This window comes from Lithobates pipiens, unplaced genomic scaffold (assembly GCF_037356315.1).
Source record: "Lithobates pipiens isolate NorthernLeopardFrog02 unplaced genomic scaffold, aLitPip1_a1.2 Scaffold_13, whole genome shotgun sequence".
Classification (NCBI taxonomy): Eukaryota; Metazoa; Chordata; class Amphibia; order Anura; family Ranidae; genus Lithobates; species Lithobates pipiens.
The window spans coordinates 537,814,079-537,938,752 of NW_027507718.1; the positions used below are offsets into that span (position 1 = coordinate 537,814,079).

Below are 124,674 nucleotides of genomic sequence, written 5' to 3' on the forward strand. Positions count from 1 at the left end.
ATCCACACTATACAACTCCCAACTCCAGCCATCCTTCACATAGTAGAGCCCCTACAGAGGGGATCTACTATTCTATACTTTCCCCAAACCCAACCCCATCACCCACACAATGTACATCTTCAATCCCAGATATCCTTCATAAAAACCCTATTGAAGGCACTCTTCTATCCCCCATCTTCCCCCTTCCTGCTCACATTGTACACCTCTGACTTTGGCCATTCTTCTTTGAAACCCCGTTGAGGGCATTCTTCCACCCCCCATCTGACCCCCTTCCTGCTCACATTGTACACCTCTGACCTTGGCCATCCTTCATGGAAACCCTGTTGAGGGCATTCTTCCACCCCCCATCTTCCCCTTCCTGCTCACATTGTACACCTCTGACCTTGGCCATCCTTCATGGAAACCCTGTTGAGGGCATTCTTCCATCCCCCATCTTCCTCTTCCTGCTCACATTGTACACCTCTGACCTTGGCCATCCTTCATGGAAACCCTGTTGAGGGCATTCTTCCACCCCCCATCTTCCCCTTCCTGCTCACATTGTACACCTCTGACCTTGGCCATCCTTCATGGAAACCCTGTTGAGGGCATTCTTCCATCCCCCATCTTCCCCTTCCTGCTCACATTGTACACCTCTGACCTTGGCCATCCTTCGTGGAAACCCTGTTGAGGGCATTCTTCCATCCCCCATCTTCCTCTTCCTGCTCACATTGTACACCTCTGACCTTGGCCATCCTTCATGGAAACCCTGTTGAGGGCATTCTTCCACCCCCCATCTTCCCCTTCCTGCTCACATTGTACACCTCTGACCTTGGCCATCCTTCATGGAAACCCTGTTGAGGGCATTCTTCCACCCCCCATCTTCCCCTTCCTGCTCACATTGTACACCTCTGACCTTGGCCATCCTTCATGGAAACCCTGTTGAGGGCATTCTTCCATCCCCCATCTTCCCCTTCCTGCTCACATTGTACACCTCTGACCTTGGCCATCCTTCATGGAAACCCTGTTGAGGGCATTCTTCCACCCCCCATCTTCCCCTTCCTGCTCACATTGTACACCTCTGACCTTGGCCATCCTTCATGGAAACCCTGTTGGGGGCATTCTTCCACCCCCCATCTTCCCCCTTCCTGCCCACATTGTACACCTCTGACCTTGGCCATCCTTCATGGAAACCCTGTTGGGGGCATTCTTCCATCCCCCATCTTCCCCCTTCCTGCTCACATTGTACACCTCTCACCTTGGCCATCCTTCATGGAAACCCTGTTGAGGGCATTCTTCCACCCCCCATCTTCCCCTTCCTGCTCACATTGTACACCTCTGACCTTGGCCATCCTTCATGGAAACCCTGTTGGGGGCATTCTTCCACCCCCCATCTTCCCCCTTCCTGCCCACATTGTACACCTCTGACCTTGGCCATCCTTCATGGAAACCCTGTTGGGGGCATTCTTCCACCCCCCATCTTCCCCCTTCCTGCTCACATTGTACACCTCTGGCCTTGGCCATCCTTCATAGAACCCAGATGGATCCTTCTACAGCTCCTCCCTGACAATGCCTCAGGGTCTCAGTAATAAGAACTGTCTCTATTTCTCCACATCCACCAATCAGATCCAGATATGCCCTGCCAGATGACAGGGAAGTCTGAAATGTTTAATCTGATTGGTGGACAGTTCTTAGTATTGACACTGATAGGTGAAGCCCAGTGAAGGTGTTAAACATGGTCCAGTGGAGGATGCTGATGACACTTGGATACATCAGCATGCCCATTGGGTATAAAGGAACTGTAGTGAAGGGAGGTGGAAGCAGACATTGTTGGGGTACTTACTGTGAGCCGAGGTCTGCTGGGGCCGTTGGAGGGTAGTAGGTGTAGAACTGACATCCTGGGTTGCGGGTACAAGAGGCCTCACAATCCTCCCGGCTGCTGACATTGCCAAAGGACAAGACATTTCCTATAAACTCCACATCATTGTAATACTGACTCAGACACCCTGTGGAGAGACAGACAAGAATGAAAGATGGATACCCAGAATCCCCCACCCTTCCCAAACGTAACAATCCTGGAGCCATTTCCAACAGCACAAACATGGAGGTTCCATGCGGAGGGGTTAGATCCCCTTTGTTGTTGATTAGGTTCCAGCTGGGAGGATTCCCTCTCACTTCCTGTCCTGATGACCACTATCATTGGCACACATCCCGTCACCAATTTAATTGAAGAAGTAGATGGAATCTTCCTCCTGGTGAGACAGACAAGAACTTGGGAGAGGGTCCTGTAAGAGATACTAGCTGGGATAAATGATGGTGAATTATGGAGGTCTGAAGACCTGGAGGAAAAGCTTTTAGGTGAGGGGCCTGTGTGAGATCCTAGCTGGGGTAAATGATGGTGAACTATGGAGGTCTGAAGACCTGGAGTAAAGGATTGAAGGTGAGGGACCTGTGAGAGATCCAAGTTGGGGTAAATTATGGTGACCTATGGAGACCAGAAGACCCGGAGGAAAGGATTGAAGGTGAGGGACCTGTGAGCAGGGTTTTTTTTTCAGGGGGAACACCTCTGGCTCAGACCCTTGGTGGGGGGGGGGGGGGGGCTGCTCACCACAATCACTTGTAAACACAGAAGTCCGGTTTCTGTGTTTACAAGTGACAGCTCTGCACTCTGCATGTAACCCCTTGAACTCTGAACTCTGTAAGTAATGCAGTCCTGGTATTTAATGCCCCTTTAAGACCCTCCTACTGTTCGTGAAATTTGACTGACCACACCCACTATTTGATGTGATTTGGAGGGGTGTGTGGGTGGACGGGTTTTGGGGGGGTTGTGGTTGAGTTCCAGCATCTATTGTTTGAAAAAAAAGCCCTGCCTGTGAGGGATACTAGCCAGGGTAATTGATGGTGAACTATGGAGGCCAGAAGACCTGGAGCAAAGGATTGAAGGTGAGGGATCTGTGAGAGATCCTTGCTGGGATAAATGATGGTGAACTATGGAGGTCTGAGGACCTGAAGGAAAGGATTGATGGTGAGGGACCTTTGAGAGATCCAAGCTAATAGTAAATTATGGTAAAGTATGGAGGCCAGAAGACCTGGAGGAAAGGATTGACGGTGAGAGACCTTTGAGAGATCCAAGCTAATAGTAAATTATGGTAAAGTATGGAGGTCTGAAGACCTGGAGGAAAGGATTGACTGTGAGGGACCTTTGAGAGATCCAAGCTAATAGTAAATTATGGTAAAGTATGGAGGTCTGAAGACCTGGAGGAAAGGATTGACGGTGAGAGACCTTTGAGAGATCCAAGCTAATAGTAAATTATGGTAAAGTATGGAGGTCTGAAGACCTGGAGGAAAGGATTGACTGTGAGGGACCTTTGAGAGATCCAAGCTAATAGTAAATTATGGTAAAGTATGGAGGTCTGAAGACCTGGAGGAAAGGATTGACGGTGAGGGACCTTTGAGAGATCCAAGCTAATAGTAAATTATGGTAAAGTATGGAGGCCAGAAGACCTGGAGGAAAGGATTGACGGTGAGGGACCTTTGAGAGATCCAAGCTAATAGTAAATTATGGTAAAGTATGGAGGTCTGAGGACCTGGAGGAAAGGATTGACGGTGAGGGACCTTTGAGAGATCCAAGCTAATAGTAAATTATGGTAAAGTATGGAGGCCAGAAGACCTGGAGGAAAGGATTGACGGTGAGGGACCTTTGAGAGATCCAAGCTAATAGTAAATTATGGTAAAGTATGGAGGTCTGAAGACCTGGAGGAAAGGATTGACGGTGAGGGACCTTTGAGAGATCCAAGCTAATAGTAAATTATGGTAAAGTATGGAGGTCTGAGGACCTGGAGGAAAGGATTGATGGTGAGGGACCTTTGAGAGATCCTTGCTGGGATAAATGATGGTGAACTAGACCTGGAGGACTCCGCAGGACACAGATCTATCCTTATCTCACATAGAATCAGTGAGGGGTTTTTAGCAGATGGTGGAGATACAGGAGAGGGCTTTCTTACGGTTCACATTCTCTGGAGTCTTCGGCAGAGTATAACCTGAAGTCACCCCTGGAACGTGCTCCGAGCTTGGTGGAGTATCGGTGGTTGAGTTCTTCAGGTGGCAATCAAAGCTGCAGGAAGAACAGAGAGGAGGTAAGTATCAGGAGATTTGTACTAATGTTATTGGGGCTGCCGCCTGGCCAACGTACCCCATGAGATACTGAAGTGGGGTATTTACCCAGAAAGGAGGGGGTAAACAACATGGGAGAACTGCTGAGCTGGTCTGATTTAGATGTCCCATATACAGTGGTGTGAAAAGTGTTTGCCCCCTTCCTCATTTCCTGTTCCTTTGCATGTTTGTCACACTTAAGTGTTTCGGAACATCAAACCAATTTAAACAATAGTCAAGGACAACACAAGTAAACACAAAATGCAATTTGTAAATGAAGGTGTTTATTATTAAAGGTGAAAAAAAATCCAAACCCTCATGGCCCTGTGTGAAAAAGTGATTGCCCCCCTTGTTAAAACATACTATAACTGTGGTTGTCCACACCTGAGTTCAATTTCTCTAGCCACACCCAGGCCTGATTATTGCCACACCTGTTCACAATCAAGGCATCACTTAAATAGGAGCTGCTTGACAAAGTAAGGTCCACCAGAAGATCCTTAAAAGCTACACATCATGCCGAGACCCAAAGAAATTCAGGAACAATTGAGAAAGAAAGTAATTGAGATCTATCAGTCTGGAAAGGGTTATAAAGCCATTTCCAAAGCTTTGGGAATCCAGCGAACCACAGTGAGAGCCATTATCCACAAATGGCGAAGACATGGAACAGTGGTGAACCTTCCCAGGAGTGGCCGGCCGCCCAAAATTACCCCAAGAGCGCAGCGACGACTCATCCAAGAGGTCACAAAAGACCCCACAACAACGTCCAAGGAACTGCAGGCCTCACTTGCCTCAGTTAAGGTCAGCGTTCATGCCTCCACCATCAGGAAAAGACTGGGCAAAAATGGCCTGCATGGCAGAGTTCCAAGGAGAAAACCACTGCTGAGCAAAAAGAACATCAAAGCTCGTCTCAATTTCTCCACAACACATCTTGATGATCCCCAAGACTTTTGGGACAACATTCTGTGGAGCGATGAGACAAAAGTGGAACTCTTTGGAAGGTGTGTGTCCAAGTATATCTGGCGTAGAGGGAACACTGCATTTCATAAAAAGAACATTATACCAACAGTAAAATATGGTGGTGGTAGTGTGATGGTCTGGGGCTGTTTTGCTGCTTCAGGACCTGGAAGACTTGCCGTGATAAAAGGAACTATGAATTCTGCTGTCTACCAAGAGATCCTGAAGGAGAATGTCCGACCATCTGTTCGTGTACTCAAGCTGAAACAAACTTGGGTTCTGCAGCAGGACAATGATCCTAAACACACCAGCAAGTCCACCACCGAATGGCTGAAGAAAAACAAAATGAAGACTTTGGAGTGGCCTAGCCAAAGTCCTGACCTGAATCCTATTGAGATGTTGTGGTATGACCTTAAAAAGGCCGTTCATGCTCGAAAACCCTCTAATGTAACTGAATTAGGACAATTCTGCAAAGATGAGTGGGCCAAAATTCCTCCAGGACGCTGTAAAAGCCTCATTGCACGTTATCGCAAACGCTTGGTTGCAGTTGTTGCTGCTAAGGGTGGCCCAACCAGTTATTAGGTTTAGGGGGCAATCACTTTTTCACACAGGGCCATGATGGTTTGGATTTTTTTTCACCTTTAATAATAAACACCTTCATTTACAAATTGCATTTTGTGTTTACTTGTGTTGTCCTTAACTATTGTTTAAATTGGTTTGATGTTCCGAAACACTTAAGTGTGACAAACATGCAAAGGAACAGGAAATGAGGAAGGGGGCAAACACTTTTTCACACCACTGTATAAGCTAGAGGGCAATAAAGGACCTCACTAAACCTCATAATTTCAGGTGATAAGAGCGTGACGCTCTTTTGAAGCCGCCTGGATGTAATGCTGGTCCTCTGGTTTTAGTTATGTCGACTTCCCAAAACAGGGCTACAGCAATAAATTCAATAGTTCTGACTTATGTGTTTGTCTTGGCCAGGCCTGAGGACAGAGGATCAGCATGACAGCCAGGCAAATAACATTAGAAATCATGGCAACCTACATACTGTATGCATCTTATACCAGGTTTCCTTTACAGGGCACAGCAATCTTGGGAATGAAATTGAGAAGATTAGGGAGCTTTTCCTGTTGAGTTCCCACCTCGAGCCCCTTTTCTCCCTCCAGTTCCCGGGGTCTCACCTCCGCTCTCCAGTGCTGGGGTCAATAGAGTGATAGGAGAAGAAGCTGCAATGTGGGTGGTTGGTGCACGCCAGCTGGCAGGAGGTCTCATCTGGAGTCGGGATCTTGTCAATATCTCCTCCTGGGAAATCCACCAATGGCTGGAGTGGAGGATCTCCACCTGGGGGGGTCACAAGGACACGTTAGCCTCATCTACCTCCAACACACCGCAATGGGTCCCATGTTCCCTCATACACCAGAGGATGAACATGGCATAACCAGCTGGAATCTACATACTTACATATTCAATTGGGTTACGTCTCATTGGAGTTTTTGCCCTTTAAAGTCCCAACAGAACTTTTTGTTTTGTGAATAAGCCCAATGTCCTCCAGTCTCCTCCTGGACATCCCACAGCTATGCTGGGTGCCGTATTGTATGACTGCCCCCCCCCTTCTGGTGGTAGAAGAACCTTTCACAATCCACCTAACCCCAGAGAATTGCTCTTCTCCCACGAGTCTCAGGATTATTAGCACTTTGCACGCTCTGTGCACTCAGCAATCAGCTGGAACTCTTTGTTCTGAAGGTGAACATTGAAGTCTATAGATTGCAGTGACAGATGTTCATGTATCGCTCTATTTATAGCCATTTCTAAAAGGCTGACGATATAGAAAATGAGAGTGCGTGACGGCGTGTGACGGCGTGTGACCGAGTGTGACCGAGCGTGTGACGGCGTGTGACCGAGCGTGACCGAGCACACAGGACACATGGAGGGTGCAAAGGCACTTGGCTGCATCTCAACGACCTTCCATCATCTCTTCTGAGAAAACACAACTTCCATCTGGTGATGACCATGAAACCTCTGTGATAGTCATGGAGTGGCGCTGCCCTCACCTAGAATGTTCCAGAAGGTTATCACAAAGTCTGTCTATGGGGCTTTATTTTCCAACATTCCCTCTATGTGTGCGCCCGATACAAACCCTTTATGTCCCAGTATGTGGCCTCTGCCTTCTGGTCTATATCCAGCAGCCTCGTGTCTTCCACGTCACCCCCTAGTGACCCATCCAGCAGCCTCGTGTCCTCCACGTCACCCCCCTAGTGACCCATCCAGCAGCCTCGTGTCCTCCACGTCACCCCACTAGTGACCCATCCAGCAGCCTCGTGTCCTCCACGTCACCCCCTAGAGACCCATCCAGCAGCCTCGTGTCCTCCACGTCACCCCACTAGTGACCCATCCAGCAGCCTCGTGTCCTCCACGTCACCCCCCTAGAGACCCATCCAGCAGCCTCGTGTCCTCCACGTCACCCCCCTAGTGACCCATCCAGCAGCCTCGTGTTCTCCACGTCACCCCCCTAGAGACCCATCCAGCAGCCTCGTGTCCTCCACGTCACCCCCCTAGTGACCCATCCAGCAGCCTCGTGTCCTCCACGTCACCCCCCTAGAGACCCATCCAGCAGCCTCGTGTTCTCCACGTCACCCCCCTAGTGACCCATCCAGCAGCCTCGTGTCCTCCACGTCACCCCCCTAGAGACCCATCCAGCAGCCTCGTGTCCTCCACGTCACCCCCCTAGTGACCCATCCAGCAGCCTCGTGTCCTCCACGTCACCCCACTAGTGACCCATCCAGCAGCCTCGTGTCCTCCACGTCACCCCCTAGAGACCCATCCAGCAACCTTGTGTCCTCCACGTCACCCCCCTAGTGACCCATCCAGCAGCCTCGTGTTCTCCACGTCACCCTCCTAGAGACCCATCCAGCAGCCTTGTGTCCTCCACGTCACCCCCCTAGAGACCCATCCAGCAGCCTTGTGTCCTCCACGTCACCCCCCTAGAGACCCATCCAGCAGCCTCGTGTCCTCCACGTCACCCCCCTAGAGACCCATCCAGCAGCCTCGTGTCCTCCACGTCACCCCCCTAGAGACCCATCCAGCAGCCTTGTGTCCTCCACATCACCCCCCTAGAGACCCATCCAGCAACCTTGTGTCCTCCACGTCACCCCCCTAGTGACCCATCCAGCAGCCTTGTGTCCTCCACATCACCCCCCTAGTGACCCATCCAGCAGCCTCGTGTCCTCCACGTCACCCCCCTAGAGACCCATCCAGCAGCCTCGTGCCCTCCACGTCACCCCCCTATAGACCCATTCAGCAGCCTCGTGTCCTCCACGTCACCCCCCTATAGACCCATCCAGCAGCCTTGTGTCCTCCACGTCACCCCCCTAGTGACCCATCCAGCAGCCTCGTGTCCTCCACGTCACCCCCCTAGTGACCCATCCAGCAGCCTCGTGTCCTCCACGTCACCCTCCTAGAGACCCATCCAGCAGCCTCGTGTCCTCCACGTCACCCCCCTATAGACCCATCCAGCAGCCTCGTATCCTCCACGTCACCCCCCTAGTGACCCATCCAGCAGCCTCGTATCCTCCACGTCACCCCCCTAGTGACCCATCCAGCAGCCTCGTGTCCTCCACGTCACCCCCCTAGTGACCCATCCAGCAGACTCGTGTCTTCCACGTCACCCCCCTAGTGACCCATCCAGCAGCCTCGTGTCCTCCACGTCACCCTCCTAGAGACCCATCCAGCAGCCTCGTGTCCTCCACGTCACCCCCCTAGTGACCCATCCAGCAGCCTTGTGTCCTCCACATCACCCCCCTAGAGACCCATCCAGCAACCTTGTGTCCTCCACGTCACCCCCCTAGTGACCCATCCAGCAGCCTCGTGTCCTCCACGTCACCCCCCTATAGACCCATCCAGCAGTCTCGTATCCTCCACGTCACCCCACTAGTGACCCATCCAGCAGCCTCGTGTCCTCCGCGTCATCCCCCTAGAGACCCATCGAGCAGCCTCGTGTCCTCCACGTCATCCCCCTAGAGACCCATCCAGCAGCCTCGTGTCCTCCACGTCACCCCCCTTGTGACCCATCCAGCAGCCTCGTGTCCTCCACGTCACCCCCCTTGTGACCCATCCAGCAGCCTCGTGTCCTCCACGTCACCCCCCTTGTGACCCATCCAGCAGCCTCATGTCCTCCACGTCATCCCCCTAGAGACCCATCCAGCAGCCTCGTGTCCTCCACGTCATCCCCCTAGAGACCCATCCAGCAGCCTCGTGTCCTCCATGTCACCCCCCTAGAGACCCATCCAGCAGCCTCGTGTCCTCCACGTCACCCCCCTAGAGACCCATCCAGCAGCCTCGTGTCCTCCACGTCACCCCCCTAGTGACCCATCCAGCAGCCTCGTGTTCTCCACGTCACCCCCCTAGTGACCCATCCAGCAGCCTCGTGTTCTCCACGTCACCCCCCTAGTGACCCATCCAGCAGCCTCGTATCCTCCACGTCACCCCCCTAGAGACCCATCCAGCAGCCTTGTGTCCTCCACGTCACCCCCCTAGAGACCCATCCAGCAGCCTCGTGTCCTCCACGTCACCCCCCTAGAGACCCATCCAGCAGCCTTGTGTCCTCCACGTCACCCCCCTAGAGACCCATCCAGCAGCCTCGTGTCCTCCACGTCACCTCCCTAGAGACCCATCCAGCAGCCTCGTGTCCTCCACGTCACCCCCCTAGAGACCCATCCAGCAGCCTTGTGTCCTCCACGTCACCCCCCTAGAGACCCATCCAGCAGCCTCGTGTCCTCCACGTCACCCCCCTAGTGACCCATCCAGCAGCCTTGTGTCCTCCACATCACCCCCCTAGTGACCCATCCAGCAGCCTCGTGTCCTCCACGTCACCCCCCTATAGACCCATCCAGCAGCCTCGTGTCCTCCACGTCACCCCCCTAGAGACCCATCCAGCAGCCTCGTGTCCTCCACGTCACCCCCCTATAGACCCATCCAGCAGCCTCGTGTCCTCCACGTCACCCCCCTATAGACCCATCCAGCAGCCTCGTGTCCTCCACGTCACCCCCCTAGTGACCCATCCAGCAGCCTCGTGTCCTCCACGTCACCCCCCTAGTGACCCATCCAGCAGCCTCGTGTCCTCCACGTCACCCTCCTAGAGACCCATCCAGCAGCCTCGTATCCTCCACGTCACCCCCCTAGTGACCCATCCAGCAGCCTCGTATCCTCCACGTCAACCCCCTAGTGACCCATCCAGCAGACTCGTGTCTTCCACGTCACCCCCCTAGTGACCCATCCAGCAGCCTCGTGTTCTCCATGTCATCCCCCTAGAGACCCATCCAGCAGCCTCGTGTTCTCCACGTCACCCTCCTAGAGACCCATCCAGCAACCTTGTGTCCTCCACGTCACCCCCCTAGTGACCCATCCAGCAGCCTCGTATCCTCCACGTCACCCCCCTAGTGACCCATCCAGCAGCCTCGTATCCTCCACGTCACCCCCCTAGTGACCCATCCAGCAGCCTTGTGTCCTCCACGTCACCCCCCTAGAGACCCATCCAGCAGCCTCGTGTCCTCCACATCACCCCCCTAGTGACCCATCCAGCAGCCTCGTGTCCTCCACGTCACCCCCCTAGTGACCCATCCAGCAGCCTCGTATCCTCCACGTCACCCCACTAGTGACCCATCCAGCAGCCTCGTGTCCTCCGCGTCATCCCCCTAGAGACCCATCGAGCAGCCTCGTGTCCTCCACGTCATCCCCCTAGAGACCCATCCAGCAGCCTCGTGTCCTCCACGTCACCCCCCTTGTGACCCATCCAGCAGCCTCGTGTCCTCCACGTCACCCCCCTTGTGACCCATCCAGCAGCCTCGTGTCCTCCACGTCACCCCCCTTGTGACCCATCCAGCAGCCTCGTGTCCTCCACGTCACCCCCCTTGTGACCCATCCAGCAGCCTCGTGTTCTCCACGTCATCCCCCTAGAGACCCATCCAGCAGCCTCGTGTCCTCCACGTCATCCCCCTAGAGACCCATCCAGCAGCCTCGTGTTCTCCATGTCACCCCCCTAGTGACCCATCCAGCAGCCTCGTGTCCTCCATGTCACCCCCCTAGTGACCCATCCAGCAGCCTCGTATCCTCCACGTCACCCCACTAGTGACCCATCCAGCAGCCTCGTGTCCTCCGCGTCATCCCCCTAGAGACCCATCGAGCAGCCTCGTGTCCTCCACGTCATCCCCCTAGAGACCCATCCAGCAGCCTCGTGTCCTCCACGTCACCCCCCTTGTGACCCATCCAGCAGCCTCGTGTCCTCCACGTCACCCCCCTTGTGACCCATCCAGCAGCCTCGTGTCCTCCACGTCACCCCCCTTGTGACCCATCCAGCAGCCTCGTGTCCTCCACGTCACCCCCCTTGTGACCCATCCAGCAGCCTCGTGTTCTCCACGTCACCCCCCTAGAGACCCATCCAGCAGCCTCGTATCCTCCACGTCACCCCACTAGTGACCCATCCAGCAGCCTCGTGTCCTCCGCGTCATCCCCCTAGAGACCCATCGAGCAGCCTCGTGTCCTCCACGTCATCCCCCTAGAGACCCATCCAGCAGCCTCGTGTCCTCCACGTCACCCCCCTTGTGACCCATCCAGCAGCCTCGTGTCCTCCACGTCACCCCCCTTGTGACCCATCCAGCAGCCTCGTGTCCTCCACGTCACCCCCCTTGTGACCCATCCAGCAGCCTCATGTCCTCCACGTCATCCCCCTAGAGACCCATCCAGCAGCCTCGTGTCCTCCACGTCATCCCCCTAGAGACCCATCCAGCAGCCTCGTGTCCTCCATGTCACCCCCCTAGAGACCCATCCAGCAGCCTCGTGTCCTCCACGTCACCCCCCTAGAGACCCATCCAGCAGCCTCGTGTTCTCCACGTCACCTCCCTAGAGACCCATCCAGCAGCCTCGTGTCCTCCACGTCATCCCCCTAGAGACCCATCCAGCAGCCTCGTGTCCTCCACGTCACCTCCCTAGAGACCCATCCAGCAGCCTCGTGTCCTCCACGTCACCCCCCTAGTGACCCATCCAGCAGCCTCGTATCCTCCACGTCACCCCCCTAGTGACCCATCCAGCAGCCTCGTGTTCTCCACGTCACCCCCCTAGTGACCCATCCAGCAGCCTCGTATCCTCCACGTCACCCCACTAGTGACCCATCCAGCAGCCTCGTGTTCTCCACGTCACCCTCCTAGAGACCCATCCAGCAGCCTTGTGTCCTCCACGTCACCCCCCTAGAGACCCATCCAGCAGCCTCGTGTCCTCCACGTCACCCCCCTAGAGACCCATCCAGCAGCCTTGTGTCCTCCACGTCACCCCCCTAGTGACCCATCCAGCAGCCTCGTGTTCTCCACGTCACCTCCCTAGAGACCCATCCAGCAGCCTCGTGTCCTCCACGTCACCTCCCTAGAGACCCATCCAGCAGCCTCGTGTCCTCCACGTCACCCCCCTAGAGACCCATCCAGCAGCCTTGTGTCCTCCACGTCACCCCCCTAGTGACCCATCCAGCAGCCTCGTGTTCTCCACGTCACCTCCCTAGAGACCCATCCAGCAGCCTCGTGTCCTCCACGTCATCCCCCTAGAGACCCATCCAGCAGCCTCGTGTCCTCCACGTCACCTCCCTAGAGACCCATCCAGCAGCCTCGTGTCCTCCACGTCACCCCCCTAGAGACCCATCCAGCAGCCTTGTGTCCTCCACGTCACCCCCCTAGAGACCCATCCAGCAGCCTCGTGTCCTCCACGTCACCCCCCTAGTGACCCATCCAGCAGCCTTGTGTCCTCCACATCACCCCCCTAGTGACCCATCCAGCAGCCTCGTGTCCTCCACGTCACCCCCCTATAGACCCATCCAGCAGCCTCGTGTCCTCCACGTCACCCCCCTAGAGACCCATCCAGCAGCCTCGTGTCCTCCACGTCACCCCCCTATAGACCCATCCAGCAGCCTCGTGTCCTCCACGTCACCCCCCTATAGACCCATCCAGCAGCCTTGTGTCCTCCACGTCACCCCCCTAGTGACCCATCCAGCAGCCTCGTGTCCTCCACGTCACCCCCCTAGTGACCCATCCAGCAGCCTCGTGTCCTCCACGTCACCCCCCTAGAGACCCATCCAGCAGCCTCGTGTCCTCCACGTCACCCCCCTATAGACCCATCCAGCAGCCTCGTGTCCTCCACGTCACCCCCCTATAGACCCATCCAGCAGCCTTGTGTCCTCCACGTCACCCCCCTAGTGACCCATCCAGCAGCCTCGTGTCCTCCACGTCACCCCCCTTGTGACCCATCCAGCAGCCTCGTGTCCTCCACGTCACCCCCCTTGTGACCCATCCAGCAGCCTCATGTTCTCCACGTCATCCCCCTAGAGACCCATCCAGCAGCCTCGTGTCCTCCACGTCATCCCCCTAGAGACCCATCCAGCAGCCTCGTGTTCTCCATGTCACCCCCCTAGTGACCCATCCAGCAGCCTCGTGTCCTCCATGTCACCCCCCTAGTGACCCATCCAGCAGCCTCGTATCCTCCACGTCACCCCACTAGTGACCCATCCAGCAGCCTCGTGTCCTCCGCGTCATCCCCCTAGAGACCCATCCAGCAGCCTCGTGTCCTCCATGTCACCCCCCTAGTGATCCATCCAGCAGCCTCGTGTCCTCCACATCACCCCCCTAGTGACCCATCCAGCAGCCTCGTGTCCTCCGCGTCATCCCCCTAGAGACCCATCCAGCAGCCTCGTGTCCTCCATGTCATCCCCCTAGAGACCCATCCAGCAGCCTCGTGTCCTCCGCGTCATCCCCCTAGAGACCCATCCAGCAGCCTCGTGTCCTCCATGTCACCCCACTAGTGACCCATCCAGCAGCCTCGTGTCCTCCACGTCATCCCCCTAGAGACCCATCCAGCAGCCTCGTGTCCTCCACGTCACCCCCCTTGTGACCCATCCAGCAGCCTCGTGTCCTCCACGTCACCCCCCTTGTGACCCATCCAGCAGCCTCGTGTCCTCCACGTCACCCCCCTTGTGACCCATCCAGCAGCCTCGTGTCCTCCACGTCACCCCCCTTGTGACCCATCCAGCAGCCTCGTGTTCTCCACGTCACCCCCCTAGAGACCCATCCAGCAGCCTCGTATCCTCCACGTCACCCCCCTAGTGACCCATCCAGCAGCCTCGTATCCTCCACGTCACCCCCCTAGTGACCCATCCAGCAGCCTTGTGTCCTCCACGTCACCCCCCTAGAGACCCATCCAGCAGCCTCGTGTCCTCCACATCACCCCCCTAGTGACCCATCCAGCAGCCTCGTGTCCTCCACGTCACCCCCCTAGTGACCCATCCAGCAGCCTCGTATCCTCCACGTCACCCCACTAGTGACCCATCGAGCAGCCTCGTGTCCTCCACGTCATCCCCCTAGAGACCCATCCAGCAGCCTCGTGTCCTCCACGTCACCCCCCTTGTGACCCATCCAGCAGCCTCGTGTCCTCCACGTCACCCCCCTTGTGACCCATCCAGCAGCCTCGTGTCCTCCACGTCACCCCCCTTGTGACCCATCCAGCAGCCTCGTGTCCTCCACGTCACCCCCCTTGTGACCCATCCAGCAGCCTCATGTTCTCCACGTCATCCCCCTAGAGACCCATCCAGCAGCCTCGTGTCCTCCACGTCATCCCCCTAGAGACCCATCCAGCAGCCTCGTGTTCTCCATGTCACCCCCCTAGTGACCCATCCAGCAGCCTCGTGTCCTCCATGTCACCCCCCTAGTGACCCATCCAGCAGCCTCGTATCCTCCACGTCACCCCACTAGTGACCCATCCAGCAGCCTCGTGTCCTCCGCGTCATCCCCCTAGAGACCCATCCAGCAGCCTCGTGTCCTCCATGTCACCCCCCTAGTGATCCATCCAGCAGCCTCGTGTCCTCCACATCACCCCCCTAGTGACCCATCCAGCAGCCTCGTGTCCTCCGCGTCATCCCCCTAGAGACCCATCCAGCAGCCTCGTGTCCTCCATGTCATCCCCCTAGAGACCCATCCAGCAGCCTCGTGTCCTCCGCGTCATCCCCCTAGAGACCCATCCAGCAGCCTCGTGTCCTCCATGTCACCCCACTAGTGACCCATCCAGCAGCCTCGTGTCCTCCACGTCATCCCCCTAGAGACCCATCCAGCAGCCTCGTGTCCTCCACGTCACCCCCCTTGTGACCCATCCAGCAGCCTCGTGTCCTCCACGTCACCCCCCTTGTGACCCATCCAGCAGCCTCGTGTCCTCCACGTCACCCCCCTTGTGACCCATCCAGCAGCCTCGTGTCCTCCACGTCACCCCCCTTGTGACCCATCCAGCAGCCTCGTGTTCTCCACGTCACCCCCCTAGAGACCCATCCAGCAGCCTCGTGTCCTCCACGTCATCCCCCTAGAGACCCATCCAGCAGCCTCGTGTCCTCCACGTCACCCCTCTAGAGACCCATCCAGCAGCCTCATGTCCTTCATGTCACCCCCCTAGAGACCCATCCAGCAGCCTCGTGTCCTCCACGTCACCCCCCTAGAGACCCATCCAGCAGCCTCGTGTCCTCCATGTCATCCCCCTAGTGACCCATCCAGCAGCCTCGTGTCCTCCACGTCACCCCCCTAGAGACCCATCCAGCAGCCTCGTGTCCTCCATGTCATCCCCCTAGTGACCCATCCAGCAGCCTCGTGTCCTCCACGTCACCCCCCTAGTGACCCATCCAGCAGCCTCGTGTCCTCCACGTCACCCGCCTAGTGACCCATCCAGCAGCCTCGTGTCCTCCACGTCGCCCCCCTAGCGACCCATCCAGCAGCCTCGTGTCCGCTATGTCACCCCCCCAGTGACCCATCCAGCAGCCTCGTGTTCTCCATGTCATCCCCCTAGTGACCCATCCAGCAGCCTCGTGTCCTCCATGTCATCCCCCTAGTGACCCATCCAGCAGCCTCGTGTCCTCCACGTCACCCCCCTAGAGACCCATCCAGCAGCCTCGTGTTCTCCATGTCATCCCCCTAGTGACCCATCCAGCAGCCTCGTGTCCTCCATGTCATCCCCCTAGTGACCCATCCAGCAGCCTCGTGTTCTCCATGTCATCCCCCTAGAGACCCATCCAGCAGCCTCGTGTCCTCCACGTCACCCCCCTAGAGACCCATCCAGCAGCCTCGTGTCCTCCACGTCACCCCCCTAGAGACCCATCCAGCAGCCTCGTGTCCTCCACGTCACCCCCCTAGAGACCCATCCAGCAGCCTCGTGTCCTCCATGTCATCCCCCTAGTGACCCATCCAGCAGCCTCGTGTTCTCCATGTCATCCCCCTAGAGACCCATCCAGCAGCCTTGTGTTCTCCACGTCACCCCCTCAATGGCCCGTCTTCTGTGACCCATCTTTACAAAGTCCCCTCTATTTCCCAGCATCTGACCTCTGTCTTCTGGTCCTGGTCTACCATCTCCTGGTATCCAGCCTACATCCAGCACCCGAGTGTCTTCCATGTTATCCCCCCAGTGACTGGTCTTCTGTATTCAGTGCTCCATCTATGCCCAGTCCCCTATGTCCTGGTATCAGTTCTCTGTCTCCCTTTCTCCTGTCAAATAGCCTACATGCAATGTCCTGTATATCACCCCCCCCCCCCCCCCCCCAGTGACCTGTCTTCTTGTCAGTACTGGGACTCTGGCTGTCCCTTTAAAGCTGAGAAGCAATCACCTGAGAGATGATGGTGGTTGGTCAGCTGCCTGCTGTCCATGATAGAGGACATTACCTTGTGTGCTCCTGCTTCATCCGGCTTGTCCTGACTACTCTCCTCCTGACCCCCCGGTGTCCTGACTACTCTCCTCCTGACCCCCCGGTGTCCTGACTACTCTCCTCCTGACCCCCCAGTGTCCTGACTACTCTCCTCCTGACCCCCCAGTGTCCTGACTACTCTTCTCCTGACCCCCCAGTGTCCTGACTACTCTCCTCCTGACACCCAGTGTCCTGACTACTCTCCTCCTGACACCCAGTGTCCTGACTACTCTCTTCCTGACCCTCTGGTGTCCTGACTACTCTCCTCCTGACCCCCCCAGTGTCCTGACTACTCTCTTCCTGACCCTCTGGTGTCCTAACTACTCTTCTCCTGACCCCCCAGTGTCCTGACTACTCTCCTCCTGACACCCAGTGTCCTGACTACTCTCCTCCTGACACCCAGTGTCCTGACTACTCTCTTCCTGACCCTCTGGTGTCCTGACTACTCTCCTCCTGACCCCCCCAGTGTCCTGACTACTCTCTTCCTGACCCTCTGGTGTCCTAACTACTCTTCTCCTGACCCCCCAGTGTCCTGACTACTCTCTTCCTGACCCTCTGGTGTCCTGACTACTCTTCTCCTGACCCCCCAGTGTCCTAACTACTCTCCTCCTGACCCCCAGTGTCCTGACTACTCTCCTCCTGACCCCCCAGTGTCCTGACTACTCTCTTCCTGACCCTCTGGTGTCCTGACTACTCTTCTCCTGACCCTCTGGTGTCCTGACTACTCTCCTCCTGACCCCCCAGTGTCCTGACTACTCTCCTCCTGACCCCCCAGTGTCCTGACTACTCTCTTCCTGACCCTCTGGTGTCCTGACTACTCTCTTCCTGACCCTCTGGTGTCCTGACTACTCTTCTCCTGACCCCCCAGTGTCCTGACTACTCTCTTTCTGACCCTCTGGTGTCCTGACTACTCTTCTTCTGACCCCCCAGTGTCCTAACTACTCTCCTCCTGACCCCCAGTGTCCTGACTACTCTCCTCCTGACCCCCCAGTGTCCTGACTACTCTCTTCCTGACCCTCTGGTGTCCTGACTACTCTTCTCCTGACCCCCCAGTGTCCTGACTACTCTCTTCCTGACCCTCTGGTGTCCTGACTACTCTTCTCCTGACCCCCCAGTGTCCTGACTACTCTCTTCCTGACCCTCTGGTGTCCTGACTACTCTTCTCCTGACCCCCCAGTGTCCTGACTACTCTCTTCCTGACCCTCTGGTGTCCTGACTACTCTTCTCCTGACCCCCCAGTGTCCTGACTACTCTCTTCCTGACCCTCTGGTGTCCTGACTACTCTCCTCCTGACCCCCCCAGTGTCCTGACTACTCTCTTCCTGACCCTCTGGTGTCCTGACTACTCTTCTCCTGACCCCCCAGTGTCCTAACTACTCTCCTCCTGACCCCCAGTGTCCTGACTACTCTCCTCCTGACCCCCCAGTGTCCTGACTACTCTCCTCCTGACCCCCCAGTGTCCTGACTACTCTCTTCCTGACCCTCTGGTGTCCTGACTACTCTTCTCCTGAACCCCGGGGTCCTGCCTACTCTTATCCTGACCCCCCAGTGTCCTGACTACTCTTCTCCTGACCCCTCAGTGATATCAGACTCTCTCCGCTACTACCTGGCCCACTCTGATCTGCTCCACCTACCCACAAGGCTTAGTATGTGCACTTTATTATGGAACTGTCTGTGTACGTAGCACTTCCCAACTGTTTTACTTGCTAACCCCTGGTCTGACACGTCTGTGCCCCTTTGTACCCAGTCCCCTCTGTACCCAGTTCCCTGTGTCCCCTCTATTCCCAAACCCCTATGTCCCACCTATACCCAGTCCCAAAGGTCCCCCATACCCAGTCCCCTATGTCTCCCGCTATACCCAGTCCCCTATGTCCCCTCTATACCCAGTCCCCTATGTCCCCCTCTATACCCAGTCCCCTATGTCCCTTCTATACCCCGTCCCCTATGTCCCCTCTTTACCCGATCCCCATTGTCCCCTCTATACCCAGTCCCCTATGTCCCTTCTATACCCCATCCCCTATGTCCCCTCTTTATCCAGTCCCTTATGTCCCCTCTTTACCCAGTCCCCTATGTCCTCCTCTATACCCAGTCCCCTATGTCCCCCTCTATACCCGGTCCCATATGTCCCCTTCTTTACCCGGTCCCATATGTCCCCTCTATACCCAGTACCCTATGACCCTCTATACCTAGTCCCCTATGTCCCCTCTATACCCAGTCCCCTATATCCCCCTCTATACCCAGTCCCCTATATCCCCTCTATACCCAGTCTCCTATGTCTTCCTATACCCAGTCCCCTATGCCCCCCTCTATATCCAGTCCCCTATGTCCCCTCTATACTCAGTCCCCTATATCCCCTCTATACCCAGTCTCCTATGTCTTCCTATACCCAGTCCCCTATGTCCCCTCTATACTCAGTCCCCTATGTCCCTCTCTATACCTAGTCCCATATGTCCTCCTATACCCAGTTCCCTATGTCCCCCTCTATACCCAGTCCCCTATGTCCCCTCTATACCCAGTCCCCTATATCCCCTCTATACCCAGTCTCCTATGTCTTCCTATACCCAGTCCCCTATGTCCCCTCTATACTCAGTCCCCTATGTCCCTCTCTATACCCAGTCCCATATGTCCTCCTATACCGAGTCCCCTATGTCCCCCTCTATGCCCAGTCCCCTATGTCCCCCTCTATACCCAGTCCCCTATGTCCCCCTCTATGCCCAGTCCCCTATGTCCCAATATCAGGTCTCTGTCTCCTGGTATCCAGTCTACACCCATCATCCTATTGTTCTGTATATATCACCCCTCAGTGAGCCGTCCCCTGGGGGTAAATTCAGTGCCCCTCTCTTACCCCACTGGGTTCCAGTCTACATTTCTTGCTTTTTTCCCAGAAAGTGGTCCATAGCGTGTCTGCCGCCGCCCCCCTTTGACCTTCAGCCTGCCCCTGGCGCTCTCTCTGATCTTTACTTCTCATTATCCTGGTTGTGATATGGAAACAATCCGTTTCTAGACAGTTCCTTTTTATTGGGGTGTACCTGATACTTTATATTGAAGTTTCCCAGAATCCCATTTACTTTTGTGCCCTGCCCCCGCTTACCCATAGCCAGGGGTTCTAACCCATCCCTCTTCCAAAATGACCCCAAAATGTGACTTACCGGAGGGGCTCTGTGGTGGGCAGCTCCAGACAATGATGAACTGGAGGAGGAGGATGAGGAGGACCATGTTTCTGGAATAGAGAGAGAACCAATGAGAAGACACAAAGGGGGTCACCAGCTCAACAGAGCCCCCTTCTCTGTCCCCAGGTATTGTGCAGCTTAAAACATCACAAGATCTAGCCACATCCACCAAGATGGGCCAGACCCCCTCAGCTGGGGCTATGAAGTACCAAGACCTCCGTTCTTCCCTCGGGCACCTTTAAGAGTTCTAGAGCCCCCCCCCCCCACAGTGTAAAATGTAATAAATGTGAATGTTCAATCAATGGAAACCTGAGAATGGGGCGAGGCATCAAACCCGCTTCATGATATTACCTTCATATGAGAGGTCCCCCCAACACATCGGAGGTTCACCTACACATCAGTGTCCCCCAACACATAAAAGTACATGAGAGTTCCCCCATCACATCGGAGGTCCACCTACACATCAGTGTCCCCCAAAACATAAAAGTACATGAGAGTTCCCCCAACACATTGGAGGTCCACCTACACATCAGTGTCCCCCAACACATAAAAGTACATGAGAGGTTCCCCATCACATCGGAGGTCCACCTACACATCAATGTCCCCCAACACATAAAAGTACATGAGAGTTCCCCCATCACATCGGAGGTCTACCTACACATCAGTGTCCCCCAACACATAAAAGTACATGAGAGGTCCCCCATCACATCGGAGGTCCACCTACACATCAGTGTCCCCCAATACATAAAAGTACATGAGAGTTCCCCCATCACATCGGAGGTCCACCTACACATCAGTGTCCCCCAACACATAAAAGTACATGAGAGTTCCCCCATCACATCGGAGGTCCACCTACACATCAATGTCCCCCAATACATAAAAGTACATGAGAGGTCCCCCATCACATCGGAGGTCCACCTACACATCAGTGTCCCCCAATACATAAAAGTACATGAGAGTTCCCCCATCACATCGGAGGTCCACCTACACATCAGTGTCCCCCAATACATAAAAGTACATGAGAGTTCCCCCATCACATCGGAGGTCCACCTACACATCAGTGTCCCCCAACACATAAAAGTACATGAGAGGTTCCCCATCACATCGGAGGTCCACCTACACATCAGTGTCCCCCAACACATAAAAGTACATGAGAGGTTCCCCATCACATCGGAGGTCCACCTACACATCAATGTCCCCCAATACATAAAAGTACATGAGAGGTCCCCCATCACATCGGAGGTCCACCTACACATCAGTGTCCCCCAACACATAAAAGTACATGAGAGTTCCCCATCACATCGGAGGTCCACCTACACATCAGTGTCCCCCAACACATAAAAGTACATGAGAGGTTCCCCCATCACATCGGAGGTCCACCTACACATCAATGTCCCCCAATACATAAAAGTACATGAGAGGTCCCCCATCACATCGGAGGTCTACCTACACATCAGTGTCCCCCAATACATAAAAGTACATGAGAGTTCCCCCATCACATCGGAGGTCTACCTACACATCAGTGTCCCCCAATACATAAAAGTACATGAGAGTTCCCCCATCACATCGGAGGTCCACCTACACATCAATGTCCCCCAATACATAAAAGTACATGAGAGGTCCCCCCATCACATCGGAGGTCCACCTACACATCAGTGTCCCCCAATACATAAAAGTACATGAGAGTTCCCCCATCACATCGGAGGTCCACCTACACATCAGTGTCCCCCAATACATAAAAGTACATGAGAGTTCCCCCATCACATCGGAGGTCTACCTACACATCAGTGTCCCCCAATACATAAAAGTACATGAGAGTTCCCCCATCACATCGGAGGTCCACCTACACATCAATGTCCCCCAATACATAAAAGTACATGAGAGGTCCCCCCATCACATCGGAGGTCTACCTACACATCAGTGTCCCCCAATACATAAAAGTACATGAGAGTTCCCCCATCACATCGGAGGTCCACCTACACATCAATGTCCCCCAATACATAAAAGTACATGAGAGTTCCCCCATCACATCGGAGGTCCACCTACACATCAATGTCCCCCAACACATAAAAGTACATGAGAGTTCCCCCATCACATCGGAGGTCTACCTACACATCAGTGTCCCCCAATACATAAAAGTACATGAGAGTTCCCCCATCACATCGGAGGTCCACCTACACATCAGTGTCCCCCAACACATAAAAGTACATGAGAGTTCCCCCATCACATCGGAGGTCCACCTACACATCAGTGTCCCCCAACACATAAAAGTACATGAGAGTTCCCCCATCACATCGGAGGTCTACCTACACATCAGTGTCCCCCAACACATAAAAGTACATGAGAGGTCCCCCATCACATCGGAGGTCCACCTACACATCAGTGTCCCCCAACACATAAAAGTACATGAGAGTTCCCCCATCACATCGGAGGTTCACCTACACATCAGTGTCCCCCAACACATAAAAGTACATGAGAGTTCCCCCATCACATCGGAGGTCCACCTACACATCAGTGTCCCCCAACACATAAAAGTACATGAGAGTTCCCCCATCACATCGGAGGTCCACCTACACATCAGTGTCCCCCAACACATAAAAGTACATGAGAGTTCCCCCATCACATCGGAGGTTCACCTACACATCAGTGTCCCCCAACACATAAAAGTACATGAGAGTTCCCCCATCACATCGGAGGTCCACCTACACATCAGTGTCCCCCAATACATAAAAGTACATGAGAGTTCCCCCATCACATCGGAGGTCCACCTACACATCAGTGTCCCCCAACACATAAAAGTACATGAGAGTTCCCCCATCACATCGGAGGTCTACCTACACATCAGTGTCCCCCAATACATAAAAGTACATGAGAGGTTCCCCATCATATAAGAAGTCCCCGATCACATCAATGTCCCCCAATACATAAAAGTACATGAGAGGTCCCCCCATCATATAAGAAGTCCCCGACCACATCAGTGTCCCCCAACACATAAAAGTACATGAGAAGTCCCCCCCCCCATCATATAAGAAGTCCCCGATCACATCAGTGTCCCCCAACACATAAAAGTACATGAGAGGTCCCCCCATTATGTCAGAAGTCCGCCCACCACATCATTGTCCTCATCACATAAAAGAACATTGGAGGTCCCCCCCATCACATAAAAGATGTTGGGTGACCTGGGGAGGTCTCTGGTGGGGGAATGTCGAGGGATCTGGGGAGGTATCTAGCAGTCTTTGGTGGGACAATGTCGGGTGATCTGGGGGGGGGTCTCTAGCAGTCTCTGGTGGGACAATGTCGGGTGATCTGGGGAGGTCTCTAGCAGTCTATGGTGGGAGAATGTTGGGTGATCTGGGGAGGTCTCTAGCAGTCTCTGGTGGGACAATGTTGGGTGATCTGGGGAGGTCTCTAGCCATCTATGGTGGGAGAATGTTGAGTGATCTGAGGAGGTCTCTAGCAGTCTATGGTGGGACAATGTCGGGTGATCTGGGGAGGTCTCTAGCCGTCTATGGTGGGAGAATGTTGGGTGATCTGGGGAGGTCTCTAGCAGTCTATGGTGGGACAATGTTTGGTGATCTGGGGAGGTCTCTAGCAGTCTCTGGTGGGAGAATGTCGGGTGATCTGGGGAGGTCTCTAGCAGTCTATGGTGGGGGAATGTTGGGTGATCTGGGAGGTCTCTAGCCGTCTATGGTGGGGGAATGTTGAGTGATCTGGGGAGGTCTCTAGCAGTCTATGGTGGGACAATGTTTGGTGATCTGCGGAGGTCTCTAGCAGTCTATGGTGGGGGAATGTTGGGTGATCTGGGAGGTCTCTAGCAGTCTCTGTTGGGACAATGTTGGGTGATCTGGGGAGGTCTCTAGCAGTCTCTGGTGGGACAATGTTGGGTGATCTGGGGAGGTCTCTAGCAGTTTCTGGTGGGAGAATGTTGGGTGATCTGAGGAGATCTCTAGCAGTCTCTGGTGGGACAATGTCAGGTGATCTGGGGAGGTCTCTAGCAGTCTCTGGTGGGACAAAGTTGGGTGATCTGGGGAGGTCTCTAGCAGTCTCTGGTGGGACAATGTTGGGTGATCTGAGGAGGTCTCTAGCAGTTTCTGGTGGGAGAATGTTGGGTGATCTGAGGAGATCTCTAGCAGTCTTTGGTGGGAGAATGTTGAGCGATCTGGGGAGGTCTCTAGCAGTCTTTGGTGGGAGAATGTTGAGTGATCTGGGGAGGTCTCTAGCAATCTCTTGTGGGAGAACGTTGAGTGATCTGGGGAGGTCTCTAGCCGTCTATGGTGGGGGAATGTTGAGTGATCTGGGGTGGTCTCTAGCAGTTTATGGTGGGAGAATGTTGAGTGATCTGAGGAGGTCTCTAGCAGTCTATGGTGGGACAATGTTTGGTGATCTGGGGAGGTCTCTAGCCATCTATGGTGGGGGAATGTTGGGTGATCTGGGAGGTCTCTAGCAGTCTCTGTTGGGACAATGTTGGGTGATCTGGGGAGGTCTCTAGCAGTCTCTGGTGGGAGAATGTTGAGTGATCTGGGGAGGTCTCTAGCAATCTCTTGTGGGAGAACGTTGAGTGATCTGGGGAGGTCTCTAGCCGTCTATGGTGGGGGAATGTTGAGTGATCTGGGGTGGTCTCTAGCAGTTTATGGTGGGAGAATGTTGAGTGATCTGAGGAGGTCTCTAGCAGTCTATGGTGGGACAATGTTTGGTGATCTGGGGAGGTCTCTAGCCATCTATGGTGGGGGAATGTTGGGTGATCTGGGAGGTCTCTAGCAGTCTCTGTTGGGACAATGTTGGGTGATCTGGGGAGGTCTCTAGCAGTTTCTGGTGGGAGAATGTTGAGTGATCTGAGGAGGTCTCTAGCAGTCTTTGGTGGGAGAATGTCGGGTGATCTGGGGAGGTCTCTAGCAGTCTCTGGTGGGACAATGTTGGGTGATCTGGGGAGGTCTCTAGCAGTCTTTGGTGGGACAATGTTGGGTGATCTGGGGAGGTCTCTAGCAGTCTTTAGAGGGACAATGTCGGGTGATCTGGGGAGGTCTCTAGCAGTCTTTGGTGGGACAATGTTGGGTGATCTGGGGAGGTCTCTAGCAGTTTCTGGTGGGAGAATGTTGAGTGATCTGAGGAGGTCTCTAGCAGTCTTTGGTGGGACAATGTCAGGTGATCTGGGGAGGTCTCTAGCAGTCTCTGGTGGGACAATGTTGGGTGATCTGGGGAGGTCTCTGGTGGGAGAATGTCAGGTGATCTGGGGAGGTCTCTAGAAGTCTTTGGTGGGACAATGTCAGGTGATCTGGGGAGGTCTCTAGCAGTCTCTGGTGGTACAATGTTGGGTGATCTGGGGAGGTCTCTAGAAGTCTTTAGAGGGACAATGTCGGGTGATCTGGGGAGGTCTCTAGCAGTTTCTGGTGGGAGAATGTTGGGTGATCTGAGGAGATCTCTAGCAGTCTTTGGTGGGAGAATGTTGGGCGATCTGGGGAGGTCTCTAGCAGTCTTTAGAGGGACAATGTTGGGGCGATCTGGGGAGGTCTCTAGTAGTCTCTGGTGGGAGAATGTTGGGCGATCTGGGGAGGTCTCTAGCCGTCTATGGTGGGGGAATGTTGAGTGATCTGGGGAGGTCTCTAGCAGTCTCTGGTGGGACAATGTTGGGTGATCTGGGGAGGTCTCCAGCAGTCTTTGGTGGGACAATGTCGGGTGATCTGAGGAGGTCTCTAGCAGTCTCTGGTGGGAGAATGTTGGGCGATCTGGGGAGGTCTCTAGCCTTCTATGGTGGGGGAATGTAGAGTGATCTGGGGAGGTCTCTAGCAGTCTTTGGTGGGAGAATGTTGGGTGATCTGAGGAGATCTCTAGCAGTCTTTGGTGGGAGAATGTTGGGCGATCTGGGGAGGTCTCTAGCAGTCTCTGGTGGGAGAATGTTGGGTGATCTGGGAGGTCTCTAGCAGTCTCTGTTGGGACAATGTTGGGTGATCTGGGGAGGTCTCTAGCAGTTTCTGGTGGGACAATGTTGAGTGATCTGAGGAGGTCTCTAGCAGTCTTTGGTGGGAGAATGTCAGGTGATCTGGGGAGGTCTCTAGCAGTCTCTGGTGGGAGAATGTTGAGTGATCTGAGGAGGTCTCTAGCAGTCTTTGGTGGGAGAATGTCGGGTGATCTGGGGAGGTCTCTAGCCGTCTATGGTGGGGGAATGTTGAGTGATCTGGGGAGGTCTCTAGCAGTCTCTGGTGGGACAATGTTGGGTGATCTGGGGAGGTCTCTAGCAGTCTTTGGTGGGACAATGTCGGGTGATCTGAGGAGGTCTCTAGCAGTCTCTGGTGGGAGAATGTTGGGCGATCTGGGGAGGTCTCTAGCCTTCTATGGTGGGGGAATGTAGAGTGATCTGGGGAGGTCTCTAGCAGTCTCTGGTGGGAGAATGTTGGGTGATCTGGGAGGTCTCTAGCAGTCTCTGTTGGGACAATGTTGGGTGATCTGGGGAGGTCTCTAGCAGTTTCTGGTGGGAGAATGTTGAGTGATCTGGGGAGGTCTCTAGCAATCTCTTGTGGGAGAACGTTGAGTGATCTGGGGAGGTCTCTAGCCGTCTATGGTGGGGGAATGTTGAGTGATCTGGGGTGGTCTCTAGCAGTTTATGGTGGGAGAATGTTGAGTGATCTGAGGAGGTCTCTAGCAGTCTATGGTGGGACAATGTTTGGTGATCTGGGGAGGTCTCTAGCCATCTATGGTGGGGGAATGTTGGGTGATCTGGGAGGTCTCTAGCAGTCTCTGTTGGGACAATGTTGGGTGATCTGGGGAGGTCTCTAGCAGTCTCTGGTGGGAGAATGTTGAGTGATCTGGGGAGGTCTCTAGCAATCTCTTGTGGGAGAACGTTGAGTGATCTGGGGAGGTCTCTAGCCGTCTATGGTGGGGGAATGTTGAGTGATCTGGGGTGGTCTCTAGCAGTTTATGGTGGGAGAATGTTGAGTGATCTGAGGAGGTCTCTAGCAGTCTATGGTGGGACAATGTTTGGTGATCTGGGGAGGTCTCTAGCCATCTATGGTGGGGGAATGTTGGGTGATCTGGGAGGTCTCTAGCAGTCTCTGTTGGGACAATGTTGGGTGATCTGGGGAGGTCTCTAGCAGTTTCTGGTGGGAGAATGTTGAGTGATCTGAGGAGGTCTCTAGCAGTCTTTGGTGGGAGAATGTCGGGTGATCTGGGGAGGTCTCTAGCAGTCTCTGGTGGGACAATGTTGGGTGATCTGGGGAGGTCTCTAGCAGTCTTTGGTGGGACAATGTTGGGTGATCTGGGGAGGTCTCTAGCAGTCTTTAGAGGGACAATGTCGGGTGATCTGGGGAGGTCTTTAGCAGTCTTTGGTGGGACAATGTTGGGTGATCTGGGGAGGTCTCTAGCAGTTTCTGGTGGGAGAATGTTGAGTGATCTGAGGAGGTCTCTAGCAGTCTTTGGTGGGACAATGTCAGGTGATCTGGGGAGGTCTCTAGCAGTCTCTGGTGGGACAATGTTGGGTGATCTGGGGAGGTCTCTGGTGGGAGAATGTCAGGTGATCTGGGGAGGTCTCTAGAAGTCTTTGGTGGGACAATGTCGGGTGATCTGGGGAGGTCTCTAGCAGTCTCTGGTGGTACAATGTTGGGTGATCTGGGGAGGTCTCTAGAAGTCTTTAGAGGGACAATGTCGGGTGATCTGGGGAGGTCTCTAGCAGTTTCTGGTGGGAGAATGTTGGGTGATCTGAGGAGATCTCTAGCAGTCTTTGGTGGGAGAATGTTGGGCGATCTGGGGAGGTCTCTAGCAGTCTTTAGAGGGACAATGTTGGGGCGATCTGGGGAGGTCTCTAGTAGTCTCTGGTGGGAGAATGTTGGGCGATCTGGGGAGGTCTCTAGCCGTCTATGGTGGGGGAATGTTGAGTGATCTGGGGAGGTCTCTAGCAGTCTCTGGTGGGACAATGTTGGGTGATCTGGGGAGGTCTCTAGCAGTCTTTGGTGGGACAATGTCGGGTGATCTGAGGAGGTCTCTAGCAGTCTCTGGTGGGAGAATGTTGGGCGATCTGGGGAGGTCTCTAGCCTTCTATGGTGGGGGAATGTAGAGTGATCTGGGGAGGTCTCTAGCCATCTATGGTGGGGGAATGTTGGGTGATCTGAGGAGATCTCTAGCAGTCTTTGGTGGGAGAATGTTGGGCGATCTGGGGAGGTCTCTAGCAGTCTCTGGTGGGAGAATGTTGGGTGATCTGGGAGGTCTCTAGCAGTCTCTGTTGGGACAATGTTGGGTGATCTGGGGAGGTCTCTAGCAGTTTCTGGTGGGAGAATGTTGAGTGATCTGAGGAGGTCTCTAGCAGTCTTTGGTGGGAGAATGTCAGGTGATCTGGGGAGGTCTCTAGCAGTCTCTGGTGGGAGAATGTTGAGTGATCTGAGGAGGTCTCTAGCAGTCTTTGGTGGGAGAATGTCGGGTGATCTGGGGAGGTCTCTAGCCGTCTATGGTGGGGGAATGTTGAGTGATCTGGGGAGGTCTCTAGCAGTCTCTGGTGGGACAATGTTGGGTGATCTGGGGAGGTCTCTAGCAGTCTTTGGTGGGACAATGTCGGGTGATCTGAGGAGGTCTCTAGCAGTCTCTGGTGGGAGAATGTTGGGCGATCTGGGGAGGTCTCTAGCCTTCTATGGTGGGGGAATGTAGAGTGATCTGGGGAGGTCTCTAGCCATCTATGGTGGGGGAATGTTGGGTGATCTGAGGAGATCTCTAGCAGTCTTTGGTGGGAGAATGTTGGGCGATCTGGGGAGGTCTCTAGCAGTCTCTGGTGGGAGAATGTTGGGTGATCTGAGGAGGTCTCTAGCAGTCTCTGTTGGGACAATGTTGGGTGATCTGGGGAGGTCTCTAGCAGTTTCTGGTGGGAGAATGTTGAGTGATCTGAGGAGGTCTCTAGCAGTTTCTGGTGGGAGAATGTCAGGTGATCTGGGGAGGTCTCTAGCAGTCTTTGGTGGGAGAATGTCGGGTGATCTGGGGAGGTCTCTAGCAGTCTCTGGTGGGAGAATGTTGAGTGATCTGAGGAGGTCTCTAGCAGTCTTTGGTGGGAGAATGTCGGGTGATCTGGGGAGGTCTCTAGAAGTCTTTGGTGGGACAATGTCAGGTGATCTGGGGAGGTCTCTAGCAGTCTCTGGTGGGACAATGTTGGGTGATCTGAGGAGGTCTCTAGCAGTCTTTGGTGGGAGAATGTTGGGTGATCTGGGGAGGTCTCTAGCAGTCTTTAGAGGGACAATGTCGGGTGATCTGGGGAGGTCTCTAGCAGTCTCTGGTGGGAGAATGTTGGGTGATCTGAGGAGATCTCTAGCAGTCTTTGGTGGGAGAATGTTGGGTGATCTGGGGAGGTCTCTAGCAGTCTATGGTGGGGGAATGTTGGGTGATCTGAGGACGTCTCTAGCAGTCTTTAGAGGGACAATGTTGGGCGATCTGGGGAGGTCTCTAGCAGTCTCTGGTGGGAGAATGTTGGGCGATCTGGGGAGGTCTCTAGCCGTCTATGGTGGGGGAATGTTGAGTGATCTAGGGAGGTCTCTAGCAGTCTCTGGTGGGAGAATGTTGGGCGATCTGGGGAGGTCTCTAGCAGTTTCTGGTGGGAGAATGTTGGGTGATCTGAGGAGATCTCTAGCAGTCTTTGGTGGGAGAATGTTGGGCGATCTGGGGAGGTCCCTAGCAGTCTTTAGAGGGATAATGTTGGGCGATCTGGGGAGGTCTCTAGCAGTCTATGGTGGGGGAATGTAGTGTGATCTGGGGAGGTCTCTAGCAGTCTTTAGAGGGACAATGTTGGGTGATCTGGGGAGGTCTCTAGCAGTTTCTGGTGGGAGAATGTTGGGCGATCTGGGGAGGTCTCTAGCCGTCTATGGTGGGGGAATGTAGAGTGATCTGGGGAGGTCTCTAGCAGTCTATGGTGGGGGAATGTAGAGTGATCTGAGGAGGTCTCTAGCAGTCTTTGGTGGGAGAATGTCGGGTGATCTGGGGAGGACTCTAGCAGTCTTTGGTGGGACAATGTTGGGTGATCTGAGGAGATCTCTAGCAGTCTTTAGAGGGACAATGTCGGGTTATCTGGGGAGGTCTCTAGCAGTCTTTGGTGGGACAATGTTGGGTGATCTGGGGAGGTCTCTAGCAGTCTCTGGTGGGACAATGTTGGGTGATCTGGGGAGGTCTCTGGCAGTCTTTGGTGGGACAATGTCGGGTGATCTGGGGAGGTCTCTAGCAGTCTTTGGTGGGACAATGTCGGGTGATCTGGGGAGGTCTCTAGCAGTCTCTGGTGGGACAATGTTGAGTGATCTGGGGAGGTCTCTAGCAGTCTCTGGTGGGACAATGTCGGGTGATCTGGGGAGGTCTCTAGCAGTCTCTGGTGGGACAATGTCGGGTGATCTGGGGAGGTCTCTAGCAGTCTCTGGTGGGAGAATGTCGGGTGATCTGGGGAGGTCTCTAGCAGTCTCTGGTGGGAGAATGTCGGGTGATCTGGGGAGGTCTCTAGCAGTCTCTGGTGGGAGAATGTCAGGTGATCTGGGGAGGTCTCTAGCAGTCTTTAGAGGGACAATGTCGGGTGATCTGGGGAGGTCTCTAGCAGTCTCTGGTGGGACAATGTTGGGTGATCTGGGGAGGTCTCTAGCAGTCTCTGGTGGGACTATGTTGGGTGATCTGGGGAGGTCTCTAGCAGTCTCTGGTGGGACAATGTCGGGTGATCTGGGGAGGTCTCTAGCAGTCTCTGGTGGGAGAATGTCGGGTGATCTGGGGAGGTCTCTAGCAGTCTCTGGTGGGAGAATGTCGGGTGATCTGGGGAGGTCTCTAGCAGTCTCTGGTGGGAGAATGTCGGGTGATCTGGGGAGGTCTCTAGCAGTCTTTAGAGGGACAATGTCGGGTGATCTGGGGAGGTCTCTAGCAGTCTTTGGTGGGACAATGTCGGGTGATCTGGGGAGGTCTCTAGCAGTCTTTGGTGGGACAATGTCGGGTGATCTGGGGAGGTCTCTAGCAGTCTCTGGTGGGACAATGTTGGGTGATCTGGGGAGGTCTCTAGCAGTCTCTGGTGGGACAATGTCAGGTGATCTGGGGAGGTCTCTAGCAGTCTCTGGTGGGACAATGTCGGGTGATCTGGGGAGGTCTCTAGCAGTCTCTGGTGGGAGAATGTCGGGTGATCTGGGGAGGTCTCTAGCAGTCTCTGGTGGGAGAATGTCGGGTGATCTGGGGAGGTCTCTAGCAGTCTCTGGTGGGAGAATGTCAGGTGATCTGGGGAGGTCTCTAGCAGTCTTTAGAGGGACAATGTCGGGTGATCTGGGGAGGTCTCTAGCAGTCTCTGGTGGGACAATGTTGGGTGATCTGGGGAGGTCTCTAGCAGTCTCTGGTGGGACTATGTTGGGTGATCTGGGGAGGTCTCTAGCAGTCTCTGGTGGGACAATGTCGGGTGATCTGGGGAGGTCTCTAGCAGTCTCTGGTGGGAGAATGTCGGGTGATCTGGGGAGGTCTCTAGCAGTCTTTAGAGGGACAATGTCGGGTGATCTGGGGAGGTCTCTAGCAGTCTCTGGTGGGACAATGTCGGGTGATCTGAGGAGGTCTCTAGCAGTCTCTGGTGGGACTATGTTGGGTGATCTGAGGAGGTCTCTAGCAGTCTCTGGTGGGACAATGTTGGGTGATCTGGGGAGGTCTCTAGCAGTCTCTGGTGGGACTATGTTGGGTGATCTGAGGAGGTCTCTAGCAGTCTCTGGTGGGACAATGTCGGGTGATCTGAGGAGGTCTCTAGCAGTCTCTGGTGGGACAATGTCGGGTGATCTGAGGAGGTCTCTAGCAGTCTCTGGTGGGACAATGTTGGGTGATCTGGGGAGGTCTCTAGCAGTCTCTGGTGGGACTATGTTGGGTGATCTGGGGAGGTCTCTAGCAGTCTCTGGTGGGAGAATGTCAGGTGATCTGGGGAGGTCTCTAGCAGTCTCTGGTGGGAGAATGTTGGGTGATCTGGGGAGGTCTCTAGCAGTCTCTGGTGGGAGAATGTTGGGTGATCTGGGGAGGTCTCTAGCAGTCTATGGAGGGACAATGTTGGGTGATCTGGGGAGGTCTCTAGCAGTCTCTGGTGGGACTATGTTGGGTGATCTGGGGAGGTCTCTAGCAGTCTATGGAGGGACAATGTTGGGTGATCTGGGGAGGTCTCTAGCAGTCTCTGGTGGGACAATGTCGGGTGATCTGAGGAGGTCTCTAGCAGTCTCTGGTGGGACAATGTTGGGTGATCTGGGGAGGTCTCTAGCAGTCTCTGGTGGGACTATGTTGGGTGATCTGGGGAGGTCTCTAGCAGTCTATGGAGGGACAATGTTGGGTGATCTGGGGAGGTCTCTAGCAGTCTCTGGTGGGAGAATGTCAGGTGATCTGGGGAGGTCTCTAGCAGTCTCTGGTGGGAGAATGTTGGGTGATCTGGGGAGGTCTCTAGCAGTCTCTGGTGGGAGAATGTTGGGTGATCTGGGGAGGTCTCTAGCAGTCTCAGGTGGGAGAATGTTGGGTGATCTGGGGAGGTCTCTAGCAGTCTCTGGTGGGGGAATGTTGGGTGATCTGAGGAGGTTTCTAGCAGTCTCTGGTGGGAGAATGTCAGGTGATCTGGGGAGGTCTCTAGCAGTCTTTGGTGGGAGAATGTTGGGTGATCTGGGGAGGTCTCTAGCAGTCTTTGGTGGGGGAATGTTGGGTGATCTGAGGAGGTCTCTAGCAGTCTTTGGTGGGGGAATGTTGGGTGATCTGGGGAGGTCTCTAGCAGTCTTTGGTGGGGGAATGTTGGGTGATCTGGGGAGGTCTCTAGCAGTCTTTGGTGGGAGAATGTTGGGTGATCTGGGGAGGTCTCTAGCAGTCTCTGGTGGGGGAATGTTGGGTGATCTGAGGAGGTTTCTAGCAGTCTCTGGTGGGAGAATGTCGGGTGATCTGGGGAGGTCTCTAGCAGTCTCTGGTGGGAGAATGTTGGGTGATCTGGGGAGGTCTCTAGCAGTCTTTGGTGGGGGAATGTTGGGTGATCTGAGGAGGTCTCTAGCAGTCTTTGGTGGGGGAATGTTGGGTGATCTGGGGAGGTCTCTAGCAGTCTTTGGTGGGGGAATGTCGGGTGATCTGGGGAGGTCTCTAGCAGTCTTTGGTGGGAGAATGTTGGGTGATCTGGGGAGGTCTCTAGCAGTCTCTGGTGGGGGAATGTTGGGTGATCTGAGGAGGTTTCTAGCAGTCTCTGGTGGGAGAATGTCAGGTGATCTGGGGAGGTCTCTAGCAGTCTTTGGTGGGAGAATGTTGGGTGATCTGGGGAGGTCTCTAGCAGTCTCTGGTGGGGGAATGTTGGGTGATCTGAGGAGGTTTCTAGCAGTCTCTGGTGGGAGAATGTCAGGTGATCTGGGGAGGTCTCTAGCAGTCTTTGGTGGGAGAATGTTGGGTGATCTGGGGAGGTCTCTAGCAGTCTCTGGTGGGGGAATGTTGGGTGATCTGAGGAGGTTTCTAGCAGTCTCTGGTGGGAGAATGTCGGGTGATCTGGGGAGGTCTCTAGCAGTCTCTGGTGGGAGAATGTTGGGTGATCTGGGGAGGTCTCTAGCAGTCTTTGGTGGGGGAATGTTGGGTGATCTGAGGAGGTCTCTAGCAGTCTTTGGTGGGGGAATGTTGGGTGATCTGGGGAGGTCTCTAGCAGTCTTTGGTGGGGGAATGTCGGGTGATCTGGGGAGGTCTCTAGCAGTCTTTGGTGGGAGAATGTTGGGTGATCTGGGGAGGTCTCTAGCAGTCTCTGGTGGGGGAATGTTGGGTGATCTGAGGAGGTTTCTAGCAGTCTCTGGTGGGAGAATGTCAGGTGATCTGGGGAGGTCTCTAGCAGTCTTTGGTGGGAGAATGTTGGGTGATCTGGGGAGGTCTCTAGCAGTCTCTGGTGGGGGAATGTTGGGTGATCTGAGGAGGTTTCTAGCAGTCTCTGGTGGGAGAATGTCGGGTGATCTGGGGAGGTCTCTAGCAGTCTTTGGTGGGAGAATGTCGGGTGATCTGGGGAGGTCTCTAGCAGTCTCAGGTGATCGGTTACCTGGGTGATGAGGTGGAAAGATGTTCACAGCCAGGAATACCTGGAAATAGAATATAAATTATTACCGATGATCGATCAATATGTTTTATCTATAAAAAAAAATAAACTCTGACCTGACAATAATGTACAGCCAGGATCTAATAATAATAATATTATACAGGGCAGTTTGCACGGCACTTTACACCATGAGGGCAGATAGTAGATACCGTGCAATACAGGAGGAATCAGAGAGCCCTGATCCCCGGAGCTTACAATCTAAAAATCTATATTATAGAATGGGACCCCCCGGTATTAGCATGCGGTCCCTGCCCATCCTCCATGCGGTCCCTGCCCATCCTCCATGCGGTCAGCACTCACCTCTGGAGTCTCCTGCTGTACGGGGCAGAATTCGTTGAAGTTCTTTATATTGGGAGGGGGAGGGGAATTGTGATTTCTGTGTCAATATTTTCCCATCCACATTAACCGTCTCTCTCCTCTCACAGCTGATCGTCTCTCATTATCCGGGGTGAGGGAATGGGGAATGTAGCACCAACATATACCATGGGGCTACAAACCCCATAGGAGCTTACACACTAAATAGGGGAGAGCTGTACTGAGGGGGGTTGTGATGGGGGAGCTGTATTGGGGTGGGGGGGTATTATATAGTAGGGGGTAGCTGTACGGGGGGAGGACATTTTACAGTAGATGGGAGCTGTACTGAGGGGGAACTGCTGGGGGGGGGGGGTATTATACTGAGGAGGGGGGGTAGTTCTGGGCTGTGGGGGGGGGGGCTGCACAAGAAGAGAAGGAAGGGCTGTACTGAGGGGGAACTGCTAGGGGGGGTTGTGATTTGTGGGGGGGGGAGTACTGTACTGGAGGGGTAGTTCTGAGCCGAGGGGGGCTGCACGGGACAGGGAGGAAGGGCTGTACTGAGGGGGAATCTTCTTGGGGGGGTAATGCACTGAGGAGGGGTTGTGATTTGTGGGGGGGGTACTGTACTGGAGGGGTAGTTCTGAGCTGAGGGGGGCTGCACAGGAAGGGGAGGAAGGGCTGTACTTAGTCTGAGGGGGCTGTACTGAGGGGGGACATGATGGGGAGGAGTTGCACTGAGGGGGGCAGTGCTGGAAGGAGCTGTATTGGGGTGGGGTAGGGGGAATTTATGGTAGGATGTATGGGGGGAGGAAATTTTACAGTGGAGGGGAGCTGTATTGGGGGGCGGGAGGCTGCTGTACAGAGAGGACAGTGCTGGGGGGGGGGACTGTTGTACTAAGGAGGGGTTGTGATTTGTGGGGGGGTACTGCACTGGAGGGGGTTGCTGAGTTGAGGGGGGTTGTTGTACTAAGGAGGGGTTGTGATTTGTGGGGGGGAGCTGGGGGGCTGTACTGAGTTTGAGGGGGCTGTACTGAGGGGGGTTGTGATTTGTGGGGGGGTACTGCACTGGAGGGGGTTGCTGAGTTGAGGGGGGCTGTTGTACTAAGGAGGGGTTGTGATTTGTGGGGGGAGCTGGGGGGCTGTACTGAGTTTGAGGGGGCTGTACTGAGGGGGGTTGTGATGGGGGGAGGGAATGTGTACTGAGGGGGGCTGTTCTGACAACGAGCTGTATTGGGGTGGGGGGAAATGTTATGATAGGGGGGGAAGCTGTACGGGGGGAGGAAATTTACAGTGGAGGGGTTGTGATGGGGGGAGTGCTGTGCTGAGGGGGGCTGCATGAGTAGGAGGTTGGGAAGCGGACGATGGCGCGGTGGTTGGGAAGCGGACGATGGCACGGTGGTTGGGAAGCGGACGATGGCTCCGTGGTTGGGAAGCGGACGATGGCGCGGTGGTTGGGAAGCGGACGATGGCACGGTGGTTGGGAAGCGGACGATGGCGCGGTGGTTGGGAAGCGGACGATGGCGCGGTGGTTGGGAAGCGGACGATGGCACGGTGGTTGGGAAGCGGACGATGGCGCGGTGGTTGGGAAGCGGACGATGGCTCGGTGGTTGGGAAGCGGACGATGGCGCGGTGGTTGGGAAGCGGACGATGGCGCGGTGGTTGGGAAGCGGACGATGGCGCGGTGGTTGGGAAGCGGACGATGGCGCGGTGGTTGGGAAGCGGACGATGGCGCGGTGGTTGGGAAGCGGACGATGGCGCGGTGGTTGGGAAGCGGACGATGGCGCGGTGGTTGGGAAGCGGACGATGGCGCGGTGGTTGGGAAGCGGACGATGGCGCGGTGGTTGGGAAGCGGACGATGGCGCGGTGGTTGGGAAGCGGACGATGGCTCGGTGGTTGGGAAGCGGACGATGGCGCGGTGGTTGGGAAGCGGACGATGGCGCGGTGGTTGGGAAGCGGACGATGGCGCGGTGGTTGGGAAGCGGACGATGGCGCGGTGGTTGGGAAGCGGACGATGGCGCGGTGGTTGGGAAGCGGACGATGGCGCGGTGGTTGGGAAGCGGACGATGGCGCGGTGGTTGGGAAGCGGACGATGGCGCGGTGGTTGGGAAGCGGACGATGGCGCGGTGGTTGGGAAGCGGACGATGGCTCGGTGGTTGGGAAGCGGACGATGGCGCGGTGGTTGGGAAGCGGACGATGGCGCGGTGGTTGGGAAGCGGACGATGGCGCGGTGGTTGGGAAGCGGACGATGGCGCGGTGGTTGGGAAGCGGACGATGGCTCGGGGGTTGGGAAGCGGACGATGGCGCGGTGGTTGGGAAGCGGACGATGGCGCGGTGGTTGGGAAGCGGACGATGGCGCGGTGGTTGGGAAGCGGACGATGGCGCGGTGGTTGGGAAGCGGACGATGGCGCGGTGGTTGGGAAGGAACGATGGCGCGGTGGTTGGGAAGCGGACGATGGCTCGGTGGTTGGGAAGCGGACGATGGCGCGGTGGTTGGGAAGCGGACGATGGCGCGGTGGTTGGGAAGCGGACGATGGCGCGGTGGTTGGGAAGCGGACGATGGCGCGGTGGTTGGGAAGCGGACGATGGCGCGGTGGTTGGGAAGCGGACGATGGCGCGGTGGTTGGGAAGCGGACGATGGCGCGGTGGTTGGGAAGCGGACGATGGCTCGGTGGTTGGGAAGCGGACGATGGCGCGGTGGTTGGGAAGCGGACGATGGCGCGGTGGTTGGGAAGCGGACGATGGCGCGGTGGTTGGGAAGCGGACGATGGCTCGGTGGTTGGGAAGCGGACGATGGCGCGGTGGTTGGGAAGCGGACGATGGCGCGGTGGTTGGGAAGCGGACGATGGCGCGGTGGTTGGGAGCGGACGATGGCGCGGTGGTTGGGAAGCGGACGATGGCTCGGTGGTTGGGAAGCGGACGATGGCGCGGTGGTTGGGAAGCGGACGATGGCGCAGTGGTTGGGAAGCGGACGATGGAGCGGTGGTTGGGAAGCGGACGATGGCGCGGTGGTTGGGAAGCGGACGATGGCGCAGTGGTTGGGAAGCGGACGATGGAGCGGTGGTTGGGAAGCGGACGATGGCGCGGTGGTTGTCATGTGGGTACTGAACACAGACAAATCTCTTCATGTTGGTATCTCCTTAAGTTGCTCATCACTATTCTTCTTGTGTTACTGTTCACCACTGTGTATCTCTTGAGGTCCCTGTGGGCACCTTGTGTCTGTTCACCTCGGGGTATCCCTTGAGGTCTCTGTGGGCATCTTGTGTCTGTTCACCTCGCAGTATCTCTTGAGGTCCCTGTGGGCACCTTGTGTCTGTTCACCTCGGGGTATCTCCTGAGGTCTCTGTGGGCACCTTGTGTCTGTTCACCTCGGGGTATCTCCTGAGGTCTCCGTGGGCACCTTGTGTCTGTTCACCCGGGGTATCTCCTGAGGTCTCTGTGGGCACCTTGTGTCTGTTCACCCGGGGTATCTCCTGAGGTCTTTGTGGGCACCTTGTGTCTGTTCACCTCGGGGTATCTCCTGAGGTCTCTGTGGGCACCTTGTGTCTGTTCACCCCGGGGTATCTCCCTGAGGTCTCTGTGGGCACCTTGTGTCTGTTCATCTCGGGGTATCTCTTGAGGTCTCTGTGGGCACCTTGTGTCTGTTCATCTCGGGGTATCTCCTGAGGTCTCTGTGGGCACCTTGTGTCTGTTCACCCGGGGTATCTCCTGAGGTCTCTGTGGGCACCTTGTGTCTGTTCATCTCGGGGTATCTCCTGAGGTCTCTGTGGGCACCTTGTGTCTGTTCACCCCGGGGTATCTCCTGAGGTCTCTGTGGGCACCTTGTGTCTGTTCATCTCGGGGTATCTCTTGAGGTCTCTGTGGGCACCTTGTGTCTGTTCATCTCGGGGTATCTCTTGAGGTCTCTGTGGGCACCTTGTGTCTGTTCATCTCGGGGTATCTCCTGAGGTCTCTGTGGGCACTTTGTGTCTGTTCACCTCGGGGTATCTCCTGAGGTCTCTGTGGGCACCTTGTGTCTGTTCACCTCGGGGTATCTCCTGAGGTCTCTGTGGGCACCTTGTGTCTGTTCACCCCGGGGTATCTCCTGAGGTCTCTGTGGGCACCTTGTGTCTGTTCACCTCGGGGTATTGTCTCCTTGGAATCCATTGAAGGACACGTCCCCCCCCCCCCATGTTTGCCCTTAGTATTGATCTATTACATAACAGAGGCATGCTGGGTGGAGGAGGGGTTATAAAGGTATGGGCTTATGAATGTTCTGTTTGCCGGTGCCCAATCTTCTGGGGGGGTGGCAGTATCTGACTTCCCCTGTCCCCCAATAGACTTCAAGAAATAGAAGAGTGACTACAAACATCAGATTTTTCTCAGGTGGTTATCCTTTTATTTTCACCCGGTGATCCTGCCAGTAACACGCTTCCTGACCAGGATTGACAACACCCATTGTACTGTATCTATGGAGGAGCAGAGTTGTCACCCTGGGACAGGACTACAGAGCACCCCCCTCTCTCCTCTTCCTCATAACACAGAGGGGAGGTGTTCTGTATAATGAAATCCTATAACTTGATATGAGTGCTGCACAGGAAGTTATCAGCTCACAAAACTTCTGGCAGGATCACCAGACACAAATCCAACAGAAATATTACAAAAGAGCTTTCAACGGGAAAGTGTTCAATACAGGGCAGACAGGAGTGACATCACGGCTCTCCAGATATAGGATATATGGTATGGCCGTGACATCACGGCTCTCCAGATATAGGCTATATGGTACAGCCGTGACATCACGGCTCTCCAGATATAGGATATATGGTACAGCAGTGACATCACGGCTCTCCAGATATAGGATATATGGTACGGCAGTGACATCACGGCTCTCCAGATATAGGATATATGGTACGGCAGTGACATCACGGCTCTCCAGATATAGGATATATGGTACAGCAGTGACATCACGGCTCTCCAGATATAGGATATATGGTACAGCAGTGACATCACGGCTCTCCAGATATAGGATATATGGTACAGCAGTGACATCACGGCTCTCCAGATATAGGATATATGGTAGAGCCGTGACATCACGGCTCTCCAGATATAGGATATATGGTACGGCAGTGACATCACGGCTCTCCAGATATAGAATATATGGTACAGCAGTGACATCACGGCTCTCCAGATATAGGATATATGGTACGGCAGTGACATCACGGCTCTCTAGATATAGGATATATGGTACAGCAGTGACATCACGGCTCTCCAGATATAGGATATATGGTACGGCAGTGACATCACGGCTCTCCAGATATAGGATATATGGTACGGCAGTGACATCACGGCTCTCCAGATATAGGATATATGGTACGGCAGTGACATCACGGCTCTCCAGATATAGGATATATGGTACGGCAGTGACATCACGGCTCTCCAGATATAGGATATATGGTACGGCAGTGACATCACGGCTCTTCAGATATAGGATATATGGTACAGCAGTGACATCACGGCTCTCCAGATATAGGATATATGGTAGAGCCGTGACATCACGGCTCTCCAGATATAGGATATATGGTACGGCAGTGACATCACGGCTCTCCAGATATAGAATATATGGTACAGCAGTGACATCACGGCTCTCCAGATATAGGATATATGGTACGGCAGTGACATCACGGCTCTCTAGATATAGGATATATGGTACGGCAGTGACATCACGGCTCTCCAGATATAGAATATATGGTACAGCAGTGACATCACGGCTCTCCAGATATAGGATATATGGTACGGCAGTGACATTACGGCTCTCTAGATATAGGATATATGGTACGGCAGTGACATCACGGCTCTTCAGATATAGGATATATGGTACAGCAGTGACATCACGGCTCTTCAGATATAGGATATATGGTACAGCAGTGACATCACGGATCTCCAGATATAGAATATATGGTACAGCAGTGACATCACGGCTCTCCAGATATAGGATATATGTGTCTGGAAAGGCATGGCTGTGCAGCAGAAATTGCACAGCAGAAGCGCACACACGTGTGCCTGTCACCAACGTTGGCACCGATGGGGCATGCTCCTACTAACCTTGTCTGCTTGATACCCCGACCTCGGTTTGCTTACGCCTCCAGCCTGCTGCATTCCTGCCCTGTGGATCGCACCTGTTCCTGTTCCTGTTGCATTACAGTCCACCACAGTCTTGGTCTACCCAGCTCTACCGGTCTGCCTGATGCATCTCCAGCCACGAGCATCCAGCCTTACCAATACTAGACTGAACCCAGGCACCCCAGGGGCCCACAAGCCGGTGCGGCAAGAGAAGCTCTCCTCTACACATCAGACTCACCATCCAGGTACATGACAGTACCGAACAGACATGACTGAGCCTGTAGGAGGATCTGCCAGCATCTCTCCTCTCTCTCTCAGGCGATGACATCCCTGCAGAAGGACTACACTCGGCTAGAGAACCAAGTCCAGGGACTGACTACTTCTGCTGCTTCCTCCACCATACCCATGCCTGATATATCCTCTGGGGCCTCTGCTTTTCCTCCAGTAATGGTGGTATCCCCCGAACCCCGAGTTCCAACCCCTGAGAAGTTCTTCGGTGATCGAAGCCAGTTCAGAGCCTTCCGGAATGCCTGTCAGCTCCACTTTGATCTGCAGCCAAGGACATTTTCTCTGGAAACCACTAGGGTGGGATGCTCTGCTTCGAGGTGAACCCCAGTCCTGGGCTCATCTCCTATTGGAGGAAAAAGGACATACAGTTAAAGACTCTGCAGCTATTCTTCACGGCGATGTCCCAGCTGTACAATGACCCGCAATGGACCGCTACTGCTGAATCCGCACTACACAACCTGCAGCAGGGTCACCGACCAGTCGAAGACTACGTCACTGACTTTAGGCGTTGGAGTGCGGATGTCGAATGGAACAACGCAGCCCCGCGACACCGGTTCTGTTTGGGTCTCTCAGAAAGACTTAAAGATGAGCTGGCCCAGGTGGGAATACCCAGTACTCTACAGCCTCTGATCAATGCTTTCGATACAAATCGATCACCGATTACGTGAGCCAAGTTCTGAGAAGTCTTCCCAGCAGTTCAGACCAGCATGGACACTTCCCAAGTGCCCCAAGTTTACTGACTCTGAGTCAGGGTAACCTGCTCATGTTGTTCTAGAGGCACCCAAAACCAAGGCAGCTGGGTTTGATCCGTCCGTCACTTACCTCCAAGGAACGCCAACGCCGGAGGATGAATAACCTCTGTCTCTACTGTGGAGAGCCCGGTCACTACATTTGTGACTGTCCGGCCAAACGCCATAAATGTTCTTCTCCTCCAGCCAAACAAACCAGCATATCTGCTAATTCAGCCCATATAGTTGTGCCTATATCATTCCAGCTTCCGGGAAGAACAGTGCCAGTAATTGCGATCATTGATCTGTCCTTCTCAGCCCAGCATCACATGTGTTCCTGGCAGACGGATCCTGCATTAAACCAGGACTTGTAACCCAAGAGACTCTTCCCCTCCTAACTATCACCAACACCAATTACCGAGAGCTACTTCGCTTGGATGCGTTTTGCTCACCCCTCTTTCCCGTTATCTTGGGCCTCCATTGGTTGCAGCCTCACAACCTGGGAATCTGGAAGAATAGAGTTTCTTTCTTCTTACTGTCAGAAACAGTGCTGCCCGGCACCACCGCGGTCTCTTGCCTCATTACTTTGCTTGGAATCGCATGCCGAATTGTGCCAGGTAGTTCCCAAGTGCTACCATGAATTTCTAGATGTATTATGTAAACGGGGTGCGGATACCCTTCCTCCACACAGGCCGTACGATTGTCCAATAGAACTTCTTCCGAGGGGGCAGAGATTCCCTTCGGACGCATCTTTCCCCTTTCTGAACGTGAGTTGGAAGTTTTAAAGGACTATGTTGAGGAAAACCTGCGGAAGGGGTTCATTCGCCCCTCCACTTCACCAGCAGGAGTGGGTATATTATAGGATATATGGTACGGCAGTGACATCACGGCTCTCCAGATATAGGATATATGGTACGGCAGTGACATCACGGCTCTCCAGATATAGGATATATGGTACGGCAGTGACATCACGGCTCTCCAGATATAGGATACATGGTACGGCAGTGACATCACGGCTCTCCAGATATAGGATATATGGTACGGCAGTGACATCACGGCTCTCCAGATATAGCATACATGGTACGGCAGTGACATCACGGCTCTCCAGATATAGGATATATGGTACGGCAGTGACATCACGGCTCTCCAGATATAGGATATATGGTACGGCAGTGACATCACGGCTCTCCAGATATAGGATATATGGTACGGCAGTGACATCACGGCTCTCCAGATATAGGATACATGGTACGGCAGTGACATCACGGCTCTCCAGATATAGGATATATGGTACGGCAGTGACATCACGGCTCTCCAGATATAGCATACATGGTACGGCAGTGACATCACGGCTCTCCAGATATAGGATATATGGTACGGCAGTGACATCACGGCTCTCCAGATATAGGATATATGGTACAGAAGTGACATCACGGCTCTCCAGATATAGGATATATGGTACAGCAGTGACATCACGGCTCTCCAGATATAGGATATATGGTACAGCAGTGACATCAAGGCTCTCCAGATATAGGATATATGGTACGGCAGTGACATCACGGCTCTCCAGATATAGGATATATGGTACGGCAGTGACATCACGGCTCTCCAGATATAGGATATATGGTACGGCAGTGACATCACGGCTCTCCAGATATAGGATATATGGTACGGCAGTGACATCACGGCTCTCCAGATATAGCATACATGGTACGGCAGTGACATCACGGCTCTCCAGATATAGGATATATGGTACGGCAGTGACATCACGGCTCTCCAGATATAGGATATATAGTACAGCAGTGACATCACGGCTCTCCAGATATAGGATATATGGTATGGCAGTGACATCGCGGCTCTCCAGATATAGGATATATGGTACGGCAGTGACATCACGGCTGTCCAGATATAGGATATATGGTACAGAAGTGACATCACGGCTCTCCAGATATAGGATATATGGTACAGCAGTGACATCACAGCTCTCCAGATATAGGATATATGGTACAGCAGTGACATCACGGCTCTCCAGATATAGGATATATGGTACGGCAGTGACATCACGGCTCTCCAGATATAGGATATATGGTACAGCAGTGACATTACGGCTCTCCAGATATAGGATATATGGTACGGCAGTGACATCACGGCTCTCTAGATATAGGATATATGGTACAGCAGTGACATCACGGCTCTCCAGATATAGGATATATGGTACAGCAGTGACATCACGGCTCTCCAGATATAGGATATATGGTACGGCAGTGACATCACGGCTCTCCAGATATAGGATATATGGTACGGCAGTGACATCACGGCTCTCCAGATATAGGATATATGGTACGGCAGTGACATCACGGCTCTCCAGATATAGGATATATGGTACGGCAGTGACATCACGGCTCTCCAGATATAGGATATATGGTACGGCAGTGACATCACGGCTCTCCAGATATAGGATACATGGTACGGCAGTGACATCACGGCTCTCCAGATATAGGATATATGGTACGGCAGTGACATCACGGCTCTCCAGATATAGCATACATGGTACGGCAGTGACATCACGGCTCTCCAGATATAGTATATATGGTACGGCAGTGACATCACGGCTCTCCAGATATAGGATATATGGTACAGAAGTGACATCACGGCTCTCCAGATATAGGATATATGGTACAGCAGTGACATCACGGCTCTCCAGATATAGGATATATGGTACAGCAGTGACATCAAGGCTCTCCAGATATAGGATATATGGTACGGCAGTGACATCACGGCTCTCCAGATATAGGATATATGGTACGGCAGTGACATCACGGCTCTCCAGATATAGGATATATGGTACGGCAGTGACATCACGGCTCTCCAGATATAGGATATATGGTACGGCAGTGACATCACGGCTCTCCAGATATAGCATACATGGTACGGCAGTGACATCACGGCTCTCCAGATATAGGATATATGGTACGGCAGTGACATCACGGCTCTCCAGATATAGGATATATAGTACAGCAGTGACATCACGGCTCTCCAGATATAGGATATATGGTATGGCAGTGACATCGCGGCTCTCCAGATATAGGATATATGGTACGGCAGTGACATCACGGCTGTCCAGATATAGGATATATGGTACAGAAGTGACATCACGGCTCTCCAGATATAGGATATATGGTACAGCAGTGACATCACAGCTCTCCAGATATAGGATATATGGTACAGCAGTGACATCACGGCTCTCCAGATATAGGATATATGGTACGGCAGTGACATCACGGCTCTCCAGATATAGGATATATGGTACAGCAGTGACATTACGGCTCTCCAGATATAGGATATATGGTACGGCAGTGACATCACGGCTCTCCAGATATAGGATATATGGTACGGCAGTGACATCACGGCTCTCTAGATATAGGATATATGGTACAGCAGTGACATCATGGCTCTCCAGATATAGGATATATGGTACAGCAGTGACATCACGGCTCTCCAGATATAGGATATATGGTACGGCAGTGACATCACGGCTCTCCAGATATAGGATATATGGTACGGCAGTGACATCACGGCTCTCCAGATATAGGATATATGGTACGGCAGTGACATCACGGCTCTCCAGATATAGGATATATGGTACGGCAGTGACATCACGGCTCTCCAGATATAGGATATATGGTACGGCAGTGACATCACGGCTCTCCAGATATAGGATATATGGTACAGCAGTGACATCACGGATCTCCAGATATAGGATATATGGTACAGCAGTGACATCACGGCTCTCTAGATATAGGATATATGGTACAGCAGTGACATCTCAGCTCTCCAGATATAGGATACATGGTACACCAGTGACATCACGGCTCTCCAGATATAGGATATATGGTACAGCAGTGACATCACGGCTCTCCAGATATAGGATATATGGTAGAGCAGTGACATCTCAGCTCTCCAGATATAGGATATATGGTACAGCAGTGACATCACGGCTCTCCAGATATAGGATATATGGTACAGCAGTGACATCACGGCTCTCCAGATATAGGATATATGGTAGAGCAGTGACATCTCAGCTCTCCAGATATAGGATATATGGTACGGCAGTGACATCACGGCTCTCCAGATATAGGATATATGGTACAGCAGTGACATCTCAGCTCTCCAGATATAGGATATATGGTACAGCAGTGACATCACGGATCTCCAGATATAGGATATATGGTACAGCAGTGACATCACGGCTCTCTAGATATAGGATATATGGTACAGCAGTGACATCACAGCTCTCCAGATATAGGATATATGGTACAGCAGTGACATCTCAGCTCTCCAGATATAGGATATATGGTACACCAGTGACATCACGGCTCTCCAGATATAGGATATATGGTAGAGCAGTGACATCTCAGCTCTCCAGATATAGGATATATGGTACAGCAGTGACATCTCAGCTCTCCAGATATAGGATATATGGTACGGCAGTGACATCACGGCTCTCCAGATATAGGATACATGGTACACCAGTGACATCACGGCTCTCCAGATATAGGATATATGGTACGGCAGTGACATCACGGATCTCCAGATATAGGATATATGGTACAGCAGTGACATCTCAGCTCTCCAGATATAGGATATATGGTACAGCAGTGACATCACGGCTCTCCAGATATAGGATATATGGTACAGCAGTGACATCACGGCTCTCCAGATATAGGATATATGGTACAGCAGTGACATCACGGCTCTCCAGATATAGGATATATGGTACAGCAGTGACATCACGGCTCTCCAGATATAGGATATATGGTACAGCAGTGACATCTCAGCTCTCCAGATATAGGATATATGGTACAGCAGTGACATCACGGCTCTCCAGATATAGGATATATGGTACAGCAGTGACATCACGGCTCTCCAGATATAGGATATATGGTACAGCAGTGACATCACGGCTCTCCAGATATAGGATATATGGTACAGCAGTGACATCACGGCTCTCCAGATATAGGATATATGGTACAGCAGTGACATCACGGCTCTCCAGATATAGGATATATGGTACAGCAGTGACATCACGGCTCTCCAGATATAGGATATATGGTACAGCAGTGACATCACGGCTCTCCAGATATAGGATATATGGTACAGCAGTGACATCACGGCTCTCCAGATATAGGATATATGGTACAGCAGTGACATCACGGCTCTCCAGATATAGGATATATAGTACAGAAGTGACATCACGGCTCTCCAGATATAGGATATATGGTACAGCAGTGACATCACGGCTCTCCAGATATAGGATATATGGTACGGCAGTGACATCACGGCTCTCCAGATATAGGATATATGGTACGGCAGTGACATCACGGCCCTCCAGATATAGGATATAGGTACGGCAGTGACATCACGGCTCTCCAGATATAGGATATATGGTACGGCAGTGACATCACGGCTCTCCAGATATAGGATATATGGTACGGCAGTGACATCACGGCCCTCCAGATATAGGATATAGGTACGGCAGTGACATCACGGCTCTCCAGATATAGGATATATGGTACAGCAGTGACATCACGGCTCTCCAGATATAGGATATATGGTACAGCAGTGACATCACGGCTCTCCAGATATAGGATATATGGTACAGCAGTGACATCACGGCTCTCCAGATATAGGATATATGGTACAGCAGTGACATCACGGCTCTCCAGATATAGGATATATGGTACAGCAGTGACATCACGGCTCTCCAGATATAGGATATATGGTACAGCAGTGACATCACGGCTCTCCAGATATAGGATATATGGTACAGCAGTGACATCACGGCTCTCCAGATATAGGATATATAGTACAGAAGTGACATCACGGCTCTCCAGATATAGGATATATGGTACAGCAGTGACATCACGGCTCTCCAGATATAGGATATATAGTACAGAAGTGACATCACGGCTCTCCAGATATAGGATATATGGTACAGCAGTGACATCTCAGCTCTCCAGATATAGGATATATGGTACGGCAGTGACATCACGGCTCTCCAGATATAGGATATATGGTACAGCAGTGACATCACGGCTCTCCAGATATAGGATATATGGTACAGCAGTGACATCACGGCTCTCCAGATATAGGATATATGGTACAGCAGTGACATCACGGCTCTCCAGATATAGGATATATGGTACGGCAGTGACATCACGGCTCTCCAGATATAGGATATATGGTACGGCAGTGACATCACGGCCCTCCAGATATAGGATATAGGTACGGCAGTGACATCACGGCTCTCCAGATATAGGATATATGGTACGGCAGTGACATCACGGCTCTCCAGATATAGGATATATGGTACGGCAGTGACATCACGGCCCTCCAGATATAGGATATAGGTACGGCAGTGACATCACGGCTCTCCAGATATAGGATATATGGTACGGCAGTGACATCACGGCTCTCCAGATATAGGATATATGGTACGGCAGTGACATCACGGCCCTCCAGATATAGGATATAGGTACGGCAGTGACATCACGGCTCTCCAGATATAGGATATATGGTACGGCAGTGACATCACGGCCCTCCAGATATAGGATATAGGTACGGCAGTGACATCACGGCTCTCCAGATATAGGATATATGGCAGAGCAGTGACATGATATATGGGGAGTTGGATATAGGGAGATGTAGACGTTCGGTGGAACACTCGGCGTGGTGTTTGCGTTCCAGTCTGCTGAGTAGTTCTGCAGATCTCAGTGTTTGCTTTTCCTGTTGGTGTCTCATCTGTGAGTTCTTCTAATCACATGTTGGACGGGGTCTGGGGTCAGCGGCGGTGACCCCGGGGATGAGTGACACTCTTCATCTTAGCGGTGACCACGCTATGTCTTCTCTGCAGGTGTTCTGCAATGTCACCCGAGGCTCTTCATATAACCAGAGAAAATCACACTCACACCCTAAAAGGCCTTTACATTCAGGATGGTGCAGCTACAAGACCAACAGACCAAACCACAGCGCACACCTACAAGACCACCAGACCAGACCACAGCGCACACCTACAAGACCACCAGACCAGACCACAGCGCACACCTACAAGACCACCAGACCAGACCACAGCACACACCTACAAGACCACCAGACCAGACCACAGCACACACCTACAAGACCACCAGACCAGACCACAGCGCACACCTACAAAACCACCAGACCAGACCACAGCACACACCTACAAGACCACCAGACCAGACCACAGCGCACACCTACAAGACCACCAGACCAGACCACAGCGCACACCTACAAGACCACCAGACCAGACCACAGCACACACCTACAAGACCACCAGACCAGACCACAGCGCACACCTACAAAACCACCAGACCAGACCACAGCACACACCTACAAGACCACCAGACCAGACCACAGCGCACACCTACAAGACCAACAGACCAGACCACAGCGCACACCTACAAGACCACCAGACCAGACCACAGCACACACCTACAAGACCAACAGACCAGACCACAGCGCACACCTACAAGACCAACAGACCAGACCACAGCGCACACCTACAAGACCAACAGACCAGACCACAGCGCACACCTACAAGACCAACAGACCAGACCACAGCGCACACCTACAAGAATGACATTTATCCTGCAAGGCTAGTTACAAACACCTCAAAAAAATACGGGGGTTTGGTCACACTATATGGTCAAATAGTTCTAAGCCCACTTACTGCGACAAAGTACCCCAAATTAGTGGGTCCTACCCTAGTAATAGAATGAAAGATCCTGGGTCTCAACCATGGGAGACAAACTCCTCTATGGAGGAGGAAGTACAGGGTATGGCGATGGTCCTATGGATATCGGAGGAGGATTCCTGGAGGAAGTACAGGGTACGGCAATGGTCCTATGGATAGCAGGGGAGGATTCCTGGAGGAAGTACAGGGTACTGCGATGGTCCGATGGATAGCAGGGGAGGATTCCTGGAGGAAGTACAGGGTACTGCGATGGTCCGATGGATAGCAGGGGAGGATTCCTGGAGGAAGTACAGGGTACTGCGATGGTCCGATGGATAGCAGGGGAGGATTCCTGGAGGAAGTACAGGGTACGGCAATGGTCCTATGGATAGCAGGGCAGGATTCCTGGAGGAAGTACAGGGTACGGCGATGGTCCTATGGATATCGGAGGAGGATTCCTGGAGGAAGTACAGGGTACGGCAATGGTCCTATGGATAGCAGGGCAGGATTCCTGGAGGAAGTACAGGGTACGGCAATGGTCCTATGGATAGCAGGGGAGGATTCCTGGAGGAAGTACAGGGTATGGAGATGGTCCTATGGATATCGGAGGAGGATTCCTGGAGGAAGTACAGGGTACGGCAATGGTCCTATGGATAGCAGGGGAGGATTCCTGGAGGAAGTACAGGGTACGGCGATGGTCCGATGGATAGCAGGGCAGGATTCCTGGAGGAAGTACAGGGTACGGCAATGGTCCTATGGATAGCAGGGGAGGATTCCTGGAGGAAGTACAGGGTACGGCGATGGTCCTATGGATAGCAGGGCAGGATTCCTGGAGGAAGTACAGGGTACGGCAATGGTCCTATGGATAGCAGGGGAGGATTCCTGGAGGAAGTACAGGGTACGGCGATGGTCCTATGGATAGCAGGGCAGGATTCCTGGAGGAAGTACAGGGTACGGCGATGGTCCTATGGATAGCAGGGGAGGATTCCTGGAGGAAGTACAGGGTACGGCGATGGTCCGATGGATAGCAGGGGAGGATTCCTGGAGGAAGTACAGGGTACGGCGATGGTCCTATGGATAGCAGGGGAGGATTCCTGGAGGAAGTACAGGGTACGGCGATGGTCCGATGAAAAGCAGGGGAGGATTCCTGGAGGAAGTACAGGGTATGGCGATGGTCCCATGGATATCGCAGGGAGATTCCTGGAGGAAGTACAGGGTATGGAGATGGTCCTATGGATATCGGAGGAGGATTCCTGGAGGAAGTACAGGGTACGGCAATGGTCCTATGGATAGCAGGGGAGGATTCCTGGAGGAAGTACAGGGTACGGCGATGGTCCGATGGATAGCAGGGCAGGATTCCTGGAGGAAGTACAGGGTACGGCAATGGTCCTATGGATAGCAGGGGAGGATTCCTGGAGGAAGTACAGGGTACGGCGATGGTCCTATGGATAGCAGGGCAGGATTCCTGGAGGAAGTACAGGGTACGGCAATGGTCCTATGGATAGCAGGGGAGGATTCCTGGAGGAAGTATAGGGTACGGCGATGGTCCTATGGATAGCAGGGGAGGATTCCTGGAGGAAGTACAGGGTACGGCGATGGTCCGATGGATAGCAGGGGAGGATTCCTGGAGGAAGTACAGGGTACAGCGATGGTCCTATGGATAGCAGGGGAGGATTCCTGGAGGAAGTACAGGGTACAGCGATGGTCCTATGGATAGCAGGGGAGGATTCCTGGAGGAAGTACAGGGTACGGCAATGGTCCTATGGATAGCAGGGGAGGATTCCTGGAGGAAGTACAGGGTACGGCGATGGTCCGATGGATAGCAGGGGAGGATTCCTGGAGGAAGTACAGGGTACGGCGATGGTCCTATGGATAGCAGGGGAGGATTCCTGGAGGAAGTATAGGGTATGGCGATGGTCCTATGGATAGCAGGGGAAGATTCCTGGAGGAAGTACAGGGTACGGCGATGGTCCTATGGATAGCAGGGGAGGATTCCTGGAGGAAGTACAGGGTACGGCGATGGTCCGATGGATAGCAGGGGAGGATTCCTAGAGAGAGTACAGGGTACGGCGATGGTCCGATGGATAGCAGGGGAGGATTCCTGGAGGAAGTACAGGGTACGGCGATGGTCCGATGGATAACAGGGGAGGATTCCTGGAGGAAGTACAGGGTACTGCGATGGTCCTATGGATAGCAGGGGAGGATTCCTGGAGGAAGTACAGGGTACGGCGATGGTCCGATGGATAGCAGGGGAGGATTCCTAGAGAGAGTACAGGGTACGGCGATGGTCCTATGGATAGCGGAGGAGGATTCCTGGAGGAAGTACAGGGTACGGCGATGGTCCGATGGATAGCAGGTGAGGATTCCTGGAGGAAGTACAGGGTACGGCGATGGTCCTATGGATAGCGGAGGAGGATTCCTGGAGGAAGTACAGGGTACGGCGATGGTCCTATGGATAGCAGGGGAGGATTCCTGGAGGAAGTACAGGGCACGGTGATGGTCCCATGGATAGCAGGGGAGGATTCCTGGAGGAAGTACAGGGTACTGCGATGGTCCTATGGATAGCAGGGGAGGATTCCTGGAGGAAGTATAGGGTATGGCGATGGTCCTATGGATAGCAGGGGAGGATTCCTGGAGGAAGTATAGGGTACGGCGATGGTCCGATGGATAGCAGGGGAGGATTCCTGGAGGAAGTACAGGGTACGGCGATGGTCCGATGGATAGCAGGGGAGGATTCCTGGAGGAAGTACAGGGTACGGCGATGGTCCGATGGATAGCAGGGGAGGATTCCTGGAGGAAGTACAGGGTACGGCGATGGTCCTATGGATAGTAGGGGAAGATTCCTGGAGGAAGTACAGGGTACGGCGATGGTCCGATGGATAGCAGGGGAGGATTCCTGGAGGAAGTACAGGGTACGGCGATGGTCCCATGGATAGCAGGGGAGGATTCCTGGAGGAAGTACAGGGTACGGCGATAGTCCTATGGATAGCAGGGGAGGATTCCTGGAGGAAGTACAGGGTACGGCGATGGTCCGATGGATAGCAGGGGAGGATTCCTGGAGGAAGTACAGGGTACGGCGATGGTCCTATGGATAGCGGAGGAGGATTCCTGGAGGAAGTACAGGGTACGGCGATGGTCCTATGGATAGCAGGGGAGGATTCCTGGAGGAAGTACAGGGTACGGTGATGGTCCCATGGATAGCAGGGGAGGATTCCTGGAGGAAGTACAGGGTACTGCGATGGTCCTATGGATAGCAGGGGAGGATTCCTGGAGGAAGTACAGGGTACGGCGATGGTCCTATGGATAGCAGGGGAGGTTTCCTGGAGGAAGTATAGGGTATGGCGATGGTCCTATAGATAGCAGGGGAGGATTCCTGGAGGAAGTATAGGGTACGGCGATGGTCCGATGGATAGCAGGGGAGGATTCCTGGAGGAAGTACAGGGTACGGCGATGGTCCTATGGATAGTAGGGGAAGATTCCTGGAGGAAGTACAGGGTACGGCGATGGTCCGATGGATAGCAGGGGAGGATTCCTGGAGGAAGTACAGGGTACGACGATGGTCCCATGGATAGCAGGGGAGGATTCCTGGAGGAAGTACAGGGTACGGCGATGGTCCTATGGATAGCAGGGGAGGATTCCTGGAGGAAGTACAGGGTACGGCGATGGTCCGATGGATAGCAGGGGAGGATTCCTGGAGGAAGTACAGGGTACGGCGATGGTCCCATGGATAGCAGGGGAGGATTCCTGGAGGAAGTACAGGGTACGGCGATGGTCCTATGGATAGCAGGGCAGGATTCCTGGAGGAAGTACAGGGTACGGCGATGGTCCGATGGATAGCAGGGGAGGATTCCTGGAGGAAGTACAGGGTACGGCGATGGTCCGATGGATAGCAGGGGAAGATTCCTGGAGGAAGTACAGGGTACGGCGATGGTCCGATGGATAGCAGGGGAGGATTCCTGGAGGAAGTATAGGGTACGGCGATGGTCCTATGGATAGCAGGGGAGAATTCCTGGAGGAAGTACAGGGTACGTCGATGGTCCGATGGATAGCAGGGGAGGATTCCTGGAGGAAGTACAGGGTACGGCGATGGTCCGATGGATAGCAGGGGAGGATTCCTGGAGGAAGTACAGGGTACGGCGATGGTCCGATGGCTAGCAGGGGAAGATTCCTGGAGGAAGTACAGGGTACGGCGATGGTCCGATGGATAGCAGGGGAGGATTCCTGGAGGAAGTACAGGGTACGGCGATGGTCCGATGGATAGCAGGGGAGGATTCCTGGAGGAAGTACAGGGTACGGCGATGGTCCTATGGATAGCAGGGGAGAATTCCTGGAGGAAGTACAGGGTACGTCGATGGTCCGATGGATAGCAGGGGAGGATTCCTGGAGGAAGTATAGGGTACAGCGATGGTCCTATGGATAGCAGGGGAGGATTCCTGGAGGAAGTATAGGGTACGGCGATGGTCCTATGGATAGAAGGGGAGGATTCCTGGAGGAAGTACAGGGTACGGCGATGGTCCGATGGATAGCAGGGGAGGATTCCTGGAGGAAGTACAGGGTACGGCGATGGTCCGATGGATAGCAGGGGAGGATTCCTAGAGAGAGTACAGGGTACGGCGATGGTCCGATGGATAGCAGGGGAGGATTCCTGGAGGAAGTACAGGGTACGGCGATGGTCCGATGGATAACAGGGGAGGATTCCTGGAGGAAGTACAGGGTACGGCGATGGTCCGATGGATAGCAGGGGAGGATTCCTAGAGAGAGTACAGGGTACGGCGATGGTCCGATGGATAGCAGGGGAGGATTCCTGGAGGAAGTACAGGGTACGGCGATGGTCCGATGGATAACAGGGGAGGATTCCTGGAGGAAGTACAGGGTACGGCGATGGTCCGATGGATAGCAGGGGAGGATTCCTAGAGAGAGTACAGGGTACGGCGATGGTCCTATGGATAGCGGAGGAGGATTCCTGGAGGAAGTACAGGGTACGGCGATGGTCCGATGGATAACAGGGGAGGATTCCTGGAGGAAGTACAGGGTACGGCGATGGTCCGATGGATAACAGGGGAGGATTCCTGGAGGAAGTACAGGGTACTGCGATGGTCCTATGGATAGCAGGGGAGGATTCCTAGAGAGAGTACAGGGTACGGCGATGGTCCTATGGATAGCGGAGGAGGATTCCTGGAGGAAGTACAGGGTACGGCGATGGTCCGATGGATAGCAGGGGAGGATTCCTGGAGGAAGTACAGGGTACTGCGATGGTCCTATGGATAGCAGGGGAGGATTCCTGGAGGAAGTACAGGGTACGGCGATGGTCCGATGGATAGCAGGGGAGGATTCCTGGAGGAAGTACAGGGTACGGCGATGGTCCGATGGATAGCAGGGGAGGATTCCTGGAGGAAGTACAGGGTACTGCGATGGTCCTATGGATAGCAGGGGAGGATTCCTGGAGGAAGTACAGGGTACTGCGATGGTCCGATGGATAGCAGGGGAGGATTCCTAGAGAGAGTACAGGGTACGGCGATGGTCCTATGGATAGCAGGGGAGGATTCCTAGAGAGAGTACAGGGTACGGCGATGGTCCTATGGATAGCGGAGGAGGATTCCTGGAGGAAGTACAGGGTACGACGATGGTCCGATGGATAGCAGGGGAGGATTCCTGGAGGAAGTACAGGGTACAGCGATGGTCCTATGGATAGCGGAGGAGGATTCCTGGAGGAAGTACAGGGTACGGCGATGGTCCTATGGATAGCAGGGGAGGATTCCTGGAGGAAGTACAGGGCACGGTGATGGTCCCATGGATAGCAGGGGAGGATTCCTGGAGGAAGTACAGGGTACTGCGATGGTCCTATGGATAGCAGGGGAGGATTCCTGGAGGAAGTATAGGGTATGGCGATGGTCCTATGGATAGCAGGGGAGGATTCCTGGAGGAAGTATAGGGTACGGCGATGGTCCGATGGATAGCAGGGGAGGATTCCTGGAGGAAGTATAGGGTACGGCGATGGTCCTATGGATAGTAGGGGAAGATTCCTGGAGGAAGTACAGGGTACGGCGATGGTCCGATGGATAGCAGGGGAGGATTCCTGGAGGAAGTACAGGGTACGGCGATGGTCCCATGGATAGCAGGGGAGGATTCCTGGAGGAAGTACAGGGTACGGCGATGGTCCTATGGATAGCAGGGGAGGATTCCTGGAGGAAGTACAGGGTACGGCGATGGTCCGATGGATAGCAGGGGAGGATTCCTGGAGGAAGTACAGGGTACGGCGATGGTCCTATGGATAGCAGGGGAGGATTCCTGGAGGAAGTACAGGGTACGGCGATGGTCCCATGGATATCGGGGGAGGATTCCTAGAGAAAGTATAGGGTATGGAGATGGTCCCATGGATAGCAGGGGAGGATTCCTGGAGGAAGTACAGGGTACTGCGATGGTCCTATGGATAGCAGGGGAGGATTCCTGGAGGAAGTACAGGGTACGGCGATGGTCCTATGGATAGCAGGGGAGGATTCCTGGAGGAAGTACAGGGTACGGCGATGGTCCTATGGATAGCAGGGGAGGATTCCTGGAGGAAGTACAGGGTATGGCGATGGTCCTATGGATAGCAGGGGAGGATTCCTGGAGGAAGTACAGGGTACGGCGATGGTCCTATGGATAGCAGGGGAGGATTCCTGGAGGAAGTACAGGGTACGGCGATGGTCCGATGGATAGCAGGGGAGGATTCCTGGAGGAAGCATAGGGTACGGCAATGGTTCTATGGATATCGGGGGAGGATTCCTAGAGAAAGTATAGGGTATGGAGATGGTCCTATGGATAGTAGGGGAGGATTCCTGGAGGAAGTACAGGGTATGGCGATGGTCCTATGGATAGCGGAGGATTCCTGGAGGAAGTATAGGGTACGGCGATGGTCCTATGGATAGTAGGGGAGGAGGATTCCTGGAGGAAGTACAGGGTATGGCGATGGATCCAAGGATAGCGGGGGGAAGATTCCTGGAGGAAGTACAGGGTATGGCGATGGATCCAAGGATAGCGGGGGAGGATTCCTGGAGGAAGTACATGTTGTAATATATATATATGTGTGTGTGTATGTCCATGTATTTTATATATGGTGTTATATGGACACATACAGTACAAGATTGACCAGGCCAGATTTCAGTTGACTGAGCCAACTCAATTACACATATCAAAGGGGACTTGTTGACCAAAACGTTAAGGTGGTATCTGTTAATCTAATTGCGCATATTGAAGGAAACTTGCTCATGTAAATATGAAAGAATGTGAATTAGGGCAGTTTATGACTACAGCTGTTCATGGCGGGGGGGTCATCTTCTGCCTCGCTGAAAAACACATGGAGATCAAAGCATTTAATGGAAAGGGCCAATCAAATTGCTCAGCCATTCAATGTGTTGGGGATATAACATGGCCTTCAGTCTTGTCTGGGTGGGTGGTTATGAAGGCACCAAGGTCTAAGGAACATGAGGCTCTGAATATTTACTAGATTTGTAAGATTTACTCTGTTGTCTTGTGTCATCTGTTGCAAGACTTTGTTCTGTATTGGAAGTCAATAAAGTGCATCTCTCTGGAAGAATTGGTTTGCTGTGGAAGATTACTACCAAATAGAGGTCGACCGATATGGGTTTTTCTCTGGCCGATGCCGATGCCGATATTTAGAAATCATGGCGGCCGATAGCCGATATATGATGCCGATTTTTTTTGGGCCGATATGTTAGGCCGATTTTATTTTATTTATTTATTTTTAATCCCCCTTGATCTAACACACCTTTCCCACTGGGGCATTCTTCAGGCGCTTTTGGGCTAAAAATAGCGCCTGTAAAGTGCCTGCAAAATGGCTCCCCTGCAGTCTGCGTGGAAGTCCCGGGTGCTTTCACACTGAGGCGATGCGCTGGCAGGATCTTAAAAAAAAAAAGTCCTGCAAGCAGCACGTTTGGAGTGGTGTATACCCCTCCTCCACCACTCCTGCCCATTGATATGAATGGGCACCACTGCCGAAGCGCATGCAATGCGATTTGGCAGCGGTGCTTCATGGGCGCATTTAACCTCTTCCTTGGCCGCTAGCTGGGTTATATGTGCCCCACTAGCAGCCAAATAGCACCGCTAAAATGATGGTAAAGAGCCGCTAAAACTTGCGTTTTACCATCAACGTCTGCCCGCTCCAGTGTGAAAGCGGCCTTCATACGTGATACAGAAAATTTCTTACACTTAAAGCGGAGGTCCACCCTAAAATGGACCTTCCGCTCATCGGAACCCTCCCCCCCTCCGGCGCCACAATTGGCACCTTTCAGGGGGGAGGGGGGTGCAGTTACCTGGATAATCCAGGTAACTGCACCCACTTCCGGGATAGCTCTCTGCGGAAAGGGGCGTACATTACGCCCCTTTCCGCAAGTGCTCGCCCCCTTCCGCAAGTGCCCCGCTGCCTGCTGGGAAACACACAGATCCCGTCCTTATTGCGCAGCGCGGCTCACGCATGCGCAGTAGGGAACCGGGAAATTAAGCCGAAAGGCTCCATTTCCTGATTCCCATACCCAAGATGGCGGCGGCGGCAGCACTCGAGTGTCGATCTAGAGATCGGCTTCGGGTGCCGACATTGCGGGCGCGCTGGACAGGTAAGTGTCATTATTTTAAAAGTCAGCAGCTGCAGTATTTGTAGCTGCTGGCTTTTAAAAAAAAAAAAAAAAAACGCGGAGTCCCGGCGGACTCCCGCTTTAAACATTTATTAAACAAAACAAACCTCCAATCAGTTTACTTGTATGTATGATCTAGATTAAAAAAAACAAAAAACCTATATATTAAATAAAAACAGGTAGTCAAAACTTTTGGACAAAAAAAAAAAAAAAAAATGGGCTAACTTTACTGTTTTTATTTTATTTTTTAAATGGTGTATTTTTTTCCCAAAAAATGCATTTGAAAGACCTCTGTGCAAATGCCGCGTGACATAAAATATTGCAACAACCGCTATTTTATTCCCTAGGATCTCTGCTAAAAAAATATATATAATTTTTGGGGGGTCTAAGTGATTTTCTGGCAGAAAATACAGGATTTTTACTTGTAAGCAACAAGTGTCAGAAAAGATTTAGTCTTTAAATGAGAACTTCTACACACAGAGATGACTTCATTCATTCATTCAGAAGTGTAAACATTGTATCATTTAGTTCTTTTCTTGGCAGTCTGCCCAGAGAGGAGGAAAGTGTTGCTATGACGACTCAGACAACTCGCACTGACTTCTATACAGAAGTCATTTCAAAGTCCCGCTGTAGAATCGGCTTTTTATTAACACAATCGGCCGATGCCGATTATTTAAAAAACGGCAAATATCGGCCGATATATCGGTCGACCTCTACTACCAAACATCAGTTTGTAAATGGATAGACAACTGGCTAAAAGACAGAATTCAGAGAGTCGTGGTTAATGATTCTTACTCTGAATGGTCTAAATGTTATCAGTGGTGTACCCCGAGGTTCAGTGCTGGGACCCTTACTTTTTAATATCTTTATAAATGATATTTGGGTCTGGGATCAAAAGTAACATTTCTGTCTTTGCAGATGACACCAAGATATGCAGTGGAAGAACGTCCTTACAGGATGTCTCCAATTTACAAGCCGACCTCAATACACTGTCTAATTGGGTGACTATGTGGCAGATGAGGTTTAATGTTGATAAATGTAAAGTTCTGCACTTGGGGCCTAAGAATATACATCATACATACTAGGGGGAGTACAACTGTGGGGATCCATAGTGGGAAAGGATCTGGGGGGATCCATAGTGAAGAAGGATCTGGGGGATCCATGGTGGAGTAGGATCTGGGGGGATCCATGGTGGAGAAGGATCTGGGGGGATCCGTAGTGAAGGATCTGGGGGATCCATAGTGGGGAATGATCTGGGGAATCCATAGTGAAGAAGGATCTGGGGGGATCCATTGTGAAGAAGGATCTGGGGGGTCCATAGTGAAGAAGGATCTGGGGGGATCCATAGTGGAGAAGGATCTGGGGTTATCCATGATGGAGAAGGATCTGGGGGGGACCCATAGTGGAGAAGGATCTGGGGGGATTCATAGTTGAGAAGGATCTGGGGGATCCATAGTGGAGAAGGATCTGGAGGATCCATAGTGGAGAAGGATCTGGAGGGATCCATAATGGAGAAGGATCTGTGGGGATCCATAGTGGAGAAGGATCTGGGGGATCCATAGTGGAGAAGGATCTGGGGGGATCCATGGTGGAGAAGGATCTGGGGGGATCCGTAGTGGAGAAGGATCTGGGGGATCCATAGTGGGGAAGGATCTGTGGGGATCCATGGTGGAGAAGGATCTGGGGGGATCCGTAGTGGAGAAGGATCTGGGGGATCCATGGTGGAGAAGGATCTGGGGGATCCATGGTGGGGAAGGATCTGAGGATCCATAGTGGAGAAGGATCTGAGGGGATCCATGGTGGAGAAGGATCTGGGGGGATCCATAGTGGAGAAGGATCTGGGGGATTCATAGTGAAGAAGGATCTGGGGGGATCCATGGTAGAGAAGGATCTGGGGGGATCCATAGTGGAGAAGGATCTGGGGGATTCATAGTGGAGAAGGATCTGGGGGATCCATAGTGGAGAAGGATCTGGGGGGGATCCATAGTGGAGAAGGATCTGGGGGGATCCATAGTGGGGAAGGATCTGGGGGGATCCATGGTGGAGAAGGATCTGGGGGTTTTGGTAGATCATAAGCTCAATAATAACATACAATGCTGAGCTGCGGTCTCTTTCCTGTATAGGAGAGGTCTGGACTCCAGAGAGGGAGATATCATCTGTACAAATCATTAGTAAGACCTCATCTGGAATATGCCGTTCAGTTTTGGGCTCCAGTTCTCAGTAAGGATATCGGGGAACTGGAGAAAGTGCAGAGAAGGGCAACCAAACTGATAAGAGGCATGGAGGAGCTCAGCTATGAGGAAAGATTAGAGGAACTGAATTTATTCTCTCTTGATAAGAGGAGATTAGGGGGGATATGATCTCCATGTATAATATATAAGGGGTCCATATAGGGAACTTGGTGTCGAGTTCTTCACTTTACAGTCATCACAGAGGACAAGGGGGACTCTTTACATCTAGAGGAAAAGAGATTTCATCTCCAAATACGGAAAGGTTTCTTCACAGTAAGAGCTGTGAAAATGTGGAATAGACTCCCTGCAGAGGTGGATCTGGCCCAATCAGTAGATTGCTATAAGAAAGGTCGGGATTATTTCCTAAGTGTACAGAATATATCTGGATGACATTTATAGGGAAAGATGATCCGGGGAAAATCTGATTGCCTCTCGGGGGATCAGGAAGGAATTTTTTCCCCTGCTTTAGCAAATTGGATCATTGGCTCTGCTGGGGGTTTTTTGCCTTCCTCTGGATCAACTGTGTGTATAGAATTGGGTCTTTTTTCAACCTGACTAACTATGTAACTATGAAAGCACTTATAATAACGAATTAATTATCTACCCAGTATATAAAATATATCACTACAACGGTCCCGACATTTTCCTTATGTCACCTTCGCAATGTCCATGACTTCACCCAACACAGGAGAAATCAAGTCCATACTCTGTTGCCGCCGCTTAATAAAAGTCTCAGGGGCTTAGCGGCCCGTCGTTCTGGGCAGTGTCCACGCACCGGCAACAGTCCGTTTAATATTAAAAGAATTTAAAAGTCTAAATCTGTTACTCATGGCAGCTTCGGCTCAAAGTACCAACCATCTCCCTCGTCGGATGCCGGTCTCCGCCGGTGAGCCAGGCAAGGAATCCCCCGCAGGCAGATAATTCTCCATGTTGATTCTAGTGGTACCCCGAGGCTTGGAACTGACCACCTTTCCCCAGAAGTCCGGCCTCTGAGTGTAGGAGGCAGGCCTGCCTCTGCAATGGTGGGGTTTCTTGCTCCTCTCCTCTGCCTGTACGGCCCACCCTGCAACGGCGGCCTTCTTCTTCCGCGGAGCCTCTTCCGCAATCTCAGCAAAGGTTTCTCTGGCTTCAGAAGGGACAAGGTCCCTTGTGGTAGCCTGACCCCCGAAAGGACGATAGCGGTGCAATATTAACAGTCTCTTCAGTGGCGACACCCGCGGCCCAATTGTAGCGAAAGGCCTGGGGTGGGACAACAGGCTGCTCCACCTGGAACACGTAGTTCCCGCACTCGGGGGCATCTCGAGAACGGTCGGGGATTCAGCCCTTCACCCCTTCCACATAATATCCCGAGGGCCTCAACTTCACCTATGTTGCGCAGGGCGAACCTCCCCTGTGGCAGCAACCGGATGCCAGTATCTGTGACGTCCATCCCTGGTGTCTGCACACTCGCCAGACCCTTAAAGGACAAAACATTTTCAGGCTTTCTCTCCAAACTCCAAGAAAACAACCTCACCGCTTCTTTCCGCAACACACACTCGCGCAGTGCCTCGTGCGGGGGAAAAGGTCAGCTCAGACTCCTCCCACTGGGCGCCGGCTGCTGTAGATTTTCGCGGGCTTCTGATACAGGCTCCTCCCATGCTTACGCGCCTCAGTGAAAGTCTCTCCAAAGTGGCGCCGATCTCTGTGGCGCAGTTCGAAAAACACATTCTTCACCCTCTGTTCCAAGGCCCTGCGAGGTAACGGTAAATCCCGGACGAGCCCCCACGTGTAGCGCCCATAACCCGTAGCAGGGTGGCCATGACTGAATGGCCTTACCAGGCATACCATTGGAGGGCGGAAGCCCCATCAATCATCACTTCCTCCGCCTGATGCTCTTAACCACTTTCAGACCGGACCATTTTGCTGGCCAAAGACCAGACCACTTTTTGCGATTCGGCTTTAACTGACAATTGCGCGGTCGTGCGACGTGGCTCCCAAACAAAATTGACGTCCTTTTTATCCCACAAATAGAGTTTTCTTTTGGTGGTATTTGATCACCCCTGCGGTTTTTATTTTTTGCGCTATAAACAAAATTAGAGCGACAATTTTGAAAAAAACGCATTATTTTTTACTTTTTGTTATAATAAATATCCCCCAAAAATATATAAAAAAAACATTTTTTCCCTCAGTTTAGGCCGATACGTATTCTTCTACATATTTTTGGTAAAACAAATCGCAATAAGCGATTATTGATTGGTTTGTACAAAAGTTATAGCGTTTACAAAATAGGGGTAGTTTTATAGCATTTTTATTAATAATTTTTTTTTTTTTACTAGTAATGGCGGCGATCAGCGATTTTTATTGTGGCTGCGACATTGCGGCGGACACGTCGCACAATTTTGACACATTTTTGGGACCATTGTCATTTATACAGCAATCAGTGCTATACAAATGCAGTGATTCCTGTGTAAATGACACTGGCAGTGAAGGGGTTAACCAGTGGGTGGCAGTGTAGGGGTTAAGTGTTCCTAGGGGCGTGTTACTAACTGTGGGGGGGGGGTTGGGCTTTCATTTAGTGAACACTGATCTCTGCTCCAATCACATGAAGCAGAGATCAGCGTCACTAGTTGCTAGGCAGAACGGGGGAAATGCTGTTTACAACGGCATCTCTCCGTTCAGCCGCCCCGTGAGACGATCGCGGGTATGCCCGCGGCGATAGAGTCCGCGGGACCCGCGACCGGACTCACGGGGGTCTCGACCAGCACACGAGCGCGCCGCAGATGGCAGGGCGGCAAATTTAAAGGGACGTACCTGTACGCCCATTTGCCTGCCCGTGCCATTCTGCCGACGTACATCGGAGTGCGCCGGTCGGGAAGTGGTTGAAGGGGGAAATTTTATTTATTTTTTGTAAAAAAAAAAAAAAGCCATTTTATTGATTTGTTTTGTGTTGCATTTTAGTATAGATATGAGAGGTGAGGTCTCTGCGGCCTCCGGCTCTCCTATATAAGAGAACCTGTCAGGATTTTCTTCTGTTACAGGAGATGTTTACATTCCTTGTAATCGGAATAAAAGTGGCATCGTTTATTTATTTTTTTCAGAGGACGATTTCAAAAATAAAAAGTAAAATAAATAAGAAAAAAAAATGTAAATATTGTAAGCGCGCCCCGTCCCGCCGATCTTGCTCGCAGAAGCGAACGCATACGTAAGTCCCGCCCACATATGTAAACGGCGTTGCAAACCACATATGTGAGGTATCGCCGCGATCCGCAGAGCGTGACAGAAAGTATGGCAACGACCTCCATTTTATTCTCTAGGGTGTTAGAAAGGTAATAAGTCATTTTATAGCAAAAACAAACAAACAGATTTTAAATTGTAAACACCGAAACTCATAAAGAGGCTGGGGGGGGGGGGGCTGAAGTGGTGAAAGTTGTGATAATTCTACACCTGGAGGGTACTCTCCCCATTATATTCACTCCTCTCCCCTCCCCCCTCCACACTCTGCTGTCTGCAGTACTCTGCCCTGTCACACCCAACATGGCGGACGGGTCTCCGGGAAAATGGCGGCTGTGTGACGTTTTACCCTCTCTCTCTCTCTCTGCCGAGAACTTTCCCTCCAGTGTCCGGACATTACTCGGGTGACTGTCGGTCGCTGCTCTTCCGTCGGATCTGGCGGGTCGGGAAATGTGGGATTCGGGGGGGGACAGAAAATAATTTTAATAAGGGCGGAAGTGTCTCCTCGTGAGGGCGGAAGCCCGTGGAGTTCAGGCGGAAGTGGATGTCAGTGAGGGCGGAAGTACCCGTGAATAAGGCGGAAGTGGGTGTCAGTGAGGGCGGAAGACATGGAAGATCACTCAGCCACCCAGAAGTGACACCCTGTGAGATGTATGTGTGATGGGGACGGTGGGGGGAGGGGACAGCCCTCTGTACAGAGTAGCCAATTAGAAGTCGGCTCTCATTGGTCAGGGTGTGAAGTCAGATCTGATTGGTAGTGAGGGAGAGCCCATATATAATAATAATGGATCTTCTCTGACATGGAGATCCTCAGGATCCCTAATTCTTATCCCAGCTTTCACTTGCTGCATGCTTCTACCAGATCGGTCTGTCCCCCGGGGCCCCTCAGTGATAGTCATGTCTGTCCCCCGGGGCCCCTCATTGATAGTCATGTCTGTCCCCCGGGGCCCCTGAGTGATAGTTATGTCTGTCCCGGGGCCCCTCAGTGATAGTCATGTCTGTCCCCCGGAGCCCCTCATTGATAGTCATGTCTGTCCCCCGGGGCCCCTCAGTGATAATCATGTCTGTCCCCCGGGGCCCCTCAGTGATAGTCATGTCTGTCCCGGGGCCCCTCAGTGATAGTCATGTCTGTCCCGGGGCCCCTCAGTGATAGTTATTTCTGTCATGACTCTCTTCTGTTGCCCTCAGGATGGAGTCGGAGAAGGTTCCCTCTGAGGATCGGGATGAGGAGGTCCCCTCGGAGGATCGGGATGAGGAGGTCCCCTCTGAGGATCGGGAGGAGGAGGAGGATCGGGATGAGGAGGAGGTGGTGATTCTGGAGGATGAAGATGAGGGGAAGGAGGACGGAGATCTGGAACAGAACCCCTTTGATGGTCTCCCCTTCTCCTCCCGCTATTACCTTTTCCTGGCCGGGCGCCGGATGTTGCCGGTTTGGGGGGTGAAATACCAATTCCTGGAGAGTCTGCAGGGCAGCAACATCGTCCTCGTCAGCGGAGAGGCGGGGTCTGGGCGGAGCACACAGGTAACTGTCATACTGATCCTTCTAGATGTGGGGCCCCTGTCTGTGCCAGGAGTGGGGAGCCCAGTTACTGCTCTATCATGGTGTGTCAGGGTCTCCAGGGGGCGCTATAATGGGTTCTGTCTGTATCTTCAGTATGTGTGGCTGGTGGGGCCCCTTAATATCCCGGTGTTTGGGGGTACAGGGCCCCTTAGTGTCCCGGTGTTTGGGGGTACAGGGGCCCCTTAGTGTTTGGGGGTACAGGGGCCCCTTAGTGTTTGGGGGTACAGGGGCCCCTTAGTGTCTCGGTGTTTGGGGTACAGGGGCCCCCTAGTGTTTGGGGGTACAGGGACCCCTTAGTGTCCCGGTGTTTGGGGGTACAGGGGCCCCTTAGTGTTTGGGGGTACAGGGACCCCTTAGTGTCTCAGTGTTTGGGGGTACAGTGTGTATGTCAGGAAATATACCAGGTGAAGGGTGCTCACTCGGGGTGTATGTTGGGGTATGCGGGGCCCCTGTCCCCCATGTCATGTGACCTCTGTGTCCTCTCAGGTTCCTCAGTGGTGTGCGGAGTTCGCTCTCTCCCAGGAATACTCGGAGGGCGCCGTTATCTCCTCCCAGCCTCACGCTGCCGCCGCCTTCAGCCTGGCCGTCCGGGTGGCGGATGAGATGGACCTGAACCTCGGCCATGAAGTCGGCTTCTCTGTCCCTCATGAGGACTGCACCACCCCCAACACCATACTGAGGTGAGCCGGGGGCCAGCACTGACACATGGGGGGTACTGGGGGGGTAAGGGGAGGGGGGTGGCACAGTCTGAGTACAGAAGTCCTTCTTCCTTCAGGGACAGTCCTGGCAATACAATCTTCCTGGGCCCCGGGTCCCCAGACGGGTCCTCACATCCCCCGCCTGTCAGTTCATCATACATGGATCTCCCCGCACACCTACCTCCCCTATTCCCACTTCCCGAACCAGGGTGGCCAGGCTGCTGTCTGACCCAACTCCTCCCACTTCCATCAACTCCTCCCACTTCCATCAACTCCTCCCACTTCCATCAACTCCTCCCACTTCCACCAACTCTTCCCACTTCCACCAACTCTTCCCACTTCCCCAACTCTTCCCACTTCCCCCAACTCTTCCCACTTCCCCCAACTCTTCCCACTTCCATCAACTCTTCCCACTTCCATCAACTCTTCCCACTTCCATCAACTCTTCCCACTTCCCCCAACTCTTCCCACTTCCCCCAACTCTTCCCACTTCCATCAACTCTTCCCACTTCCATCAACTCTTCCCACTTCCCCCAACTCTTCCCACTTCCCCCAACTCTTCCCACTTCCATCAACTCTTCCCACTTCCATCAACTCTTCCCACTTCCATCAACTCCTCCCACTTCCATCAACTCCTCCCACTTCCATCAACTCCTCCCACTTCCATCAACTCCTCCCACTTCCATCAACTCCTCCCACTTCCATCAACCCCTCCCACTTCCATCAACTCCTCCCACTTCCATCAACTCCTCCCACTTCCATCAACTCCTCCCACTTCCATCAACTCTTCCCACTTCCATCAACTCTTCCCACTTCCATCAACTCTTCCCACTTCCATCAACTCTTCCCACTTCCCATCAACTCTTCCCATCAACTCTTCCCATCAACTCTTCCCATCAACTCTTCCCATCAACTCTTCCCATCAACTCTTCCCATCAACTCTTCCCATCAACTCTTCCCATCAACTCTTCCCACTTCCCATCAACTCTTCCCATCAACTCTTCCCACTTCCCATCAACTCTTCCCATCAACTCTTCCCACTTCCCATCAACTCTTCCCACTTCCCATCAACTCTTCCCACTTCCCATCAACTCTTCCCACTTCCCATCAACTCTTCCCACTTCCCATCAACTCTTCCCACTTCCCATCAACTCTTCCCACTTCCCATCAACTCTTCCCACTTCCCATCAACTCTTCCCACTTCCCATCAACTCTATCCACATCCCTGAGCTCTTCCCACTTCCCCAAACTCTTCCCTGAGCTCTTCCCCAAGCTTTTCCCTCTTCCCTGAACTCTATCCACATCACCGGACTCTTACCAAGCCTGCCATCCTATCAGGTGGATGTGTGGACAAGGGTGGCCAGGCTGCTGTCTGACCCATCTCTTCCCACTTTCATCAACTCTTCCCACTTCCCCCAACTATTCTCACTTCCTCCAGCTGTTGCCACTTCCCCAATCTCTATCCACATCCCCAAAATCTTCCCTGAGCTCTTCGCTCTTCCCCGAGCTCTCCTCAAGCTCTTCCCCGAACTCTATCCACACCCTCAAGCTTATCCCCAAGCTCTCTCCACATCCCGAGCTCTTAGCTCTTCCCCGAGCTCTCCTCAAGCTCTTCCCTCTTCCCCAAGCTCTTCCCCGAACTCTATCCACACCCTCAAGCTCTTCCCCGAGCTCTCTCCACATCCCCGAGCTCTTCCCTATTCCCTCTTACCCGAGCTCTATCCACTCTATCCGCCCCAATCTACATTCTGTGCCATTGTACTCCCATCCATGCCCTTACCTTAACCCTACCGCCATGACCCAACAGCCCTTACCACAACCCTACCGCCATGACCCAACAGCCCTTACCACAACCCTACCGCCATGACCCAACAGCCCTTACCACAACCCTACCGCCATGATCCAACAGCCCTTACCACAACCCTACCGCCATGATCCAACAGCCCTTACCACAACCCTACCGCCATGACCCAACAGCCCTTACCACAACCCTACCGCCATGACCCAACAGCCCTTACCACAACCCTACCGCCATGACCCAACAGCCCTTACCACAACCCTACCGCCATGACCCAACAGCCCTTACCACAACCCTACCGCCATGACCCAACAGCCCTTACCACAACCCTACCGCCATGATCCAACAGCCCTTACCACAACCCTACTGCTATGATCCAACAGCCCTTACCTTAACCCTACTGCCATGATCCAGCAGCCCTTACCTTAACCCTACCGCCATGATCCAACAGCCCTTACCTTAACCCTACCGCCATGATCCAACAGCCCTTACCTTAACCCTACCACCATGACCCAACAGCCCTTACCATAACCTTAACCATAACTGTACAGCCCTTACCACAACCCTATAGACCTTAATCTCGCAGCCTTAACCACAACCTTACCGCCACAACCCAGTGCCCCTTGCCATGAACCAATGGCCATAACCCTACCACCATGACCCAACAGCCCTGGCCATAACCCTACCATCATGACCCAACAGCCCTTACCTTAACCCTACTGCCATGATCCAACAGCCCTTACCTTAACACTACTGCCATGATCCAACAGCCCTTACCTTAACCCTACTGCCATGATCCAACAGCCCTTACCTTAACCCTACTGCCATGATCCAACAGCCCTTACCTTAACCCTACTGCCATGATCCAACAGCCCTTACCTTAACCCTACTGCCATGATCCAACAGCCCTTACCTTAACCCTACTGCCATGATCCAACAGCCCTTACCTTAACCCTACTGCCATGATCCAACAGCCCTTACCTTAACCCTACTGCCATGATCCAACAGCCCTTACCTTAACCCTACTGCCATGATCCAACAGCCCTTACCTTAACCCTACTGCCATGATCCAACAGCCCTTACCTTAACCTTACCGCCATGATCCAAAAGCCCTTACCTTAACCCTACTGCCATGATCCAAAAGCCCTTACCACAACCCTACCGCCATGACCCAACAGCCCTTACCACAACCCTACCGCCATGATCCAACAGCCCTTACCACAACCCTACTGCTATGATCCAACAGCCCTTACCTTAACCCTACTGCCATGATCCAGCAGCCCTTACCTTAACCCTACCGCCATGATCCAACAGCCCTTACCTTAACCCTACCGCCATGATCCAACAGCCCTTACCTTAACCCTACCACCATGACCCAACAGCCCTTACCATAACCTTAACCATAACTGTACAGCCCTTACCACAACCCTATAGACCTTAATCTCGCAGCCTTAACCACAACCTTACCGCCACAACCCAGTGCCCCTTGCCATGAACCAATGGCCATAACCCTACCACCATGACCCAACAGCCCTGGCCATAACCCTACCATCATGACCCAACAGCCCTTACCTTAACCCTACTGCCATGATCCAACAGCCCTTACCTTAACACTACTGCCATGATCCAACAGCCCTTACCTTAACACTACTGCCATGATCCAACAGCCCTTACCTTAACCCTACTGCCATGATCCAACAGCCCTTACCTTAACCCTACTGCCATGATCCAACAGCCCTTACCTTAACCCTACTGCCATGATCCAACAGCCCTTACCTTAACCCTACTGCCATGATCCAACAGCCCTTACCTTAACCCTACTGCCATGATCCAACAGCCCTTACCTTAACCCTACTGCCATGATCCAACAGCCCTTACCTTAACCTTACCGCCATGATCCAAAAGCCCTTACCTTAACCCTACTGCCATGATCCAAAAGCCCTTACCATAACCTTAACCATAACTGTACAGCCCTTACCATAACCCTATAGACCTTAATCTCGCAGCCTTAACCACAACCTTACCGCCATGACCCAGTGCCCCTTGCCATGACCCAATGGCCTTAACCCTACCACTATGACCCAGAGGCCCTAGTCATTCCTTTGCAGTGTACTTGGCCATGTGGAGGTACAGTTGTGCTCAAAAGTTTGCACACCCTGCCATAAATTGTGACATTTAGGCATTAATATTGAAAATATGACTGATCATGCCTTTTGTTTAAGGATAGCAATCAAATGAAGCCATTTATTATGACATCATTTTTTGATCCTTTTTAAATCATAATAACATAAATCACCCAAATGGCCCTGATAAAAAGTTTACATACCCCGCAGGCACACACAGGTTAAAATGGCAATTAAAGGTTAATTTCCCACATTTTGTGGCTTTTTATATCACAATTAGTGTCTGTGTATAAATAGTCAATGAGTTTGTTATCTCTCACATGGATGCACTAAGCAGGCTAGACACTGAGACACGAGGAGGTAGAAAAGAACAGTCAGAAGACCTGCATAACAAGGTAATGAAACTTTACAAGGATGGAAAAGGATATAAAAAAAAATCCAAAGCCTTGACTATGCCAGTCAGTACTATTCAATCGTTTAATAAGAAGTGGAAAATTTGGGGATCTCTTGATACCAAGCCAAGGTCGGGTAGATCAAGAAAGATTTCAGCCACAACTCCACAGGAACTGTTCCGGGATACAAAGAAACCCCCCCCACAGGTAACCTCAGGAGAAATACAGGCTGCTCTGGAAAAAGACGGTGTGGTCGTTTTTAAGGAGCACAATACGATGATACTTGAACAAAAAAGAGCTGCATGGTCAAGTTGCCGGAAAGAAGCCTTTACTGCACAAGTTCCACAAAAAAGCCCGGGTACAATATGCCCAACAACACCTTGACACGCCTCATTGGGCAGATCAACCATGCCGCTCCTTTTTGTTCAAGTTTCATTAAATTGTGCTCCTTAAATGCATCCACACCGTCTTTTTGGAGAGCAGCCTGTATTTCTCCTGAGGTTACCTGTGGGGGGGGGTTTTTCTTTGTATCCCGGGCAATTCTTCTGCCAGTTGTGGCTGCAATCTTTCTTGGTCTGCCTGACCTTGGCTTGGTATCAAAAGAGCCCCACATTTTCCACTTCTTAATAATGGGCTGAACAGCACTGACTGGCATATTCAAGGCTTTGAATATCTTTTTATATCCTTTTCCATCTTTGTAAAGTTCTATTGCCTTGTTACGCAGGTCTTTTGGCTGTTCTTTTCTACCTTCTCATGGCTCAGTGTCTAGCCTGCTCAGTACATCCATGTGAGAGATAACAAACTCATTGACTATTTATACACAGACACTAATTGTGATTTAAAGAGCCACAAATGTGAGAAATGAACCTTTTAATTGCCATTTTACCCCCCTGTGTGTGTGTGTGCCAAGGCCAAACATTCCAGGGTATTATCAGGGCCATTTGGGTGATTTCTGTTATCTTTGAGATTGAAAAAGGATCCAAAAAAACGATGTGATAATGAATGGCTTCATGTGATCGCTATCCTTAAATAAAAGACATTTTTTTTTTTTTTGGCACGATCATATTTTCAATATTAATGGCGAAATGTCACAATTTCTGCCAGGGTGTGCAAACTTTTGAGCAGGACTGTATGTGGCTGTGTAGATCCACCCTCCAGGTTGGTGTGGTGGTCAGTCTATCTGGCTCTCCATGTTTTCTTCTCCTGTAGGTTCTGCTGGGACTCTCTGCTCCTCCAGGAGCTGACCTCCAACCCTCTCATGCAGTCGGCCAGCGTGGTGATTCTGGATGAGGTAGACGAGCGGACTGTGGCCACCGACCTCCTGCTGGGCCTCTTTAAGGACATCATTCGACAGAGAGCCGGCCTGCGCCTGGTGGTCATGACCTCGCCGGTTCTGCAGCCTCGCCTGCTGGAGTTCCTTGGGTCGGGTACGTCGGTGGTGACGGTTCCGGGCCGGGATCACATGCCGGATGTGGTGTACCGGCCATCTCAGTCACATGACCAGGTGATGGCGGCCTGTCACATGGTGCTGGATATCCACCGGAGGAACGAGCCGGGGGACGTGCTGGTGTTCCTGGCCAGTGAGGAGGTGTGTGTGTGATTGTATGATGGGGTGTGTGTGTACCCCGATATATGTATGACGGGGGTTGGGGTGTGTACCCAGATACCAGGAAGGGGTGACGGATGTCGGCTTCTCCTTCACAGGATGTACAGCGGTGCTCGGCGGCGCTCCTCACCGAGTCCGTGTCCCTGAGTCCCAGTCTGGGCTCCCTGCTGCCGATGGCTCTTCTCCCCAGTGCTGGATCCTCTATACAGAGCGTGTACGAGGCGTCCCATGGCGACTCCGACTACCAGCGCCATGTCTTCCTCACAACCACCGTGGCCGAGTTATCCTTCTCTCTGACCGGGATCAAATTCGTCATTGATACCGGGAGCGAGGTGCAATCTGTGAGTATTAATGACTGAAATGTAATGACACCAAGACTGGCCCTTTCCTCCGCCCACTATGGGATGAAAGGGACCTCCCCCGAGGAGCTATGGTGATATCCCACTACAACAATGTCAGTATGGCTCTCCTCTATGGGATACAGCGGGATTGGGAGAGCACACCTAGTGAGCGGGACATGGCTCTCCTCTATCAGATATGGGGGGAGGGGACACTGGGTCTGGCCTATATAGTGCTTTGCCAACATGTAGCTCTGTGATGTTCGTTATCTTCTCTGACGTCTTCTCTTCCAGGTTTATAATCCCCGAATTCGTGCCGATTCTCAGGTCCAACGTCTGATCAGTAAATCCAGAGCTGAGATCCGGAGGATGAGAGCGCAGGGACCTGATGGTAAGTAAATAATGAGGTGTCACAGTATGGGGGTGTCCCATGGGTCTTCTTCATATGGGCAAGATTGGCATCACATAGGAGGTCCAGATGAAGCCTTCAGGAGGGAGCCTTTTCCACTACCCAATGAAAAACCATCTTGTATCTCTTATCATCTTCTCTTCTGTATGAGGGTCCCAGTGCCTTGTCTTCTGTAGGAGGGTCTAGTGGGGTTTTGTATATCAGGCAGTAGACTTGATGGATCCTCAGCCGATTTCAGGCGGTAGAGCAGACGGACCCCCAGCCGATTTCAGGCGCTAGAGCAGATGGACCTTCAGGCGCTAGAGCAGGTAGACCCCCAGCCGATTTCAGGCGCTAGAGCAGGCGGACCCCCAGCCGATTTCAGGCGCTAGAGCAGGCGGACCCCCAGCCGATTTCAGGCGCTAGAGCAGGCGGACCCCCCAGCCGATTTCAGGCGCTAGAGCAGGCGGACCCCCAGCCGATTTCAGGCGCTAGAGCAGGCGGACCCCCAGCCGATTTCAGGCGCTAGAGCAGGCGGACCCCCAGCCGATTTCAGGCGGTAGAGTAGACGGACCCCCAGCCGATTTCAGGCGGTAGAGTAGACGGACCCCCAGCCGATTTCATGCGGTAGAGTAGACGGACCCCCAGCCGATTTCATGCGCTAGAGTAGACGGACCCCCAGCCGATTTCATGCGCTAGAGTAGACGGACCCCCAGCCGATTTCATGCGCTAGTGTAGACGGACCCCCAGCTGATTTCATGCGCTAGAGCAGACGGACCCCCAGCCGATTTCATGCGCTAGAGCAGGCGGACCCCCAGCCGATTTCATGCGGTAGAGTAGACGGACCCCCAGCCGATTTCATGCGGTAGAGCAGACGGACCCCCAGCCGATTTCAGGCGGTAGAGTAGACGGACCCCCATCCGATTTCAGGCGGTAGAGTAGACGGACCCCCAGCCGATTTTCATGCGGTAGAGTAGACGGACCCCCAGCCGATTTCATGCGGTAGAGCAGACGGACCCCCAGCCGATTTCATGCGGTAGAGTAGACGGACCATTCTGCGAGGCTCCAGTTGGGTACAGGTGTACAGGACATACAGAAGGGGCTCATAGGGTACAGGTGTAGAGGTCTCTTATTGTTTTCCCTGTCCTTGTTGACTGTTCGGGATAGTGAGTCACCCTTTATATGGCTGTTGCAGTAAATCTCCCGACCTGCCCTGGTCCTCCCTATCTGAGCTGCCAACATCGATCAGTGACTCACACCCTCCATGATAACCGCTGATAGTGCCGCTCTGTCTCCTCATTTCCCCGTCACGTCATTCCAGACATCGGCCATAACTTCAATATCCTCCATGAAATCCTAGAAATACAAACCATAACCAGCACCGTTCTAGATCCTCCACCACCAATCATTCTGTTACTTCTTGGTTTAACCCTTCTGTGTTGGAACCATTCACCCTTCATCTTGTGTGTCGGGCCCCTCTGTGTCGGGCCCCTCTGTGTCGGGGCCCCTCTGTGTCACACTCTTCTGTGTCGCACTCTTCTGTGTCGCACTCCTCTGTGTCGCGCCCCTTAGTAGGACCTTTTTGATTAGAAGGTCATAAATCGCATTTTGCCCTCAGGGGTTAAATGGACTTGGACCTCCTCAGGGGCAATGGATGAGTTGGTAGCTTCCAGTTGTACAGATCTGTTTCTGCCCCGGCACAGCTTCCTCCCCTTGTTACTGTGGGTTTGGGTAGGATCTGGTGACCCTTTGGGAGTCTTTCATGAATGGCCATATGTACTACAATAAATTCATTGTCCTGTTTTTAAAGGGTCACTTAGTCTAATGTTAATGTACATCTCCAATAACTGCCCTTTTAGGTTACGGAAATGCTGAAATTTCTTTCATGGAGAGTAAGCTACCGCAGGCTCCCTATCCTTACTCCCCAGATATTCCCTGTGCTTGCGTTGGATGCCCCCCTCATTATATTCAGGCAGGTTGATTTGCCTCTGCTCTGTAGTCTTTGGTAGACTGGCTCCACCTAGTGGTCCGATAGGGAGCCTCATTCTGAATTCTCTACATGTCCCTCCATTCTGTATATCCTTCCACCTGCTTACACCATTTCAGCTAGGACCTGATAGGTCCTGGTTGGCATTGCACACGTTCTCCCTATATCCCAGACCTTGCACTCTTTGGGTGCAGAGAGCTCTTCCTTGGTGCCCACTTAGGCTCCTGTAGAACCTTGTGGCCATCCTGAGCCCTTTCCTTCTAAATAAGAAGGTTCCCCTTCTGGGATTTAAATCCTCATTCTGTTCCCGTCAGAAGAGGCACTTTGGATTCTTCTTCCATGTGGGAACAGGGTAGCTTGGAAGCCAGTCTTCTCTTAGTCTTTTAGTTACGTGAGACCTTCTAATGTATCCTATCATGTCTTTTCGACCAGCACAACCTCTCTCCTTTTGCTCCCTTAGATGTTAGGAGTCAGGCATAACGTCTTTGGCCATGTCCTCCTTGGAACCTGCCCCCGTCTTGTGTCTTAAGTCTTAAATCGATGGAACCAGCCACGTCTGTCAAAGCCTCTTTTCACCGGGAAGACTTTCACATCCCCATTTTTCCAGTATCGTCGTCAATTCCTGCACTTAGCTATGGACCCTATCTTCTGCAGCTTGAGTTTTCCTCAAGATTGTGGGATATCTGTACAATCTCATGTTGAGGGAGCAGTCGGCACATGTTCTGATCAACATCGTAGCTCCTACCTGAATCTTCTTCCTTGTCTGCTTTGCAGGATGAGATGGTGGGTGTTCCAGCGATCCTCATATCACTGAATTGGACCGGGCAGGTGTGGCACTTCCACCTACATTATTTTGGTAGATGCCTCGTGGTCTCCTGCCTCTGGGACCTGTTTACCCCCCCCTCTCCTTTACGATCGCTGGCATTAATGCCATGGCTGTTAAATTCCAGGTTCTTAGAGACAGGGGCATCTCTGGATCTGTGAAGGTTAGGAAGTCTATTTCGCACATGGAAGGCATACTTCACTTGGTGCGAGAAGAGAAACTCATCCTTAGTAGATTTCTCAATAGTACAAATGATGTCCTTTCTGCAAATAGGTCAAGAGCAGCATTTGGCATCAAAAAGGGTTAGGTCTCTGCACTTGCCATCTTCTTGCAGAGAACACTATCCCCCAATTATTTAAGACCTTTGTGCAGGGTGTCTCCCATATGGCTTCCCCTGTGTGCCTCCCAGTGACTCTTTGGGGGTCTGAATTGGGTTCTCTTAGCACTTCAGAAATCACCTTTTTGAACCCATTCAGGATATTCCCCCCTTTCCACTCCAACTTCTGTGGTTCCTCATTGCCATCACCTCTGTGAGACGATTGTCTGAACTGGGGGCCTCATAATGGAAAGAACCCCTTCCAGTCTTGCAACGACAAGGTGGCTCAGGACTTGTTTTGAGTACTTTTGTCCTTTCACTTCACCTAAGACATCTTTCTTCCATCTCTCTGTCCGGCTCCAATTCATCAGAAGGAGATCTTCCTCCATTGGATGTAGTTTGTACTGTACAGGTTTTTATGTCCCTTTTATCACAAAACATAATAAAGAATACAAGAAGGAAAAAAAACGTAAACTAGGATGACAACGCCCCTCCCTTCTTCATCCTTTCAGTTCTATATGTTTTACCAGATGGATGTCCGGACCTCATCTAAAACCAGCTTCAGGTATATGGCCCTTCAAGTGGATGTCCGGACCTCATCTTATCCTAGCTTTGGGTGTAAGGTCCTTCAGGTGGATGTCCAGGCCTCATTTGATACCAGCTTCTGGTGTAAGGTCCTTCAGGTGGATGTCCAGTCCTCACCTGATACCAGCTTCTAGTGTAAGGTCCTTCAGGTGGATGTCCAGTCCTCATCTGATACCAGCTTCTGGTGTAAGGTCCTTCAGGTGGATGTCCAGTCCTCACCTGATACCAGCTTCTGCTGTAAGGTCCTTCAGGGGGATGTCCAGGCCTCACCTGATACCAGCTTCTGGTGTAAGGTCCTTCAGGTGGATGTCCAGTCCTCACCTGATACCAGCTTCTGGTGTAAGGTCCTTCAGGTGGATGTCCAGTCCTCACCTGATACCAGCTTCTGCTGTAAGGTCCTTCAGGGGGATGTCCAGGCCTCACCTGATACCAGCTTCTGGTGTAAGGTCCTTCAGGGGGATGTCCAGTCCTCACCTGATACCAGCTTCTGGTGTAAGGTCCTTCAGGTGGATGTCCAGTCCTCACCTGATACCAGCTTCTAGTGTAAGGTCCTTCAGGTGGATGTCCAGTCCTCATCTGATACCAGCTTCTGGTGTAAGGTCCTTCAGGGGGATGTCCAGGCCTCACCTGATACCAGCTTCTGGTGTAAGGTCCTTCAGGGGGATGTCCAGTCCTCACCTGATACCAGCTTCGGGTGTAAGGTCCTTCAGGTGGATGTCCAGTCCTCACCTGATACCAGCTTCTAGTGTAAGGTCCTTCAGGTGGATGTCCAGTCCTCATCTGATACCAGCTTCTGGTGTAAGGTCCTTCAGGGGGATGTCCAGGCCTCACCTGATACCAGCTTCTGGTGTAAGGTCCTTCAGGGGGATGTCCAGGCCTCATCTGATACCAGATTCTGGTGTAAGGTCCTTCAGGTGGATGTCCAGGCCCCATCTGATACCAGCTTCTGGTGTAAGGTCCTTCAGGTGGATGTCCAGTCCTCACCTGATACCAGCTTCTGGTGTAAGGTCCTTCAGGGGGATGTCCAGTCCTCACCTGATACCAGCTTCTGGTGTAAGGTCCTTCAGGTGGATGTCCAGTCCTCACCTGATACCAGCTTCTGGTGTAAGGTCCTTCAGGTGGATGTCCAGGCCTCACCTGATACCAGCCTCTGGTGTAAGGTCCTTCAGGGGGATGTCCAGTCCTCATCTGATACCAGCTTCAGCTGTAAGGTCCTTCAGGGGGATGTCCAGTCCTCACCTGATACCAGCTTCAGCTGTAAGGTCCTTCAGGGGGATGTCCAGGCCCCATCTGATACCAGATTCTGGTGTAAGGTCCTTCAGGTGGATGTCCAGGCCTCATCTGATACCAGATTCTGGTGTAAGGTTCTTCAGGGGGATGTCCAGGCCTCATCTGATACCAGATTCTGGTGTAAGGTCCTTCAGGTGGATGTCCAGTCCTCATCTGATACCAGCTTCTGGTGTAAGGTCCTTCAGGGGGATGTCCAGGCCTCATCTGATACCAGCTTCGGGTGTAAGGTCCTTCAGGGGGATGTCCAGTCCTCATCTGATACCAGCTTCTGCTGTAAGGTCCTTCAGGTGGATGTCCAGGCCTCATCTGATACCAGCTTCTGGTGTAAGGTCCTTTAGGTGGATGTCCAGTCCTCATCTGATACCAGCCTCTGGTGTAAGGTCCTTCAGGGGGATGTCCAGTCCTCATCTGATACCAGCTTCTGGTGTAAGGTCCTTCAGGGGGATGTCCAGTCCTCACCTGATACCAGCTTCTGGTGTAAGGTCCTTTAGGTGGATGTCCAGTCCTCATCTGATACCAGCTTCTGGTGTAAGGTCCTTCAGGGGGATGTCCAGGCCTCATCTGATACCAGCTTCTGGTGTAAGGTGCTTTAGGTGGATGTCCAGTCCTCATCTGATACCAGCTTCTGGTGTAAGGTCCTTCAGGTGGATGTCCAGGCCTCATCTGATACCAGCTTCGGGTGTAAGGTCCTTCAGGGGGATGTCCAGGCCTCACCTGATACCAGCTTCGGGTGTAAGGTCCTTCAGGGGGATGTCCAGTCCTCATCTGATACCAGCCTCTGGTGTAAGGTCCTTTAGGGGGATGTCCAGTCCTCATCTGATACCAGCTTCTGGTGTAAGGTCCTTCAGGTGGATGTCCAGTCCTCACCTGATACCAGCTTCTGGTGTAAGGTCCTTCAGGGGGATGTCCAGGCCTCACCTGATACCAGCTTCTGGTGTAAGGTCCTTCAGGTGGATGTCCAGTCCTCACCTGATACCAGCTTCGGGTGTAAGGTCCTTCAGGTGGATGTCCAGTCCTCACCTGATACCAGCTTCTGGTGTAAGGTCCTTCAGGTGGATGTCCAGTCCTCACCTGATACCAGCTTCTGGTGTAAGGTCCTTCAGGGGGATGTCCAGGCCTCATCTGATACCAGCTTCTGGTGTAAGGTCCTTCAGGGGGATGTCCAGGCCTCATCTGATACCAGCTTCTGGTGTAAGGTCCTTCAGGTGGATGTCCAGTCCTCACCTGATACCAGCTTCGGGTGTAAGGTCCTTCAGGGGGATGTCCAGGCCTCATCTGATACCAGATTCTGGTGTAAGGTCCTTCAGGTGGATGTCCAGGCCCCATCTGATACCAGCTTCTGGTGTAAGGTCCTTCAGGTGGATGTCCAGTCCTCATCTGATACCAGCTTCGGGTGTAAGGTTCTTCAGGTGGATGTCCAGTCCTCACCTGATACCAGCTTCTGGTGTAAGGTCCTTCAGGTGGATGTCCAGGCCCCATCTGATACCAGCTTCTGGTGTAAGGTCCTTCAGGTGGATGTCCAGTCCTCACCTGATACCAGCTTCTGGTGTAAGGTCCTTCAGGGGGATGTCCAGTCCTCACCTGATACCAGCTTCTAGTGTAAGGTCCTTCAGGGGGATGTCCAGTCCTCACCTGATACCAGCTTCTAGTGTAAGGTCCTTCAGGTGGATGTCCAGTCCTCATCTGATACCAGCTTCGGGTGTAAGGTTCTTCAGGTGGATGTCCAGTCCTCACCTGATACCAGCTTCTGGTGTAAGGTCCTTCAGGGGGATGTCCAGGCCTCATCTGATACCAGATTCTGGTGTAAGGTCCTTCAGGTGGATGTCCAGGCCCCATCTGATACCAGCTTCTGGTGTAAGGTCCTTCAGGTGGATGTCCAGTCCTCACCTGATACCAGCTTCTGGTGTAAGGTCCTTCAGGGGGATGTCCAGTCCTCACCTGATACCAGCTTCTAGTGTAAGGTCCTTCAGGGGGATGTCCAGTCCTCACCTGATACCAGCTTCTGGTGTAAGGTCCTTCAGGTGGATGTCCAGTCCTCACCTGATACCAGCTTCTGGTGTAAGGTCCTTCAGGTGGATGTCCAGGCCTCATCTGATACCAGCTTCTGGTGTAAGGTCCTTCAGGGGGATGTCCAGTCCTCATCTGATACCAGCTTCTGGTGTAAGGTCCTTCAGGGGGATGTCCAGTCCTCATCTGATACCAGCTTCTGGTGTAAGGTCCTTCAGGGGGATGTCCAGTCCTAACCTGATACCAGCTTCAGCTGTAAGGTCCTTCAGGGGGATGTCCAGGCCCCATCTGATACCAGATTCTGGTGTAAGGTCCTTCAGGTGGATGTCCAGGCCTCATCTGATACCAGATTCTGGTGTAAGGTTCTTCAGGGGGATGTCCAGGCCTCATCTGATACCAGATTCTGGTGTAAGGTCCTTCAGGTGGATGTCCAGTCCTCATCTGATACCAGCTTCTGGTGTAAGGTCCTTCAAGGGGATGTCCAGTCCTCATCTGATACCAGCTTCTGGTGTAAGGTCCTTCAGGGGGATGTCCAGGCCTCATCTGATACCAGCTTCGGGTGTAAGGTCCTTCAGGGGGATGTCCAGTCCTCATCTGATACCAGCTTCTGCTGTAAGGTCCTTCAGGTGGATGTCCAGGCCTCATCTGATACCAGCTTCTGGTGTAAGGTCCTTTAGGTGGATGTCCAGTCCTCATCTGATACCAGCCTCTGGTGTAAGGTCCTTCAGGGGGATGTCCAGTCCTCATTTGATACCAGCTTCGGGTGTAAGGTCCTTCAGGGGGATGTCCAGTCCTCATCTGATACCAGCTTCTGTTGTAAGGTCCTTCAGGGGGATGTCCAGTCCTCACCTGATACCAGCTTCTGGTGTAAGGTCCTTCAGGGGGATGTCCAGGCCTCACCTGATACCAGCTTCTGCTGTAAGGTCCTTTAGGTGGATGTCCAGGCCTCATCTGATACCAGCCTCTGGTGTAAGGTCCTTTAGGGGGATGTCCAGTCCTCATCTGATACCAGCTTCTGGTGTAAGGTCCTTTAGGTGGATGTCCAGGCCTCATCTGATACCAGCTTCGGGTGTAAGGTCCTTCAGGGGGATGTCCAGGCCTCATCTGATACCAGCTTCTGGTGTAAGGTCCTTCAGGGGGATGTCCAGGCCTCACCTGATACCAGCTTCTGGTGTAAGGTCCTTCAGGTGGATGTCCAGGCCTCATCTGATACCAGCCTCTGGTGTAAGGTCCTTTAGGGGGATGTCCAGTCCTCATCTGATACCAGCTTCTGGTGTAAGGTCCTTTAGGTGGATGTCCAGGCCTCATCTGATACCAGCCTCTGGTGTAAGGTCCTTTAGGTGGATGTCCAGTCCTCATCTGATACCAGCTTCTGGTGTAAGGTCCTTTAGGTGGATGTCCAGGCCTCATCTGATACCAGCTTCTGGTGTAAGGTCCTTTAGGGGGATGTCCAGTCCTCATTTGATACCAGCTTCGGGTGTAAGGTCCTTCAGGTGGATGTCCAGGCCTCACCTGATACCAGCCTCTGGTGTAAGGTCCTTCAGGGGGATGTCCAGTCCTCACCTGATACCAGCTTCTGGTGTAAGGTCCTTCAGGGGGATGTCCAGGCCTCATCTGATACCAGCTTCTGGTGTAAGGTCCTTCAGGGGGATGTCCAGACCTCACCTGATACCAGCCTCTGGTGTAAGGTCCTTCAGGGGGATGTCCAGGCCTCATCTGATACCAGCTTCGGGTGTAAGGTCCTTCAGGGGGATGTCCAGTCCTCATCTGATACCAGCTTCTGGTGTAAGGTCCTTTAGGTGGATGTCCAGGCCTCACCTGATACCAGCTTCTGGTGTAAGGTCCTTCAGGGGGATGTCCAGGCCTCACCTGATACCAGCCTCTGGTGTAAGGTCCTTCAGGGGGATGTCCAGTCCTCATCTGATACCAGCTTCTGGTGTAAGGTCCTTCAGGGGGATGTCCAGGCCTCACCTGATACCAGCTTCTGGTGTAAGGTCCTTCAGGGGGATGTCCAGTCCTCATCTGATACCAGCTTCTGGTGTAAGGTCCTTCAGGGGGATGTCCAGGCCTCATCTGATACCAGCTTCTGGTGTAAGGTCCTTCAGGTGGATGTCCAGGCCTCATCTGATACCAGCTTCTGGTGTAAGGTCCTTCAGGGGGATGTCCAGTCCTCATCTGATACCAGCTTCTGGTGTAAGGTCCTTCAGGGGGATGTCCAGGCCTCACCTGATACCAGCTTCTGGTGTAAGGTCCTTCAGGGGGATGTCCAGTCCTCATCTGATACCAGCTTCTGGTGTAAGGTTCTTCAGGTGGATGTCCAGGCCTCATCTGATACCAGCTTCGGGTGTAAGGTCCTTCAGGGGGATGTCCAGGCCTCATCTGATACCAGCTTCGGGTGTAAGGTCCTTCAGGGGGATGTCCAGGCCTCACCTGATACCAGCTTCGGGTGTAAGGTCCTTCAGGGGGATGTCCAGTCCTCATCTGATACCAGCTTCTGGTGTAAGGTCCTTCAGGGGGATGTCCAGGCCTCATCTGATCCTAGCTTCGGGTGTAAGGTCCTTCAGGTGGATGTCCAGTCCTCATCTGATACCAGCTTCGGGTGTAAGGTCCTTCAGGGGGATGTCCAGTCCTCATCTGATACCAGCTTCGGGTGTAAGGTCCTTCAGGGGGATGTCCAGGCCTCATCTAATACCAGTTTCGGGTGTAAGGTCCTTCAGGGGGATGTCCAGTCCTCATCTGATACCAGCTTCGGGTGTAAGGTCCTTCAGGGGGATGTCCAGTCCTCATCTGATACCAGCCTCTGGTGTAAGGTCCTTCAGGGGGATGTCCAGGCCTCATCTGATACCAGCTTCGGGTGTAAGGTCCTTCAGGGGGATGTCCAGTCCTCATCTGATACCAGCTTCTGGTGTAAGGTCCTTTAGGTGGATGTCCAGTCCTCACCTGATACCAGCTTCTGGTGTAAGGTCCTTCAGGTGGATGTCCAGGCCTCACCTGATACCAGCTTCTGGTGTAAGGTCCTTCAGGGGGATGTCCAGTCCTCATCTGATACCAGCTTCTGGTGTAAGGTCCTTCAGGGGGATGTCCAGGCCTCATCTGATACCAGCTTCTGGTGTAAGGTTCTTCAGGTGGATGTCCAGGCCTCATCTGATACCAGCTTCGGGTGTAAGGTCCTTCAGGTGGATGTCCAGGCCTCATCTGATACCAGCTTCTGGTGTAAGGTTCTTCAGGTGGATGTCCAGGCCTCATCTGATACCAGCTTCGGGTGTAAGGTCCTTCAGGGGGATGTCCAGGCCTCATCTGATACCAGCTTCGGGTGTAAGGTCCTTCAGGTGGATGTCCAGGCCTCACCTGATACCAGCTTCTGGTGTAAGGTCCTTCAGGGGGATGTCCAGGCCTCATCTGATACCAGCTTCTGGTGTAAGGTCCTTCAGGTGGATGTCCAGGCCTCACCTGATACCAGCTTCTGGTGTAAGGTCCTTCAGGGGGATGTCCAGTCCTCATCTGATACCAGCTTCTGGTGTAAGGTCCTTCAGGGGGATGTCCAGGCCTCACCTGATACCAGCTTCTGGTGTAAGGTTCTTCAGGTGGATGTCCAGGCCTCATCTGATACCAGCTTCTGGTGTAAGGTCCTTCAGGGGGATGTCCAGGCCTCATCTGATACCAGCTTCTGGTGTAAGGTCCTTCAGGGGGATGTCCAGGCCTCATCTGATACCAGCTTCTGGTGTAAGGTCCTTCAGGTGGATGTCCAGGCCTCATCTGATCCTAGCTTCTGGTGTAAGGTCCTTCAGGTGGATGTCCAGGCCTCATCTGATACCAGCTTCTGGTGTAAGGTCCTTCAGGGGGATGTCCAGGCCTCATCTGATACCAGCTTCTGGTGTAAGGTCCTTCAGGGGGATGTCCAGTCCTCATCTGATACCAGCTTCGGGTGTAAGGTCCTTCAGGTGGATGTCCAGGCCTCATCTGATCCTAGCTTCTGGTGTAAGGTCCTTCAGGGGGATGTCCAGTCCTCATCTGATACCAGCTTCTAGTGTAAGGTCCTTCAGGTGGATGTCCAGACCTCACCTGATACCAGCCTCTGGTGTAAGGTCCTTCAGGGGGATGTCCAGACCTCACCTGATACCAGCCTCTGGTGTAAGGTCCTTCAGGTGGATGTCCAGTCCTCATCTGATTACAGTTTCGGGTGTAAGGTCCTTCAGGTGATTAGTGAGCTGTAGGTAGCCCCCCAGTTCTGTGTGTTGTAGGCCTGTTAGTGTTCTGTTGCTTTTGCCCACCCCTCGGTTGGACTGGTTTTGGACATCCTGACCATCTCCTAACTTTGGTACCTCAGTTGACACGAGAACTTTTTTTTTTTTTTTTGTACTCTCCATTTTATCCGCCCCCCCCCCCCCCTCTTTTTAAGATAATATTCCTGTAACTGCTTTTGCACAAAAATAAGGCATGCTGGGAGTGGGAGGGGCTGTGAGTGTGCAGCGCCTCCTGTAGGTGGCAGTATATCCCAACTGTCGATTTTCACATGGAGTAGTATAATATGGGATCCCTCTTTCCTCTCTAGGGATTTGTTACCGCTTGTATCCGGAGAGCACCTTCGAGAGTCGGATGTTGGAGTTTTCTCCTCCTCGGATTCTGCAGGAAAACTTGAGTCGTATGGTTCTTCTCCTGAAACGTCTGGACATCGCTGACCTTGGACAGTGCGACTTTCTGGACCGGCCTGGTAAGAGGTGGCGTGCTGCCTGGCTAGACCCCCTCCCCCCTCCATACCCTGGATGACCCCCCCTCCCCCCCAGTCATCGTCTGCTCTTCCTGCAGTACTCTCTCTCTCTCTCTCTCCTCAGCTCCGGAGTTCCTCATGCAGGCTCTTGAAGATCTGGATTACCTGGCAGCACTAGATGACGATGGCAATCTGTCCGAGGTTGGAATTGTGATGTCGGAGTTTCCTCTGGATCCTCAGATCTCCAAATCTCTCATCGCGGCCTGCGAGTTCCAGTGCGTCAGTGAGATGCTGACTTTGGCCGCCATGCTAAGCGGTATGTGTAAGGTGCTAAGGGGGAGGGGGGAATGTAGGAGTGAGCACTGACAAAGGACGTTTCCTACTGAGGGCGCCACCCTCGCTACAAAGTGCCACTCCTGAGGGCGCCACCCTCGCTACAAAGTGCCACTCCTGAGGGCGCCACCCTCAGTACAAAGTGCCACTCCTGAGGGCGCCACCCTCAGTACAAAGTGGTGCCACTCCTGAGGGCGCCACCCTCAGTACAAAGTGCCACTCCTGAGGGCGCCACCCTCAGTACAAAGTGCCACTCCTGAGGGCGCCACCCTCAGTACAAAGTGCCGCTCCTGAGGGCGCCACCCTCAGTACAAAGTGCCACTCCTGAGGGCGCCACCCTCAGTACAAAGTGCCACTCCTGAGGGCGCCACCCTCAGTACAAAGTGCCACTCCTGAGGGCGCCACCCTCAGTACAAAGTGCCGCTCCTGAGGGCGCCACCCTCAGTACAAAGTGCCGCTCCTGAGGGCGCCACCCTCAGTACAAAGTGCCGCTCCTGAGGGCGCCACCCTCAGTACAAAGTGCCGCTCCTGAGGGCGCCACCCTCAGTACAAAGTGCCGCTCCTGAGGGCGCCACCCTCAGTACAAAGTGCCACTCCTGAGGGCGCCACCCTCAGTACAAAGTGCCACTCCTGAGGGCGCCACCCTCAGTACAAAGTGGTGCAACTCCTGAGGGCGCCACCCTCAGTACAAAGTGGTGCAACTCCTGAGGGCGCCACCCCCAGTACAAAGTGCAACTCCTGAGGGCGCCGCCCCCAGTACAAAGTGCAACTCCTGAGGGCGCCGCCCCCAGTACAAAGTGCAACTCCTGAGGGCGCCGCCCCCAGTACAAAGTGCAACTCCTGAGGGCGCCACCCCCAGTACAAAGTGCAACTCCTGAGGGCGCCACCCCCAGTACAAAGTGCAACTCCTGAGGGCGCCACCCCCAGTACAAAGTGCAACTCCTGAGGGCGCCACCCCCAGTACAAAGTGCAACTCCTGAGGGCGCCGCCCTCACTGCAAAGTGTAACTACTGAGGGCGCCGCCCTCGCTACAATGTGCAACAACTGTGCTGACCTCAATGAGGAGGACGGTTTTTACTGATTGGTGGCTGGCTGAGAGGAAAGTCTGATGTCATAGTGGGGTGGAGGAACCATGACGTCATAGGATCAGTAGGCAGAGTTATAAAGACTAGTGGGTGGGGTTATATAAAGAAAAGGGTAAATATAAATGGCATAGTAGGCGGTGTTATACATATGGGTGGGAGGAGCTATAGATAACATACATAAATGGTGAGTAGTGGGTGGAGTTAGAGATTAGTGGGCAGGGTTGTAAGAAGGAAAGGATGAATATATAGAGCTTAGTAGGTGGAGTTGTAGAAATGAGTGGGTGGAATTATAGATATGAGTGGGCGGAGTTTTAAGAAGTAAAGGATAGATGAGCAGTGCATAGTAGGTGGAGTTATCAGCATAAGTGGGTGGGGTTGCATAGATTGGTGGGTGGGGATAAAAGAGGGAAAGGATAAATATAGCTCTGTGGTGGAGTTGTAGGTGGAGTTATGGAAAGGAGTGGGTGGAGTTATAAGAAGAAAAAGATATTGTAGGTGGAGTTACAGAAATGAATAGGGGTGTGATTATAAGAAGAAAACTATAGATGTATAGGCCATGGTGGGTGGAGTTACTGATGTGAGTGGGTGGAGCTATGACAAGTATTGGAAGTAGCAGTTTATAGCGGACTGCACCCCCTGTAGAAGTTTTGCTCATGTTGTTTCTCTGTATCTCATTTCCAGCTGGGCTCCATGCATTGATCCTGGCGCAGTAGGCGGAGTTATAGATATTAGTGGGTGGAGCTTGTAGTTGATGTCCTCTTCTCCTTGTTTGCTGTATTTCCCGCTCATTGTCCCCTCTCTCCTGCCGTAGTTGCTCCCCGCTGCTTCCTGCCCCCTCCGCACAGCGAGTCCGTCCTGTGCGCCCGCCGCGACCTGCAGCTTCCGGAAGGGGATCACATGACTCTCATCCACGTGTACGATCATTACAAGGAGCGTGAGTATTGCTGGGATCGACCTGTAAATGCTGCTAGTGTTCTGGACCCCTGAGAACGGGGGCCGGCTGCCTGGCGCCCGAGACCGGGGACCAATAAATGGATACCCGAGACCGGGGGCCAGCCGCTGGATGCCCAACACCGGGGGCCAGCCGCTGGACGCCCAACACCGGGGGCCAACCTCTGGACGCCCGAGAGCAGGACCAATAAATGGATGCCCGAGATTGGGGCTGGACGCCCGAGAGCAGGGCCAATAAATGGATGCCCGAGATTGGGGCCAGCCGCTGGGCCCCAGAGAACGGGGACCAATAAATGGATACCCGGGACCGGGGGCCAGCCGCTGGACGCCCAACACGGGGGGGCCAGCCGCTGGACGCCCAGAGCAGGGCCAATAAATGGACGCCCGAGATTGGGGCCATTCACTGGACACCAGAGAACGGGGATAGTAATGGGTTGCCCACTACTGGGGGGGGGGGGGCCGCTGGATGCCAGAGAGGGGGGCCGGTGGTTGTCTGCTAAGTTTATGTTTAATCCCCTCTAAATGTACAGAGTCATGTGAAGATGTCTGTCTGTTCAGTGGTGGTGACTCTCCCCAAACACCAAATGATCAATGATCCCCCCCCCCCCCCCAGGTTGTCAGGACACTTCCCCAATAATTCTAATTTTATTCTCCATTGGGGGACACAGGGATTCAGAGACTGGTGTCATACTGCCGCCTACTGGAGGGAATGGGCATTGTGGGCCAGCCCAGGATATCCCCTCCTCCTCCCAACATGCCTCAGTTTATTGTCTTTTCTCTGCTCTGTTTTCTTTGATTGGCACTTTTTCCCTTTTTCCCTTTTTCCTTTTTTCTTTCTTCGGTGGAGATTCCTGCTACTTCCCTGCTGAGTTGCTGTATGTGGATGAGGGTTTCCTCAGCACCAGCTGTAGAGTGCCCTACTCATCTCATTTCCCTTACGATTCTCATATATCTGTTCACATGTGGTGAACACTTTAAAGGGTTGGACTGTAAAAATTCTGGAAGCGCTTCCTCTGCATGACCTTGGCAGGACAGGGTCTCTTTGGGGTCACTGTGGATACCATCAAGGAGCCGCTGATGTGGCAGGAGCACCCATCCTACTCAACCAAAGAATCTTAGGGTTCAGTCATGGTGGGCTCGTTCCTCGCTCTTGCTGGGTCAGTTTCAGTTGGTGGCCCTGCCTTGGCTTAACCTACGTGACCCCAGCTTAACCCGTCCACTTTGGGTGGTCACCAAGGTCCTAACTGCTCTGCTAGCTTTACTGAGCTCTCAGGGCATTCCTTCCCCACTAAAACTTCAAATTCTCCCCAAAGGTTCCCAGACATGAACTCTTCAGTCCCAGTCATCCAAGGAGTCCTTCAACTCCTCGATTCTGCGTGAGAGTTCTGGAGCCAACAGTAGCCTCCATTGATGTAGTCCAGACCCCCACAACACAGCATTCCGTCATTGTGGGACAAGTCCGTCCAGTCCTTGTCTGGCACTGAAAACCAAGGTTCCTCTGGCCTGGAGGTTCAGTTCCCATCTTGGGCAGATCTTCACAAGTTCGAGCTTTGCCCATTTGTTTATATCCCAGACATTAACAATTGGCAGACTTCCAAAGCCAGAAGTATTCGACCTGGTGGAATGGTCCCCTACACCTGGAGGTAATCCAGGACCTTGTGTTTACAGGTGGGAAATGGCGGACATGGACCTCCGGGCCTACAGGTTCAACAGCAGACTGGACAGGTTTGCCTCCAGGTACAAGGATCGTCTAGCACGCCCATTCTCATGAGGGTTCCTCCAGAGGTGCTAGGGGTTCCTTGAGCTGTGGTTGATTTACCTCCCGTTTGATGGTGCCTACAGAGTTCTGAGCCAATGCCACGTGGAGGAGCCAGTGGTAGGACACCAATGATCTTTATAGCTCTCTGTAAGGGGGCTATTCTTACACTGACCACCAAAGTAAGGGACATTGTTTCCACTGACCCCCCAATGAATGGGTTTTATCAGGGGTTCCCCGAGACCTGAAAATAATTTTAAGGGCTTTAAAGGTTGAGAGAGGCTGCTCTTTTCAGAAGTAATGGACGCTCTGGTGACTTGGTGGGGTCAGTACACGCCGGCCCTTTTCTCACCTGAAACTTCTTCCTCATCTGCTTTGCCTCTGGCATTCAGATCATGCTTATCACTATAGACTAGCCTAGGTGGAGGTGAGGCTCTGATTGGATAAGACTCCATGAAGGACTTTTTCTGGTCCGAAACGTCCGTCTTGAAGACTGATTGACCACCCTGCTTCACTAGCGCTTGCTTTAATGGCGTTGCTGTTGATGTCCAGGTTCTGAGGGACCGAAACCTCTCTGTACTGGGGATTTCCCAAGTCTAGCGAGGTCTGTCGCCTCGCATGTACGCCACTCGGTGCCAGGCAAGAAACTTTCACCCCTGGAAGTTCTTTATCGGGACATATCTACAGTACATAGGGGGTCTGAAGCAGCTTTTGACCCTCAGCACCATCAAGGGTGAGATGTTCTTCCTGGGACTGATGGCTTTCTAGTCCTTAAAGCGGAACCTTCAGTCATTTCTTTTCAACTTTCCATCTATTAAATCTTCTGCCCTTGTTGTTGTTTTATCTTTTGGATAGTAAAAATTTTTTTTTTCTGCCTGTAAATCCCTTATACAGCTCACAAAGAGCACCATCCCCCCCAAATGCCAGGGCCCATAATCGGTGGGCAAGAGGCTCACATTCAGTCCCCTCTAAAAGCCTTGGTCCCAGCTAGGTCTGTCACACAGCCCCCTTCCTGATTCTTGTCTGGTCATTGGCCTAGGCCAGTGATGGTGAACCTCGGCACCCCAGATGTTTTGGAACTACATTTCCCATGATGCTCAGGCAATCTGAAGTGTAGTTGAGCATCATGGGAAATGTAGTTCCAAAACATCTGGGGTGCCAAGGTTCGCCATCACTGGCCTAGGCTTATGACATCATGCACAGCTCTCTCTCTCTCTCTCACTCTCGTGAGAGTTTGCCAGGAAGGGAGGTGGGATGTGTGTCATAAGAGGGCCAATGAGAGCTGGAGATGTGCCTCTGTGTAAATCCAGGAAGTGAACAGGCAGCAGCTTCAGCTGCCCACAGTTAAAATGGCTGCAGCCAGTCTCCGTGGAGAGAGACTTCTGCAGCATATTTTGGCAAGTACAGAATCGCAGTATATGTAAAAATAATAGTGGTTGGAGGGAAGCTTCGGAATGGCAAAGATGTTTTTATTACAGATTATGTGAGCAGACTGCAGTTCCTCTTTAATCAAGCGCTTTGAGCAGAGAGTCTCTCACATTACCCAAGCACCCAACACAATCACTTTGTTGCATAAAAGTAGCTCCAGACTAATGCACAGTATCTATACAATAATTGTCTCCCAGCATCCCCCCCAAGAGTGATGACATCCTCCGGTGTATGTAGCTCCGCCCTACATGCTTCGTCACCGGGTCACATGACTTCCTCAGGGGGTTGTAATTGGATGAGCCATCAGTCTCTTTTTATATAGTCCGTTGTGTTTTTCCTAGCAGCTACTGCTTCCTTCAGAAAGTCTGTTATTCCTGATGTTCATCGAAAAAAAAGTGAACCGGCTTTTCGTTCCACCATCTGTACATGGTTTATATACTCATCCAAGCTTGATGTCTCAAGGATCGGTTCCCCCCCTTGTCTTGTCAAGGCGCACTCCACTAGATCTGGGGGCCTTTTTTTTGGGTTCTTTGGCATCAGGCTACTCTTTCCTAGATATGCCCCCCCTGCTCACACCTTCTCAGTCCTACCAGGTGGAGCTTTTGGCCTTCTCTGATGCCAGCTTCAGGAGTAACGTCCTTCAGGCGGCTGTTTGAGCTACAGGCAGAGACCCTCTTTTTATTGTTTTTTTTTATTTTTTTGGGGGGGGCGGGGGGCCTGGTAGTGTTGCTTTTGTCCACCCCTCCATTGGGCTGTGGCAGGAAACAGTTGGGTCTCTCAAGGGACGAGAAATAAACTAGGATTTGTGTGGTCACCATGTAATCCTTGGAGACCATTAACCTTCCTGGCGGTATTCCCGAGTGTGGCTCGGGGTTAATTTTAAGTACCAATAGTGGTAACCCCCAAGCCACACTCGAGATTGCATTGCAGTATCCAGGTACAGGTACTTACCTTGTCCCCAGGATCCTGCAGTGTCCAAATTTCCGTGCAAAACAATTACATGCCTACAATATAAAACAACAAATTTCCATGCAAAGTAATTACAGGCCTACAATATAAAACAACAAATTTCCATGCAAAACGGTTACAGGCCTACAATATAAAACAACAAATTTCCATGCAAAATAATTAAATGCCTACAATACAAAACAACAAATTTCCATGCAAAGTAATTACAGGCGTACAATATAAAACAACAAGTTTCCATGCAAATCAGTTGCAGGCCTACAATATAAAACAACAAATTTCCATGAAAAATGGTTACAGGCCTACAATATAAAACAACAAATGTCCATGCAAAATAATTATATGCCTACAATATAAAACAACAAATGTCCATGCAAAATAATTATATGCCTACAATACAAAACAACAAATTTCCATGCAAAGTAATTACAGGCCTACAATATAAAACAACAAATTTCCATGCAAATCAGTTACAGGCCTACAATATAAAACAACAAATTTCCATGCAAAACAGTTACAGGCCTACAATATGAAACCACAAATTTCCATGCAAAATAATTAAATGCCTACAATACAAAACAACAAATTTCCATGCAAAGTAATTACAGGCCTACAATATAAAACAACAAGTTTCCATGCAAATCAGTTACAGGCCTACAATATAAAACCACAAATTTCCATGCAAAATAATTAAATGCCCACAATATAAACCAACAAATTTTCATGCAAAATAATTAAATGCCTACAATACAAAACAACAAATTTCCATGCAAAGTAATTACAGGCCTACAATATAAAACAACAAATTTCCATGCAAATCAATGTACCGTTTTGACATTCAAAAATACTGACCTAATCAGACCACCAGGGAGGTTAAGGGACAAGCACCCCCCCCCCCCCCCCATGTTTATGATGCTAGTAGTGGGAGGGGTTATACTGGTCTGGTCTCCATTTATTTATTTTGGCCTTTCTGAAGGCGGCGGTATAACCCAGCAGTCCCCCAATTGCTATTTCTCTCATTGGACTCCAAGCAATCAATGCCACAGCGAGTAGAAACATCACATTTCTTCTTTGTGTAGATGGGGACAGTTGGTGCGTCCATGCCGCGGTTTGCCCCCGCGCTCTGCACCAGGCTGACCTGCTCCGCGATGAACTGCTGGACACCATGACGAGGATCGAACTGCCAGTGACCGATCCATCCTTCCCCGACCCGGAGTGCATGCTGAACGTCCTCAGGGCCCTGCTGTCCGGAGGATTCCTCAAGGTGAGGAGAGCCGCGTGTATATCCTCCTATAGGTCTATAACGGGGGTGATTTCTTACTGATGATTTCTTGCTGTTCCATTTTTCAGGCCGCTCGGGATGTGGACGGACAAGGGAACTACGTCATGCTCACTCACAAGCATGTGGCCTATCTGCACCCCTCCTCTGTGTATTATGGCTGCTCCCCTCCCCCGACCTGGGTCCTCTATCATGACTTCAGCATCACTCAGGACAACTGTATCAGTGTGGCCACCGAAATCCTCCCTGAAATGTGAGTGCCCCCCCCCCCCCCAGGGTGCCCCTCATTCATGACCCCGCCCTTCTTCTGCACCCTCCTGTCCTGCTGGGGTGTGTTCAGGGCCGTCCCTAAAACACAGATTGGGGGAGATTTATTCTCTGAAATATCCAGATACCCCCCCCATCCCCGAAATACTTCCCGATATATTGTCTGCTTGGGTCAATTAGCTTGAAGAACTCTCCCCGGCCAATGTTGGCGCTATTTATAAAGTACTGTCTGCCTTCATGTTCATGAGTGCTGAGAGTCAGACCGAGAAGATTCTGAAGGAGATCATAGCCCCACCCCCTGATGGTAAAGAAGTTAATACCCCCACCCCTTGGTGGTAGAGGAGATCATAGCCCCAGCCCCTGTGTGGTGAAGGAGATCATAGCCCCACCCCCTGGGTAGTGAAGGAGATCATAGCCCCACCCCCTGGGTAGTGAAGGAGATCATAGCCCCACCCCCTGGGTAGTGAAGGAGATCATAGCCCCACCCCCCGGGTGGTGAAGGAGATCATAGCCACACCCCTTGTGTGGTGAAGGAGATCATAGCCCCACCCCCTGGGTGGTGAAGGAGATCATAGCCCCACCCCCTGGGTAGTGAAGGAGATCATAGCCCCACCCCCTGGGTGGTGAAGGAGATCATAGCCCCACCCCCTGGGTGGTGAAGGAGATCATAGCCCCAACCTTTGGGTGGTGAAAGAGATCATAGCCCCACCCCCTGTTTGGTGAAGGAGATCATAGCCCCACCCCCTGTTTGGTGAAGGAGATCATAGCCCCACCCCCTGGGTGGTGAAGGAGATCATAGCCCCACCCCCTGGGTGGTGAAGGAGATCATAGCCCCAACCCCTGGGTGGTGAAAGAGATCATAGCCCCACCCCCTGGGTGGTGAAGGAGATCATAGCCCCACCCCCTGGGTGGTGAAGGAGATCATAGCCCCACCCCCTGGGTGGTGAAGGAGATCATAGCCCCACCCCCTGGGTGGTGAAGGAGATCATAGCCCCACCCCCTGGGTGGTGAAGGAGATCATAGCCCCACCCCCTGGGTGGTGAAGGAGATCATAGCCCCACCCCCTGGGTGGTGAAGGAGATCATAGCCCCACCCCCTGGGTGGTGAAGGAGATCATAGCCCCACCCCCTGGGTGGTGAAGGAGATCATAGCCCCACCCCCTGTGTGGTGAAGGAGATCATAGCCCCACCCCCTGGGTGGTGAAGGAGATCATAGCCCCACCCCCTGTGTGGTGAAGGAGATCATAGCCCCACTCCCCTGAGTGGTAATGGAGATCATAGCCCCACCCCCTGGGGGGTGAAGGAGATCATAACCCCGCCTCCTTATGGTAAATGAGCTATAAAAAAAAAAAAATCCCCACCCCTTGATAACGCATATCATAGAACTGCCCCCGATGGTAAAGCAGGTCATTTCTCCACTCCCAAGTGGTTAATCCAGTTCACAGCTCCACCCTCTGGGTGGTCATGGAGATCCTATTTTCCCCTTGGGGCAAAAGAGATTGTAATTCTGCCCTATGGTTGGTAATGGGGAATCACTGCCCTACCCCCAGTGGTGAAGGAGATCATAGCCCCACCCCCTGGGTGGTGAAGGAGATCATAGCCCCACCCCCTGGGTAGTGAAGGAGATCATAGCCCCACCCCCTGGGTGGTGAAGGAGATCATAGCCCCACCCCCTGGGGGGGTGAAGGAGATCATAGCCCCACTCCCCTGAGTGGTAATGGAGATCATAGCCCCACCCCCTGGGGGGTGAAGGAGATCATAGCCCCACCCCCTGTTTGGTGAAGGAGATCATAGCCCCACCCCCTGTTTGGTGAAGGAGATCATAGCCCCACCCCCTGGGTGGTGAAGGAGATCATAGCCCCACCCCCTGGGTGGTGAAGGAGATCATAGCCCCAACCTTTGGGTGGTGAAAGAGATCATAGCCCCACCCCCTGTTTGGTGAAGGAGATCATAGCCCCACCCCCTGTTTGGTGAAGGAGATCATAGCCCCACCCCCTGTTTGGTGAAGGAGATCATAGCCCCACCCCCTGGGTGGTGAAGGAGATCATAGCCCCAACCCCTGGGTGGTGAAAGAGATCATAGCCCCACCCCCTGGGTGGTGAAGGAGATCATAGCCCCACCCCCTGGGTGGTGAAGGAGATCATAGCCCCACCCCCTGGGTGGTGAAGGAGATCATAGCCCCACCCCCTGGGTGGTGAAGGAGATCATAGCCCCACCCCCTGGGTGGTGAAGGAGATCATAGCCCCACCCCCTGGGTGGTGAAGGAGATCATAGCCCCACCCCCTGGGTGGTGAAGGAGATCATAGCCCCACCCCCTGGGTGGTGAAGGAGATCATAGCCCCACCCCCTGGGTGGTGAAGGAGATCATAGCCCCACCCCCTGGGTGGTGAAGGAGATCATAGCCCCACCCCCTGGGTGGTGAAGGAGATCATAGCCCCACCCCCTGTGTGGTGAAGGAGATCATAGCCCCACTCCCCTGAGTGGTAATGGAGATCATAGCCCCACCCCCTGGGGGGTGAAGGAGATCATAACCCCGCCTCCTTATGGTAAATGAGCTATAAAAAAAAAAAATCCCCACCCCTTGATAACGCATATCATAGAACTGCCCCCGATGGTAAAGCAGGTCATTTCTCCACTCCCAAGTGGTTAATCCAGTTCACAGCTCCACCCTCTGGGTGGTCATGGAGATCCTATTTTCCCCTTGGGGCAAAAGAGATTGTAATTCTGCCCTATGGTTGGTAATGGGGAATCACTGCCCTACCCCCAGTGGTGAAGGAGCTTATAGCCCCACCCCCTGATGGTAAAGAAGTTAATACCCCCACCCCTTGGTGGTAGAGGAGATCGTAGCCCTGCCTCTAAAGGTAAATAAGCTCATAGCCCCGCCCTCTGATGGTACAGAAGGTCAATTGCTCCAGGTGGTGCAGAAAGTTGGCGGACATCAGTTTGTAGAGGAGACCCTTACTAGGAGATGAATGCCAGCTCATATATTTTTAATTGATAAATGTATAATGATTTTCTCTGTCCCCCCTGCCCCCACCAGGTGCAGTGTCATTTAAAGGGGAACCCCCTTTTTAATTCAGTTGTGGACCAGGATTGTATTGGTTGCTGACTGCGGGTCCTGGCTGAGCCTGGCCTTCCTGCTCTCCCCATACTATGTTCAGGTAATGGAGCATTATCTCCTTCCATAGGAATATAGGAGAATGCAGTCTGGAGAGTGTCACCAGAACAGGAAGTAAGGGGTATTCTCCTCATGGGGCAACACTTCATCACTCCAACCAGAACTGAAAATAGAAGTTTGTGTGCAGTAGAGAGACCCCAATACTGCCCCATCTGTATTGTGTAGGCTCGGCAGGGAAGTGGGGGGCCTTCGTCCTGCCACTGACCACCGTGCCGTTCACTGACCCCATCTCTCCTCTGTCCCCTGCAGGTTGGTGGAATTTGCCCCTCAATACTACCTGAGTAACCTGCCAGCCGGTGAGAGTCGGGACCTTCTGATGGAGTTGAGGGACAAGCTGCAGGATGCTGAAGAGACGAATCCGGAACAAAACGAGGACGAGGATGACCATGAAGTGGGGGAGGAGGAGGAGGAGGAGGAGGAGGTGGAGGAGGAGAAGGATTCCTGCTCTCTGCAGTGAGGACGTCTCTCAGGACTTGATGTGCACTTTATCTGCTGAGCCAATGAGAGGGAAGAGCTAAGCACTTGCTGGCCCTGGGGTCCGGTCCAGTCTCCACCCTGAACTGGAAGATACAAGATACGCTGAGCGGCCATGCCTCTCTGCCTGTCATGTAGCCCAGTTTGTGTGGCTGGAAACCCATGAGAATTCAGATCATGTGTATAACATGGAGGAGTTTGGCCAGTCAGGAGAGAGCTAATTACTAATAATAATCCATGGCCCAACCCTCCTAATCTCCTGGCACCGCAGGGTCACAAATACCCTTAGCTGGCAGCATTTGGGGGTTCTGTGTGTTTGTTGAGCCTCCTATGGGAATGCACTCGATTTTTGCAGCACAGCGACTGTAGAATTTTTTTATGCTTTTGTACAGCTATGGAAATCTCCCCTCTGAGTGGTCTGATTGGAGGGAGCTGCAATGGGTGCAGCTCTCAGGCCTGGGCAAAACATAACCCCCCTTCCCCATCCCCCTATAATCCATCCTGTATGTTTTTTTTTGTTACTATGTGAACCAAGATTTCCTCACCCCAGCCCATGTCCCTTGCTAGTGCGCTTTCTGGGGAACTGCTAATGGAGTGCCGCTGATGTGCCTGCGCCAAGTGGTCCTTAACGGTTCCCCCGTGCTCTACCGTTACAGATTGCCCTTCTGGATTCTAAGATACATCTGGAGGTTATTGATTAGGAAACGTCCGCATTATACGGGCAGGGACATGGACCAGCTGCTGCAGGAGAGGAGACTCGGGAGCAGAGCATCAGGTGACCCTGGTCTTAGGTGAGCAGCCAGCTAGAGGGGAGATTGGGAGCCCAGAGCCCAACTTCCGTTCACCTGATGTTCTTTTCTCCCTCCATATAACTAACATTTTCTAGGGTGCTGCACAGTTCTGACAGCGCTGGGTCGCATGCGATTCAGAAGGGTGCGCATGTAGTGATGTATTGCGCGGTGCAAAGGTGGGGGGGGGGAGTGGTCAGTGACGCTACAAAATTTTATGTACAAGATTTTATTCAGCACACAATATCATATATTCAAATGTTTTAGGGCCTCGTAGGGTCCCCTTCCTATAAACATGTATAGTCAGTGGTCACCCATAGCAACCAAAGTCCCTCCATGATGTCCTAATGATCTCATAATCCCACCCACATGAACAAACAGAAAACATGATAGCATGTAATATACATGTGTACAGTGCCTTGACATTCCCCACATCTTGTCATGTTACAACCAAAAACACGAATGTATTTTATTGGGATTTTATGTGATGGACCAACACAAAGTGTCACATAATTGTGAAGTGGAAGGAAAATGATAAATGATACAAATAAATATGTGAAAAGTGTGGGGGAGGGGCATTTGTATGGCGCCCCCCAGAGTCAATACTTTGTAGAACCCCCTTTCTCTACAAGTCTTTTTGGGGGTGTCTCTACCAGCTTTGCCCATCTAGAGAGGACATTTCTGCCCATTCTTCTTCTTTGTAGAATATCTCAAGCTCTGTCAGATTGGATGGAGAGCGTCTGTGATCAGCGATTTTCAAGTCTTGCCACAGATTCTCAATGGGATTTAGGTCTGGACTGTGACTGGGCCATTCTAACACATGAATATGCTTTGATGTAAACCATTCCATTGTAGCTCTGGCTGGATGTTTCGGGTCGTTGTCCTGCTGGAAGGGGAACCTCCGCCCCGGTCTCAAGTCTTCTGCCGACTCTAACAGGTTTTCTTCTAAGATTGTCCTGTATTTGTCTCCATCCATCTTCCCATCACCTCTGACGAGCTTCCCTGTCCCTGCTGAAGAAAACCATCCCCACCACATGATGCTGCCACCACCATGTCTCACGGTGGGGATGGTGTGTTCGGGGGATGGGCGGTGTTAGTTTTCCCCACACATAGCGTTTTACTTTTAGGCCATAAAGTAGAATTTTGGTCTCCTCTGACCAGATCACCTTCTTCCACATGTTTGCTGCCCCCTCCCCCACATGGCTTCTCACAAACTACAAACAGGACTTCTTATGACTTTCTTTCTCCAATGTCTTTCTTCTTGTCACTCTTCCATAAAGGGCAGATTTGTGGAGAGACGACTAATAGTTGTCCTGTGGACAGATTCTCCCCCCTGAGCTGTGGATCTCTGCAGCTCCTCCAGAGTTACCATGGACCTCTTGGCTCTTCTCTGATGAATGCTCTCCTTGCCCGGCCCGGTCAGTTTAGGTGGACGGCCGTGTCTTGGTAGGTTTGCGGTTGTGCCCATACTCTTTCCATTTTCGGATGATGGATTAAACAGAGCTCCATGAGATGGTCAAAGCTTGGGAGATTTTATTATAACCCAACCCTGCTTTATACTTCTCCACAACTTCATCCCTGACCTGCCTGGTGTGTTCCTTGGCCTTCATGATGCTGTTTGTTCACTGAGGTTCTCTAACAAACCTCTGAGGGCTTCACAGAACAGCTGTATTTATACTGAGATTAAATGACACTCAGGTGGACGCTATTTACTAATTAGGTGACTTCTGAAGGCAATTGGTTCCAGTAGATTTTAGTTAGGGGTATCAGAGTGAAGGGGGCTGAATACAAATGCCCTTCCCCCACACTTTTCAGATACTTCCTTATTTATAAAAAAACATTTACATTTTCCTTCCACTTCACAATTATGTGACACTTTGTGTTGGTCCATCACATAAAATCCCAATAAAATACATTTACGTTTTTGCTTGTAACATGACAAAATGTGGAAAATTTCAGGGGGTGTGAATACTTTTTCAAGGCACTGTATGTAAGGTATACTAGCAACGGACTATAACTGGGGCTTTTGTTGCATAACAACAGTGAGTCCGTTGTCTACTCTTCCAAAATCAGAACATCTGAGGGAATCCATGAGGGGGCATAGTAAGGTGGGTGCCATGTGTTAGGTTTACATGGGTAGGTGGCATCATATGAATAATAAGAGCTATTACATAATTGGGTTGAAAAAAGACACAAGTCCATCCAGTTCAACCATAAAATAGTTTTTTTTGCATTTGTTTTGGCCAGATTGTGATGTCTTTGGAGAGTGAGGGGACTCTGGTTGCTATGGGTTACCATTGGCTGTGTATAACTTCTGTTGAGTTGTCACCCAAGGGAATGTAACTCGGCGAGGCCCCCAAATGTTGGCCGTAGGACATTACGTCTTCTGAATAAATCCTCCCAACTCATTTTCGGAGTGCTGGTGACTTCCCTCTGTTTCCCCTCCATACATGAGGCATTCAAGGGACTTCCTGTGTGCTTTCATACAAAATCCTCTTCTGTATAGAGAGCCACAAATGTGTGTGAAGTTCTCTGACGATACTCCAATTGGAAGGATGTCTGTCTCTGCATAGAACGATAGAAATGAGGGCGTGTCCTCGTCTGATGGAGCGTCTGCAGCCAACCACTGGGCAAGGATTTTATGATGTGTATGACACTAGAGGTCTTAGATTAGGCTTCACTTACATGTTCAGACTCCTCTGTAAAGCTGTTTGTCTTGTTTTTATAGCTATGGATAATTTTTTAAAGTAGAGATTAAGATTTAATTTTTTAAATTTAGCTTTTAAGTTATTTTTATTGCACAATGACTGGGCAATACTTCATTTCACAAGTGACTTAGATGGTGCTTTCATACAGCTATGTAAATCATCCTCTAAGTGATTTGATTGGAAGGTACTGCAGTGGGTGCAGCTCTCTGGCCTTGCCATTCGTTTGGTGTTGTTATTGAAAGGTGCAGCAAAGGGTGCAGCTCTCAGGTGCCTGGTCAGTCATTCCTGTTTTGGTGTTGTAGTGATTTGAAGGTACTACAATGGGGCAGATCTCAGGCCTGGTCAGTCATTTCTGTTTGGTGTTAGTTGCAGTGATTGGAAGGTACTCTAATGGGGGGCAGATCTCGGGCCTGGTCAGTCATTTCTGTTTGGTGTTAGTTGTACTGATTGGAAGGTACTCCAATGGGGGCAGATCTCAGGCCTGGTCAGTCATTTCTGTTTGGTGTTAGTTGTACTGATTGGAAGGTACTCCAATGGGGGCAGATCTCAGGCCTGGTCAGTCATTTCTGTTTGGTGTTAATTGTACTGATTGGAAGGTACTCCAATGGGGGCAGATCTCAGGCCTGGTCAGTCATTTCTGTTTGGTGTTAGTTGTACTGATTGGAAGGTACTCCAATGGGGGCAGATCTCGGGCCTGGTCAGTCATTTCTGTTTGGTGTTAATTGTAGTGATTGGAAGGCACTCCAATGGGGGCAGATCTCGGGCCTGGTCAGTTATTTCTGTTTGGTGTTAGTTGTACTGATTGGAAGGTACTCTAATGGGGGGCAGATCTCAGGCCTGGTCAGTCATTTCTGTTTGGTGTTAGTTGTACTGATTGGAAGGTACTCTAATGGGGGGCAAATCTCAGGCCTGGTCAGTCACTTCTGTTTTTTGTTGTGATTAGAAGATACTACAATGGGGGGAGGGGCAGATCTTAGGCCTGGTCAGTTTGATAAGTTTGCTTTTTGGAACATGTTCCACCTGCATTAAGGGTAGAACATGTAACATGTTCAAGCAGATACAGCCTCTCCTCCTCTACCCCCCTCCCCAGTGACAGTAGTCAGGCATCTTCTCTGGGTGCCCGCTGTCACTGTTTGAATAAGATGTGGCCATGCGAGGCTCCGCCCATCTGGCCACACCATTCGTTCACAGTCCTCTCTGAATGGAAATCAATATGTCCAAACAGCCTTTGTGGCTGTCGGCTTGTAGTATCAATGAACGACCATGGCACGGCTAAGCAATCTGGTTGTTTTGTCTCTTCCTGTCAGCGTGTATCTGTCTGCCCATATGGGGTATGAGCACACAGATACACTGAGAAGTTTGCATGAGTCCTGTATGGCACCCCCGATCTGCTGATTATGGGTGCAATGCTTTCCATGCTCCAAGTAAAAAAAAATAACACATGCAGCTTTTTTTTTTTTTTTACCTGCAAAAAGATGTTCAGTTTATTTTTAAAGGTGAACTTATCCTTTATTGCATTGATTGAAAGGTGCTCCAGTGACTGCGTATCTTAGGCTTAGCCAGTCATTTTGGTCTGATGTCCATTACAGTGATTAGAAGGTGCTACAGTGGGGGGGGCCATATCCCAGGCCTGGTCAGTTTAGTTGTATTGATTTGGAAGGTGCTGCAATGGGTGCACCTGTCGGGCCTGGTCAGTTTAGTTGTATTGATTTGGAAGGTGCTGCAATGGGTGTACCTGTCGGGCCTGGTCAGTAAGTTCTGTTTGATCTTATTTTTTTTTTTTATTGCAGTACCTTCCAAAGGGTGCAGATCTCAGGCCAGTCATTTCTGTTTTGTTGTATTCACCATGTCGTCACCAGACAAGGTGCATCCCAAAGTTTACACAGTAGGAAAACACTAACCTTGCAGCTATGTTCCTGAATAGTAATGTTCCTATGGTTAGCCTTGAAGTGCCAACCATTGTGAAGATCTCAGGGTAGTTTCCTTTGGTCTTCAAAGAGTAGATAAGAATTTTAATGAAAACGGGTTCTCGGAAGAATGGCAGAGCATTGATCTCAGCCCTGGGGGGCAGAAATAAGTGTGCTGTCATTGGGTTACACTACACAGAGAGAGACCATCTGCTGATTTGCATATTCAGAGAATTGCAGCTTATGCCTCTGAAACCATAAAAAAAATGTGCCATACCTACTACACAAGTCACATATTTGTAGTTGGATAAATGAAACGGCAAGAAATGATGAGATGAATTACTCCCCGGGGAGCCATTTGTTATTACATACATCTGTGGTTTCTGAACAATCTGCCCCTCTAGATCACTTCCGATGCAGCATAAGATGTCCTGAAGCTGTAACCTACGCCTGGTGGGTAAGTTGCTGCTGTGTGACGACCCAAGAGCCAGGAATTGCAGCTCCCAAGAAGGGGAAAAGCAGGATTCTTAATGGCCCTCATCCATGAGCCATCGGGCTCAGCCTATTGGATTGTTGGGAAAAACATTAAGGGGGTGGGGTGTATAAATTGAACACCTCAGATCTTGCAGTAATTGCCGTCCTTTTCTTGCACTTGCTGAGGGTTTAAACTTAAAGGTACTTTAGAAGATTATAGGAAAATCTGAGATGAATTGTCGGTACTCATCGTGCTTTTAGTGATGTCAATAATTTGTGTGCAATATCGTTTTAGCTGTTCAGCTCTTCTGTGACAAATGTAATTTTATAATATAAGAGATTTTATTAAGGACGGCTATATCCTGGAAATGTGCGTTCGGGGCTTCCTAAGAATGCTGGAAATGGGTTTAGTGCAATAAAATCTGAAAATCTCTGGATTGATCATTTACAAATCTCTGCATGTAAAGAACAATAAACATGCACTACAGACACCTCCATATCTGTGTCTTTCTATATTTGTCATTTTCAGATGGCGTAGTTTGTATTTTCTACAGTATGTGTCGCCAAATCACCCATTCATGGGACTTTAGATGGCGGCATTTCATTTCCCCAATCGTCTTCCACTACAGCCTATGAGAGATGGAGCTCCTCCCCAGGGTCCAGATTGTCAGGTTAAAGGTTAAAAGAAGATCCTCCCAGGACATTTCCGTTTCTGTGCAGAGGAGATGTGTGGCGTGGAACCTACCCTGGAGGGAAAACCAGTTCTCATACGTGGTCCTGGAAGTGGGATTGTTGCCTGCTGGCCCCTCCTCACCTTCTTATGTTGGCCACAAGATCCCTCCCTCCTTACAGGTAGGAGACCTGTTCCCCCCCTCCCCCTTTGGTGGCCTGGATAGGGTCTGCAATGGCCACCCTTCACAGAGTCCTTACAGCCAAACTATATCACCAGACGACACAGTGTTGGGGCTTTAGATGGCGCCATTTGTTTACCCCAATTGTCTTTTAGGACAGCCTGTGAAATATGGAGTTCCTCCCCAAGGTCAGAAAAAAAGGTTGCCAGGTTACAGGTTAAAAGAAGATCCTCCAGGACACTTCAGTTCCTATGTTCCAGGCACCTCATCTTCTCCGGACAGAGGAAACACAGAAATGGAAGTGTCCTGGAGGATCTTCCATCTCTCGTAGGCCTGGAAGACAACTGGGGTAAACAAATGCTGCCATCCAAAGTGCCGGCACTGTGTGATATGGTTTGGCGGTATGGACTCTGCAAAGGGAGGTCATTATCCCCACTGCAGACTCTATCCAGGCACCAAAGTGGGAGTGGGAACAAGTCTCCTCCTATCTGTTAAGAGGGGGGATCCTGTGGCCAACATAAGGAGGTGAGAAAGGACCACCAGGCAACAAGACCACATATGAAAACAGGTTTCCCCTCTAGGTTGGATTAAGTTCCAGCCAAATCATTTCTCCTCCGGACAGAGGAAACACAATGTAACCTGGAGGAGAAACCTGTTTTCATATGTGGTCCTGGAAGTGGGCTTGTTGCCTGGTGGTCCCTTCTCCCCTCCTTATGTTAGCTACAGGATCCCTCTCCTTTACAGGTAGAAGACCTGTTCCCTCTTTGGTTCCTGGAGGGTGTCTTCACTGGGGATAATGACCTCCCTTCCGCATCCATACCATCACACCAGATCACACATTCCCGGGACTATAGATGAGTTCATTCTTCTGCAGTGGATCACTAGGCCACACATTCCTGTTGACTTTTGTAGAACAGTAATACATAACACCCCATTGTAAATGAATTTTAAAGCCATCAATTGGATTAACAAAGGATACTGATAAAAAATGGACAATAATGGCGATACGAAGTAAATGCCTGGACTGATGGCGGTCAAATTACTAGATATAGAGCCTCAGGTGTGGCAACTGAAGTCACCAACATCATTTAGTGTATGTAATGCTATAGATGTCACAAAGAAGGGTCCATATTCATAGTGAGAGAGACGGTCCCGAAAATACGGAAGCGTTCTTAATGTTGCTTAGGGATGCCGGATTCGTAGAGTTGCTGAAGGTGAACTGGATTTACAAGAGGCAATGCATGAGACTGGGCGCTGTGGGGGTCACTGGAAATATTGAAGACGTAGGTTTTGGTGGGGGCACGGAAGTGCTGAGGTTGCTGGAGGCACCGGAGGGTGGGTAACCGTCTAGGGCACACCAGCACATACGGTACCAATGGGGGGGGGGGGCTCAGCTGAGACATGGTGACGTGTTGCTTAAACTCCAAACAAAGAGTCACCTAGCCCTTCAAAAAGATGCTTGAGCACTGATTGGCTGTGGCGCTCTGGGAAGAACGCGGAGGTGATGGCAGCCATGCAATGTGGAGAAGACACTGGACCACGGACAAGGACACATGCTGCCCTCGGGGCTACAATTTTGACACAAGAGTACTAGGGGGGAGGGTAAGAACTCACAGACATAATATAAGGAACATATTACATGAGTGTTCGAGATCCCTTTACATATCGGTGCTCCATACAGCCCCCTTAATATGGGTGTCACGTTTTATATTCCTCTCAGCTAAATCCATTTATTAAATAGAAAAAAAAAAAGAATAATAATGTGTACACCACCCGTTCAGCCGATTAATGGATGGGGTTCCACGAGCCAATCTACAAGATTCAAACACAATCTCCCCAAAGCAGAGACTAAAAAGGGGCTCCATAATAAAGCTCATGGCGGTATATGTACAAAAAAAGATTAGCATACACCCCCCCCCCCCCTAAATAGCAAACAATTGACCCGTAAATGAAGCTATAGCAAACAATTGACCCGTAAATGAAGCTATAGCAAACAATTGACCCGTAAATGAAGCTATAGCAAACAATTGACCCGTAAATGAAGCTATAGCAAACAATTGACCCGTAAATGAAGCTATAGCAAACAATTGGCACCCAAAGTCCAATAGGTACGAGAAATTTCATCCACGTAGCCTGAAAACCAAAAGGTCAAGTAAGGAGGGATCAACATCCGGGGAGATATTTCAGAACATAGAAATGACGACTTTAATCCTGATGGCAAAGAGACATCAGCACCGCATAGCGTGTGGGACATGGGAGAAGGTTCAGTATCTCACAGAAGTAAGTACACCCCTCACTCACATTTCTTCTCTCTTTTCATGTGACAACACTGAAGAAATGACACTTGTCTACAATGTAAAGTAGTGAGTGTACAGCTTGTATAACAGTGTAAATTTCCTGTCCCCTCAAAATAACTCAACACACAGCCATTAATGTCTAAACCGCTGGCAACAAAAGTCAGTACACCCCTAAGTGAAAATCTCCAAATTGGGTCCAAAGTGTCAATATTTTGTGTGGCCGCCATTATTTTCCAACACTGCCTTCACCCTCTTGGGCATGGAGGTCACCAGAGCTTCACAGGTCATCACTGGAGTCCTCTTCCCCTCCCCCATGATGACATCACAGAGCTGGTGGATTTTGGAGACCTCCAACTTCTGTTTGAGAAAGCACCACAGATGATCAATAGGGTTCCGGTCTGGAGACAAGCTTGGCCAGTCCATCACCCTTACCCTCAGCTTCATTATGAAGGCAGTGGTCGTCTTGGAGGTGTGTTTGGGGTCTTTATGTTGGAATACTGCCCTCCCAAAGGAGGGAGGGAATCATGCTTGGCTTCAGTATGTCACAGTACATGTAGCTCTCCAGTGTCGGCAGCACTCATGCAGCCCCAGACCATGACGCCAGTATAGCCAGGAGGCTGTGGAGAGCCTGAAAGTCTGGTGGACCAGTATATAGCTAGGAGGCTGAGGAGAGCCTGAGGGTCTGGTGGACCAGTATATAGCTAGGAGGCTGAGGAGAGCCTGAGGGTCTGGTGGACCAGTATATAGCTAGGAGGCTGAGGAGAGCCTGAAAGTCTGGTGAACCAGTATAGCCAGGAGGCTGAGGAGAGCCTGAGGGTATGGTGGACTAGTACAGCCAGGAAGCTGAAGAGAGCCTGAATGTCTGGTGCACCAGTATAGCCAGGAGGCTGAGGAGAGCCTCAAAGTCGGGTGCACCAGTATAGCCAGGCTGAAGAGAGCCTGAATGTCTGGTGGACCAGTATAGCCAGGAGGCTGAGGAGAGTCTGAAAGTCTGTTGCACCAGTATAGCCAGGAAGCTGAGGAGAGCATGAAGGTCTGGTTGGCCAGTATAGCCAGGAGGCTAAGGAGAGCCTGCAGGTCTGGTGGTAGCTACAGCCAGGAAGCTGAGGAAAGTCTAAAGGTCTGGTGGACCAGTATAGCAAGGAGGTTGAAGTGAGTGAAGGTCTGGTGGACCAATATAGCCAAGAGGCTGAAAATCTTGTATTGTGCTGGTGAGGACTTCTATGTGTGCAACCTGCTGTACAATGTCTTTCTTTTGATAAAAGTGTGGAAAAAAGCTTACATTGCATGTTAGATTGGGCCTGTGAAAGCTCTATATTTGAAGTCCCACAGCCAGGAACCCTCTTTGGTTCTACATAGGGACAAGGTAATCTTAAGAAATGGACCTTCCTTGTCTCCTAAGGGGGTCTCTGTATTTCACCTAAATTAGGACATTGTACCTCCCCCTTTGTGTTCAGTTCTGCCATTTCGTTCTGTAAGATGGACTCTCCTTTTGTCATTCTGAATGGGCCCAGGAAAGGGAGCCCTGACTTTCTAAGTCATTTCTAGGTGACTCAGACAATTGTGCAAGCTTATGATCCAAAGGCTGAGCTTCTATACTTTCCTATCAATGCTTATTCCACCAAGGCTTTGAGTGTTTCTTGGGCATGTCCCAGGTTAGCAGGGCTACAGTCCATATTGCCCTTCGCCACGTTCCTGGAATAATCTCTAATGCCGCGTACACACGATCGGAATTCTCGTCGGAAAAAGCTCTGATGGTTTTCCTGACGGAATTCCGACGGAATTCGGCTCAAGCTGTCTTGCCTACACACGGTCACATGAAAATCTGATCGTTTATAACGCGGTGACGTACAACACGTATGACGGGACTAGAAAAAGGAAATTCAATAGCCAGTAGCCAATAGCTTCCGTCTCGTAGTTGAATCTGAGCATGTGTGATTTTTGGCGTGCCGGAATTCCATACACACGATCGGAATTACCGATAGAAAGTTTTTCCATCTGGAAAATTGAGAACATGCTATTGATTTTTGGCTGGCGGAAATTCAGACAGCTAAATTCCGATGGAGCGTACACACGGTTGCTTTTTCCGATGAAAAGCTCTCATCTGTCTTTTTCTGGCCAGAATTCCGATCGTGTGTACGCGGCATTAGAGCATTGGGTGCTGTAGCGACAGCCAGCTGGATACTGGAACTTATGCGATGTGTAGATATTCACCAGCACACCAAGGATCATCGATTGTGTCCAAAGTTTTTTATTCAAAGAATGATCACATCACAAAACGGTGTAGTGCAATGTTTCGGAACCACGCAGGTCCCCTTCACATGCCTGACGAAGGGGTCCTGCATGGCTCCGAAACGTTGCTCTACACCGTTTTGTGATGTGATCATTCTTTGAATAAAAACCGTTTGGATGCAATTGATGACCCTTGGTGTGCAGGTTACCAGGGCTGACACTTGTTCTTCTGTTCACAGGTTCTCCAAGCCCTACAAGGTGGTAATTTCGGCCTCTTCTGATGCCAGCTACAGACAGAAGGTCCTTCAGGCGACTCCTTGAATTGCAGGAACTCCCCAATTCATTGTCTACAATGTAGTTATGAGAGATTGTTAGCTGTTGAGCCCACCACTGAACTGCTTTTGGATGCCCCTAAATAGATGACAAAGAAAACAGGATTGTTCTACTCGCTGCAAAATCGTTTTCAGGTTGTTTTATAGTGAAGAATTTCCAAGGAGTGAAGGTGCGTTATCTCCAGGAGGACTATAGGCTACCTTCACACTCTGTGTTAGCCTGGATGTCGGAGAGTGGGAGGTTGCTTCTTCTCAGAGGTGGAGTGGTGATGTGGGGTACTGCTTTATAACATAGGACAGTGATGGTGAACCTCGGCACCCCAGATGTTTTGGAACTACATTTCCCATAATGCTCATGCACTCTGCAGTGTAGATGAGCATCATGGGAAATGTAGTTCCAAAACATCTGGGGTGCCAAGGTTCACCATCACTGACATAGGAGGAGATTGGATGGAGGGAGTCTTCCTGGAAAAGGCGACAAAGGGGTTTCCTCCTTGGGGAAGGGACCGTGGGGGACTTTGCTCTTAGTTTTCGAGAACTTAGATTGCGGACTTTGAACTGGTTGCGAGTACCACCTTGCTCTTTCACTGTTATGCGAGATCCAGTGATGTAACACACTGACCTATTTCGTCTTGCCATCATCTGGAAAAGTCCATTCGGATGGACTGTTTGCTATACGGCCGGGGAGTAAAGAAAATACTATAGGCCTCTGTGTGTTGATCTACTGGAAGTAATGTGTGAGCACAGCCAATGGCTGGGGGAGAAGAGTTATGTACTTTACTGGTGCAAGCCTGGTCAGCGCTGGAGTGGTGCTGGTAGCAGACAAGGAAACCCCTGACTTGATGAGAGAGAGCCCCCTCATGTATCATTCGTAAAGTGGCCCCTGTGTCTCGTGAAAAGAAGGGAATCTTATCTAATATTGTTAAAAATTGTCCTCGTCTTCTCCCACCGGCCCCTCAACACGTCTTCCCACCTCCTTCTATTCATTGTGGTTTCATGTGAGTCCTCATCTTTTGTATTGAGGGGCTGTTGGGAAAAGACGAGGGGCCCCTCAGGCTGAACCCTAAACAAGGTGTGATAATGGAGTGTACAATACCAATGTAAAGGTTTTCTGTAATGGAAGATACTTTCGATAGAAACAATTCGAATTTGTGCCATTGTGTTGGCTGCACAGCGGGTCCTGTTCTTTGTTTTCCGATGGAGGTCTTCATTGATCAGATATCTGGCTGGTGGTGATTGTCTGGATCAGTTCCGGTGCCGCAGAGAATTTTCTATGAAATGATTTTGTATCCTGAAATGTGGCCACAGATCTGGTGCGCCGTCAAATTGCCTTCTCAATATGGAAAAGCCCTGGAAACCAACGGAAAGGCATTAACCCGTATTATTGTGCCCCCACTCGATTTGATCACACAGGACACCCCCCTATCTGTTTCTTGGCTAGCTAAGAACTGGGCACCTTTCTTCACACCTGCTGGTCTCCTTCCTCCGACACGTGTGGCGTGGTCTCTACATCGTGTCCCAGAACCTTTTACAAGTAGCTGTGAACCCCGGGGAGGTGCCCCTTAAGCCCCGTACACACGAGAGGACTTATGTCCGACAGACTTCCGAAGGAGTTCCGTCTGAGTTCTGCCGGAGTTCCGACGGAGTTCTGACGGACTTTTCGGCTGAGCGGACTTGGCCACACACAATCACACCAAACTCCGACGGATTCGAACGTGATGACGTACGACTGGACTCGAATAAGGAAGTCCATAGCCAGTAGCCAATAGCTGCCCTAGCGTCGGTTTTAGTCCGTCGGAATAGCACACACACAAGCAAATTTTTCGAAGGGACCGGGTCCGGTGGAGTTCCTTCGGAAAAATTTGAAGCATGTTCCATATTGTAAAGTCCTTCGGACTTTGGCGAGTCAAAAGTCCGTTGCAGCCCCACACACGATCGAATAGTCTGACGGACTCAGTCCGTCGGACTTTGGATGTTGAAAAGTCCGCTCGTGTGTACGGGGCTTTAGTCTGAAATCAGAAGGTCTTAAAAGCCCCTAATGACACAAAACAAACTTTCCAGGTCCATCTGTACCAAAAAATAGAGACCACCCAAACTTATAACTAGTAGCCAGCTTCCCCCCCCCAGTGTGGAGGAAGTCCAGTCCATTAACTCCATGGGACTCCTCCAATGGATATCTCTTGATTGGACTCTATGTCTATATTTAGGAGCTCTGGATCTGGGGATAGTGACAGTTGACTGACCTTTAGACACAGAAGTTACTGTGACTCAGCTGGAGTCTAACCCGGGGCACTTCCCCTCCCCCCCTTTCTGTCACTCTTCCCCTCCTTTCTCTCCTATTGCTCATGATTACATTGTATGAACTCAGGTGTGGACCTCACACTGTGATGTCACTTGTCTGGAGAAGTTCGATGGGAATTCCTGCTGCAGGCTTTGTATGTTCCTGTGTGTCATCGCTTCCATCAGATAAGAGGAAGAGGAAGCTCTCCAATGTTATCTGATGAGAGCAGAGCCGCCTGAATCAGAAAACACCACACAAATAGACTTAAAGGAAAATGTCACTTTTTCTAAAAATGATGAATTTGAAGCTGATGAGTCCTTCGTTTTCAGAAAAGAGGGGACTCGTTCATGAAAAGCCCCCCATAGATTGTCAGATTTCCTGGGAGAAAATGGGGGTCTTTCATGAATAGCCCCCCATAGGTTGTCAGATTTCCTGGGAGAAGATGGGGGTCTTTAATGAATAACCCCCCATAGGTTGCCAGATTAACTGGGAGAAGATGGGGGTCTTTCATGAAAAGCCCCCCATAGGTTGCCAGATTTCCTGGGAGAAAATGGGGGTCTTTCATGAATAGCCCCCCATAGGTTGTCAGATTTCCTGGGAGAAGATGGGGGTCTTTCATGAAAAGCCCCCCATAGGTTGTCAGATTTCCTGGGAGAAGATTGGGGTCTTTCATGAAAAGCCCCCCATAGGTTGCCAGATTTCCTGTGAGAAGATTGGGGTCTTTCATGAAAATCCCCCCATAGGTTGTCAGATTTCCTGGGAGAAGATTGGGGTCTTTCATGAAAAGCCCCCCATAGGTTGCCAGATTTCCTGGGAGAAGATGGGGGTCTTTCATGAATAGCCCCTCATTAGGTTGTCAGATTTCCTGGAGAAGATGGGGGGGCCTTTAATGAATAGCCACCCATAGGTTGTCAGATTTCCTGGGAGAAGGGGAGATCTTTCACGAATAGCCCCCCCATAGGTTGTCAGATTTCCTGGGAGAAGATGGGAGTCTTTCATGAATGGCCCCCATGGGTTGTCAGATTTTCTGGGAGATGATGGGGGTCTTTCATGAATAGCCCCTCATTAGATTGTCAGATTTCCTGGGAGAAGATGGGGGGACTTTAATGAATAGCCCCCCATAGGTTGTCAGATTTCCTGGGAGAAGGTGAGATTTTTCATTATTAGCTCCCAATAGGTTGTTAGATTAACTGGGGGAAGATGGGTGCCTTTCGTAATTAGCCCCCCCATCAGTTTTCATATTTCCTGTCAGAAGATAGGGGCCTTTTTATAATTAGCCCCCCCCCCCCCCAGGAGAAGGCGAGATCTTTCCTGAATAGCCCCCCTTAGGTTGTCAGATTTCCTTGAGAAGATGGCAGCCTTTAATGAATAGCCCCCCATAGGTTGTCAGACCTCCTGGTAGAAGATGGTAGTATTTCATGAATGCCTCCCCATAGGTTATCAGACTACCTTGGAGAAGATGGGGTCTTTAATAAATAAACCCCCATAGGTTGACAGATCGCCTGCGAGAAGATGGGAGTCTTTCTTAATTAGCCCCCCTCCCCCTGGATTGTCAGGTTTCCTGGTAGTAGATGGGAGTATTTCATGAATGGTCCCCCATAGGTTGTCATATTTCCTGGGAGAAGGTGAGATCTTTCATAATTAGCCCCCCCATGGGTTGTCAGATTTCCTTGGAGTCTATCACACACACACACACACGTTGACAGACTGTCAGGCCTGGGCTCAGCCCTTCCTTCTCTGAGCTGGCCACTCAGCTGGGGGCTAATATCCAGCTCCTATCTCTCCACAGTTACTCAGCTGTTGATGATCCTGCTCGTCAGTCCTGCCTACTTAAGCCGTCCAGTCCAGATGATCTCTGCCTTCACCTTGGTCAACATCACAGAGACGCTCTCCTGTGTTTCTGTTAAAGACTTTCTTGGCTGACATCTAGTGATGGACGAACGTTTCGCCCGGCGGTCGTTTCGCGGCGAATTTCCGACTTTCGCCGTCCGCGGGTTCGAACGCCTTTTTCCGTCGTTCGCCCCGGCGGACTTACGTGTTTAATGTATACAAGAACTTTAACCTTTCGTGACACGTTTATCATGTGTTACAGGACAACCAATTGAGACATGACAGCTCATGGACACTTGGACATTCCCCCTAACCTATAAATACACCCGATCCGGTGGCCATTTTACATTCTTTCTTCTGTTACTGTAGGGAAAGGATCCTGTGTGGAGTAGGGACAGAGAAAACGCTAGCTATTTGGTACACAAAAGTTCTTTTCAGGACTGGTATAGGTGTTAGGTCAGCAGCCTGAGTTTCTTTTGTCAGTTTAGATAAAGGGACAGAGCGCTGTATGCTGCTATTTTAGGGACAGCTCAGCCAGATTAGTCTTTCTTCATCATCATCATCATCATCATCATTAGCTGTTACTATCAGGTCCACAAAAGAGCTGTTCCAGCTAATCGTTCCAGCCTACTCTTTTTTGCCAATTTGTATAGGGACAGGCAGGAAGCAGTGTGTCAGGCAGTGAGGATAATTTTAAAGACTTGCTGTTACTATTAGTTCCACAAAGGTTCTTTTCAGGACTGGTATCAGTGGTACGGTAATAGGCTTGTACACGTATAATATTCTTTCTTCCAAATATAGAAAGAATATTATACTTGACTGCTGCCCTTCTGCTGCAGTCTGCTAATCATTCACAACTCACTTGTTCCACAAAGCTCTTTATCAGGACTGGTAACTTGGTCTGTCTAGGGTGCTACGGTACATAGGCTTGGGTGCGGTACAGTCTGCTGTTCTGTAAGGACCGCTATCGGTCCACAATACATAGGGTTGCCGTGCACTACTGCTGACCGCTGCCCTATACTGCAGCAGTCCTTCAGCGGTATAGGGACTGACGCACAGTCTGCTAAACACTAATACACAACCTGCTTGGTCCACAAAAGTTCTTATAAGGACTGGTAACTTGGTATAGGGTGCTACGGTACATAGGCCTGAGTGCGTTACAGTCTGCTGTTCTGTAAGGACCGCTATCGGTCCACAATACATAGGGTTGACGTGCACTACTGCTGACCGCTGCCCTATACTGCAGCAGTCCTTCAGCGGTATAGGGACTGACGCACAGTCTGCTAAACACTAACACACAACCTGCTTGGTCCACAAAAGTTTTTATAAGGACTGGTAACTTGGTATAGGGTGCTACGGTACATAGGCCTGAGTGCAGTACAGTCTGCTGTTCTGTAAGGACTGCTATCGGTCCACAATACATAGGGTTGCCGTGCACTACTGCTGACCGCTGCCCTATACTGCAGCAGTCCTTCAGCGGTATAGGGACTGACGCACAGTCTGCTAAACACTAATACACAACCTGCTTGGTCCACAAAAGTTCTTATAAGGACTGGTAACTTGGTATAGGGTGCTACGGTACATAGGCCTGAGTGCAGTACAGTCTGCTGTTCTGTAAGGACCGCTATCGGTCCACAATACATAGGGTTGCCGTGCACTACTGCTGACCGCTGCCCTATACTGCAGCAGTCCTTCATTGGTATAGGGACTGACGTACAGTCTGCTAATCACTAACACACAACCTGCTTGGTCCACAAAAGTTCTTATAAGGACTGGTAACTTGGTATAGGGTGCTACGGTACATAGGCCTGAGTGCGTTACAGTCTGCTGTTCTGTAAGGACCGCTATCGGTCCACAATACATAGGGTTGCCGTGCACTACTGCTGACCGCTGCCCTATACTGCAGCAGTCCTTCAGCGGTATAGGGACTGACGCACAGTCTGCTAAACACTAACACACAACCTGCTTGGTCCACAAAAGTTCTTATAAGGACTGGTAACTTGGTATAGGGTGCTACGGTACATAGGCCTGAGTGCAGTACAGTCTGCTGTTCTGTAAGGACCGCTATCGGTCCACAATACATAGGGTTGCCGTGCACTACTGCTGACCGCTGCCCTATACTGCAGCAGTCCTTCATTGGTATAGGGACTGACGTACAGTCTGCTAATCACTAACACACAACCTGCTTGGTCCACAAAAGTTCTTATAAGGACTGGTAACTTGGTATAGGGTGCTACGGTACATAGGCCTGAGTGCGTTACAGTCTGCTGTTCTGTAAGGACCGCTATCGGTCCACAATACATAGGGTTGCCGTGCACTACTGCTGACCGCTGCCCTATACTGCAGCAGTCCTTCAGCGGTATAGGGACTGACGCACAGTCTGCTAAACACTAACACACAACCTGCTTGGTCCACAAAAGTTTTTATAAGGACTGGTAACTTGGTATAGGGTGCTACGGTACATAGGCCTGAGTGCAGTACAGTCTGCTGTTCTGTAAGGACCGCTATCGGTCCACAATACATAGGGTTGCCGTGCACTACTGCTGACCGCTGCCCTATACTGCAGCAGTCCTTCATTGGTATAGGGACTGACGTACAGTCTGCTAATCACTAACACACAACCTGCTTGGTCCACAAAAGTTCTTATAAGGACTGGTAACTTGGTATAGGGTGCTACGGTACATAGGCCTGAGTGCGTTACAGTCTGCTGTTCTGTAAGGACCGCTATCGGTCCACAATACATAGGGTTGACGTGCACTACTGCTGACCGCTGCCCTATACTGCAGCAGTCCTTCAGCGGTATAGGGACTAAGAGTTTTGTCACAGGGTGATTTAAAAAATGACATGCAGAGGAAGAGGCAGGCCCTTCCGCAGGGGTGGTAGGGGTAGGGCAGGAGCAACAGCCTTGAGCCAAAGTGGGAAGTTGCAGAAGGTGCGTTCAATTACTTTAAAGGACGCACCAGACTTGGTTGAGTGGCTCACTCAGCCTTATTCTTCTGCACCCTCCTCATCCTCTCGATCTGCACCCTCTTCTTCACTCTCTGCTATGTGCACCCCCAAAGACACTACCACCAACAACACCACCACCACCACATACCTTCCGCTTGAGTGCAAATGGGGGCCTTCATGCTCCAGTGTTTTAATAGGGACCCCCGTATAAAAAGCATGAGGGTCAAGGACCAGTACTGGGTGGCAACGTACTTAGACCCCCGGTACAAACACAAAATGGCGGAAATGTTACCGCCGTCGCAGAGGGCTGTCAGAATGCAGCACTTCCAGGCCTTGCTTCGAGAAATGCTGCATTCTGCTTTTGCGTGCGCTGGCAGAGGAGCAATTCCCACTCCCAGAGAAGGATTTGCGGGTACCAATCCAACAGCGCCTGCAAGAAGAGGCCGGTTTGAAGATGTGTTGGTGACTTCGGATATGAGGTCATTCTTTCAGCCGACCCATCGACAGGTGTCATCCGGATCCAGCATCAGGGAACGCCTAGACCGTCAGGTGTCCGACTACATTGGGTTAACGGCCGATGTGGACGCTCTGAGGAGTGATGAACCCCTAGACTACTGGGTGGGCAGGCTTGACCTCTGGCCAGAGCTTGCCCAATTTGCAATCGAACTGTTGGCTTGCCCCTCATCCAGTGTCCTGTCCGAAAGGACGTTCAGCGCAGCAGGGGGGATTGTGACCGATAAGCGTACTCGCCTAGCTCACGACAGTGTTAACTACCTCACATTTCTAAAAATGAATGAGGCATGGATCTCGGAGGAATTCAACACATGTGATCAGTAGACCATGTATATGTCTATAAACAATTTTTGGAATCAAGCACACAGACCTTCTTAATTCATTTGGCTCACTTCCCTGACCCAAAAAAGCACACCGTACTATATGCCCCTACCCTCCTCTTTGAAGAGGTTGAGCGGTGTCATATTTCTACTGGGGCTGCTTATTATGAGGGGTTCCCACCATCCCTGTGCTGTGCTGACTTCCTCCTGGGTGTTCTTATTATGAGGGGCTCCCACCATCCCTGTGCTGTGCTGACTTCCTCCTGGGGGTTCTTATTATGAGGGGATCACACCATCCCTGTGCTGTGCTGACTTCCTCCTGGGGGTTCTTATTATGAGGGGATCACACCATCCCTGTGCTGTGCTGACTTCCTCCTGGGGCTGCTTACGGTGCTGCTGTCAGCGCTGTATGTCACGGAGCTGCTGTCAGCGCTGTATGTCACGGAGCTGCTGTCAGCGCTGTATGTCACGGAGCTGCTGTCAGCGCTGTATGTCACGGAGCTGCTGTCAGCGCTGTATGTCACGGAGCTGCTGTCAGTGCTGTATGTCACGGTGCTGCTGTCAGCGCTGTATGTCACGGAGCTGCTGTCAGCGCTGTATGTCACGGAGCTGCTGTCAGTGCTGTATGTCACGGAGCTGCTGTCAGCGCTGTATGTCACGGAGCTGCTGTCAGCGCTGTATGTCACGGAGCTGCTGTCAGCGCTGTATGTCACGGTGCTGCTGTCAGCGCTGTATGTCACGGAGCTGCTGTCAGCGCTGTATGTCACGGAGCTGCTGTCAGCGCTGTATGTCACGGAGCTGCTGTCAGCGCTGTATGTCACGGAGCTGCTGTCAGCGCTGTATGTCACGGAGCTGCTGTCAGCGCTGTATGTCACGGTGCTGATGTCAGTGCTCTGTATTACGGTGCTGCTGTCAGTGCTCTGTATCTCCTGCACCCTCTTGTTTGCCTACCCTGGTCCCTGACCTTCCCTCTCCTCCATTGCCTTCATTAGCTCCATAGTCTGAATTGTCAGAACAATTTCCCAAATAAAAAAAAAATGCTTGTAGTTATCGATCCCAAATTCACCTCATACATGTATTATGCTATTGTCCAGGTGGTGGGACTACGTGCTACCCCCTAATAATTACCCCGTGGCCGCAAATTCGACCTAAAGGTTTGCGAAATTCGCCTCCCATTGAAGTCAATGGAGCCCGCGGCGAACGGTCGTTTTCGCGAACGTTTGTGTCCGTTCGCGTTTCGCGTTCGCGAAACGTCCCGTCGGAAGTTCGTCCATCACTACTGACATCCCTTCTGGCTCCAGATCCTGCTTGCTGCTCTACTACGCTCATCTCCGGCTCCCTGACGTCTGGCTCGTCTGACTATCCGTTGCGGTTCCTGAACTCTGGCTTTGTTTTGACTACGTTTGTTCTTTTACTTTTATTATTAAACAAGTGTGATTTTATTTTATTTAATATTTTTTATAGCTACTTCAGCAAATTTTTTTCGAGAGGCCCCAATCAACTTTTCGTTCATTTCTGTCCTCCTCGCATTCACATCATTGTAGCCTTACTTATATCCAATCCCTGTTTTTTTTTTTTTTTTTTTTCCTTTTTCTTCTCTTTTCTTTTTTCTTAAAATCCTTTATTTATTTTAATACAAAAAACAAAACAAAACAAAAATATAAAGAACAGAAAGAACACTCTCGAAAATGTTCATGTTATCCCATCTCTCTCCATCCTCTGCTACTTTGCCCCCCCCAACCCCCCCCAACCTCCCCCATCCTCCCCCATCCTCATCTGTTCCGTCTTTACGCAGGAAATTAATTCCATTTCTATTTTTCCTGTTTTCCGGTTATTTTCTTATATGCTCTGCATCGCTCCATGTTTTTTTTTTTTCCACTCTTGCCATTTGTCTGTTGTTACCAATCCCTTATCATCATTGCTATGGCTTCGCCTGTCCATGCGATAGGTTTCTTCTACTGCATCTGTCCACTCTCAGATTGGTGGGCTTCCCTCTTCTTAGGTATCAATCTTTTTGCGGCATTTAAGAGATGCGGGATCAGTGACTCTTGATATTTTTTTTTTTTTTTTTTAACCTCCCTTTTGGTGCCATGGAATAATACTATCCATGGGTCCTCTGGGATTGTTATATTAGTTATTTCCTTTTACGTATGTCACGGCACCCCTAATATAAAGGGGGTTAATGCCGTTTACGATGTTCCCTCTCCTAGACACACATCCACTCGCTACCAATATCCACAGCTAAACGACCCTTTCCTATAGGAGCCGACCCCTCTGGCAAAAAGACGAGACGCACTCTGTCCCTTCTGTAGTAGGAATGACTTTATTATTGAGAAACATTGTAATTTTATACACAATTCAAGGCACATGCTTTAACATGAACAAGGGCCCAGCTCCACCCACACATCCCAAGACTCAACACCTCATCCTGACGTCTGCTAGGCTTCAATCCCACCCAATACACATCTTTTCACAAAGGGTTGGCAGCCAGTCTGTCTGGCACTTTACAATACACACAAGGACAGACTTAAATGAACAATAGAAATGCAAAACAACTTAATTCCTCACAGCAATGATACTTAACCCCCATATACAGTATACATCCAATCTATATACAATGTATATACAGCCTTGAATATGGCTATCACAGACCATATCCGGGGTTTCTCTTATTCATCCTGTGTCCAAAGTGACCCCACTGTCACAACGTAATATAAGATCTTTTTCCAATATTTGTTCATTTTAGGACAACTCCACCACAGGTGGGTCATTGTTCCCGCAAACCTTACATCCCCGCCAACAGTCCCCCTGACTTGCTTGGTTGTTATTTGTAAACTTTGTCTGGCGTGGCGTACCATCTAGATAGACATTCGTAGCTCATTTCGGCAGCGTTGCTGTCGGAAACGCCGAACCTATGTATTCGTTAAAAAAATGTTTCCCTGGGTGGCTTTATCCCCTAACTCCATCTCTGTATGAATGGCGGGATCTCCAGCTCCCCTCCCTCAGACAGGAGCTGATACAACCTGGAGATAGTTCCTTTTCGGGGTTCTCTGTCAGACACAACCGCTCCAACGGCGACAACTCCTCTTCAGTTCCTAATGGTTGCGGTAAGCTTTTTAACGAAGTGAGTACCAGCTGGAGGTCCCGCCATCCCTCTATCCTTCCTAATTCCCCTTTGTGTTTTAATTCGTGCAATGGCAGGATCTTCCCATCTTTTATCATGTCTCTCACTTGTGCCCTCTCTTTTTTTTTTTTTTCAACCAATTCCCGCCATTTGCCTTTAACCCCGGGGCGAAATATTCATTTTCTTTTAAAGCTATTAGTGGGGAATTATACTGACCATTCAATTGCTTATCCACTTCCCGACCAGCGCACGACGATGTACGTCGACAGAATGGCACGGGCAAGCATATTGGCGTACAGGTACGTCCAATATTCAATGCCGCCCTGCCATCGGGAGCGCGCCGGCGGCGGCGCGCTCTCCCGCGCTGGTCGGGGACCCCCGTGAGTCCGGTCGCGGAACCCGCGGACTCGATCGCCGCGGGCATCCCCGCGGTCGTCTCACGGAGCGGCCGAATGGAGGAAATGCCGTGTAAACAACATTTCTCCATTCTGCCTAGCAACTAGTGACGCTGATCTCTGCTCCATGTGATTGGAGCAGAGATCAGTGTTCACTAAATGAAAGCCCAACCCCCCCCCCACAGTTAGTAACACACCCCTAGGAACACTTAACCCCTACACTGCCACCCACTGGTTAACCCCTTCACTGCCAGTGTCATTTACACAGGAATCACTGCATTTGTATAGCACTGATTGCTGTATAAATGACAATGGTCCCAAAAATGTGTCAAAAATGTCCGATGTGTCCGCCGCAATGTCGCAGTCACAATAAAAATCGCTGATCGCCGCCATTACTAGTAAAAAAAAAAAAATAATAAAAAATTATTAATAAAAATGCTATAAAACTATCCCCTATTTTGTAAACGCTATAACTTTTGCGCAAACCAATCAATAATCGCTTATTGTGTTTTTTTTTTTTTACCAAAAATATGTAGAAGAATACGTATCGGCCTAAACTGAGGGAAAAAAACGGTTTTTTTTATATATTTTTCAGGGATATTTATTATAACAAAAAGTAAAAAATAATGCGTTTTTTTCAAAATTGTCGCTCTATTTTTGGTTTATAGCGCAAAAAATAAAAACCGCAGAGGTGATCAAATACCACCAAAAGAAAGCTCTATTTGTGGGAAAAAAAGGACGTCAATTTTGTTTGGGAGCCACGCCGCACGACCGCGCAATTGTCAGTTAAAGCGAAGCAGTGCCCGAATCGCAAAAAGGGGTCTGGTCTTTGACCAGCAAATTGGTCCGGGGGGCTGAAAGTGGTTATACACCCCATCCCACGCCTGAAGTGCATTGCGTGTCAAAACAGTTGTGTTGGGGTCCAGTGTCCTGTGTTTTGGTGGGTTCCATACAATCTTATTCAACCGTGCCTTGCTAAGCCCTTGTACACACGGTCGGAGAATCCGTCGGGAATGTGTCCTATCGGAGCCGTGTTGTTGGATAATCCGACTGTGTGTGGTCTGCATCGGACTGATTCCCTCCGAATATATCCGTCGGACCCAATTTTCCAACATGTTGGAAATATTTCCCGACCAACTGGTCCGATCGGACCTAATCCGATCATGTGTAGAGAATTCCGATCGGACCAAGTGCCACGCAACAACATTAACAATGATTTTCATTTTGAAAAATAAGAATTTCGGTAAGGCTCTGGGTATCGTCCGGAACTTATATAAAACAAGTGAGATTTACCTGGACTTCTGTCCCGGCCTCCTGACTTCATGGTTTCTGACACAAACAAAAGATGGAAGATGGGATCTTTCATGAATAGCCCCCCCCCCATAGGTAATCAGACTTCCTGAGAGAAGTTGGGATCTTTCATTAACCCCCCCCCCCCCCCTCCATAGGTTGTTAGGTTTCCTGGCAGAAGATGTAATCCTTTCGAGAATAGCCCCCATCGGTTGTCCAATTTCCTGGGAGGAGATGGGGGCTTTTTATAATTACCCCCAATAGGTTTGTCAGGTTTCCTGGGCGAAGGTGAGATCTTTCCTGAATAGCCCCCATGGGTTGTCATATTTCCTGGAGGATAGTTGGGGGGCTCTCTCATAATTAGCCCCCCCCCATAGGTTGTCCAATTTCCTGGGAGAAGATGGGGCCTTTCATGAATAGCCCCCCCCCCCATATGTTTTCAGACTTCCTGGGAAAAGGTGGGAGTCTTTCATGTATAGCCCCCCTCCCCCTCCCATGGGTTTTCAGATTACCTTGGAGAAGATGGGGGTATTTCATGAATACCCCCCATAGGTTGTCAGATTTCCTGGGAGAAGATGGGGGCCATTAATGAATACCCCTCACAGGTTATGAGACCTCATGGTAGAAGATGGAAGTCTTTCATGAATACCCCCCCCCCATTGGTTGGCAGATTTATTGGCAGAAGATGGAGGTCTTTGATGAATAGCCTCCTCCCCCATTGGTCAGCAGATTTTCTTGGAGGACATGCGGCTCCTTCATGAACAGCCCCTCGTAGTTTTTCCCTGGGGTGATACGATCTCGGCTCCGTCACTCTGACTGTGAAGTTCCTGATTCTTATCAGATGTGGTGTGTGGTCAGATGAATTTAGACTTTTGTGGTCACATATTCTGCTGTTTTTTTTCTCCGTTAATCATCCTGGGCCCACCTACCTCCCACCTACCTCCCACCTACCTCCCACTCACTGTCCTCCTTATGTCAGATATCACCTTCGGGGACAAACCCGGGTCCTGGGGACACGAATATAAGACAGTTCTAGACCAGGACACCCAGACCGACAGATCGACCAGGAAGGTGAGAGGATCCTGACCTCCATACTAAGACATCTCTACTGATACTACATATATACTATATACTACACCGACCACACTACTATATACTACACCGACCACACTACTATATACTACACCGACCACACTACTATATACTACACCGACCACATCACTTTATACTACACCGACCACATCACTATATACTACACCGACCACACTACTATATACTACACCGACCACACTACTATATACTACACCGACCACATCACTATATACTACACCGACCACACTACTATATACTACACCGACCACATCACTATATACTACACCGACCACATCACTATATACTACACCGACCACACTACTATATACTACACCGACCACACTACTATATACTACACCGATCACATCACTATATACTACACCGACCACACTACTATATACTACACCGACCACATCACTATATACTACACCAACCACATCACTATATACTACACCGACCACACTACTATATACTACACCGACCACATCACTATATACTACACCGACCACACTACTATATACTACACCGACCACATCACTATATACTACACCGACCACATCACTATATACTACACCGACCACACTACTATATACTACACCGACCACACTACTATATACTACACCGACCACACTACTATATACTACACCGACCACATCATATATACTACACCGACCACACTACTATATACTACATATATACTCCACCGACCACACTACTATATACTACATATATACTCCACCGACCACACTACTATATACTACATATATACTACACCGACCACACTACTATATACTACATATATACTCCACCGACCACACTACTATATACTACATATATGCTATATACTACACCGATCACACTACTATATACTACACCAACCACATCACTATATACTACACCGACCACACTACTATATACTACACCGACCACATCACTTTATACTACACCGACCACATCACTTTATACTACACCGACCACATCACTATATACTACACCGACCACACTACTATATACTACACCGACCACATCACTATATACTACACTGACCACATCACTATATACTACACCGACCACATCACTATATACTACACTGACCACATCACTATATACTACACCGACCACATCACTATATACTACACCAACCACATCACTATATACTACACCGATCACATCACTATATACTACACCGATCACATCACTATATACTACACCGATCACATCACTATATACTACACCGATCACATCACTATATACTACACCAACCACATCACTATATACTACACCAACCACATCACTATATACTACACCAACCACATCACTATATATGACAACAACCACATCATATATACTACACCAAATACATTGGAGGTTGGGGAGGGGGGGTCGTGGAAAAGTGGATTGGTGTATAGAGGTGGGGGATTGTAGATGGTCTGGGGATGGTGGATTGGTGTATGGAGGTTGGGGGGGTTGTAGATGCTCTGGGGATGGTGGGTTGATGTATGGGGGTGGGGGGGGGGTCCTGGAAAAGTGGATTGGTGTATAGAGGTGGGGGGTTGTAGATGGTCTGGGGATGGTGGATTGGTGTATGGAGGTTGGGGGGTTGTAGATGCTCTGGGGATGGTGGGTTGGTGTATGGAGGTTGGGGGGGTTGTAGATGCTCTGGGGATGGTAGATTGGTGTATGGAGGTGGGGGGTTGTAGATGCTCTGGGGATGGTGGGTTGATGTATGGAGGTTGGGGGATTGTAGGTGGTCTGGGGATGGTGGATTGGTGTATGTAGGTAAGGGGTTGTAGAGGCTCTGGGGATGGTAGATTGGTGTATGGAGGTGGGGGGGGGGGGAGTCATAGAAAAGTGGATTGGTGTATAGAGGTGGGGGATTGTAGATGGTCTGGGGATGGTAGATTGGTGTATGGAGGTTGGGGGGGGGGGGGGTTAGATGGTCTGGGGATGGTGGATTGGTGTATGGAGGTTGGGGGGGTTGTAGATGGTCTGGGGATGGTAGATTGGTGTATGGAGGTTGGGGGGGGGGGGGGGGTTGTAGATGCTCTGGGGATGGTGGATTGGTGTATGGAGGTTGGGGGGGTTGTAGATGGTCTGGGGATGGTGGATTGGTGTATGGAGGTTGGGGGGGTTGTAGATGGTCTGGGGATGGTGGATTGGTGTATGGAGGTGGGGGGTTGTAGATGCTCTGGGGATGGTGGGTTGATGTATGGAGGTGGGGGGGGGGGGTCATAGAAAAGTGGATTGGTGTATAGAGGTGGGGGGGATTGTAGATGGTCTGGGGATGGTAGATTGGTGTATGGAGGTTGGGGGGGGGGGGTTGTAGATGGTCTGGGGATGGTGGATTGGTGTATGGAGGTGGGGGTTGTAGATGGTCTGGGGATGGTAGATTGGTGTATGGAGGTTGGGGGGGTTGTAGATGGTCTGGAGATGGTAGATTGGTGTATGGAGGTTGGGGGGGGGGGGGGGTTGTAGATGGTCTGGGAATGGTGGGTTGATGTATGGAGGTGGGGGGGGGGTCCTGCAAAAGTGGATTGGTGTATAGAGGTGGGGGATTGTAGATGGTCTGGGGATGGTAGATTGGTGTACGGAGGTGGGGGGTTGTAGGTGGTCTGGATTTGGTGGATTGGTGTATGGAGGTGGGGTGTTTGGGCGCTGGAATGGTGGATTGGTGTATGGTGGTGGGGTGGTTGGGACCTGGAATGGTGGATTGGTGTATGGAGGGGGTGGGGTGGTGTATGGAGGTGGGGTGGTTGGGCCCTGGAATGGTGGATTGGTGTATGGGGTGGGGTGGTTGGGCCCTGGAATGGTGGATTGGTGTATGGAGGTGGGGTGGTTGGGCCCTGGAATGGTGGATTGGTGTATGGAGGTGGGGTGTTTGGGCGCTGGAATGGTGGATTGGTGTATGGAGGTGGGGTGGTTGGGCCCTGGAATGGTGGATTGGTGTATGGAGGTGGGGGTGTGTTGGGGGGCGCTGGAATGGTGGATTGGTGTATGGAGGTGGGGTGGTTGGGGCCTGGAATGGTGGATTGGTGTATGGAGGTGGGGTGTTTGGGCCGCTGGAATGGTGGATTGGTGTATGGAGGTGGGGGTGTTTGGGCCTGGAATGGTGGATTGGTGTATGAGGTGGGGTGTTTGGGCCCTGGAATGGTGGATTGGTGTATGGAGGTGGGGTGGTTGGGCCCTGGAATGGTGGATTGGTGTATGGAGGTGGGGTGTTTGGGCCCTGGAATGGTGGATTGGTGTATGGAGGTGGGGTGGTTGGGCCCTGGAATGGTGGATTGGTGTATGGAGGTGGGGTGGTTGGGCCCTGGAATGGTGGATTGGTGTATGGAGGTGGGGTGGTTGGGCCCTGGAATGGTGGATTGGTGTATGGAGGTGGGGTGGTTGGGCCCTGGAATGGTGGATTGGTGTATGGAGGTGGGGTGGTTGGGCTCTGGAATGGTGGATTGGTGTATGGAGGGTGGGGTGGTTGGGCTCTGGAATGGTGGATTGGTGTATGGAGGTGGGGTGGTGGGCCTGGAAGGTGGATTGGTGTATGGAGGTGGGGTGGTGGGGCCTGGAATGGTGGATTGGTGTATGGAGGTGGGGTGGTTGGGCCGCTGGAATGGTGGATTGGTGTATGGAGGTGGTGTTTGGGCTCTGGAATGGTGGATTGGTGTATGGAGGTGGGGGTGGTGGTTGGGGCGC

The 124,674-nt window shown here is 51.6% G+C and overlaps 1 protein-coding gene across 1 annotated transcript; it reads left to right on the forward strand.

Annotated features, from left to right (window-relative positions):
• Nucleotides 1-63,719: 63,719 nt before the first annotated feature.
• DQX1 (DEAQ-box RNA dependent ATPase 1) lies at nucleotides 63,720-101,975 on the forward strand. The gene is made up of 12 exons (XM_077478246.1): nucleotides 63,720-63,916; nucleotides 64,454-64,787; nucleotides 65,313-65,506; nucleotides 71,047-71,425; nucleotides 71,542-71,784; nucleotides 72,076-72,172; nucleotides 83,730-83,888; nucleotides 84,010-84,201; nucleotides 86,115-86,237; nucleotides 91,484-91,668; nucleotides 91,755-91,936; nucleotides 95,377-101,975. The coding sequence occupies exons 1-12, from the start codon at nucleotides 63,810-63,812 to the stop codon at nucleotides 95,582-95,584; spliced, it is 2,403 nt and encodes an 800-aa protein (XP_077334372.1). The 5' UTR covers nucleotides 63,720-63,809; the 3' UTR covers nucleotides 95,585-101,975.
• The last annotated feature ends 22,699 nt before the right edge of the window (nucleotides 101,976-124,674 follow it).

Excerpts from the sequence above, each read along its gene's own strand:
- DQX1 (XM_077478246.1), top strand. The coding sequence starts at position 63,810 with ATGTCAGTGAGGGCGGAAGTACCCGTGAATAAGGCGGAAGTGGGTGTC. Across the intron at positions 91,669-91,754 it reads TGTCCGGAGGATTCCTCAAG|GCCGCTCGGGATGTGGACGG; the intron begins GTGAGGAGAGCC and ends TCCATTTTTCAG. Across the intron at positions 91,937-95,376 it reads ACCGAAATCCTCCCTGAAAT|GTTGGTGGAATTTGCCCCTC; the intron begins GTGAGTGCCCCC and ends TGTCCCCTGCAG.